Source organism: Falco punctatus (assembly GCF_963210335.1).
Source record: "Falco punctatus genome assembly, chromosome: Z".
Taxonomy (NCBI): Eukaryota; Metazoa; Chordata; class Aves; order Falconiformes; family Falconidae; genus Falco; species Falco punctatus.
The window spans coordinates 39,415,660-39,559,838 of NC_137586.1; the positions used below are offsets into that span (position 1 = coordinate 39,415,660).

Here is a 144,179-nt window from a genome sequence, read left to right on the forward strand (position 1 = left end):
ATCTACATGCCTCCTTATAACTTGGATGGTTTCCTCCCTATAGTCCATTGAGTCCCTTCATCGGTTTACCTCATTTTCTTTTTTTCATGTATCGTTTTATTCTCATAAAGGCCCTCTGCAGATATATATATCCCAAGCTGGCCATAACCTCTAAAGTCTCTTGGTCTGTGCAATTTTGGTATTTCACAATTCTCTGCCAGCACAGCTCTCAGCACCCTCCAACGGCTATTCACCATCAGCAGCTACCAGATAAGCTCTTGGACAGGGGTCTACAGACACCAAATACAGCAATTATATATCCTGCTACTGACAGGGTCTTATTTGCTCTGGACTGCATCCAGAGCCACAACTCATCTCTTATTAGAGAGGGTCAGCCTTAGATACAACCTTATGTACAAGGTCTGCCCATTAGTAACAATACAGCACACCACAAATTTTTAAGCAACAAGTATGAAGAATTTGTACAGTATTGTGAGGAAAGAGGTTTTGTTCATTTGGATATGCTTGTCAGTGTTTTTTCTTTGTTTTCCTTTTTATCTCTTTTTTTTTTTTTTTTTTAATTAGGATTAAAACAAAACCGTATCAGGCGTTCATTCTTCTCTGGACGCCTTTTTTCATGAAGTTGAGAACTGGACATAACACTTGTGGCACAGGTATATCCTTCCACAGGTCTCAACGTTATCTGTTCTTGAAAGGTGTCAGTTCCAAATCCTATACACATACTTTTGAAATAATTTCAGTAGCCATAACTGTCAAGCAAACCCCATTCTTTTCCTGTATCAAGAAACAAGTAACAAAATAATAGAAGAAGCAAAAGAAAGAAGAGTGAATCAAAATTAAAAATGTATCATGGCAATAATTAACATAGATTACTTAGCAGAGGCAATTGTACAGAAGAAAGCACAGAAATAAAAATAAATGTCAAATACTGGAGGGGGGGGGGGGCGGGGAAGAAATCCTAAAGGAATAAGCTGCAGAGAAGAAAAGAATGCCAAAATACTCCAAAAGACTTTAAAATTGGTGACACATATAATATTAGAAAAAACAACCTGGATATATTGAAACCAGTATGTAAAGCAGGTGCGGGTCTTCATAAATCGCTACTGTTCAAATTCTGGTTTTGCTGAAGTCAGCTGTAGAAGTCTCAAAGGATAAATAAACTAAATGACAGTAAGTCTACATCTGCATTTTGGTTCAGATCAGGATTATATTCCTGAAATTATATTCCTGATCATCTCCACTTACCTTCTTTGGTTCACATGGAAGAATATTATAGGGGAGCAAAACTGGTTGAATTTTTGGTGACACTAAGCCAGAAGATACTCTTGGCCTGCGTCTGGTATGATCCAGCCACAAGAACCATTTACCTCTTGGAAGCAGGCTCTTAGGGCTAGTCTGAAACAACTCCCTTCTGAATGTGTACCATGTGGGCGGTTGGTTCTTATCTCCTCACAGTGTCCTTTGGCAGCTAAGACTGCAAATCCAGTCCTACCAGGCTATGCTGCCTGCAACTGCAAGCCCAAACAAAGAATAACTTTGAAATATAACCCAATGAGAGGGAAAACCTGACATGAATAGAGGGTATAGGAGAAGGATCAACCCAACCCTTGCATGCATATATGTATTTTTTACAATGCCTGAAATATTTTAAAACTGTTCTTAGCAATATTGTAAATATATTTCAGTTCCTGTGTGACACTCTTTCTCTTATTTACAGGTAAAACAAAGCTGCAAATAGTCTTGTTTTGTCAATTTAAATGTTTCATAAGTGCTTAAAATGTGGCATCTAGTAGTGGCTTTAAGTTCTTGCTTTTTAAAAAGCCTTGAGTCAGAAAAGTGTTTCCGTGTGTATATTATACATGAGAGAGAGCAGCAACAGAGGCCAGACTGTCATGCAAGTAATGACAGAGCCAAGTATAGCTTTGGGTTAATCTGATGAAACACTGAGGCTGTTCCCAAAAGGTGCAAATGTAAAGAGATACACCTTTCGGCATATAGTAAGTTTAAGGAATTCAGTATGTATGTGTTTGCCTAAAGCACTTGAGATATGCTTGAAGGAGGCAAACAAGGGCTCAATAAATTGCATAGTCTGGTTTACCTTACAAGAGCACATTAGTTCACAGTGCATGGCAAATTGTCAAACTAAGAAGAATTTCAGAATATGGTCCTATTTGTTCCTCAGCCACCCGGTTACTGACTCAGTCTAAGTCAGGAGTGCATTTCTTTCCACAATGCACACACTGTTAGTACTAATACAATCTCTCTGTGTGTACAAGAAACATCCTTCCACAATTGAGAGAGTTTTTAATTGTGTTCATAGTATTAAAGACCTGATGGTGACATTTCTTTGCTATGCCTTTACATTATAACTGCACATGGGTTCAGTGACTTGTGATCATCCAGACAAATATCATACAGGTAATTACGGAGGCTTTTTCCTTCTGGGCTTGAATCACTATCATGTTACTGCTGTTAGGTGCCAAAACAACATCATTGAAAATTACTGGGTTGAAACATAAGAAGAGCAATATTTGATCTGTATGTAAATGTTGATTACAACATTAGTGAAGTTGTAGTCAGCATTTCACAGAGAATAAAAATCAACCAGAGAAGTGAACCTGCTGCACTTCCTTTCAAAGCCCCTGAAAACTGACTGCTATAGTCAGAAACAATTACTAAATTTGTATTTTGTTTGGATTGAAAGAGTAATATTTTTCATGTAGTTCTCCAAGGCGGCTGGTGCCTGAGTAATTAATGTACAGCAAAATCCGAGAAGATTTGAATTAAACTGTTTCTTTTTCCAGTCAACTACTTTTCTAGCCCTCTAACACTACTGAATGGACACTTTTAATTTTTATGAAAGTATGATCAAGGAGATGCCTTTGTGGTCTGTTTGGAAATTTATCTGTTTCAGGCAATTTTATACCATATAGAAAAGCAAGTCCTAGGAATTTGGGATCCTTAAAGCCATTGTCTTGTCATCACAGGGGCCATCCCTGCCCCCTCCCTTGCCCCTGACAAGAATTTTATTTTTTTTTTAAAGAAGGGGAAGCTGCTGAATGGCAACAGCAGCATAGAGGGACCCTCAGGCTATTTCAGTCAAAATAGTGAATATGTAAGGAATTCTCATTCTGTCTCAAGAAAGAAAATTACTGATAATCCTTGACTGCCAGATATCCAGGTCTTAAGACAGACGAGAGAAGATATGGAAAAATATTCAAAGCAAGAAAGGCATCTGGCTTGGATAAGGAGTAAAAATTCCCTGATGAAGTAGGTTTTAGTGAGGAATTTGAAAGATGTGAGATCTTGGCAGGCAAAAGGGATTAGGGGGAGGAGAGTGGGATATGCCATCTGGGACACAAAAGATAAGTGCAGAAAAGACAAGTGCAAGAAAAAGGGGGAGAAAGGAAGAGAACAATAACAAAAGTGTAAGGAGTCTGACAAGGAATGAAAGTAAAGCTAAGGATCACCTTGAGATTCTCAAAGATCTTACTGTAAGATCTCATTATAATTCTGTAGAAGTTAACATGAAGGGCTTTAATAGATGAAGTGTCCCTCCCCAGCCCCTCCATCACAATGTTTGCTGTCAGATCAGGCAAGCCTGATCCTTCTGCACTCCCTATTCTCACTCAAGTCATGCTCAAGTTCTCCTGTTGTTAACGTTGTTTTGCACGTATTCCCCTACAGAAAAGTGAGATTTAAGTTACAGGAACAAGTGGAATACCCCACTTTAAATTTAAGTAGCAAAAAAAGTCTCTGAAAAGTTGGGAATAATAGTTCCCTGTGTACTTAGTGGGAGGCTCTAAGGACTGAATTGTAACCTTTGCTACGCTGACAGGAGAACAGTGGCTTGGTGAATATACTGATCTGGAAACAAAAGTTAAAGGTCTGGAAGCACAACACGAACTGATTCAATCAAATAAAATGCTGTGTAATCTTGTAGAGAGGTCACAAGTCACTTGTTACATAAAAAAATTGTACAGGCATAAAAAGCCAATAAACAGAACAGAGTATGAGTGGTTTAACTATTGAAAATCCAACTTATGAAACAGTCCTCAAGTACAGCACCAAAGGTGATTAATACACAGTATAATAAATAGCCATGGAAGAGTAAGAGACCACGGATGCTTTTACACATTACTAGCAGGTGTTGCAGAGAGATCTGGGAGAAGTATTAACCAAAATACAGTAAGATTGTCCTCTATGAGAGCAGAATAGAAATAGCTAACTCTTCCAACAAAAATTATTAGTACTGATGGTTATTTAGAAAGAAGCAAACTAGAAGAGACAGTAGTAAGGAGAGGGTTTGTTTTAGCATTTTAGTTTATATCCTCATATTGCTTATAGTTCTATGTGGAGTATCAGATTATGACTAAATAATAAATTGACAATTACATATGCTCAGTACACCGCAGTGCAAGATGGTTCTGGACATAAAGAGCAATCTGACAAACTCTGACAAGCATTTTGAGTTATTAAACAAGCCAATGCAACTGGACACTATCACAGTCAGCACAGAACAATCTCTGAGCCACCAGTACCTTTCAGGGACCATTAAGAAGCATGATAATATAGCATGATCCATACAGCACAAATCCAGCTGTGGCAAGCAGAATAATGCCTTTGTATCATACTTTGCCAAATGGCACACGTTCTTAAGGCCTTACCTATGGGATCCTTGCAGGTTGGTGTCTCCAGTAGTACAGATTCTACATCTGTTCTGAACATAGCTCCTTATTACAGATAGTGACCATGCTTAGGACCAAGGAGCACACCATGTGGTGACAGCCAGAATGAACCTGGCAAAATTTAAATAAGGTTAATTTTTGCCCTTGGAAAGGAAAAATATCTGACAGGCAAATATGTGAATAAATGAGAACAAGCAACACTGTCCACAATTAACTATGCTCAAGAACCACGAAACACTTTGTATGAGTGTGAAGGAATAAATGTGTCATGTGAACATTGTATTTGGACTGTAAGTATGTCCCATGCATAGACACATCAACACATATTTTAGAACTCTGATTATGGAGAAACAGCATGTATTGCTAAACACAATGCCTGTTAGGAAGCTGACTCTTACATAAAGAATCTTTGACCCTGCTTACCCATGGTGTTCATGGAAATCTTTAAAAGACATAAGATTCTATGACCTTCTTTATCTCCAGAAATCCTCAGGGAAAAGAATCCATGCAAGTTACCAATCAACAGAACACTTAATTTCAACACAATGCATGACCCCTCATACAACACATTGGTCAAGTTCAAACTATAGGCAAAAATGCCGATGCATATGTTTGGATGATGAACACATGAAAATCATGATCTGTCTAGAAATATTTATCCATCAGAAGAATATGATTAATATATACTGTCAACACTCATTGCAAATTATTTATTCAATATTAATATACTGATTATTATTCAATATTCTTAGCCTATTGTTTTCTCCTAGTGGGGAATTGTTACAGTCCACTCCGTGGACTCGTGGTGGTTCATTTACTATGATCTCGAAGTGCAAAAAATCAAGGTGACCACGCCAAGGGGTTATGCTTTGATCAAACAGAGCAATTTTATTTTTTGCCTGTAAAGCTGTGTGTGATAGAGAGACAGGAAGGGAAGAAAAGGTAGAGTAGAAAATAAAAGAGGATTATAGCTACCACCACAGGTCCAAGGCATCCCTATGGTCCCAGGTCCAGGCAGCGTCCCGCTGGTCCTCCCAATCATCATGATCCTTAGTGGGGAAGATCTTCAAAGTTTGGTTGCTAAGAAGCCATCTTTTATGCCAAGAAACACACCTTGCTCCTCCTCTGGCCCATGGATTGTTGCCAGTTTCTGCCCTCTCGAGAAAGGTTACCACACACATCCAAAGAGGAGTGCCCGAGGCGTGGTTTGACTTAGAGGCAGCTTCAGACCAGGAGGTATGTTATTGTATTATAATGATATTATAATCAAGAAATTTCACCTGAAGTTTAAGTTTTCTGGTTCGTTGCTACAACAGTGGTTGTGATCCATCTTCTGGACAGCAGTTATGCGGCCTTATCATAGTTGTTCCTTTCAGTCCCAAGTAGCAGGGAGCAGCATAGTACTCCTCGTACCATGCAGTTCTCCTTCCCAGGGTCTTTGTATTTTGGTGTCCATGAGGACCACATTCCATCTCCAGGTCTCTGTTGACAATGTTGAGACAATATCATTCTCTTTGGACCGGCTCTTACAGGAATTTCCAGGGAAAATCTGTCATGTATTTCTTCTACATGTATTAAGATAAAATTCTCTGAAATAAAATAAATGTTAGTATTTATTTTTTGATGTTCTGAGCAATAAAGGGGTTTTGTTTTTTTTAGTGTGAGAGGCCTTGGCCATAGGTTAACTAAAGCTAGCAAAAAGAATCTGAAGTCACAGCTCCACATATCCACATGCCATGAGGGAGGTTCAATCTGAAGGAGGAAGGAGATACAAGCACACACCATTAACACTGTTGTGGCTGTGGAGGTCTAAAAGCGCAACAACATGATTAGAAAGAGGTAAAATCTTTTACAAAACCAAATTAAATAACAGAACAACAAAGAAACTCTTGGGTACAAAGTGCCTTCTCCACGTCACCTGCTGGCTGCCTGTTCTCAGACTTGATCACAGATTAGGGGGAACAATCACAGTAAAAGTAACAGTAAGGAGGTAGAAGAGAAGACCATTCTGAGTTCACAAACCCATATTCCACCTTAGCAAAAAACCCCACCTCCTACAGCTTCTTTGTTAGCCTCCCCTTACGGCATCTGACGTGCAGTGGGAAAAGTAAGGTTTCTACTGCTTCAGCCTCCTTCTCTTGATGCACATACTCCCCTGTGCTCCATGGCTCTCTATTAACACCTATACAAAGGACATGTTTAATGGAAATTGTCTTTCCACGTTGAATGTCTATTGTGGTTTAATGCCAGCGAGCAGCCAAATACCACGCAGCTGCTCAGTCACTCCCCACCCCCCCGAGTAAGATGGGGAGGAGAATCAGAAGAAACAGAGATAAGAACAGTTTAATAATTGAAATAAAGTAGTAATAATAATAACAATAACAGTAATAATTGTAATGAAGAGGACAGGGAGAGAGAAGAATAAAACTCAAGGGGAAAAAAAACCCCAAGCGATGTACAACATGCCATTAACACTAAGGAGAGGTCAATCTCCATAAGAAGGTATCCTAGGAACCTAAACTTTACACTTAGCAAAGCAAGGTGTACGTTTCATCCATAACGTTTCCTTAGCCTGTGCTGTGTTACTCTACTTCTCTTCAGAGAGGTCTCAGTTTTGTTTAACAAAAGGAAAAATGCCCGTGCGTTCCACTGTTTATCGATACAAGACAGATCATGTCTGACATTATCCCACTATCTCAGGAATCACAGCCTATTGTCTTTAAACAAGGGTTCCCTTGCAAAACCTTCAACATTTTATATGTCACTTTTCACTGCTGTTGTGAATATGTATGCTGAACAGTTAACCTCCACTGGCTTATCCACTGCTAGAAATTGGGCTACTAAAGTACGTGGCTTTATAGACACTGGAAAATATTTTTTAAACTTTATTTAGCCAAATTACTAACTTTCTATGAGATGTTGCACAAATACTGCCTATTTGCTGCATTCTTATGTTCTTCTGTAAATACTTTGCTTACAAAAACCTACTAATCCTGTGCAATATACAAATATGAGCCGTTGTGTTCTGGAGTATATTTACAAGAACAGAACACAGCAGAATTTTATTTCATAAAAGGAGATTATGAAGGTTAAATTTCTGACATACTGAACATATAGGAAGAAAAATAGAGATGCCTTTTTCTTCACACCAAACATACCTGCCCAGATCAAGTTCATAGCTGTTTCACTGCCTCCTTTTGTGCCTACTTCCCTAGCATACAAGCAGCTGCCTGTGAGGAGAGAAGAATGAGTCAGTTTGACTCAAATTTTTATGTGTTTTTATGCACTACTGCAGCTGGAAAGCAGCTGGAAGGAAAAGATGCACAGCTCATTAGCAGTTCCTTCAGGTCGTATAAAGAGTTGTATGGGAGGAGCTAGCTGTGTATTAAAGTGATCAGTTCCTAACAGACTGAAACTTTAAGCACCAAATCTAGAAGAGCATGACATAATTTTTGACTGTTAAATCGAGCCCTCAGCACTGTCCGTGCTGGCAGTGACGGGTCAACAACAGAGAACAGCCTGAACACTTCATAGCCTATACAAAAATTTCAGCCTCCATAAAAAGACTTTTTAAACTGAAGATTTCTAGGAATGACAGCTGTCACGGGCATTAATTTTGACAGCTCTGGATATCCATGTGATTCAGGTAAACATCTCCTGTGAGCACTGCTATGCTCTGAATAGAAGAACCATTTATTCATCATGGTCTGGTGCTTTACTGCCTCAGGGCTGCTTGGGTGACATTACTGCTTTAACTTCCAAAAGCATGTTTTATCTGAAAGATGCATTGTAGCTCTTTAATTTTTAAACAAACCAGATGGACATCTTTAAAACTAATCTTTCCTTTGAATGCTACACAGAACAAATTATTTTGAAGGTAAAATTTTTAATAATGGTATTCAGCCAGGGAAATGTATAACAAATGTGAGGACAGAATAAAGAACACATTACTTGAGAGAATCCAGAAACAAGTTAAATATTTAAAACTAAAATTCTTATTGTATAAATAAGACATTACATGATTAAACAGAAAATATCTGTTTACTTATTAGTCATTGTGTTGTCTGTGAGAAACTTGCTGCTCTAAAGCACGGATACACAAATCTGTGAGTGTGCATGGCAGTGGGCTACAGCCACCTAGCAAAATCCATAACACCAAGGTCAAATCTTGTTCATAACATTCAGATGAAGGCAGGTGGACAATTTTTTATTGCACCAAACCTTTGTAGGCCTAAAAAGTAAAGCTTAAAAAAACAATCAGGAGCAAAGGTATAGAGTAAATTAAGAAACCTTATTGAGAAGGGAGAAAAGACATATGCCCACAGAAAAGACATGTCAGAAGAAAAGTCAACAGGGATTTGATGCAGAAAAACACACTGAACCTTTTGCAGAGACAGAAAGAAATGTTTCATATTATGGAACAGGGTGGAAAATTAAGGCCATTATGATATTTTATGATACTACCTGCATGAATGAACTTTTGGTTGCAACATTTGAAAGTGACAATACATCAAAGTTTCTACCCCATGATATCTAAGAAGTCCAGCTCCTAAGCTATATAGCACTTTCTTATGTATTTCTTTAAGGAATACATATCCCAGAAGGCTAGACATCAACATATATATAAAGTATGTAGAATTGAGAAAAAAAATTCACAGAGCAAATGCAATATAATGCACAGGTTCAGAGAAATCATAGTTAATATTAGACTTAAAAGAAATGCAACTACATACAGCAGAAAAGCCACAATGTGACCCTCAGACATCAGTAATATTTGCAGTGATACTCCGTAGTTAGCAAAGAGAAGAAGCTATCTGAGGACCTATACAGCCAGGTTAGAGGAACTAATTAATTGCATTTATGTTTCGGCTTTTTATATTTTCTCCCTTCTAGTTAATACTTAAGAAATAGCTGTGTAGAAGAGCAGAGTCATCCACAGACAACCAGCTAATGGGTAGGATGCCATTCAGCTCAATCTTTGATGTAGTTATTAATGTGGATCTCAAGAAGGCTTTGAACAATGGCTTATCTGTGAAATCTGGTTCTACAGCTATGGCATTTGTGACAGATCAGTCTTGTTTTCTCTTCACAGTAAATATGTTTTTCTTTTGTCAAAATGCAATACAAACACTTCCTCAACAAAAAAATATGTCTATATATGAAGAAAAATCATCTGTCAAAAGAATACCTGCACCAGGATTTATATAAAGAAATGTTCCTAGCCTCAAGGCAGTGATGGCACAGCATTACTTTAACTCACCTCATCTGTCAATGAAGTAAGAAACACATGAACGAACAATGATACAGTTACTGCAGAACCAGGAAGGAATCTATTTTAACCTAGGATTGAAATATTCTTTATTTCATTATCTGCCTGGGAGAAAAATCATACTTTTAATGCTCCGATCCCATATAAATTATGTGTAGAACTACAGTACAATTGTGTGATTTTTTTTTTAATATATTTTTTTATTTACTCTTCATTGAAATCCCTTCTAGAATACACCTGTGAACTCCTAGGAAATTGATAAAGTAGCACAAAAGTTGCTCTGTTCAGGGCTGCAGTCTAACTGGTAGGCACCCTGCTGTCCATGAACCTTTCCAAGAGGTTCCCGGAGCTCTCACTATCTGTGTAGGCATATTAAGAACATTGAAATGAAATCTACAAAATCTTGTATGCTAAGCACCGAGCTAACAATTCGAAGCACTCAAGAATAATGGTGCAACTAAACATAGCACAGGCTAGGGGTCATCTTCCTGCATTTGCAGGGAATAGCCTCTATAATCACTAGGCTCTGAAGTCATTCTGACTCAATCTCTGGCACAAGGATGCTTTGTTGGAAGTCAAACAGAAGAAACAGAGAAAGTGCTATTTACAAGCAGGCTGTTGTATCGCCATTTCATGGAGAAAAGACACTGGGAAAAGGCTGGTACCACAGGTTAGAAACTGGAGTCCTGCACAATAAATCCATTTACCACCAGGACCCGAGGACAGAAAAAGGGGAGCACTGGTGTAACTGTTCACACAGTGTTAGCCACACACTGCAACAATTACATGTTTAAAGCTGCTAGGTTTTAATGAATTTGAGTTTGTTACCCTCCATATATTTTAGGCATATACTGGATGACCTAGCTTTTGGCAGTTGTAACAATTAAGTTCCAAACAGTCTATGCATGCCCTAGTAGACATTGAGGTACCAGGGTATCTCTGCTAGTGGAAAGATGTTTTCACACAAACTTCAGGAAAGGCAGCAAGAAAGGGATTTGTTTTATTCTGTAATTCTGAATACATACAAAGAAAATGGAAGTTAAATACCCATCTTTGTGGATTCATCTACTGCTCCATACCTTGTATCTCTCAGTTACATGCAGCTGACAGGGAAAACATCCACTAATTCCTTGACCATCCAGCAGAGAGGTTTCAACTTAGAAAAGCCAAACTAAAAACGCAGTTGCAAGCAACAGTCTCCTGCAGCCTTACTGGGATGTAATCAAAATCACCACATATGCAGAGATGATACCATCATGCAAAATGTAGCATAAGCGATTCTGCTACATCCCTTTGGCACATCAAAAAAACACCACGTAAGTAATAAAGTATTGCTAGCAACAAATACAGTGAAGAAAATTAACCTGATTATGCTATTTTTTGTATTCATACTTCTCTGGAGTTAGTTTTCCTTGTTTCTCGCTGCGACACTCCCATGGTGTTTTAGTGTGCCCATGACTCTCCCAAAGACAGAAGTACAGAAATAACTTACTCCACATCGCATGGTGGTAGCTGGAGTTAAGGTTCTACTTGTCTTTTCTAGTGCAATGCTAGAGGTTCTCTGAGAGCAGTATTGTTTGCCACTGCACAATTATTTGTTGTAATTGACTGAAATACAAAGTGAGGACCAGATATACCACTGCTGTGCATGGAACCTGGGGGCCCTTCTGCCTTACACTGTGTTGGAAGTAAGATCCTTCCTGCACTTTTATACTTGTTTTGTGTTAGGGAATGGAAAGGTGCAGTCTGATGTATTCTTCATCCTGGAATGATGTGGAAAAGAAGAGATAGGTACCTGTAACCTTCTGTGGTGGGTGTCTCAACTTTTGAAGCTGTGCAGTACTTACCTACATGGGCAGTTTATGTGAAGCAGGACCACCTCTCCCTCCGCCCTATTCTGTGACAGTTCTTAAAGCCTGTGGCTTTCTCTTTAATCATATCTCTGCATGTGATCTTTCATTTTTGTGGTGTTTGGTCCCTTATGGATGCTCCATGATATGGAATGATGCTGGATTCTTTGCAGGGTAGTTTGCTACCTGCATTGAGGGGATAACAATTTACAGTTTGTCCAAAAATTTCTGCTTTGCAAAAACATTTCCCAAATTATTCTGAACAAGGCTTTTCTATCTCAATATTACCACATATCTATGTATTTGTCCAGTAAAATGAAAATCATTTCTCAGTTACTTTAAATATAAGACACAGTATGATTTTTCCTTTCCAAATACAGGCTCTTTAAATGAAAACTCATTTTGATGAGTTTGTTTGTCTTCTATATGTATCTATAAATAAAGTTTAAAGCTGACTTTTTGAACAAGCATTACATATTGTCATGTCTGAAATAAGATAATAGACGGAACATTTTGACCTGCAAAATACCTATGTGTCAGACCATATGATTCAGCAATGCTGCTTTTATAAACTGAATCCAACAGACTTATTCCCAAGCAGTTGTACTACCACCAGTTATTGTACCTGAAAAACACAAATTCTGGAAAGATTATTTTTTTCACTGCTTTTTCCCATGCAGTATTTCAGATGGCTTATTGAATTTTTTGTTCCTTTTGGATGGCCACAGCACAGCAAAGCTTGTATTATCGATATTAGTACAAACATCGTATCTGCAAACTTCTGGCTTTCGCATGAGTTCCCAGTTGATCTGAAATTCTACTAGCAAGCTTAGTTCTATCACTTTTTACAAAATCAAATAGTAAGGATTTATGCTTTCCTAAGGCAGCTGCTCACATAGGTGCTGGGCAATATCTTATGTTGTTCTGACCTCTGCTGGAGAAAAGACCAAGACACACGTAAATTTTTTTAGGCAACTGCATTGGAAATGAAAAAGGCACTTTTTACTTCAGTCTGAGTTTTAAAACTATTTCTTATTATGCATTCAGGTAATAGATTAATTCATATCTGATGGCACATATCAATGTGAAACTAACAGTTAAGTACTCACAAACCTAGATGTTCACTTTACTAGTAGCACTCAAAGATCTAGTCAGATTCGGAACCTTACAAACAGGTAAAAAGTCTAAACTACCCCGAAGAATTTACATATATCTTAAGACATGATGCAGTCAGTAAGTCTAACAAAGAAAAATAGCTGAAAAGGAAGTAGCTAGGCAGATGAGGACAATAGTAATAAAATATTTTTTTTCATGACTTAAGTTCAACTTAAATTCAGCAGTCATTAAAGTGAGTACACAAGATATCCTCTGCAGGCAGTGAGCTGTTTACTAAATTCATATTTAAATGCTGGGTTATTATCTCTGTATCTATGTATAGTTTGTAGTGATAGAGTGAATAGGGTAGAAGCTAAATTACAAGTGAAGTCCACAGTTAGGAAGGAGGATGGGCAAGGAGCAGGATTTCAGGAGATGGTTGAAGGCTGAGAGAAAGACAAGGAAGAATTCAGGGACATATTTGCCTTTCTTCAGTCAAAGTTGATGAACTCTGAGATAAACTATCTCCTAGTTCAAACACTCTGAGATATAAAAATACAAAAGGGATTTTACCAACCTAATTTAGTTTGGATTAGGGGTACCTTCTGATAAAGAAACAGGATAAAGGTGGGATTCACAGAGTTAATGACTGACTGTTAGAAAACACTAGAGTCATATCGAGGTATCACATAATCTTTAAAAGTAAATCTATCCAGCCTGGGCTTGCTCAGGTAAAGGCCTAAGTAACCCCGTGTATAACCAGTTGCTTTTTTCCTAATGATATTCTGCAAAATTACAACATGGAAGAGAGTATGAGAAGTATAACACAGTGAGGTAAATTCAGTTAAGTAAGCAAATCTAATTTTAGCCTCTGACTCAAATTCTGTTGTGAACTGTAAAGTGAAGCTGTAGAAAAAGAGAACAAGAGTACTGGGGATGCTCTCTGCTGTTCATCAAGGCAGAAATGAAATGCTGGGTTCTCCCATGTGGGAATGACTTGGAGAAGATGGCAGACAAAGAAACCACTATCTAGATATGGCAGGGAGGAAAAAGTACTTTTGAATTGTCGGGTTTTCTTCATCAAAATGCAGTCCAAAAGAAACTCCCTTTGTTCCTTAAATCATACATATTGCATGCAAAAGAAGGAGGGGAAAAAGACCTAAATGAAACTATGTATACAGGACACTGAAAACTGATCCCATGTGTAAAAGAAGGAGGAATTCTGATGTCAGAAAGAGAGTACCTGGCACAGGGCACTGCTCTTTCAACAGCACTGCTTAAACTTAGGGAACCCCCCGTCCTGCCTCAGCCACATCATGGCCATCCTAACACAGTGCCATCAGCGTAATATGCACAGCCTAACACTCAAGGATTGCCAGCCTCGTGTTGCACAGAAAGCAGGTAGATACGTAGCATGAACAGACAGGAAACATGAACGTGCCTTCCCTGTCCCAGGTACAGGGCTGTCGTGGCATGAGGGAGTAGCTTATTTCCCAGCTGCAGAGCTGGAAAGGGGTGGGGAGCCTCTCTCCAAGCTGCGAGCAGACAGTGTCGCAGTCTCAGAAAAAAAGAGGTCCTGCCTTTGCGGCTTCACGGTGGTCCCACAGCACATGGCCAAATCACTTTGTCACTAGGGCCTACAGCCAGGGCTGTCACTAGAAGTGCACCACCACAACGCTGCACAGAGAAAGGAAGGCAAGCTACTTCCCTCTTCTTGTTACCTTTCATTGTGCCTGCATCCTTCCACTGAATTACCTGTAAAAGCCTGGTGCAAAGCAAAACCAAACAGGAGACCAAGCAAAGGTGAGAGGCAGCTATGTACTGACAGTGATGCATTTGTATTTTCACTGAATGAATGTCAGAAGACAGCCCAGCAGTAAACAAAAGAATGTTTCTTGTGGCTTCCTTGTGACTAAGTGTCTTTTAATTTAATTCATTCTTCCAAAGATTCATTAACAAAGCAGGAGATGGAGAGACTGCCTACCTTGGTGCTTAGTTTGCTGAATCAGATTAGGCTCCCTCTCTCATTTAAGGCACTATATGGAAGATGGGGGCTTGCAAACTGATGACCAGGATTCCCAGTGCCATCAGCACCCTGATGTGGAGGGGATGGCTGGGGTAGAAAGCAGATGCCTTTACAGCCTGCCTTAATCACAGGTGATTCAGAAAACCCCTGGAAGGCAACACTGAAGCAGGAGGGGAAATCAGATGTTAACACATAATATGCTTTGTGTTCTCTGCTATAGCTGGTGTCCTATTTTCTAAGCTGGCACAGCACCTAGGACACAGACTGTTTATAGATAAATAGATAGATTTATTCCTAGTCTAGCCTGGTGATGAAATTAACCTCACATTAGACAGAGAGTGAGTGCTCTGAAAACTGCTATTTATAGTAACTTGTCACCATGCCCCACATCTCACTTCCAATGCATGTTACATCACTTTCCTTTGTGTGTGTGGAAATGAAAAAGTATTTGCTTTCCACTGTGCAGCAAAGTTCATTCGGAGAGAGGAAATGCCAAGTGCCAAGGAACTTACCCTAGCAGACAAAATTAGTGAGAGCACAGTTTACCGGCTGAGAATACTTACCTGCATGATGCTTATCCAGCACATGAGAGCAGCAGTGGCACAGACAGATCTGTCAATCCGCTTTTGCATGCTAGGTAGGACTGAGGCTGATCTTGACAAAAAGAAACTGCTTATTAAAAGGAAAAACACACTTCCATATTTTTAATCTGGTTGCAGCAGGAACATCAGCTGATACATGGTCCATCAGAATCATTGCTATGTGTGGTCATCAGAGATACCTGAAGATGCCAGACTGTAAGAAAATGCCCTTAGAATGGTATAAAAGATTTTAAAGGTTCTCAGCCTTAGTTGTTTACAAGTAATAAAAAGGCTTACAAGGTGTTTGGAAAAATCTCCTCAATTTTTTAAATACATTTCCTTTAAACAAATGAATATAGCTTGTGTACTTTCTAAAAACATCCTTTATGCAAGGTATAGGGAGCCATGGCTCTGTCTTTGGAACAATCATTGGGTGATTAAAAAAAAATGAAAAAAGAAAAAAAAGAATATAAGAAAGAAAAAAAAAAAAGAAGAAAAAAGAAGGGAATGCTTTTGACAGAAGTAGTATATCAAAGAATACAATTGCTTCATCCTTCTAGAGGAAAGGAAGAGAGAAAGAAAGGAAAAAGTTTTGGCTATCACAATTACCTTCAGCAAGAAAGAAATTAATCCCATGTTGATTACAATGAAATTGTGCTTCAACACTGTAAGGATCAAATTGTTACTTTATGTAAGATACCTATTAAATTGATATCACCCTGCTAGTGAACATTGATGTGTTGCTGGAGATTTGGCCTTCATGCTTGGAGAACCTCTGAAAGTAATTTTGAAGAGGGGTTTTTTTTCCCCACTACAATTATTACATAACACTTTTTCTTCTATTCGTTTTGCCATGTCTGAAAACAGGTTTTGTCTAGTGGGGAAACCTAGACTGATCCTTTATCAGAGATGCAAACTAACAGTTTTAATGGCCTGTTACCCATTTGACTGTCTTTTGGTTAGCTCATTGCATAAAAGTGACTTCTAGTTTGTGGAGTCAATCACTTGGGATAAACACAGGTACAGTTATGTAGTCAGAAAATCTTAAATTTTAACTTAATAGTTTTTGTGAGTAGAATTTATATTCATTGAAAACTATTTGCTCTAAGAATTTTGCAGTTTAAATATCCCAAATATAATTGGTTTGTTTCCTGCTCCAGTATTTTGAGATAATGGTTTGCTGACTATAGATTACCTACTGGAAATTTTTTTCTAATCTAATTCCAAGAGAGGGGGAAAATGTTCTGGTTCTATTTTTTTAGGAAGTTCTTCACAAGGGATTAAAAACTTGAAATATTAAAAACTATCCCCACAGCTATGGGAAACTGGCAAGGACACAGACAAAAGAGTCAAATGGTAAGTGATAAACATAGTTTACTGCAAACTTAATGAAAAAGATGGATTTTAGCTAAAAATCCACCATAAGTTTTGAAAATCCTCCTTTCTTGTACAACTTCAAAATTAAGAACGCAATATTTTGCAAAAAGTGCATAGCTGTGACATTAACTGCACAAAACAGTATCCAAAAATACACAAAAAGAATTCCAACAAACAGTCAAGGACAAAAAAAAACCCTGAGACAAATTTTGCCATAATATTTTTTTATTATTATTTTGCTAACACTTCAGCAGATGTGGTTCACAGCTTTCTAAGACTATGCACTGCAGCTGAGACTTTTTGTTTAAAAGAAAAAAAAATCCGATGTGGTATACAGGCTCCTTTGTTTAGATCCCCATGCTAAGCAGGATAAAAGAAGTGCAGGCAAGTATTTTCAGATGTTCTCCAGACATGTAGGGAGCTGATATTTATTCCTGCTTTGAATTATTATTAATGACAAACATCTTTCATCTTTTTACACTAACTTTAAATTTTCTAATAGTGTAAATACAAGCAAATACTCCACAGAGAATATTTATACCCCAATATGATACTGGTATTACATTTGGGTCCTAAGCAACATTTCATTTTGCAAGCTGTCAACAGGATCTGTAATTTATAACATAGTCTCTTCCCACAACGTTTACACACTAAGACAAAGACTTACTGCAATAAAAATACCTTGGTTCTGTGGCTTTTGTTAATACAGAAATATGGGAATTCCCTGGATAACCTTGCTACTTAGGGAAATGGCCACCTGTCATGCACAGTATGTATATGGGAGCTGTATGTAGGACTTGGTGCCTGCATGTAATGGAGTATGATGGAGAAAGACAGATGTTTGCTTGTAGTACTGAGTGGAAGAAGCTAAACTAAAAATGGACAGGAAAGAGTTGGACAAGGCTGTGACTTGTTTCCTTTGCTGAGAAAAAGGGAGAACAGGTGGCTAGGAAGACGTGGCAGCCCTCATTCAGAGCCCATGCTCTCTTCCAAGCAGTTACTGGAGCAGACAAAGCCCTGCAGTTTCACACAGTCAGGTTTCACCCAGTGAAATATTTCAGTGAGTTATCTGACAAGCAACCATGCCGGCTTTGAATGTCACAAACCATTACCATGGCATCCTACTGATTCTGACCTGGTTTCCTTTTCGTTGTGCACAGCCTTAGTGTCACTGCTTGAATCAGCCGTGAGACAGAGCCCATCTGCACACAGCTGCAGCCCAGGGAGCTGAGGCTCCTGCCCCGTCACTGAGCTGTCAGATGAAGCTCTCTTGCTATGCCTTGCAAAGCCCTCTGAACTGTGCCCCTCTAGAAGAAGCCTGCTGCTGAAATCACCCCCATGTTTCTTGAGCCAGCAGGCAGACACAGGTAGGCTACCAGGGAGTTACATCCTTCTGCCTCGCTGTTTCCTCTGACACAACGTTCTGGAAACACCTTTACTTCTACCCACCAGAAAGAGCAATAAAACATGAAAAAGTGTCCCCCAGTAGTAGCTGATGCACCGAAGGGGTGTAGCAGCATCCCTCTGTGGACTGCCAAAGCCTCCCCCTGCCAGGGGAATGAGAACTGCACCCTTTCCCTCACACTTGCAAGATATGTAATGGTAAATGCTTCTTCCCGATTACCAGCTAATAGCTAGGTTCATGAATGTGTTAGAAACAATTGCTCATCTGAAATAGATGGAGAAAACAGAGAACTCACAGAAAAGTACACATTTCATTACTAACCTGCCTTTAATAATTTGAAGCACAGCTTCCACCGAGTATGTTTATAACCTGGTAGGTAACATCAGTTAAACAGCACAATCACACACAGACATTTTTATAGTCCAGTCTTTATAGACTGTCAACAGCAGGTAAAGCAGAGTTTACCATATCCATACAGAACCTTCTGTCATGACCTGATGTCATTCTTTAGCACAGGGAAATACTGTTTTCCATAGCTTTTTTATAACCACTGGGCATGGGTGCTTCTCAGATTACAAGAACCTTTACTACAGGACATAGGTGAATGATGTTTGTGTCATCACATACTTGTAATTTATTTTTTTTTTTATTTTAGGGTTTGGGGTTTTTTTGGTCCATTCAGCAATTTCAAGGACTTAATACAGGCTAGTTATGTGACATGGGCAGCATAAAGTTCATAGTGAACTCATACAGCCTCATTTTTCAACAAAGGACAAATGAAGCTAATGGTACCTGCTTGAAGTTAATCTCTAGCCATAATTAGTTTAACAGCCTGTTTTTTTCACAGAGGACTAGAAAGTGAAGCAAAGGATTCAGCAGAGATAAAAACTGTACCTAATTTTCCGGTGAGCATTGTAGGGTAATAAAATGATTCCTTGGATTTAAACCTCTATCAGCTTTAGAACAGCTCTAAGCTTCCATAGATCTCCATGTATTGTATTAATGCATGTATTATATGTTATTTTCAGGTCTTGGCTAACATAAATCTAGTGTTGAAAAGGTTATGTTATAAAAAGTCCTGTCTCTCACTTGCTCTGAATTCAGTCAAGTCTGAACTTTATTTATGTCCTTTTACTTCCTGTTCAGCTGAGAGCATTGCACATTCCCAGGGTAGGACTTTGTCGTTGAGTGAAAATATTTAATTCAAATGCAGAAAAAAGATGAACAGGAAAAAGGAGATGTATTCAATAATCATCATTTCACAGTAATTATAATTTTCACAGATCAGTGAGAAATTAAATCTTTTGCAGGAACTTAAAAATACTTTAAAGGTCTCTCTGTACCAATTCACTAATATTGTGAAGTGTCCTTTTATTATGCAGAAAATTGTACAAAATGCTCAGCCAAATGCTATTAAGACAGTGTTTAATTGTGCAGAGGAAGATCTGGGACATGGTAAAACGTACTGAGCCTTGAATCAGTAAAATAATAATAGAGCTCTGAGGGGTCCCTAAGCATAGTTTGCAGGTCTAACAACACAGAAGAAAGAAAACAGTATATGTGTCACCAAGGAAAACAAAATACATTCTCTAAGCAAGATCATTTGCTGTGATTTGAATCATAGTAAGCATTACTCCTACTGTCAACAGTACTTTTACCTGTTCCACACAGTACAAGATTCAGACTTGGTCTGTGGGTCTGTGGGTAAGTGGATGAAGGCTGACTGAGGTGCTTTTTCAAAAAAAGCAGAGACAAAAAGTTAGAACTGAAAGATTCAGATATAGGAGGGGTAGAGGAAGTCTGTACAGAAAGGAAACATGAAATGTAGTCATGCAAAATTATTGTAACAAACTCAAAATTACTTTTACCAAGTAGACAGTATGTTTTCTTAAAGGTGGACTTACTATAGAATACTGAAATGTGTAAGATCACATCTCTGCTAAGTCAATGTTCTGTTATCAATAAGAAAGCAGACAATTAGATCTAAGCTAGGAAGCATTGAAAGCACAGCTTCACGAAACAGTGATGAAAGACCTTCACTTAGAAGTACCAAAGAATAGGAATAAATATCTCATTTTCAGCCACAGCAAGCTGATGCTGATCACAGGGCACAAGCAACACCTAGTCTTATTATTGTTCATGTTGGCTATTACATGCTCATGACTGCATATATGTGCATTCTAAGAACACATTTATTGATGAAAATCATTACAGCAAACAGATCTAACAGAAAGTTCCTCAGAACAACTTCAGTGGGTGGATTCTTTGCTGTGTCTCTCTCCCATTCATGATGTAAAGAAATCCCACAGAATGAAATAGTAAGCCTGCTAACAATGAGAAAGCCTTTAATACCCACAGACTTTACATGCAGAACAGCCATGCTGGTGCTCAATGAAGGTCTGACTGATTGATGGATATCTTATCTCCAGCTGATATCAGATGCTTATGGAGGCAGTACAAGAGTCAAATCAAGTATAAACTGAACTTCCCCTTGGTTTACCCTCCCATATTCTTGCAATTGATTTAAAGACTACTTGAGCTGGAAATTGCATCTGGGTCTTTGTGTTTTATGGGGGTACATAGTCTATACTGGGGGGGTGGGGGGGGGGGGTGGGGTGTGTGTAAGCCTTTTTCAGTGAGTTCCACAATTTAATTACATGGAAATTGGTTTATGGTGTCACAGACTTTTTTTATACTGACATATAGTTCAAGTTTTTCTACCATACAAAATGGACCTCTATTATACAGAAGGCCCCCAAAGGTATTGCTTTTTTTTTTTTTTTTTTTTTTCAGAAGACAGGGGGGTTTTTTTAATAATCTTGTGAATCCTTAAATAATTAACAAGACCCAAATTCTGGACAAGGAAGTAAAATCAGAACATAAAATTAAAGCTGTCTCATTTGAATAAATAACATCAGCTCGCACATGGGCTTTTATCTATCCTGTGTTTCCACAAGACCTATCAGACCAAGGACCTGTTCCACCCTAGATTCTATAGTGATCAATACAAGTATACAATGATAAATCTTCAGAGCAGATTATACAACACAAATTCTTATGCAATAATAAGTGTTTCTGTGCCATAACACAATCCTAATGAACATCTTGGGGGAATTATTGCATAACTGCCTACCTCTATTCCTCAAATATGGTTTTCTGCACAGGAGATATTTCTTCACCACTTCATTGATTTTTAAAATTTATTTTTAGTCTTCCAGAATGTGATAAAACTATTATTAGCTGAAAGTGGTGCTGTAATGAGAGTTTTCTTCATAGCAACAGGCTGAATTTTGCTTTTCTTTTACTGTTTTAACACTTTCCCAAAGATTTTAGAGGTAATCACTCAGCTTTTGAAAAGATCCTTGTTTCCCATGTACAATCTGAAATCTTCGGGTATGCATATATGACCTGCAGAAGACAATCTATATGCAATGTTTAAATATAACTGACTCATATCCTTTGTACAAAGCAATGTTTTGAGTGTACTGTGCTTCTAGGAAAAAGGAAAAGATGTTAGGGACACACTTTCAGGCTTTTAAGAAAATATTCAACTAAATACAAGATATTTTTCATTCTTCTAATCAATACCTTCCAATAAACATCCCAAAGTTTAGTTACCTATTGACACAGATAATGCATTTTTGTAAGCCCTTCAATTGCAAGACATATGTGATGTTTTCTTCTGAAGCCTTCCGTCCTGCAAAAACTGAAGCAGATAGGTAACTTTTATGCACATGAAAATTTACAACGAACACAGCAGGTTTCTGCACTTGCAGGAGTGTGTGTGGGTTTAGGACCACTCTTCTGGCTCTCAGTGTCCATCATCATATCACAATGTGCTGGAGGGTCTTTATCTGTAGTTGGGAGGGGCCCTGGGCATTCCTGGCTGTGCCCCAGGGAAGCGTGGGCTCCCAGGTGGATAGCCCAGCATTCCATAGCCCCTGGGCCCTGGTGGCCTCATCACAGCTATGGATGGGGGAGGAAGGTTTCCTCCTCTGCTGTGCAGGGGATAGAGGCCATTCGGGGCAAGGCCTGGATGCTGGAGTGCCTGAGAGGAGCTGTCTTCTTGTGGCTGGCCTGTCTTCTTTGCTTCATTGCCACCCTGTTCTTTCTTGTTGTCTGAAATGTGTTTGGAGAATAGAGTTAGAAAATGAACATGCAAACCAGAAATCCCATGAGAGAGAAATCCTGCAGCCACATGTCCACTCCAGCGTGGTGGAAAGTCTGTGGCCTCCCCTGCCCTTCATGATCTTTGCAGCACATTTTCCCTCCAGTCCTTTCTGCAAGGCCCCAACGACAGGGTGAAGTGGAGGCTTTTCCCAAGTATCTAGATGCACTTAGATATCACCTGTAAATGAAGATGAAGGTAGCAATTTCAAATTTAAGTGCGTGTGTTTGAGGCTGCAGACACACCTTGCAAGTGGTTCTTCCAAAGACAGTCATCTCCAATCTGGGTTTCTCTGCTAGGCTTGAGCCTATACTGGATATATGGCATGCATACATGATGAGGAAAGTCTAACAGTGACCAGGGAAAGGAAACAGTCTGTGAATTCCTTCAAGATGGACTGAAACCTGCATGATCGAGCTAGACATTCTGAAAAGGATTGTTACCATACTGTGTTTTCACTATACATTCTCCTGGTGAACATAGCACAGAGGAGAAATGCTGTCCTGACTAGTCCTGGATCAACAAAATGCAATAGCAAGGTGCAAGTTTTGGACCAAATTTGTTTGTGAGCGGGATCACTGACATTCGGACCTGGCTTTAAGTGAGGGTTTTTTTGTGGCTGGGATCTTGCCATTCATTATAGCCCTATTACAGGGGTTTTTGTTTTGGTATTGCCTAGTGTGGAATAATGTTACAGTATTTCTTAAAGAAGCCAAAGAAAGAAAAGTGGACTGGAGACTAGGTTAATACTGGTGATTTCTCATTATGAGTATCTTTCAGGACATTGTGGCAAAGGAAGCAGTCATGACAGTGAGGAAGACTGTGGTCTGACATAAATGTATTCTTCTTCCTGAGGAGCTCAAAACAGTCCTTACCTTGGTTTGAAGTGGATTCATCTTGCTTGTCTGCTTTTGGCTTTGGCTGTGGTGGTTCTGTCTCAAATGGATTTTCCTCTTGTTCATTTGATTTTTGTGCCCTTTGTTTATTTCTTCTTTTATTTTCTTCTGCTTGCTAATGATGGGGAGAGAGAGAGGGCATCTTTCAGTGACCTGAACAGCTTCTCTAACATTGTATAAAACCAAAAATCAGTAATTGTTTATTCCTTACACTTTGTAGCTTCTTTTTCAGTTCCAAGTTAGCTTCCTTGTAGGATTTGGATGTAGCATTGAGATAATAAATACTCAGTCTAAGTTAAAGAAAAATAATTAAATTTAAATATAAAGACTTTTACAACATTCCTATAGCAAGAACTACAGGTGTGCTAATACAAAATCTGTATCTTTTCCTCATTTATCATACGTAATCGGTAGTAGTATTTTGACAATGAACAATGTGCTTCCTTACAGTACAAAGAAGGCACTGTTACTTCAGGGGGAAAAAAGCTGAAAGAAATCATCATGTCTATTAATACTCTACATTCAATAATATAGTAGTTAATGAAGGTGTTCCATAAAACTAAACCTCACTATGAAGTGTGTTCTGAAGAGTAACTTATAAAAGTTAACTTGTGTGACATAATTAAAAATTAGTAAATCGTATTTATAAAAGTTTTTGAACTAATACAATAAGCAAACTCAACGACTGCCAAGAAAACAGCCAAAAGCATACATTTTTATTTCTGTTTTAAATTATGACCACTTTCTTCTACTAAACAAAAATGTAACTGCATAATGCAATTTTCATTTTTCAGTATATTATATTACTTTTGTGATAACTCTATGAAATTAGTATTTTTCACCATCCTGATTTAATTAGAGAAATTCTGATATGATGTCTTTTATTCGTGTAAACAGTAAATAATTAATCTGCATATGTTGTTTTCTCTGCTTTGCCTTTCCTTTCCTTTCCTTTCCTTTCCTTTCCTTTCCTTTCCTTTCCTTTCCTTTCCTTTCCTTTCCTTTCCTTTCCTTTCCTTTCCTTTCCTTTCCTTTCCTTTCCTTTCCTTCCCTTCCCTTCCCTTCCCTTCCCTTCCCTTCCCTTCCCTTCCCTTCCCTTCCCTTCCCTTCCCTTCCCTTCCCTTCCCTTCCCTTCCCTTCCCTTCCCTTCCCTTCCCTTCCCTTCCCTTCCCTTCCCTTCCCTTCCCTTCCCTTCCCTTCCCCTCTCCCCTCTCCCCCTCCCCCTCCCCCTCCCCCCCCCCTCCCCCTCCCCCTCTCCTCTTTGTTTATTTTTAGTTTATTTGCCTTGGAACATTCCAAAGTGGTCAGAAAAATAAGCAGGAGGAGTTGACCATGTAGTTCAGAAGATAGTCTGGATTCTTTGTTTTTCTAGCCAAGGGTTAGAATAGAATATGATTTTAAGTGAACCTTGGCAAAAATTCATCTCAAAATTTCATTTTGCTCATGTAAAATTCTTCTGCAATTTCTGTTGTATTCTGTAATCTCTGTATTTATTGGCAGTTCTACAACACAGGGTTAAATCCCAGCCTATCTCTACATAGAATTAATTTTTACTTCAGCAGTACACTATATAATCTGTTGTAAGTACACAGCAGTTTAAAATGCTTTTATGAAGCAGGGCTCAGCAGAGTCTCTGAGAAAGACTTTTGGGGTCATTATTCTTTACCAGTTACTGACTCACAAAAAAATCTCTACTAGCCTTATTTCATAAAGTCTCCAACACCCTGTCTCACACACCTGTCCCAAGAGCATAGAGTACATTGTTTGTTAAGGAAAGGCCAAGGCACTGACAATCAGACCCACTGAAAGTTACTGAGAAATAACTTTGCATCGTAGTGGTCATGTTTCTATTGAACTGGCTAAGGATCTGTAATCCAGTGGGCTGTTCTGCCTACTGGACAAGCTCATCAAAGTCACACAGCACTTCAGATCCCCTATAGGGCTTTTGCATTCTAATAGCTTTGCCATTACTGTTTCAACAACAACATTTTTGAAAAGCAATAAGAAAATCAAAAAGAAAGCCATTGAACAAAAAGATAAATTACCCTTTGTGCAAAATCATATTAATTATGATCAAATAAAAGGTTCATGAATTCAAGTCCATCACCACAGGGCAATCAGCACTGTATTTAATTAGACATTCAGGCAGTAAAGATTCAGAGTAAAAGAAACTTAACAGACCTTAGATTAAGCAAGCTTTGAGTTAATATTCTATACATACACCATCAGCAATATAAAAGGTAGGATGAGTCCAGGGTTAGAAGCGTAACCAAATACCTTCCCGAACCAGGAAGGGAAGTCATGCTCCAGAGTTTCTGATATGACTTCAAACATTCTTGTCTTCCCACTATTAAACAGGAAAGTTGAAATATATCTCATAAAAATATTATGGCAATAGCAATGCAGTAGTATGAGTATATAGGTTAGTCACTTTACATCATACCTGGGAAAAGGGCAATAAAGTATATGGTAACATCTAAAATCTGACACTCAGAAAGGAATACTATTTCAAATAGAATTGATGGGGGGGGGGGGGGGGGGGGCGGGGAATAGATGCCAATATTTTTATTGTATGCTAATAGATTTTGCCTGCAGTTACACCAAGATTACTCCACCAACCAGACTGAAGTTAAACTTGCAACTTACACTCTATGAAGTCCTGGTGAAAAATTCAAATCCTGTCTTTGTATGATTGATAAGCAAAAATTGGTCTGCTTGCAAATGGTTTCTGTTCAGCACGCTTCAGCTTAATCCTCTCTCCTTCCTGTGTATCAATGCTATAGAAGTCAGCAGTGGTGTTTTGGATTTTTGTTACTGTTACAACAATCTAATAACCATGTGTATCTGTTCCATGGCCAGCTTATCTAACTATTTTCTCGTCAGAACATTAAGTTTTCCTTGCAGAAGCATTTTAATAGATGTTTCAAAAGTCTGTTCCTGTTTGTCTTTGGCTGTGCCTCACAATACAGAGTTTGAAGGTTTTTACATAAACAAGACCAGAAAAATGGGTCTTCATGTGTATTGAGACTAATTGGTAGTTTTAGTTGGTTCAAGGAATTGTCACCAAATTACCACCTGATATTCCAGTCATTAAGGTCTCCTGTCACCTCTTCTCAGTTCTTGTAAAACATTTCTGACAAACAGGTCTTTTTCTTAACTCAGTGTTTACTCTTTTTCCAGTAATGTAGAAAGGTTGCAGGCAGAATTCTTCTTCAGATCTTTCTTTCTCTCCACTTTCTCCACCCACCCACTCTGTGTTGTCCTTATCTTTTCCCCAGCATGCACAAAGCTTCTCCTGTTACAACTTTGCTAATTCTGTCCTGGCTTCCCTACTCCTGGCAGGTGTCTGTTGAGTTGTATATGTTGCCTCTAATGATGGATTAAACAAAACAAAAAAAACCAAAAACAAACAAACAAACACAAAGAATCAGAAGTGTCATAATAGATGAGACACAGAGTTACTAAAAGAATATTTTTTTTTCTTTTTAAATATAGAGCCATGCACTACCAGTATTTACCCACTGGCTGCTCAAGAGTAGCATTACCTACACCCAGGTTGAATGAACCTTCATTAGTAAGAAGTCCTCCCCCATTTAAATGTTATGTTGAAGATTTAATATTTTTTTTTACTTTTTTTTTAATGAAGAACAAAGCATCATCGCATTTGACAGAGAAAATTTGCAGGCACTATTATCTTTCTCATTTTGAACAGTTGCTCAAATAAAAAAAAAAAAAATTGCTTTGCATTACTTGCTTTGTTATCATTGCTTCTGTAAATTCAAGCAGGTTTTTATTTCATCAGAATTTTTGGCATGTCATGCAATTCTCCCTCCTAGGTGATTGTGAGTATTGCAGATGGCTAGAAGCAATCTCCCAGATGTTTTGACTTTGGCCAAAGTTAATGTGGCACGACTTCTGCTCCTTTACAAAGTGCACTGGGGATTATGTAGATAATTTTACAATAGTAATGTATTATTCAAACCTTTCATTGGAATCAGGATGTGTCTTTTACTATTCTCCTACTCTTGTTTTGCTAATACATTGTTTAAAACCAAAGACTAAAGTCTTTTACAAATTTTAATTTCATATATTGACTGTTGTTGTGTACTCATTACAGTTGTATGTTATTCTACCTGGTAAGTAAAGATGATGAAAATGGTCCTGGACTTTCCAGGTGTATGCACAAAACGAGAAAGCATGGCAATATCTAGGCTAGCTTGAATGTGAGGCACATGTTTGCACAGCAAAGGCAGGCCTAAGTTTTTAGAAGACGCTAATGAACAGGCAGGTCTTGGAGACTTCAGGAATGGAATCGGCTTCACAGTGGTACTACAGGTACATGAAACTGTGTCAGTTGGAAAGAGTCACAGTAGTCAAAAGACTGCACCACCATACGTTTAGTATATCACCATACATTCTGGCACGCCCCTCCTACAGGGCACATGCAGACATTTCCTGAAAGCCATCATTATCAAGCCACCAGACCAGAGATGCATAAGAGGTCACAGCTCTACTCCTTAAGAATAATTTCTGGCTGAATTACAGCAGTAATGACAATTTTTACATTACAACTAACTAAAAGATTTTCTGTTCTATACTTCAGATAAAGCTGCCTAAAGAATTACTCAGTTTTCTAGGATTCCAGCTTCAAGAATTACCCACAACGAGAAATGTAACACAACTAAACACTTAAACTATCAGGTGCTAACACTTATTTTAGAAGCTTTACATCATTACTGCATCATTCACTGTGATGTGATGAGGCAGTTTATTACATCAATAACAAAAGATGAATGTAAAATGCAAAAAACCTGAAAGGACCACAGTCAAAAGATGGTGGGATGGAGACGATTGTGTACACAGCAGGCAGTGTAGAAAGAAAGAGGATGAAAAGCAGCATTGCCATGTAGAAGTTATTGGATCTGGAAGCCTTAAAGACCCTCTCTTGGGGGACATTGCAGCACATCACTGCCCAGCACTGCAGGTACATTGAAGTGTGGAGGCGGAACACGTTGATTGCTGGGAGACATGGAGCATAAAAAGATCCCATCCTAGAAAAGAAGAAAAAAAAAATAACCACTTTGTTGCAGGACTTCTGTATTCCTAGATATGCCATCCACTCCCTATGTCAATGTGCTTTGCAGTCATACACACTGTGCACTCAGAAATCAAGTTCATGAAACCATCTTTATATTTTTTTACTGGTCTTGTTTTGTCAGTCTTTTTTTAAGAAGAACAAGAGGCACATGAAGAGAATTCTCCATATGAAATTTTTGTTTCAAAACTACAAAGCCCTCTTTCCCTGAAAACTAAATAATCACCTAATGAAATGTTTTTCACTCTTACTTTGTCCCTTTAGTTCAGGTAGCATCTCACTTGTGTTGTATAACAAAGGATAGGCCTAAAGCTAGGTATTACCAAAATAAGCTAGTTTAGTCTTTATTATTATTCTTAATATGTTATCACCATTTTAGGAAGGATTTTTTTGCTCTAGTTGACATGTATTTTACTTCTATTACCATGGTTCTTTAGTGGAATAAACCAACAAACTGTTTATTGATTCTGCTAAATAGGGTTTTTTCCGTATTGTGTGTAGTTGCATGGTTATGACATTGAAATAGTTGGGCCCATTTTATTTTTATCACACCTTGTTTATTGTGTCATGCTGACTGAAAAGCAACTACTTTCATTTGCCTGGACAAACAGTGCAGAATGTAAGAAATCGGGAACCTACTTTTTCCTTAATCATTGTCCAGGTGACCAGGGCTGAGCTACTTTGCCTCTGAGTGCCACAGTTTTTCTTTTTAAAAAACAGGCAATAGATCTACATTGTTGGAAAGACCTTCCAAGTACAGAAATATTATGACAGACTCTATGATATTAGTATCTTGCCTTCCTCTTTCAGTATATCTTCAATGAAAAGACCAAGGGTTTGCAGTTCTGCAGTTGAAGGGAGAGAGCACCTTGTGGTCCTGTTCCTTAGTCTCATGGAAATCAGTTGCAAAACACTCCTCAATTTTGAGAAGTTCAGAATCTGGGTACCTTATGGCCATTGTCATAATATTTCAGTACAATATTTATTATATGGTAGACAAATACTTGCCAAAGCTTATTAATACAGATAAGACTTTCAAATTATATGCATCCCACTTGCTTTGTGAAAACACAGAGAAGGAGGTGAGAAGAAGTTTCCTAACTTCTCTCTCTTGTACACAAAAATAACTGGACACATACATGCCATTTGTATCCTCTCTAGCTCTGTGGTAACATCAGCTCACCAGCTGCACTTGAAACTCTCTTTTATCCTGTTTCAGATGAGGACAAGCATGTGCAATAGAATTTGAAAAGCTCAGATAGAATAGAAACCAATTTATGTATGTATTAAAGATAAACATGCTTTAGGCAGTGCATGTTTATCATAATTCTGTCAACCTTCTTTTATTCACCTGATGTATCTGGTTCAGTTTAAATCACCAGACATTATTTTGAAAAACATTAAAGGTTAGTGCTTTACTTGGCCATGCAAATATCAATTAGCATGTAAATGTGGTCCCAACCCTGCGACAAAGAATGCTATATCTAAATAGTATCACAAAAGCACAAGTCACAGTTTCTGTGCCAGAATGTGTATATTGTGGCATAGCAGAAGTCCACAGAGTCTTTACAAGTAATGAAGTATAAAAATTATAGGTATGTATAGAAGTTTTGTTAGACAATAATCAGGAACTGACTCCCTCACAGAATCCTCAGCATCTCTCAAGTAGAGAATAATTTCCAACGTATCTTCAAAAGTGTTAGTTACAACAGTAGGAAGTATCAGTGCCATCAATTGTGCATAAAATTGCAAGCAGAGCTTATGCTACAGCCTCATCATTTTGATGAATAGCAGCCTGACAAACGTTTCCTATCAGAAATTTGAACACTAGTCCTAAGGCAGATACCAAGATGCCAATCACAAAGCTAAGCTGCTTCGCTAAGGTGCAGAACACAGTATGGGTGCTTCACATTCCAGCAGCTGGGCTGGACTCCCTTCAACGACACTCTTATGGCATGCCATCACTACTAGGCCATAGGCGGTGCAATGCTCATCCCCAGCAAGGTACTCTCCTGAGCAAGCGCCTGGTGCTGCTGTCAGGGCCCTCAGTGCATCCCCTCAACAGGATTTGGTTGTGAGAGCTGCAAGATATTTTCAGCATCTTTCTTTGCTGTATTTCTGCAGCATTTCTTTGACATGTACACAACACACAACCTTTTTTGCTTTACAGGAGGGCTTTCACCAAGCAAAAAGTCTGATCAGCAGTCGTATTAAATGTCAAAAATTAGTCCTTAGCAAGAACTAACTTTGAGAAGTCAATAGTGCTTGAGGAGGACAGTTCTCAAGGAACACTGAGAATCTTGCATGATGGCTCTACACACTGGTGTTCTTTATCATTCATCCAAAGTCCAAAAATGGATAGAAACACAGAATTCTTCTCCTCTAGGTCTAAGGACTTATACTGAGCAGTAGCACTTTATGCGCATTCACGTGCCTGTACATATTGTGCTAGGTTAACAGTTGCACTTCATGATCTTAAAGTCTTTTCCAACCTAAATGATTCTATGACTCTAGGCTTCTATACATGAATTTGGTTTAGGACACATGAGAAAAGAGTGGTAAGGTATTTTGAAAGGCTGAAATTCAAAGTGAAACACTACAGGCCAGGTCATTGCTCCAGCAAGCAGTCAGTCAACAAAAAGATAAGATTCATCTATGCATTTTTTACTGGTTGATCTTACCAGCTCATTCCAAAATCCTGATCCATCTTGTCCCATAATCTTACCCCAGAAGTAGTTTTGAAGTGGTCCCACTGATTGCAGTGTACCAGAGTTTGGTTTGTATTGTATTACACTTCCATCAAACTAAAGCAATGGGACAGAATCAGCATTTCAGAATGATCTTTCATAGATACAACTAAATACTGCAGTCCTGCAGGTGCAACATGCTTTGGCACACCTACCAGATCATGCCTTGGTTAAAGATCAGTCCCAGCACATTTCCACTTATATCAAACTCAGAATATGATGGCTGAAAGACATAATACAGATACTTTCATAAGGCTTACATGAAGGGTTTTAAGATGACTTACAGTAGATTAAATCTGTCATTTCCAACAGGAGCAGCATACTAGCATTTTGTTGTAAGGCCTCTTGTTGCATCTTGTCAGTGAATTGTGAAACAATTACTCAAGGCCAACAGGTATACATTCATACAGCTTGCGGTATTTTACTGAAAATCTTTTTGAGATTATTTGGAGGAAGGTGCTAATGGGAAATTTGAAATAGTTCTGGGTACTGAGTAAATTTTAAAGCAACAGTTCATAAATTTTCCGTTGGAGTGTCAAGTGGTGGTCATCTAATGTGCCCTCCAATATGGTACCAGCTATGAGGCTGCTGTGATTTAACTCCCGCTTGAATTATAACATTATTCTTCATATTTTAGCAGTTACAGAGATGATGAATTATTTTTAAGCATTGATAGTTGTTGCCAATCATTGCCTTCCCTGCTTAATATGAATATCTTATTTCTAATTTGAGTGTGTTTAATTCTAATTTTAACTTCCAGATTCAGTTATGCAATGCCATTACCACTTTGCTGAAGAAAACACTGTATCATAAATTTTTGTTTCCAGTATAGACATAAATACTGTAAACAAATAAGTCTTTAGACTTACATTTCTTAACTAACCCTTTCATTCTGTTCTTCCAAATCTTTAATCATTTCCACATCTTATCTTTTACCCTATTTATTAGTCTCTAATTCATGAACACTTCCATCTGCAAACATTGAATACACTGCATTTGAGTGATGATTGAAATACACACATACGTACTAGTTTGTGTGCATATGCACCAGAACAAAACTTTCTGGTAAGAAATTGTGGCTGTAAACTTTTGGCTTACATCTAAATGTCTCATTCAAGCATATTATTCATATGGTTTTGCATTGTCACAAGGTTTTGTTTAATCAGCTTTCTCATACAAGAGACTTTTGCTACACCATACCTGATGACTTGCATAATTCACCATAGTGGGTGGACAAAAAGATCATGAATACTGTGTATCTTCCAAGTATTAATTACACAGATGACTGACAGGGAGGAAGCGGCATGAGATACAAAAATAACTCTTGCCTTATATCTGAATCAAGACTAAATTATTCAATTAAAATCACCAACTCAACTCACAATTCTAAATTCTAGTATGTTATATTGTTGGGATGTTTGAAATCCCTACACTTTTTCTGTGTAGTTTTCTGTATATATGTACAGATGTATATGTATATGTTTACAGCATACTGCTTTATTTATGTTTCATGTATTTCTGAATCTGCTTCCATATGAAGAAAGATTAAATACATTACTAGTATTCAGCTTGGAAATCGATTGACTATAGACGGCTGTATAGATGGATAGAATGTTTTAAGTGACATGGAGAGATGAATAAGATCATACAGAATCAAATAATGTGTGACTATTCTTCATAACATAGAGGCTAGCATTAACAAATAAAATAATTTTAAATTTAATTTTAAATAAACACAATGAAGTGTTTTTTCACACAACATGCAAGTTAATTTCTGGAATTCTTTGCCAACTGACATTTTCATTGCCAGAATCATTTAATGTACAAAAAAGGTTAAAATTAATGGATGAGAGGTATATGATGGCCACTAACCACAGAGACACAGGAAGACCTACTTCCTGGGGAAGATTCTAAGCTCAGGTATTTCCAGCAATCCAATTATTTCCAGTTTGCATTACCATTTCTGGCTGTTGTTTCAGGCAGCTTACTGGACCTGAGGACCATAATGCACCTGACTGTTATAGCCATTCTTATATACTGCCAAATAAAAACCTCAGTAATATTTTTTTTTCCATCATCCCTTATCAGCAGACATGTTGTTGACACTTTGAGAACAATAATATTTCATGGAAATAAGTGTTCCCTCATTTCTGGATAAATATGCCACAGCTTCCATCAACAGTGTTGAAGCCCTTCCATGTGGGCTGTGAGATTCACTCTCCCTGCTTATCACTTCTCTTTATGTTCTTTATTTTGTATATGGATGAACATCTAGAAAGAAGGATGGTGACTGTGTGGGTCTGTTCAGACCTTTAATTAAAGCTCCTTACTTTATAGACTCTATTCTACTGATTGATTTACCATATTGTATTCCATTAACATTCCTAATGGCAACAAAAAACAAAGAGCAAAAATTAAGTCTTAAGTATTAATGGAGGGAGGTGTGTGTCTTCACTTTGACATCTAGCAGTCAAAGTTCAAGTGAAGCTGTGTTCACTGTGTGACTCCCAAAACCAGGACACTGAAGGCATGTCCTGGTTTCAGCTGAGGTAATTTTCTTCTCAGTAGCTGGTGCTGTGCTGTGTTCTGGATTTAGTGTGAGAACAAAGTTGATGACACACAGGTGTCTTTGGTTGTTGCTGGGTAATGCTTATACTAAGTCAAGGACTTTTCAGTTTCTTGGGCCCTGCCAGTGAGCGGCCTGGAGGGGCACAAGAAACAGGGAGGAGCAGCCAGGACAGCTGACCCAAACTGGCCAGAGGGATATTCCATACCATGGGAGAGCATGCTGAGTACATATAAGCTTGGGGAAGAAGAAGGATGGGAGGACATTAGGCCTTATGGCATTTGCCTTCCCAAATAACTGTTACACGTGATGGAGTCTGCTGTCCTGGAGATGCCTGCCCATGGGAAGTGGTGAATTAATCCCTTGTTTTGCTTTACTTGTGTGTGTGGCTTTTACTTTCCTTATTAAACTGTCTTTATCTCAACCCATGAGTTTTCACACTTTTAGTCTTCCGACCCTCTCCCCCATCCCACTGTGGGGGGAGTGAGCAAGCAGCTGCGTGGGGCTTGATTGCCAGCTGGGGTTAAATCACAACAGCATCTCACAAAAAATACAACCGGTAGCCCTATCCAGCTGTTCTGGATACCCAGGGTTGTCTCACATAGCGCTAGGCACCTGTGGTTGGGCAGGTCATGCAACAAAAACTCCTTGCATAAAAGGCAGCTGATTCAGAGTAAATAGCAAGACAGAAGAGGCTTCAGGAAGCTCAAATGGAAGACAAATCATCCTAAGGAGAGTCTGTCCTACAGTCTTTAGAGTGGCTTTCAGGCTTGCATTCATTCAAGCTCTTTCATTGATTGTGGATATCCTGAAAGGGACAAGATTCAGGCTATCACTTCAATGCTTTTATAAAACACAAAGTCTGAGCTATTTCCTGGCAGATGTAATGCTGACTACAATGCTTCATGTGTTCCCCACGTCCAGCCCTGGCTATTGAGATGGATGTGGAACATCTGAAAATGTAAGCAAGTTCCAGATGCATTTTAAGTATATGAAACTACATGGTTCCACAAGCTGTGCTGTCTCTCTGCCCATGCTGTATTCAGACTCCTGCATTTGATAGTGATATTGCAAGGATTCTAAATTGTTTGTCCACAGCCTGGCTGGCTAGTAGTCTTTTTCTCCAGCCCCACACCAGTCCTGGTTGAGACACACCAGACAATTAACAGGGGGAAACCTGAACCTTACTATAAAGGCTGGAATTTCATCAGACCCAGACAATATTAATAAGACTGCAATACCAGAAAACATTTTCTATAGAAAACATAAAAAAAATTCTCTTCTTCTGGGAATTATAATTTCCTGAGAGGCTGCTTTTAGTAAAAGAATAAATTTGTACACATATGAACATAAAATTTTGATGGAAAAATAAAAGGATAGTAGAACAGGTACAGTGACTGCTCAGTGCAGATGTATCCAAGACAGCTTTAAATGACTTAGCTCCTTCCCATACATCTCAATAAGTACAAAGGAGGTTTAGGAGCTTCACAAGCTTTGCCAGTACCGTACCCTTACTACTAAACAGGTGAAAAAGCAGCATCAGATCTTACAGTTTAGGTATCAGCTGGCTAAGTTAACCTAGTTCAGATACATGTAAAAAAGTGAAAGTCTCAGCTCCCAAGTGAAGAGCTCTACACCCACTTATGTTATGGAACGTACCAACTATATTTCAGCCAAACTAATTCTAGAAAAAAAATATAATAAGATTTTTGGAAGAAGTTTTTTTCACATTTTTCTTCACAAACTGTGTACTAGAAGACCCTCTTCAAAATCCCATAGATATCAACGAGATTGCGTACTGTGGAACAGGGAACTAGTCCTCAAATTAGAAATATGTGAAAAATGTGTACCCAGTTCTCTTACTGGGTAAGAGAATGAACTCAAACTAAAAAAAAAAAAAAATAAAATAAAAAAAAAAAAATCCTGAAGTTACCAAAGTCTAAAAGACAAATATTAAGGCAAAAGTAAATTCTGAGAAAAACTAACACACTGTTGTTCAGGCATTTTGAAGGTGATGTGTTTAACCAATTGTTAAATTTGTAGAATTGTAAAGAAAATGTAATTTCTACAAAATATGCAGTGATAATCTGACAAAGACATTTAAAATATCAAATAAGATACTTACAAATCCATATTCCAAGTCCCAACACCAGCAGTAATTGAAAAACCTAACGAAGACAGCTCTCAAGAAATCACCAATTAGAATTGTGATATATGTTGTCATCGTGTCAGAGACTGTCAGCCGCACAAATTCCTGTTAAAGCAACATGTTCTTTCAAGACTATATTTAAGCAATTAATCATATTTAATTGATCATAATTGATAATTTTAATTATTACTATTAAATATATTATGTTTATTAAATATATAATTATATAATATTTATCTATTAGAATAATATTGTGATGTGAATATATATATAAAAATCTATAAATAGAATAATAATTGATCATAAGTAATAATGAAATACTAGACTGGATCCCTAATTGTGCTTACCCTGCTTCAACATGGAAAAGAATCTGATCCTCCTCTACATTCACTGATTCTGAAAAAAGCCAGAAGAAAAACTGCCCCTGCTTTGCTAGAGGCATCCTTTGCTCTGATTTGTGCTCCTGTTATCAGATGAGGCATCCAGGGTATGATTAGACTGGGAAAGGCTTCTAGTCAAGATTACTGGTATAACAAAAATCTGAGCTAATATCTTAAACTACTTTTGATCCCTTTGACTCTGGGAAGATTCAAATAAATAAAGAAAGAAATACATGAATAAATAAAGTGAATGGCTGCTTTCTTAAGGAGCACCAACTCCCGGTGAATATAGAGAGGAAAGAAGAAAATCTTAAGGGAAACTTTTGTTCCTTTACCTTTATTTTAGTAAGTCCCACTAAGCCCTACTGTAAGAGGCTTTACGCCAATAGCCTAAATCTCCCTGATCTGAAATTATGGAGAAAATTAGTGCAGTGATGAGCAGCTCTTGGTGGTTCTTAGCTTATTATTCAGCACCAGTGAAAAGAATAGAGGGGCTGGTTTTCCTGCTTGCCTGCTCCCTGGTGGTGGTTTGTTCAGTCAGGAGGTGAGATTGTGATGGAGCAACAGCAAAAGTTGTGATTCAGTGGTGAATCTATTCTCGGGAAAACAACAATGGAGTATGATCAAATAGAGGAAAGGTAGATCTTAGAAAATTCTTTGGAAATGACATTTTATATTAATAGATCAATAAGAATAAATGAACTGAACTAAATAAAATGACTGAGAAGATTTACCATTAAACAACCGTTGTTCTTCTGCATTGTCACTTAGCTGAAGATAGAGTGCCTCCTCAAAAGCACACTGATGTGAGAGCTATCTTACACATACTTTCTTGTTGAGCTACTCATTCTTTTGTTGTTGTTTCTATAGATCTGCTGTAGATAGAAACTAATTTTGCCTGATCAAAATTCTAATCAGAATTACCACATTTATTAGGGGTTGTGATTAATCCAACATTTCAAAATTAATAAGCAGGTTTTGCCAGACAAAGATGGGATGAGGAAGAGGAAGGTAAATAAAGAGAGTAGCGAAAAGGAAGGGAAAAAAAGAAATGCTTTCAATGCTGCCAACTACCAGGAGAAAGAATTCCCTACTACACAGGGTCCAAAGAAACTCAAATAATTTTTTTGCAACATTTTAGCTCAGGAAAAATTACACATCTGCTTTCCCTGACATTTTCCTACCTTAATAGCAGAAAGAAAGAGGGTTTAGATAGTATATATTGTATCTGACTATGATCTATTACAAAACATGAACTCAAAATAGTTACATTACCTGTCCTACCATTGTTTCCCAGCATGGCCCCCTGGGGACATCTGCAGGATCCACCTGTATTGGAGGAGCAGTCGAATTTTCTGGAATAGTACCATTATACAGACTGGCTTCCCATATTGTCATATTATATTTGACTATCTTTTCTTCTTCCAACTAATTAAAAAAATAAATCGGGGAAAAAAATAACATGAACTTGTTACCAACTTTCAACTTTTTCTACTCCAAGACTCCCATTACCAGCTCAGAGATCCTCATCCTTGCCCAGCTACATGTTAAAAATTGTGAAAGGAAGTAAATAGCTTGCCTTGAGATTGATTTCATCCATTAGGGCAATAATGAAAGTGTAGAGGTTTCCAAGAAAAAGAGCAAAGATTCTTCCCAGCTGCCATCGCAGAGCTATTCGAGGGTGATAGTTTTCCAGAGAACTGATTACATCAAATAAAGTTGGACAGAACATTCCTAAAAGCGACATAACCATGTTCACCTGAGAAGAAGAAAAAAAAAAAATAGTTTACAGTGAAATGTTAGAGGACATTTTTTTATTATTACTGATTTGAGTGGAGGGTGTATTTCCACTACTACTTTTTATTAGTTTTTTGATTTAATTAAAAACAAAAACCACTCTGGGAGTCACAAGATGCTTTCACAAAGAAACAAAGGGATGAACAGTCAGTTGCAATCTGCTGCAGATGGTTATATGAGTTGTTAATTTAACTTTTCACTTAAACTTCCAAAATAATCAAATGTTAGTCATTCTGACTAGAATCTACATTTTAATCTACATTTAAAAATTGAGGACTTAGCAAAACCTATTTCCAGTACTGTCGTAAGCTATGTCTCTACCACATCTTTCCAATAGACACACAGATAAATTAGATAAACTAAATAAAACAAAACAAATAAACACATAGATAAAAAACTTTCTTCTGTAAAAGGCATTACTACAAATATACTGCACTAAATTAAATTTATCTGAAATCTCACCAGAAGTTAATTCTAGATGTCACAGAATCATAGAATGTCTTATGTCAGAAGGAACCCAGAAGGGTCATTGAGTCAGACTCCCTGTTCCTCACAGAACTACCTAAAACTAAACCATATGACCAAGAGCGTCATCCAGACACTCCCTGAACACTGACAGGCTTGCTGGCACAACCACTTCCCTGGGGAACCTGTTCCACTAACCAACCATCCTCTCAGTGAGGAACATTTTCCATGTCCAGTCTGAACTTCTCCTCACACAGCTTCATTCTATTTCTTCATATCCTATTACAGGTCACTAGAGAGAGAAGATAAGCACCCTCTCTCTGCTGCCCCCCTTGAGATGACCCCTCAGCCTTCTGTTCTCCAAGCTGAACAAGCCAAGTGACTTCAGTCATTCCTCATAAGTCTTGCCTTCAAGGCCTTCCACCGTCTTGTCTGCCCTCCCCTGGACATACACGAGTAGCCTGCTGTCCTAATATTGAGGCATCCAAAAATACACACAATGCTCAAGGTGGGGCTGTGCCAGTGCAGTGTAGAGTGGGACAATCACCTCCATTGACCAGCTAGCTACGCTGTGCTTGCTGCATCCCAGGACATGGTTAGCCCTTTTGACTGCCAGGTCACACTGATGACTCATATTCAACTTGTCATCACCCAGACCCCAAGATTTTTTCCATGGGGCTGCTCTTCAGCCTCTCATCTCTCAGTTTGTACATATAACCAGTATTTCCCCATCTCAGGTGGAGAATCCAGCACTTGTTGAATTTCATATGGTTGGTGATTGCCCAGCTCTATAGTCTATCTCAGATTTCATGTTCTTGCTACATAAGCAAATTCAAATCAACCTCGCTTCTTTCCACCTCGTTTTTTTTAGAAACTTCTCATAAAATTAACTCATCATCTTAGCAGTATGGAGATGGAACAAATTCAATGAAGGCAAATGGAGAAAACCAGGTAACTAGCTTTTATAGAAAGCTTGAAATACAATATAGCTTACAAATTCTACAAACAAGAGAGGCATTCTAGTAACATTACTAAGTGATTGCTGAAAGCTATATCATGTCCACTTGAACCTTTTGGTTCTAATTCATTGTGCCAGCCAAAAATGAAAATAATTGAAAAAGTTTAAAAGTGCAATTATTCAATTTGAAATAAAACATTACAAAAACTGTGTCTTTAGATGACTAAAACCAACAAAGAAACAGAAAACATTGTCTCAATCTAAGCCACAAAGGTTGGAAAACACAAAGACGTTTATTTAAGACGAATCATCTTAAAACAATTTAGTAAAAATAATCGATTTAATCACAAAAGAAATTAGTTTTTCACAGAACCCTAGTCTTCCAATTGCTCTGAAACTAGCATTTCTCAGCCAAGCAGAATCCATTTTGCTAGAACCATTATAAATTTTACTAAATTTCTAACTTCCTGCTACCAAGAGAATTACGACTGCCTTGGCTTCTCAGAAAAAATATGGCAACAGAAGGGCATTATGCCAACAAATAAATTAACTCACTCAAAAATATGTACATTACTACTTTTAAAAAGTTTCATCAATAAGACATGTTCTTGAAGAAAAAAAATAAATGGCTTGCTTTTTGCTAGTTTTCTATTCTTGGGTTTTATTAAGTTCTAGAGCTAATTACCGGATTTTTGCATTTATTGGCAATCAGCAGTGCAATCTGTGCATAGCTTGTGGCACCCTGCAAGTAGTATGTTGATTTTTTTTTAACAATTATAGGATTTAACTGATGTTTCTTAAGTATTTAGACAGTTATTTGTAACTGTGATTAGTTTGTTAAAATAACAAGAAGTCACTGTTACCTCATAACACACAAAAAAATAAACAACCAACCAAAAACTTCTAACTATCATCTCCTGCAGCACTTGGGTTTATAGCTGGAAAAGGCAGAATTTATATTTTAATCTCCTGCCACTTTTTACCTTATTATACTAAGAGCTGTGTTTGGCTTCATACATTAATGTTTGAATAAATTTTCTCTTATAATAATTGTGCGTGTTCCTATTTTTTGGTACTTCTAGAAGGTAATGAGATGTCAGTGATCAAAACATTGGTTGTTTTTTCTTCATCATGAATAGTGCAAACATTTTTATCTTAAAGTCTCCAAAGTGTTTAACATACTTTATAACACATATTGTCTCAGTCACCATTAAACCAAAGACTTTATGCCCAAGATGGCCCAAGATGGCAAAACTGCAGGAGTCAACTACAGCCAACATGACTGATCATGAATTCTTAAAATTCAAACTTATTGTAACAGGCTGTATACCTTGTTTATCAATAGAAATGTCCAGTCCTATTGTGATACTGCTGAATCTCCAATCAGAATCCTCACTGACTCTGCTGTCTCATAGCCTCCTGTAGCATCTAGTTCTAGGAGCAAATGTGTGCATAAGAGGAGATCTCCTGGGTCACATCAAAGGTTGGCCTAGCCCAACAGATCCCATGGATGAGCAAAAACAGGGCAAACACATCAAAAGTCCTAGGCTTCATCTGTATTCAGTTTGGGTACTTGGTCAGACAGTTGTGGGGTTTTGTGTATTTAGTAACCCCCAGAGGATTTTTCTTTCGTTCATCCGATCAGTCTTCCTTCAGACAGATCTAAATTTTGGCATTCATAGCACTGGCAACCACCATTTACCATTCCTTCCCTTTTGCTTTTTCTGAACCTGGCTTCTACTCAATTCATTTGATGTCTCATAGTTCTCATATTGAAAGACACAGTGAATATGTATTTAGGAAGAAAATGTATGTTCTTTGGGCAGTTTTAAATGTAGTACCTGCTGACTTTATTGAAACTTTCCTTATTGCTGCATAGGAAAGTCAGGTCAGAAGTCACTGTTTTTCTTTCTCTTGAACATGTAATTCTTTCTATATCTTTATTATGTTTTGTCTTATTTATGTTTCTAATATAGTTTCCTAGATATATTATCATTATACTTTTTAGTTTCTTGTGAAAGATATTGATGAACAAAGAAATCATCCATTGAATCATCCATTGAATTTTAGCCACTTTAGCCTGATTTCAGAAAGGATATGATTTATATTCTGGATTTCTTCTCGTCAGTTTGACGCTCAGGTGCTGGAGCAGATTTTCTTGCTCTATTTTTATCCATGACAGTTTCACTGCAGTGTGTGACTTAAGAATTGTGGAATTATATGCCAGAAGATGGGCAGCATGCCAGCATGCATATACAGTAGTTATGGTTGATAGCAAATGTGGTCTTATATTCACTGTCTGCTGAGTGAATCTCAAAAGCCCTCTCTGCTCTGTTGAGATAGATTTTTCCCTAAGAAAGGATCAACAGTCAAGAGGCACCCACTAATTATTAAAACTGTGGTTCAAAACACATTGTGACATTAACTACTCCAGATACCAACTCCCTGCATGACACTCAGAAAGCTAGAAAATTACTGCTTACACAAGCTCTTCCAGCTGCTATGAACCTGATAAGAAACTCTGTGACTGCCTCCACATCTAAATTTCAGCCCCCCAGCATATATAACTGTGCCAACATAGCATTAAATATTGAACACTGACTGTTTGTTGGCTAAATGATAACTTCATTAATAGTATGTAGTCTAGCTAAAATAAATTGTATCTTCCACTAGCAATGATTGCAGTAGTCATGGATTTGTCTGGCATCTCCTGCAGAAAACACTCATAAATACCTATTTTTCTAGTAAATAGTTTCATTTTTAATAAAATAAATTAGAATTATAAATTATATTTCATACAAATAAAAGCTGCCTGATGATTACTAGAACTAAAGAGAACATTGACAACATGGCTTAATAACTTCAATATAAGTGTACCCTATATCCACTACTAGAAACATTAAATAGCAGGATATTTTTAGCAAAAGATCTGTTGGGTTGTTTCAGCTTGCAAAACCTGAAATGTTAAAGCTATACTATTTTTTTGCTGGAAAAAAAGAAAAAAAAAAAAAAAAGAAGTGTAAAACTTATCTCCTCTTTCCCCAAATGCTGTTAACGATTCTGATTCAGAGAATTCAGTCTTTCTCCTTAAAAGTTTTCTCTGCTTTTAAGTAACTTAATTTTTAAACAGTACAGGAATACATTTGAGAAAACAGGATACCTCAGTACCAGACAGATGCTCATGCTACCTTCAACCTCTGCAAATTATCTTCTATCAAATTAGAAAAGTCAATCTTGCTCAGTAATTTTCATCTAATTTCAGAACACTTCACCAAGGAAATCATTGACATCATTGTACATTTTACCAAAATTTCCACAGACATGGGGAAATTGTTGTATGGTGCAGAATCATTATTCATGCATGACCAACCATCAGGCCACAGCCAGGTATGAAGAGTGATGCAAATGCTGATGAAATCCCTTCACAGTCCCAGTCTGCCTGTTTCCAATAATTTCCTGTTCTCTGTGACATGCTAAACAATTTCATCTGAGCTGTGATCTGACAGAACTAGGTACTGCCAGTATGGAGGAGGAGTCTAAAAATTTACAACATTATGACACAGGAAGATAGAGAGAAAAAGGTCTTGTCCTCGAAATCACCAGTGGCACTTCCTTAGGCTGTGAGCTTCAGGAACAGATGATATAAAATGTATTCACCTTGTATTGTTCCATGAACACCGTAATTACGTGGTTTATGTACATTTTTTAATCCCTTAATACACTCAGTTTGATGAAATTTCTTACAAAAGAAGCTTAGTATTTTTATGAAGAATGTCAATTTTTACATAGTGTTTCCTGAATTGTATGTAAAGGCTGCACTTTCATTTGCTCTAAGTAGTACATTAAGTGTTTATGGGATTTTTTTTCTGATCAAAATCTCAATTTATTTTTTAATGATATAAACATAAAAGCTCTTGATCTAGGAAATAAGAAAAGTGTTTAAATGTCTGTTATATAGAAGCCAAATGTATTTATGTAATTAAATATTAATAGCCCGTTGAAGGCAATATTTTGTACCTCACAAATATGTTCATTACCTGTCAATAGGGGAAAATCTTCAGCCAAATAATGGCAACATTTTCTTACTCTCCTTAAGAGACACACACATTCCAGATCTTAGTTCTGTGTTACAGAGTCTCCTTAGCAGTATTTTTTTGTAAAGCAAACAAAAGTACAACAATGAATGTAAACATGCATATATTTAACTACTTCCAGATTGCAGTATAAGCTAATATAACAGCTTTTGGTAGCACAGTTCTTGTTAGTACAAATCTGTTACCACACCTCTCAGCTGAAAGAAAACCTTATTCCTCCTGAATTCCTTCGGAACTCTCTTCATCTGGCAGTCTGTTGTCACACTTAGACCCCATGCTGCTTTAAACCAAGCAGTTTTGTATAGAACTTTTCTTTCCCATCAGATCAAAATGGAATAATTTTTATCAAGTAACTTAGCCCAATCTCAACAATCCCATTTCTCTGGATTCCAGAGGTGGCTTGCTGGAGTTTTTAATATTACTTCTTCTGTTGGGTTTTGGTGTTGAAAATTAAGGACTGACTTTTCTCACTCGATTTTCGCCCATTCCAGCAGCTTCGTGAGGATAGCAGCTTTTTGCCTTGCCTTAAATCAGGTATCTACTTTACTTTCCAGCTCAGAAGATGAGCTTTGATTAACAAAAAGCTAGTTTTATAACATATACAGGAGCATTTTTGCTAAGAAAGTAAAGCCTCCCCAGGTTTTCATGTAGCAACACTGACTTCAAGTGCTTACTGCATACAGTTACAGCAAGCATAATCTCTACCACTATACACCTCTATCAGGCCAGACTGCATCTGCTTCAGAAGAAGGCAGATTAAGCACAAAAAAATGGTATTGGACACTTGGACTGGGCAGCTGGAACTGGAAGGCATGAGTTTCATCCTGTTGCTACACAGCGAAGTTGTACCCATGACGCCCCATATAACTTTTGGGTATGCTGACACACCAGTCACTTTGCTTGGTCCAGTCTCAGGAGAAAAGCCACAGGAGAGTGGGCTACTTTGAGAGATCTTGTGAGTCCACAGAGTGTCTGGAAAACAATCTTAAGAAAACAAAAGAGGAAAGGTAAAGACCTCAAATGAAAACTAAAAGCAAAGGGACATTTGAAAGGGCCATTGAAGGAATCATTATTTTAATGAAGCAGGAGGCAGAGGGACAAGAGCAATTATTTTGTTAGACATTTACCACCCACACTCAGAGCATTTAAATTCTCAGGAAAAAAAAAAAAAAAAAAGAAACAAGCAGTATAGAGGAACACAGTTTCAAACCACATCTATTTTAGAAATGTGCTAGCACGAACTTCATTTCTTTCCCACCACCCGTAGTTCTCCAGACCTTCCAGGGCAAATTTCTGGGATCTTCTGACAACAAAAAAGATGAGGTAGCCACTCCCAGCAAGTGTGCATAGAGCTAAGAAGTTAGCAAGAACCCTCAGGAATCGAGTCAAGTGAATATTTTCCTCTTTTCGGCTTTCCTGCTCTTCCACAATAGCTTCCTGCACTTGTTAGAAAGAAAAGAATATTATGAGTACTTTAATGGTCAAGACCCCACATTGCTTCCCAGTCATTAGAAGTCAGTTAAATAAATTCCAAAGATATGAATGCACACTTGGGCATCATGTTTTGAGATGATCTTATCTCACAAAATCCAGTTTGGACCCTGGCAGACTCTGGGGTTTAGGCTCCCCAGAGTTTGCTTTGCTTCATGACTGTGTCCCGACTGAGTCTCGTTACACCTGCACTTGTGCGCCAAAAAGAAACCAGCATGTTCTCTCAAGCTTGAGAGCTTCTAAGGCCGAGTGACCCAGCAGGATGAATGTGTGATTAGCTGTCAGAAAAGGAACTGTCATACTTTAAAAAATGTGCATTTGTGAGAAAAGAGCAAAAAGTTTTAATTTGAAAATCAGCAATTCAGAAGGAATGAAAAGACAGTTTAGATGTAGGAATCCCAAAAATGGCAAATAGTGTGCATCTTCAGACTGCAGAATAAAAACTGTCCCACACGTACCTTTGGCCAGGACTGACTATATTGAGACTCTAGTATAACTGTAATATCCAGGTTCTACTTTTGCCAGCAGAAAGAGCTTTTGTTCTGAAGTGTCCTTGTGAAAGGGAGTTTGGTTACAGCTTCTCACTTTGGTGTAGAGATCAGTTGTCCAGAGGGGAAGCTGAACTCCTGCATTGCAACAATTACTCTGCATGGCTCTGCTTTTCTTGGGATTTGTGTTTTTTACACAAATGAAAGGAGATTGCAAAAGCTCTTGAGAAAAATTCCCATAGCTCACACAAACCCTTTTCTCTAAGGTTCCTTGCTTGTTTGCAAAGATCACAGTAAAACTTAGTTTGTTTCTCAAAATTAAGTCTCTGTCTCAAATTATTTGTATTCTTCTCCAAATAGCTTTTAGCAACTGACCTTAGCAGGTAGGCAGGGAAAGCTCACACAGTTTCAGTGCTTTCAGTCAGTATTTCCTCAATACTTGTTTTTCTTGGACCTTTTCTTTCTTTTTCTTTCTACTGACTTTGAATGTGGTTATCTTTTATGTCTGCAGTTGGGAGGGTGGGCAGGGTGAGGTGGTATATTGGCTATACCACCCCTGCAGAAAGGAAGGGTGGCATGTGCTTGGTCCTTCAGCCCCCATGTTGTATATCGTCACTGTGACTGCAAATCTAGCATCACATTCTTTACCTGGCAACACCTTGTGAGTGTATTCCCTGTACATTATTACACTGAAAACTAAATTTTCCCTTACTGCTGCACCGGTGTGTCCCAGTGACCACAGTGTAGAAACATATTCTTTGGCATTCAACAGATAAAATATATCCCCTTCACTCTTTTCACAGCAGTGCATCTTGCATCCTGGCCCAGATTCCCCACACCATGACTCTTGGAATCAACATACCCTATAAACTGAAAAGAGGCTTAAACCCACCTTGGATTCCTTCCAAACTGGGCTATATTTCATAATTAATTTGAAAAGAAGGCTTTATATTATGGAAGGAAAATAACCTTGGGGGTTTTTTTGCAAGTATACATTCAAAATTTTAAGGCCAGTTCTTCTGACAAGATGAATAGCCCTTTACAGACCATTTTACTGCTTTATCTTATGGTATCTCTTCAGTATAGCAAGAGAATATGACAATGTGAGATTGGCAAAATGTCACCAGCATTTTAAAAAATAGTTTTTCAGACAAGTACTATAGAAACTGGAAGCAGTCACAGATGAGAAAAAAGAAACAATTATTTTTACAGTAGAATCGTTTTTCTAAAACTAGTACTATGGTCACAGAGGACACAGAAGATGCCATTAATGCTTTTCCTTCCACAGTCAAAGGGAAAAAATTAAGATGGCAAGGCACAAAGATCCAGACTCAGAAGAGTATAAAACTGCCAATTCCAGTTTAAGTTTCTAGGCCCAGGTACAGCTGATACTTGAACTTATTTCCATTTAATTCATACCAGTGAGAAAGACAAATCAGGTTACCTCTCCTTACAGAGCTCTATGTTACCTTAAAGCTTGTTGTGATGGAGGCAAACTTATTATCCGCAGTCTCAGGATTGCCAATCAGGTAGTCCCAGCTTGTGAACATTTTCCAGCTGAAATTAAAACTAGTATCATCCCCACCACCATCGTCATTTGCATTCCTTGCCATTCTACAAAAGCCAGACAGACACAGGAAGACCTTGTTAGAACTGGTTCTGCTATGTAAGAATGATTTGTAAATTGTTCCTAAATTATAACATTGTTCTGGAAAAAAAAATATTATTGGAGTCAGCCGTGTCCTATTAAGTCTGGAAAGTTCAGTCTGTAACAAGAAAGAAGGATGGAGACTTGCATATTTAGAAAATTTATGAGCTCACAACACACATTTTGATGAGAAAGAATGAATTTATTTCATTAATAGCTCAGACAAACTCTGCTGGATGAGAAACTCGATGGGAAAACAACATCAAAAAGACCTCTCAAGTAGAAAGCTGAAGAGCTTCCTGAACTGCAACAGATTTTATTAGAGACTTCACAAAGAGAAAAGAATTCTAAAATAACAAGCCAGCACAAAACCTGGTTATACCATATAAAAGTGTCACTAATACAGCTTTATATCTTCCCTTTCATCTCCTATGCACTTATAAACAAGGTTTGTAACAGTATCCAGAAATATCAAATCATTTCTTCAGTGACTTGACTTAATCTTGACTACTAACTTCTCCGTTTTAAATGCTGTCATTCATGTAATAATAGTCTTGATTCTGTATACTTTATCACTTAATTCAAACTACTAAGCACAAGCATGAAGTATATTGGTAGGGCAGGCTTATTTTAAAGCTCACTAATGCTGTAGTGTTATGTTATTAATATCAATGCTTTCTATGCGCTACACTTTAACAGTCCAGCAAAATATATACTTTCAAATCTAGGAAAAGAAAAGTAAGTAAATAACACAGAAAATCCTTCTGAGCTGTCATAAACTAACACCAGGGTTGGTTTGGTGGTGGTTGTTTTTTTGGTGTGCTATACTGCTTGTATACAGAAGGGACAGAGATTATGAAAGGTTCTTGGTAGGATCTGCCCTACTCTAGGTTTCTAGGCTAAGATAATTCCTTCACAAGAGTTCCTAACGAAATACTGAATAGTCTTGTGGCTGGGATATTATTTCTTTGAGACCAGAAAAGTTTCCATTTTATGTTATACACTGAAAGACCTGCAGAGAGCTCTATCTGAATTTAAATGTTTCTCCTAAACAGAATAATAGTCCTTATAAGCTTCACTGCTTCTTTCATGTAAATATTCCCTTTCTCAGATATCAGTCAACAGCAGAAAAATGATAGCACCTTGTCTTACTCTGCTTTTAGTTTCTGTGCTTTCTGGAGAAATAACAAAGAGCAAAAGACTGCAAGAACCGCTCATAAGATTACCTAAACATTGATCACCATTAGTGTCATGTGACCATATGGCAAGTTAGCTCTTACAATGTCTTTTTTTTCATCAAGGATATTCCTTTGTTTGGGCCACAAGTATTGTCTACTATAAGGGATATTATTATTATTTTTTTTTGTCTGGGTGACAGTCATTGAAATACATTTATTTGAGGCTAAGACTTTTCTAACCTTCACAGCTACATCATCAAAAAACATTTTAAAATATATTTTTGAGCTAAACTAATTACCTTTTTTATTGCAGCTGTTTATTCCTCCTCCAAAAAACAGAAACATGAATATTTGGAAAACAGAACATGAATTAATCCAGAGCTCATGCAAGTGAAAAATAATTACTTAAGCACAAAACAGTGGAAACAGATTAGCTGCAGTTTTCTCTATATTCACAAGTGTGGTTGAACCTTGACGTGCATTTCTCTGATTTTTTTCACTGTAGGCATCTTTTAAAGCCACCACTATAGCTAACTGTATTATTATGGCAGGTGGTCATCAAGCTTGAATCAAGAGTATTAAAGATTATATTAACTGGCAGCCTATCTTCTTAGAAGCTTTCAGAATTATCACAGTTTATTGCAGTAATGAATTTGGCTATAAAATAATAAATTTATTTCATTTAAATTTTGATGTTAAGGCAAAATTGAAGTCCAGAATTCAAAAGCCAAAAAGTTAATATATCACGAGTCATACTGCCTAGGCCCTGTTTCACTTACCCCTGTGCTTCCTACTGTTTTAACACTATGTTCTTAACGTTATATTAAGCATAGTTTGCACACTGCTGAAGATTATTTTGCATTCCACAGAACTTTAAATCCTTATTATAGTCAGTAGCATTAATGCTTCTGCACAACTTTGCTAATGTGACCTAACCACTATAGTCTTGCTGAGAATCATTTACTGCTGACTGAGTTACACACAAAATTATTTGTCATATGTTTCTTTCTTTCTTGTCTTCTTCCTTTGTAAAAGAATTTAACTCACATAAGGTATCATTAAACGCAGAACAATTGAATGTCCTGGATGTTAGCTGACATACTGCTAGATACAGAGTATTATGAGAAGATGGGCTGACAGCTCTGTTCCTTACTTTATACATTCATTTTTCCTGCAAGAGGGAATTGTTATGTTATTTCAGCAAAGATTTTTTTGCACTTCCACAGCACTGCAACATAGCTGCTGTTGCAGAAAAATAAATAAATACAGACTGAAGGAATCTTACATGACTTTGACCTTGCACTTGAGCTTGCATTGTCCTGCCCTTACAATTATCATATTTTCAAAAAGATATCTCAGTGGTCAACAATGGCATTATATTCCTTTTTAAATGTACTTTATTCCAGAGCCAAGGAGAACTTACGTTCGAATGACAATCATAAAGCTGTAGCCAATAGTCCCAACTCCAACAAGGAAATACGAAAGAGGCATCCTGAACTTGAGCCATCCAATTGTCCTCTGGTTATTGTAATAACCATAAAAGAGTACAGAATACTGTGCAAAGCCCTGAAAAGTCAGCAAAAATCATAATGTCATGTCTGTTCAATATGCAAATAATCAGGAATTGCACAATAGCAAAGTACTGAAACATTAATTTCGATGCATTCAAAAGAGCTGTAAGCATTACTACAATAAATCTCACAGGATGGAAAATCTCTCATTTGGAAAGGCTTAGAGTATTTCATGTCAAGTTTCAAATCTTTTATTTTTAAAACTCTTCATGGGCACTCCATCTACATCTTAATGAGTCAAAACTTTATTTTTTTCCCTCATACTTCTTGTTTTAAAGACAAAAACTTTTTGGTTTACAAAATTTGTTTTACAAATTACTTTCAGATGTAGATTTTTAACTTAATTTTCACATTTATAAAATTTACTTGTAAAGCCTATTTAATACAAAATTCTCGTATGCCTTCTCTGACAATGTGTCTACTTTTCATTGGGTGATCATTCAATATATGTTAACCAATAGTCAGTAGCATTTTATGGCTGTTTATTCAGTATGCAGAGTTTTTCAACACTTAGACTCCAAGACTGTAAAAAGTGCAATGTAAGCGTATTCTTTCTCAGCAAGTCAAAATGCATTTCCTTTCCTAAAAATCTTAGCGAGAATTACCGTCTCTTCTCCTGGTCAGATTATTGATTTTTCAAAATAAACTACTAGTACACTATCATCTGTAAGCAATAATTGCTGGTATTTAAAATGATCCATATAGCTAAAGCTTCCTGATAATCCTCAGGTTAGAGCAAGAACTTGCCTCCCAGAAGAAGACTATATGCAGAGCCCTTACAAGGACAGCTTAGCACATGCACTGCAAGTAGCAAAGCTCCAGCTGGGTGTGATGATTTCAAGTGAAATAGAGTATTTGACCATGTAATTGGTGGATGCACCTTGCATTATTTTGACAATAGTACAGCAAGCTGAGAGTTTTGTGAATTAAAAAAGCAATTTACTTTCCTCCTGCTTTTCAGTTGCTCATTTTACTTATAATAAATAACACCTTTCTCTTACATATTATTGCAAAACATGCACTTAATTTGTTGTAGCTCTTACTGTACACGAAATGAGTCAGAGCGTTATCTGGAAAACCAAATTTACAATCCTAAGCAGAAAATAAAATGTTAATATATGATAAACAGAAATACTATTCAAAATGTCTTGATTTGGTAATCAACATATCTCATTTTTCTTAATATCAGAGTAGCTTTGAGAGATGTGCCTACACAACAGATAGTAGTATCTTTTTCTATGATAAGGGAAATACTGTTGTAGAACACATTTGTTACTAATTACTAGTAAAACATTTCTATCATTCAGGAAACATTCAAATTCAATAGTATATCATCTGCATATTTTTGCTCATTAAAGCATCCTACAATTCCATTTTAGCTCGGGTTTCAATACAGCCTAAAGTAGCTCTGGAGAGCCTTTTGGATTCTGCAGATTACTAAAATGCTTTTTAAGTCGCGGTGTTCTGCAAAGTCAGAGTAGTTCCTCCACTGCATGTCATTCCATATGTTGTTTCCTGGGCTTTGCCTACTGCATGTCACCAGTAGACCTGAAATATCTTTAGCTGTGTAAAGGTAGGCATGCATGGAAGATCTTTTGCTCTCCTTTCTGAGCCTGACATAAAAGAGGGGAGAGATAAGGCTATTGGTCAAATGCTTTATTGTAATGAGCCTTGAAAGTCTGAATTTTACATTTGGATTATTATCTGAACTGTAAAACATACAATGTTAAAACTGAATTCCAGCTGAAATATATCATAATCCAAAATTGTTTCTTTTTGCCATGTCAGAAAATGAGAAAATGAGCAAAAAACTCAAAAGGTATGTTGTGCTCATCTTTCTTTTTTTTTTTAATGTCTTAAAGATTGGTGGGGTTTGGGGTTTTTTTCAGGCTGAAGTAATGTTTGTTGATATGAGTTCATTTATTTGTAACTTACTTGATAGCACACAAGAACTGCTAGCAGATGAAAGGTAGTGTTTCCTATGCTGTTTAATTAAAGATGTCATTGTCTTCAGGGAGAATTTATCAATCTGACATAACTCAATAAAATTCTTTTTCCCCCTCAATATGTCAGGACATATACCTCTTTCACTATTTTATTCCATGTTAATTACCTGTGCATTTGCTCCTTGTGTTAACTGCGACCCTGTTACTTGCAACACTTTCTTCTTCAGAGATGTCAGATCCTGTTTCTGACAATTATAAACTTCCCCTCCCTTTCTACCATCTGTCTTCATTCATCTTTTCTCAAATGCATTTCTTTTAAAAGCTTTGTTCCCATTAGGTGTATAAAGCTCTACTAGTTTCTATTCTCTTTACAAAATGTCCAAGTTACTGTGATTCCTTTGTCTCCAATTTCCCCCTTATGTTTTAATTTCTCATTTTATTATTATCTAATAATAAACTCCTGATGAACCAGAAGCATTGTCAACTTATGCAGCAGTCATTGCAAAATGTTACATACACGGCTTTTTTAGAAAAATTTTTTGTACTCTTTTCTATCCAAGAAGGGTCCATCACTTTATGTGGTAAACTAAGGCAGAAGTATCTGTTCACTTTACGTACCCTTATAGTGAAAAGACAAACATTTGCTAATGATGATGATGATGATGATGATAATAATAATAATATGGCTAATTTCTAGCCATTGTTATATTATTTTCTTTAGATTCCGTTGTTTACAGTTAATAAGCCTGAAAGATTTACTTGTAAATTAGAAAACAGATATATCCAGTAAGGTTTTTTCCAGTGTTCTCTTGTCTTACAACCCAATCCTTTCTCCGCTGATAGCTAAAGGTTGAAAATAGAGCCAAGGAAGCTAAATAAAGGACCAAAATACAGCAGCATCTGCATGTCCACAAAGTATTGAGCCAAAAACCAATGAATCCTGACTGAGATCTGAATATCACAAGCTTGGGGATCTCTCCACACCTCAACCATACTGAAAAATGGCAATATTAATGAGAAGTATAAACATTCCACCCTTTTCATGTTTTTTCAGGGGAGATCAGAGCTGGCCTCCTGTTGGAAAGAGAACAGGTATGAATGCCCCTTCTGAGACTGCCTGCACTGTTCTCCTCACCAGCATAGGTGGGATGGGACCTCACACAGGTCAAACCTACATGGAGAGGTCACATTTAGATGAGTTGTTCTGCAGACAGCTGGAGAGCCTGAGCTGCAAACTGGAGGAAGCTGCACCTGACTTCATTTTTCCAAGAAACGGGTCTGCTACTAACATTATATTCATGCTTGTTGTTGCTAAAACAACTCAAGGGCTAAAAGATATGTATATGCATAAGTCTTTCAAAGTCTTGGTACCTTTTACAAAAGGTAAAGAAAGACTGGGGGAGAAATCACACTTTGTTCTGTGGATACTGCTTCCATTAATCTGCAGAAAAACCTTAACTAGATGGTTGCACCCTTTCACAGTGCAGAGTACCTTTTGACGACATTGACTGCATGCCACAGAGAAACTTAGCCTTCTAAGAAACACGTTGCAATACCAAATTTATCATTAGCTGACTACGCAAATTTGTGTCATCTTTATATAAAGAGGCCAACTACAGAGACATGCCACACACAAAATCTGATAAAACTTCTGTTTTCAGGAAGAAAAAGCATTATGACATATTTAGGAATATACCATTAACTTTTCAGTGCAAGAGGTATAGCTCCACAGGCCAGACTGGGTGTCACGTCAATGGTAAAGAGTTAAGATATGTTTCTCAATTCAGCTAAAGTATCTGCATGTTCTATAAGACTAAAAATAAAAAATGTTTTAGGAAAAGCCTACAGAGCATATTATTGGATTATCTTTTCTTTTTTTCTAATTCACACTGCATCCTCACATTTGGAACCTTAATCATATTAAAATAAAGGACAAAATTCACCTATAAGAAATGGCACATCAATACCCAGGGATGTGAATCCAGCTTTGAGAGTTGTTGCTGCATGGTTTTGAATTGCTGCATATACTGAAATGTGCATGTGGACATTGAGCTTCATTATTTGTTTTGTCTGAAGTAAATGTCTGTACTCAGAACTTGTGAAAAGAAGTATTAGATTAAATCTATTGCCATCTTTTCCTGAAATATTAAATAATCAATTAAGTCCATAAAATCAGTCATGTGAATATGCATTATTGCAAATTTATGCACTTACACTAAAATCCCAGAGAGTAGCAAAGTTCATAGCAGTTGCTTCCTCAGCTCTTGGGACCGTTTTTCTAGGTAAAGAGCCGTATGGTTTCCCCATCAAAGCCTTGAACCAAAAAATGAGAGCAATTTACATTTTAAAGCAAAATACCAACAAAGGGAAGAGACAGTGATCTGTCATTTCTTAGGAAGACTTGTTTTGTGTTCCTAAACTGCTTAGTGAGGATGACCTATTTCTCCAATATTTTTCATTGTTCCTTGCATTAATGATTGAAACTATGCTTAAGTACACATTCATGGTGTTTTCTAAATTTAAAGTAATGTTCCAATGGTATCAATGGATTATCAAACTGTGCCTCTTACATTTAACGGCAAGACAGAAATCCAGGTTCCTCTGATGAGTGGTGTTTGTCTTACACACAAGACCAGAAGAACAATTTTTCTTGCATTACAGATTTTACTGTTTTTTCAATTGAAGTGTATGGGAAGATGCTAAGGATTCAGTTTTTTGATTCTGAGGGCCCACTGCTCCTGGCAAGATGTTTGCTCAGCAGTCTATGTCCTGACAGGGTCCTTTCCAAGCTTTATCCTGCAAACTGTTGGGCATTTTTCCTGTTTTGGCTTCAGTTGAAGATGGATCATGCTATTGAAACACTATACTAGGAAGCTGTTGGAAATTCCTATGTGACTCTTTCCCAACTGCTTACTAGGAGGTAAGATAAGTAAGAGGATATGGAATAATGAAATTAGGGAGACGGCACAATACTTTTAATTTTATATAAGCCCCCGTTTCAGAAAGACAGTATCATGGTTCAAAGGAACTAGAAAAATATTACATTTCACAGAAGTGATTTCTGCCTGAATTACATCTGCTCTGAGCAGCATTATTAATAGTGATGCTGCACACAGTGCAAAACATGAGGGGTCTCTCTTGGGATTTTACAGCCCTGTTGGGCGTTATCAGCATGTGAGTATTAATGCAACTGAGAAGGATCCATGGTGCCTCAGAGGTCTGGAATGTATCTTTCTATTACAATGCACATTTTAGTCAAGGTACTCCACTTGGCTGCTTCTTAGACTCAGTTCCTCTCCTTAGTTCCCCATAGAAAAAAAAAAAAAGTTTAGCTCCAACTCCATACTGTGGGAAAGCACTTTCAGGACACAATCCTATATACATTTCTCTGTTGTATCTATTTCAAGTCATGTCTGTGTAGAGACAACTGTCCACAAGGTAAGTACATCTTTGCAGCCTTAGTACACCTTAATACTTTTAAATGGAGCATAAAGAGATTACAAATTTATTTAAAGGTCCAGTCCTACGAAATCTCGCTGCAAAGACAGAAATTCACATAACAACTCTCAATGATAATTTAAAAGATTCCCACCTCAGGCACCATTACAAGTCCACAAGTCAGTCCGAAGAGAATCATGTTTATTCCATACATCCAGCGTAGGAATATGAAATAAGACGCTACTGAAGAGCCAAAGTGACCTATGAAAACATGAGATGTGAAAAGAGCAAATAAGTTAGTTGTCTCATGCTGTTTTACCTTAAGATGAAGATGCTCAAAGTTCACTTAAGATAAGTACAGTCAGGGGAAGCTTTTAATTTTCTTTATTACCATAATTCTAATACTTTTTTTCCAGAATGCATACTAGCATTCACTGACCTGGCAGAGAAAACAGAAGCAAAAAATGTAAGAGTATTATTTACACGGAGTATTTAGGGTTGTGCAAAAGCTGCGACATTTACTATTACTAAACTATTAATAAATCCCCTAGTGGCAGGTTTCACAGCAAATAACCTTTATTTATTTATTTATTTATTTATTTATTTGTCTGATGTGAACTGTAAGTATTCTGGACATGTTGAATCAGTACTTATCTCAGTTTTAATCAGAAGCAGCACAGAATTAGCCAGATACTTTAAGTGCTGTTATTGGAGTGCTCACCAGGGAAGAATAAAAATATCTGCCAGTGTTTTGTACCCTTTCTTTCTCTTGCGTTGCTATTTATGTGTTCCACCAGCATGCAGGTATGGAGGCAGTTCCATTACCAGGTGCACAGATGAAGCTTTGGACTCCACCCACTACAGACTCCTGACCCTGACCTGTGTGAAGAAGAGACTGCAGGGGAAGCAGTTGGCACTAAGGGCATGATTTGACTAATACTCTGCAATTCAGGCCAAACTGAAATAACAGTTCAAATTCAAGCCCAGTTTGTTGCAGCACAGCTCTGCTGAATACAGGACAGCTGGCAGTCAGGCTCATCTGTCTCTCAGAGTTAGAAAAACAGCAGTTTTCAGTTCTGTTACTAGTCATTCACAAGAAAAATGTGACCTTTCAACAGTTTATTCAGGCACAGTCTAGTTAAGGTGCCTGATGCACTCTGATAGTAAATAATAAGAAGGAAATAACTCTGTGACAAGGGTCCTATTTGTTATAGTGGGGAGTATTATGAAATTAGGCAGAGGTTAAAGGTGAGTTTTCTTGCTAAGGCTTAAATGTAATTAATACTTTCCTTTTTTCTTCTTCTTTTCATTACTTTATTTTGTTATTAAATGACAATGTTGATTATAATTATTACTGAAATGAAAGAAATTTAGTATCTAAATATTAATAGTGCTCCTGCTGCCAGTCCACAGGCCCAAGAGAAATGATTCCTATATCAAGTCTAAATGTGTGGTTAGAGCAATTTTGTAGTTTAGGACACAGTATGAAAAGTTTAAAACAAAGGTGTGTTTTCTCATGCCAATATTAATAATGTTTAATAGTTAATATTTATGTATTTTTCCTATACTCTTTTGTAGCATGTCTAAGGCACAGCAGTATGACCATTGAATTATCTGACTGGGTCGAGGTTGTTCTTGGGTATCTACAAGTGACCTTGAAATAAAATCAGAATTTTTTCTTCAGAGCAGAAAGAGCACTTCAATCTACCTACAACATTAGCTGGTGTCCTTCTTAGATTAATCTGGCCTATCCTAAATGAGCCCTTTTTTATCAAAAGTATCTTCTTGAAGGTGTTTAAATCTTCCCACCAAGCTGTATTTATAGGCTTATAGCTGGTATATATATGTATATAGCTTATATAGCTATAGCTGAAAAATAGATGTTTCCTCTACAAAGTAGTCTGCACATAATTGTCAGGCTTTTGTTCCTTTCATGCTTCTGCTGCTTACACTTTCTTTTAGCTAGGATCATGCAAAATTCAATCAGAACTTTCATAAATTCTTGCCTCTTTTATGTGCTATTAGCATGACCTCTTCTTATACCCTGTTAATAAGCACTTCTTTCTGTTGTGCTTGCCTTTGGAAAGGAAGTAGCTTAAAGCATAGTATTAGCAGTGATCATAGAGGTTTACATAAAAGTTTTACCTCTAGTTCCTTTGTGCTAAGCAGGTGGTAATTTACCTATAATCCCATCTGTTGGAAGGAGCAGAAGCTACCTATGAACATTTCATTTTTAAGCATGTGTACTAGTGAATGAAATGTACCAGATACCTGTGTCCTCGTGGAAAAATTGGCACAAAAGAAACATTACTTTAAAAATGCAAAACTGTGTACTGACATGGAAAGCAGTTGTACAGACGCAACTCTGTGGCAAGTGAACTGAGTCAGTGCATTTTGCAAGTCGTCCAAACAACCTACTTTACCTGTCACAATCTGATGTTGTTTGCTGCTTGTTTCATTGTACTGTCTCCTCTAAAAATGGGCTGTTGAGTAGGCAGTGCTCACTCCAGTTTTCTCTATGCAACCGTACTTTGCTACATGAGACTGCAGCCCATGGGAACTGACATGACTAAGGACTCTACGCAAACATTGCTGTGTAACAACATCTTTTTAAATATTGATCCTGGTGTCCAAGCCTAGTGTTCAACTATTTTCTTCAACCACTCTTCAGCATTTTGGGTGGACTGAGAGATCCAGTGGTTACATGCAGGGTGTTGCCTGTGCCAGCAAGATTCTCCAAAGTGTTCAATATGCTGTATTTAGCAACTCTTATGTAAAGTCTTAAGCAACCAAAGACATTTTTCTGCCAGATTCCTTATAAGCAGTATCAGGTACATTCTGTTTATTGTTTGATGTCATGTGTTTAAGTCATTTTACAAGGGACTGAATTGTGCCCCAAACAGCTATGGCTGCTAGGACTCAGAGGAATCTGGTCCTTGCCCAGTTTGGAGCCTCCCCTTGCAGAGTTACTTCTGCTTCATCAACACAACTCCATGTCCGAAGGCAGCAACTGTTAAGAATATTTCATTCCCTGGAGTTTGTGCATACAAGCTTGAAGCTGAGTCTGTTAAAAAGGTGGGTGCTCCTCCAATGTGTTCTGTATTTGATCTCTGATCAAATCTGGAGATTTTGATGAGAGCTTGACATAAAAAATAGTTTTACAAATTATCTTATACTACCTCTGCTAACCTGAAATTTGAAGAACGCAGGGTAATCCTTGACTCAACACCAACAGCTTGTTAAATGCCAAAAACCACAAGATAATGCTTTCCACTTTACTAAACCTGATACATATGACCAATGTAGTACACATCTGACCTATATACATTTCTAGAAGAAGTTGAAGCAGCAGATTTTTGGTCTCTGTGACTCAATGTATCTTAATGTTTACTCTTCCCTTATACATAGACTAGCTTTTTTCTATTTCAGTTTCACTCACTTCTCATTTTATTATCTAAATGCCCTATTTCTCTGGGACATGGTAGCTTTATCAGCATCGTCATTAAGACAACCTTGATCTCAGTACTATAAATGCGCTAATACAAATCTTAGGTATGGGCTGAGAGCTACTGCTTAGATTAACCAGGTTTATTGTGATTTAAAATTATTTTCCTCAGCAATATTTCAGAGGTGTTCCCTTGAAATCAAGACTTATTCTAGACTACAGGGTTTTGCACTAAACTTCTTAAATTACTAATATTTGGACAGAACCTTGTTTCTGCAAGTAAAAGAAACAATTGCAGCTTGCCTTAGCAATACACTGAACAGAACAAAAAAATAATAAAAAGAGAGTAAAATTCATAATCTTACCCCTTGAGATTATGAAAAGGTACTATCCTACTGTGATTTTGGGACCCTCCAGATGACAGCAAAAATGTTACTTGTTTCAAATGAAAAAATAAATAGATACAAAAGCGGGACTGGAAAAAAATACCCTGTTCAATTTTTTATTCTGATTTTATGAGGAAAGAAATATGTCTCTTGGAAGTTACTGCTAGCAGAACAGTTTGTGCCAGGACAACTCCTTTACAGAAACTTTCAGAAACGTTACTTTCACAGATCCTCAAGACATCTATTATGTGTCCAGTCCACTAGGACACCACATGCATCTTGCTGCTGAGTTTGATTTTAACTACACATATGCAGCAGCTGCTTCCTAAATTCTGTGTTGAGTGAGTAGGTAATCTGTTCAGTGGTCTGTAGACCATATGTTTGAGAACATTGTATAATTTTTCCTCAAGGGCTATTTTGTAGTCTAAAACTCCACAAAATTAACAATGTATCATTTTCCTGTTTTTCTTCTGTTATAGTTATTGACTTTTGATGCAACCCACAGCTTCTTCCAATGGCAACTTCTTAAAATAAGTTTTCATTGCACTTTTCCATCTGCATTTCATTAGTGGCAGAGTCTCACTCAGGTATCCACGCAGTTAAGGCAAATTTCCTTCAGGGAGGGCTGCAGTTTAATTCACCACTGGAACTGGAACACAAAACTCACCTCTGCCAAAAACCTGCTCTCAAACATACCTGCAGTACTAACTACACTATGCCTAATATATAGGGACATCTAAGACCTCTGTTATTTTCTCTGTGTTGTGTTATGCAGTTGAAAATGAGAGAAATAATGCCAAAATACCATAAGTCTCAAGGTGATGAAAAAACATCACAGAAATAATTATAGTACACAGGCAAACTAAAGTGATGTTAGGCAACAGCTAAATCCCAATTCCACTTTTCAAGGATCACCTGTAAGCTGACTAACACTCTCTCAACTAGCTATACCATCAAGCTTAATAAATAAATACTCATTGATTTCATATTACACATTGAATACAGATATATATTTCTAAAGTATTGAAAAGTAATTTGCCACTTTGGCATGCATCAGGAATATGATATTAGATACTATTCTTTATTACCTTCCATAAGTACTTACTTTCAATCTCCTTAATTTTCATTTCCCAGGGTATGCAGGCTGTCTTAAAATTCTCAAAATCTCTCTGAAATTTCATCCATTTCTGTAAAGGGTCACAGATAAAAAAAACTACCATCATCTCAATGCCCAGATGTTCAGTTTCCCCTTAATCATCTACAGTATTCTCTGGCAGATAGCGCTAGCTCACGAAGGACCATCTCCTTTTGTTTGTTCTGAATATGTTTCCTACTGGCTCTGTGTGAAGTCCTTATCTCTTCCACAAGAAGAATAATAAAATAATCCCTTCCTTTCATGCCATTCATTTAATATTTTTTTAATTGTTTCTAAGAGTTTATTTTGTTATTTCCTTTGCTATTCAAAATTCAGATCTGGAGCTCAAGCTGTGTCATTTCATTGCAATTACTCTAACCAGTGGTTTATCTATTGGATAAGTCTAACTTCTGCACTTGAGCTTCCAGTGCCCAGCTGAGTTTGAAAGTCTTATTGTTTTTTGTGAACATTAATGCTTATGTGATGAGACTACACGACTGCTTGCAGAAAATCCAGTCTAAGGGTGAACCTAGCCACAGCAGGTAGTCCTGCCAAGTATTCTTGGCATCATTCTGCATCAGCATTTTAATTTGGCCAAGAGTGTGTTTTTTGAAGTGAATCTTCCAAACCATCTCAATTTACTACACTTGTATTTGCACTATAAAGTGGTGTCAGAGCATAAAACTACATCAAAAAACATAGTTGAGAGGCATGCTAATCCACATCCACTGTGCTGGGTATGTAGTTGTTGAGACCATAGATGTCTTAGCCCAGAGAAAGAGCTGCCAGAATACACATTGCCTGGACACTGGGTCCTCAGCAACCACTGTTCGGCCTTTCAGTCAGTCCTACAGAGCCATATTAGAATATACGTGGACCTAGAACCTTGGCTCAGTGGAGATGCTAACAGTATTTTTGCTGTGGGGCAAAAATACACTTTGTGATAATTCACAGAAGTTTGTCTCAAAAGAAAGACTGAGTTCTGGATTCAGTCCACAGAAAAGCCCAATCTACACCAAAAGAAATTAACTTCAATAAGATATTAAACTCTTGCAAACCAGTTGATTTTTGTTTTGATGACAAGTTTCTCAATCAAACTGGAAGCTTATGTTAGAAATCTTTTCATGCAAGAGAAGTGGAAATACATGTGTTAAAATGCAAAGAAAGACAAGGAACTCTGTTTTGGAAGATGGGTACATATGGCAATAATCTGCAAAAGGCTCCTTATTTGCTTTACATGAAGTTAGTGAAATAATAAATTTACCTTGGTCATCATCACTTTGAATGCATAGAATTTTTTTCCTTTTCCTTTTCCAAGAGCACCTTCAAACTTTTCAACAAAAAGCTGGGCTTCCCTGGAAAATGAGGGCAAAAGAGAGAAAGACATGATGCTATGGTAAATTTTATATTGTCTCTACCATATCAATGTAATTGTTTATGTGTCCTAACTCCTCATAGATTTTTCTATAATCTTGTTCCCTTAGTAATGTTTAGAAAGAAAAGTTCTGAGATTCTGTATTTCACAGAAGACTAATCAAATGTAATGCAAACAGAACAAGCCACTTTGGTCATCTGCCTACATCCAAAATGCATTTGGAACTCTGAGATCTGCCTACAACCAGTTAATATCATCAAATACTTTTAGTCACAGTGGCTTTCTTCTGCAGTTCAGCTGCTGCCTACTTGTGCCACTCACAAACTGTTATTCCTCCTGGTTCCAACTAATATAAATTGTTGTCCAACTATCTAAGGGAAATCTATTTTCACTTTTTATTTTGGAGATATATATACATTACAGACTTGGTTCCCCTTTGTCTACCCTTCTCAAGACTAAATTTAATTCAATTCTTCATAATTTCTGCATATATCATCTTCAGAAAAATTTCTTAGAATTGTACCTTCTTTGGTCCCCAAAACACTTAAATTTTGCTTATAAAGATATGGAAGTTAAATAATGATATACAATTATGAAAGAAAGATTTTTAACTTGTTTTAAAAAGGAATAGTGTCCACACAATAAAGCAATAAAAAGAGATCACAAGTATACTAATATTTCTTCCATTTAATCTGATTTATAATATAATTTTTATATAATTTTCCTGTAGAAGTATGACTTCCATGTCTGTCTACCGATAAAATGTTCCCTAAAGGCTAAATGTCCTGATCTAAAGCATTGGAAAATAGAATAAGAATCCTTAGCTGTTGGTGTATGCACAAGACCGTGTAACTCTTTTCTCATCACACTAGATGTCTGCAAAGAATTGCATATTGTATTGGGCATTGCGCTAAGCACTTGAGAAACAGTGGACTATTGGGAAAATGTTAATTGTGATCATGGCTCTCCAGAAGCACTAGAGATAAGTTCACTGAGTGAAATTAATTATCATGGTTATATCTTCTGTTCACATATTTTATGTAAGCAAGCAAAAAGATTGTGTTAAACTGCAAAATCTGACAATGGCATTGGCAGAATAGTGGCATAGCTGTGATAAAGGCAAGTTAAAATTATGTGTGAAGAAGAATATTAGCCATGTCATATTTTCTCTTAACTCATGGCTAAAAATCTCAGCCACTTTAAAAATACTATGTATTTTTAGTAACCACAAATGCTTAGGGTGATCTTCATACTGTCAGCTGAAGACCTATCAAAACCTTTCCCCACTAGACACCCACTGTGCCAGACTTTTTAGCTCACAGTAACAAGCCTCTGAACAACCTTTTGTTTCTATGCTTCCCAAGATGGTGCAAAATTGAGCTACTGAATTTGGCTTTCAGTCTTTGAGAACCTTCTGAGAATTCTCACCTTCCAAGAACTCACATCTAAACCCAGCTGGTGAGGCATCAGGACCAGTTTCGCCTCACCTAACCTCCCCAGGAGTTTAGCACCCTTTTCACACCATCTGAGATCCCATTTTCTCTTTCAAAGACACAGGTTGGCAGAAGCAAAAAGCTACACACAATTACATGAATCACAATCTGATCACTCTTTTTCTTTTATTTTCCCTGTGGCACAAGGCATGCACAAATCCAGATAAAAAAAAAAGACAAAAATACCCAGCCACACATCCCACCTATTTACCACTTCAAAGTGTTCTTCAGGGATCAAGTCAGCATCTGTTTAAGGCTCTAGAGCCCTCATTCTCAATTCTATTCTTCTGGATCACATTTGTGTGCTGGATTTTGGAGTCTGATCTTTCTGTGTTTTAGCTAACTTTGTCACTGGCTGAGCCTTCTTTATTTTCAAAGCCACTTCGGGTCCTTCAGAGGTTTTCTGGCTCCACGCTCACATCTCCTTCTATCATTTTGATTCGCATAAAATTTTACATTTAAATTTCAGATAAGTCAGAGAGAACAGATTCTTTCAGCTTCAGGAAACCAATGTCCGAGAGTCCCTTTTAAATCCATGTCCTCAAGATTTAAAATCTTGTTGCACTGTCAGGAGATAGTGGCAGTCCTAACAGCAGATGGCAGCTTCCTTGTAAACTCAGCAGTCAGTGCTGGAACAACAGTACCATAAAAGCATCCAGAAACAATAAACTGGGAACGTACCTATCACCCAAGTCAGCATATCGTATTTTGGACTTAAGAGGAAAACCTTCTACCATCACTTCTATCACTACGTAATTAAGCACTGGAGCTTGTTCATGAAAAATTACTGAAATCAAAACCTACAGAGCTGTAGAAAACTTGTGCTTTTCAGTCAGTAATTAGATGCAGTTATACTGAAGAATATGAAGATTTCACATTGCAGGTTGTTCTTTTTTTTATAGTGAAGTAGTAAGTCAGAAATTTAAGGGAATAATATGAAAACAACCATTAACACATAAAAGATCCTCTATAGTGGACACGAACATATTTTGTACCTGTAGCTGAACTCAAAAGTTCTCCACAAACATGTTCTGCTATAAAATTAAGCTAAGCTAAAACAAGAAGGAACTTTCCATAATGAAAGACATAAAAAGATGTATTTTAATCCAAACTTTCTCTTCACTTTTTTAAATATCTTTTTACAAGGTTTTCTACAAAAAGTAGTATTTTTTATCCCTCTCTGCCTACTGGACTCTCCATAAGCAAACTTTCAAGTTGAGTGTGAACAGCATTTAAGCTTCTTCTCCAGGACAAACCAAAACATTGCCTTCTGAAGGTGGTGACCCAGATTGCCAGGTTTAATGCTACTGACTCTCTTGAATGCTTCCCTGGGTTTTACTTTGCCAGTGCTGAGGTTTCCTTTCTCCCTGCATCCCTTCTTCCTCAACACTGACCCACTCCTGTATGTGCTGGTCACAGAAATGTTATACACCCCCCTTAAGTGTTAATGCTTTATAATCTGTTTTTCTCAGGTTTTCACTCCATTGGCTGGCCTGCATTGGATTAAATACATCATTGTACCACAAACAAACCAGATGATGATCTGATACCAGTTAAACTTCTTATTGACTGCATACAGAGACACATGCAGTCAACTGAGTTACACATGCAAGACTGGAGCACAAAACCAGTTGGATCCATGCAATCCAATATTTATGAAGCTACTTTCACGTTCCATGAAATAAGTATTAAGCAGCTCCTCTCATATTTTTGTATGTTGCTTTCATGCACTTAAAAATTTGTTGTATACACCTTGAAAAAAAAATCAACTAAGTGTAAATGATAAATTTACAATATTAGTTTTCCATTTGTGTTCTAGTCTACTTAGAATACACTGTGATTTTTGGAATTAATGGTAATTTTGGCATTAATGCATATTTCACACTGACTATGACAAGAGGAGGTTCCTAACACATATTAAAAATTGTGGCTATTAATATTTCCCACTCTTCTAAAGTAATAGTCAAAATCTTCACATAGTTAGTAATAGGCACATAGTTAATAAAAAAGTAGCACATGCTTATATGGCCCAAAGGATTGTGGTGAGTGGAGCATCATCCAGCTGGTGGCTGGTCACAAGTGGTGTTCCCCAGGGCTCAGTACTGGGGCCAGTCCTGTTTAACATCTTTATCAATGACCTGGACAAGGGCTTTGGGTGCACCCTTAGTAAGTTTGCAGATGACGCTGAGTAGGGACGGGGAGCGTTGACCTGCTGGAGGGCAGTCAGGCTGTGCAGAGGGACCTGGGCAGGCTGGAGCGATGGGCCGAGGCCATTCCTGTGAGGTTCAACAGGGCTCAGTGCCGGGTCCTGCCCTTGTGTCACAGCAGCCCCACACAGCGCTACAGGCTGGGGCAGAGTGGCTGGAAAGGGCCTGGTGGGAAAGGGCCTGGGGGTGCTGGTCCACAGCCGGCTGGGCGTGAGCCAGCAGTGTGCCCAGGTGGCCAAGGCGGCCAGCAGCACCCTGGCTGGTACCAGACACGGTGTGGCCAGCAGGACCAGGGCAGCGATGGTCCCCCTGTACTGGGCACTGGTGAGGCCGCACCTCGAACGCTGTGTTCAGGTTTGGGCCCCTCACTGCAAGAGGGACGCTGAGGTGCTGCAGCGTGGCCAGAGCGGGCAGCGAGGCTGGTGCAGGGTCTGGGGCACAAGTCTGACGGGGAGCAGCTGAGGGAACGGGGGCGGTTTAGCCTGGAGAAAAGGAGGCTGAGGGGAGACCTCATTGCTCTCTACAGCTCCCTGACAGGAGGTTGTAGCCAGGTGAGTGTCGGTCTCTTCTCCCAAGTAGCAAGCGATGGGACAAGACGAAAAGGCCTCACGTTGCACCAGAGGAGGTTTAGACTGGATATTAGGAAAAAATTTTTCACTGAAAGAGTTATCAAGCATTGGAATAGGCTTCCCAGGGAAGAATGGTGACCATTCCTGGAGGTATTTAAAAGATGTGTAGATGTGGCACTTAGGGAAATGGTTTAGTGGTGGACTTGGCAGTGCTAGGTTAAGAGTTGGACTCAATTATCTTAAAGGATCCTTTCCAACCTAAATGATTCTATGATTATTATGTAGGTTCTATGATTATTATATTTTTAAAAAATAATACTTTGTGAAAGGAAAGAGTGCAAATCGTCTTCTGCTCTTGGAATAAATGCAGTCAAGCTACCTTTGATGTTCTACAAGCCTGTGTTACCTCTTGGGGTGAGGTGGATTTTACCAATAACATTCTAAATAGCATTTTCATATTGCTCATTGAAAAAGACTAAATCTTATGAAGTCACCCAGCCACATGCAGATATAGAAAGGCATTATTAAGTGCTCCACAGCGGCTTATGTGTTAGCTGCAGCCGTGAATATTTGCGTGACTTCAAGATCTTACTTAATTGGTAGTTTAATGCAAATTTCTGTAACAATTTGATTCTAAGAAAATTTCCCACCAGAGTTTTAATGAAATATCTGAAAAGCAAATTCAGTGCAGAAGCAGAGCCTGAAGGAGAGCCTGTGGGTAATGAAGGAGAAATATGTGCAGGTTTGTGCAAGGAAGTATTATAGAAACCCTAACTGCCAGACAATGCTGAAGCCATCAAACAGAACATGTTTTCTTTCTCCTCCTCAGCCTTTCTTCCCTCACTAGCTCTGCAGCAGGTTAGTCCCTCTGGATTACTCCTGACCTCTGTGATTTGTAGGTTAAGGAGATATTTCCTTGACTTCTACTCAAGCTTTCCAGCTTTAGAAGTTCAGCAATAACTTGGCACCATTCAGTCACAGAACGGGCTTGCAATGTCCTTTCCATGTCTGTGACACGTATTCTTTTTTGTTAAATATAATCCAATATGTTACTTAATTCAGGTTTCTACCTTGATGTCTAAGCTATCTCACCAAAAGTCCTCTATTTGTACATCCCTGCGGATTTTTGCAATACTTTGTCCTTTCCTCCCTTCCTTTTGTGCTAAAAGTAAAATGTGAGGACAGGAAAAACGATCAAGCAATAAAAGTAGCCCTAAACCCATAGAACTGTTTTAGAAACCACATACATATATATGCATGCCTGCTTGGAAGTCATGCAACTTCACTAACATGAGGACGTGTCAAAAACAACACAGAGAGACAAAACTGAGCTTTGTAATCACTGGTATCATGTGTTATAGGTAAATTATCTATATCACAAGATAGGCCAAAGTGTGGCCCGTTAGCTAACTGTGAATTTAAAGAAGCTTCAGAGAAACCTTATTAATTGAATTACAGACACAAGGAACTAATAAATGTTGCATGGGGCCAGGCATTATTGTCCCAGAGAAGCCTGAGTTAATTATTAACACTAGGTGTGCAGTTACAGCTTCCAAAGTGCTAGGTGTATGGTACTTCAGGCACTTCAGTGTTGCACTGAGAGGATGAATTACAGCTCTCAGAGGTTATTGCTATGAATAGCATTTAAGTGGATTGCTCACATTTTTCAGTAACAGTTCAGGAAGGTTTCAGTCTCTGAGATCTAAAAACTCATTAAAAAGGAAATGTCATATTAATATTGATCACCCAGGATTTCTCCAAGTCTTAAAAAGATTGGTTAAAAACTGACTGCCAAACAATAGTTGTCAAGCAAAGCTCACTTGAAAATCAGTTCAGCAGTAATAATCAACAAATTATAGTGTTATTTAGTACCCAGCTGTCCTCCAGGACATCCAGGCTAGCCTCCAGGACTGCCAGTACATCCACACTAAGAGACATGAAATACTGATTCATTGGAGTACAAAGAACACATCTAAAAATGGGAAACTTCCCCAACCCACACATGCATGTCATGTATCTTTTGGTTTTGTATGCTTATAAAATATTCTGTTTCCGATTCATCTGTCTGGATGGGTAATCTAAGTCCTGTAATAAAATAAACGATGCTAAAAAAATACTGAAAAATCACCATATTATATTCTGTCCCTGGTAGATGGAGAAGAGACTTTTCTGCTCTGTTGTTCTTAGAAAAAAACAAAAAGTGGTCATGGCTTTTTTTAGGGTCTGTATTTAATTGGATGTCTTTTAAAAAGCCTAAGAAGCTTGACATTTGACTGCCTTTTTTTTGGTTGGGGGTGGGAAGGGCAGGGGTATTGTCATTTCATTTCTTTTGATAGTCCACAAACTTGCTTGTGGTACAGCTTGAAAGCACATTTCTGGATTCTTGTGCTCAGTTCTCTGATTATATGGTACCATAACAGGCTTTGCTGGTGGATGTAAACTACATAGCTGTTAATAGCTTTTGCTATTTTTATAGCACAAAACTTTGATTATAAGTGTTATGTGCACTAACAAGGAACAAATGGGGACAAATCTTCATCTCCCATAGAAAAGGCACAGCATACTCACAAACCATGGAAACCAGTGGAAGGAAAAAAAAGGAAAAAAAAAAAAGAAAATTCTTCTGAAGGAAAATATTTGTCTTGGAAACGAAAAAAAGTCTAAACTCCAGCCACACACATGCTCTCAAGAGCATGGACGCATATGTCCCCAGCCCACAGCCTAACAAGTCTATCGCTTAGGGCCTGGGAGAGTGGCGATGCTATTTCCCATAAAACACCTTTTCATTCCTCTCCTTGGCTTCTTCTTCACTTTTTTCACATCTCCAGACTGTAAAGATCTGATCATGATGTCTCAAGGAGAGGCTAGAGTCTGACAGTGCTGGTACAGCTTAACTTCAAATCGCAGAGAGACCATGCAGCAGAGTAGTATCCTCAGTGATGGTTCTTCAGAGAATGGGGGCTGTTTGAAATGCATCTTTCTAGACACAGGGGTGTAAATTAGAAATTAGAGCTGATCTAATTTACCAGTGCATCTCTATGAAAAATGCCATTTCAGCAATGAGTAATTCAGCCAGGTTTTGACAGAAGTTATTTTCTACAAAGCAATGAGTTCTGCATCTGTTTTCTAAAGTTATTGTTCATTCATGTATTTTCAGAATAAAAAAATTAAGGAAGATGGACTATTTCACAAAGTAGTCACTTGACCTAAGTAGAAATCACTTTCCTATCCCATAATTTCATGTTATGGAAAAATTGGTTTTGAATCATCGAAGTGAGGGGATTGTTCAGTCTTGAAAATGCTTAAACAAAATGTTTCAACAATTTAAAATTTATTGTCACTTTAAAAAAAAAATAGTCAAAATTAAATCTTTCCCCAAAAATAGTTTGTTCTGATAAATTAACACTTCTTTAAAAAAAATAGTATTTAGAATGAAAAGTCTTAATTATCCCTAATATTCACTTTTCAGAGTAATATGAAAAAAGTAAATTTTTTTGGTCTTATTTTGTCATGAATATGTAACAAAACCTTGAGCATTCCTAGGGAATATCTTTTTTTCATTCTTGGAAAAAAATTGATGCTAATACAGAACAAACATGGAAGTTGGGTTTGGTTCACACTAAAGAACATTCCTCTTAATGCTGAGAAGAAATCTCCAATGAAGTCTCTCTCTATTGTAGAAGCTGGAAGACAAAGAATAAGGAAATTTCTTCTTCCGTCTCTAAGAAGATAGTCTTGTTTCCTTTCCCACACATCCCATAATACCCTCAAACCTTCACTGAAGAAGAAGCAGATGACAGAGAAAATAACTGTTGACCAAAAGTTTCAGCAGCAAGAGATGGTATTATAAGAGTATTCAAAAGTCACATTATTCATTTACAAGTTCAAGGCACTTAAAGACTTTGTGTGTCCATTTTCCACATGTGTAATGGCAATCTGTAAGACTAATGATTCTGGTATAAATCTTAAGTAACTTGGCAAAATACAAAACAAATATATAGATAACCTAAAATGTGCTAATATAGGTACTTCTGTATTATTATGACTACCATTGTAATACATCACCTAGATAGCACTTATTTTAAGCAGCGTAATAACACCAGGTCTTCCATTGCAACTCAGGTGAACTTAGGCTCCAAAAAGCCAATTAAAAAACCAGGACTCCAGAAAACTTAGTCTATGAGTGTATTTTGGTATGTAAATGATTTTGTTTGATTTTTTCAAAGGTACTGAGTGCTTCCAAATTCCATCATTTTCACCTAAAATGCAAAACGCAAATTTAAAAAACCTAATTCTCAGCACACACATTTAAGAATGTGACTAAATATTAGGTTTTACCTTTTTTTATTATTATTGTTCCAGCTGTTTGCTGGATTTACGTGTTTTGTCTGCTGAGATATGCATGATTCTGTACAGAATTGTGACAACTTGAATGGGATTGCCTGGAATAAAAGGTGACTATTTTTGAAAACTTTTTTGACAGAGAAACACAGCAATAAAAGTAATTCTTCATTTATTAAAATTAGATTTAAAATAAATAAGCTAATATGGAAAAAACTGTCATTTGCTTTTGGCATACACATTTTTCTAGGGCAAATAAGCTGGTAATATGCTTCCAAGTCTACTTCAGAGAGGGCTGTAGCAAAGCAGAGCTGAAAAAAAAGTCACAAACTGCCAAAAGAGCACATTGACGCATGTTTTTTACTAAAATAAACCTCTTGATGTTGGCAAATAAAATTGAGTGCATGTTTAGTGTCCCAGTCTAGATTTCATAAACATGAGAATATAGTTGATAAACTAATGGACATTTAGGTGGAATTGCTGTCCATCCTGAATGTACAAGACCATTTCACCCTAAATATTAAGAAAGAAATTGTTAAAATAAAAAGACATGTAACAAGGGTGGGATTTTGAAAACTCATTATTGGCTTAAATGAGAAAGCCCTCCTCAGAGAATAAAATAAGTGCAGTAATTTAACATTCACTGAGGATAACTAGAAGCTGTCATGTAATTACAAACATTTCCTAGTAACACAGATTTTTTTTAAGCCAGAAAGGATTGATATTCCCACTCCCTCTGACCCGTAAAAGATGACACAGGCTGCAGATGTTCATTGAGGGTCTCCTCATTCAAACCCACAACTAGTGGCTGAGCTAAAACGTATCATGTGAAAAATTACATATCTGATTTAGAGGTTTCTCTCTGTAGTTAATCAACATTTCCCAGCACTGCAAACATATTTTTCAGTTAGTCTTCAAACATGTCTTTTTTACAGTGTCATATAAGCAGACTGAGAGAACAAGCTGATGTTGATGACAGAATCATAGAATGATTTGGGTTCGAAGGGATCTTTAAAGGTCATCTAGTCCAACCTCCTCGCAATGAGCAGGGACATCTTTAACTAGAGCAGGTTGCTCAGAGCTCCATCCAATCTGACCTTGCACGTTTCCAGGGATGGGGCATCCACAGCTGCTCTGGGCAACCTGTTCCAGTGTTTTGCCATGTTCATTGTAACAAATGTCTTCCTTATATCTAGTCTGATTCTACTTTCTTGAAGAGCTGGCATTTTGCTTTCCTAAAATTCAGGCTACTGACAGTATTTTTTGCCTGTCCCCTATCCCTCAGGACTACAAACTCTAACAGTGCATGATCACTGTAGCCCAGGCTGCCTCTAGTCGTCATGTTTCTGATTGACCTACAGTATCACGTCCCCTCTGGTAGGGCTGCCTATTACCGCACCTAAAAAGTTAACCATTCAATGCACTCCAGGAGTCTCCTGGATTGCCTGCAGCTCTCTCTGCTACTTTTCCAGTAGATGTCAGTCCCCCAGCAGCATGGGAGTCTGCAACCATGATGCCTCCTGTGGCTGGAGTAAGGAGGCTTTTGATTGGGAAGTCTGCAGAAAGCCTGGCCACAAAGTTCTATTTGTTTTCTTGGTCTCTAATTCTTACCCATAAGCTTTCAACAGGCTCATGGCTATTCTTCAGAGACAGCTCTTCACAATCTATCCATTTCTTGACATAAAGGCAACCCTTCCACGCCTTTGTCCTCTCCTGTCTCTTCTGAACAGCTTGTAGCCACCAATAGCAGGGACCTTCAGTCCCAGGATTCATCCCACTAAGTTTCAGTAATGGCAGCTAGGTCATAACTCTGTAGCAGCACAGTGGCTTCCAGCTCCTGTTTGTGGCCCATGCTGCATGCATTGGGATAGAGGCACTTCAGCTGGGCTGTCAGTCATGTCATCTTTTTAGAGGAGCTTACCTGTAATTCCTTTGAGGTATTTCCCTGGTGCTTTCCTGTTGACTCCTATTACTTCAGAAGCCCTTGGCTCCTCTTTGTAAGACTTAAATGTGCTCCAGTGTACCCAGCAGGTCACAGAGCAACAGGCTGAGGGACCTCACCAGCACCCCATCCCTCAAACCTTGGTGTATCATCCCGTGACTTGTCATGGATGAGACTGGTGTTATCCCCTTCCTCCTTCAAGTGTAGTTTAAAGCTCTGTCAATCAGTACTGCTAGTTCATGAGCAAAGACCCTCTTCCCCCTTTGAAAGAGAATTCCATACAACACCCACAGGCCTGGTGCCATGTAGACCATCCTGTTACTGAAAAATCCAAAATTCTGTCAGTGACACCAGCCATGGAGCCATGTATTAAAAGACCAGCTCTATCTGTTTCTTCCAGTATGACTGCCCACAACCAGGGGGAATAGAAGAAAAAATTACCGCTACTCCAACTTTGCTTACGATCCACTCCAAGGCCTGAAGTTTATTTTGATTGTCCTTGGACTACATGTGGCAGCTTCATTGCCACCCACATAGAAAAGCAATAACGGTAAATAATCTGAGGGCTGTACCAGATCTGGAAGTTTCCCATCAACTAGGATTTGCTAGGAATGCTGGGATAGAAGAATGGCTATAAAAATAGAAGTTCTGTTCATAGTAAGAATACAATAATTTTAACTTTATTTACATGAAGATCCTTCAGTTATAGGCTATGCAAAATAGAATAATCACTAGATTATCTAATCTGCTCTTCTATTTTTTCTGAAATTTCCCTCACCTTCACAATGCTTCCACTTTACATCTCCTAGGTACTTTGCTGTCTTTTACACCCTTCCATGTTACCACTTTCACAACATACCTTCCATTTCCTCTTTGCAACTGTATCCTTCGCAAAATGACCTTACCTTCTAGAAGGAAAAGATCTGTAGATCTTCCGCGCCATATTTCATATGCTCTCTCCTACCATTAGTCTGTGTTTTCTATCTATCAAAAACTGTCTGCAGGAGAGAGCATCTTTTCTGTATTAGAGGTTTCTAATAAAGCAAGGCCATGTATTTTGTTCGTATTTGGGCAGTACTGCAGTGTTGAGTTCTTCAAAACAGAGGAGTGTAACAGTTTTGGCAAAAGAATAAAGTTATCTGTATTTAACCAATTTCCAGTGCTTGGTGGAAATTTAACTGTAAATGAAATTTCATTAATTTTTAGCCTTAGTGAAAATGTAGTGATAGGTTTGCTAGGGCAAAATACAATTTTATATGTGGCACACCTAAAAATGCATGAAAACAAGAGCTCAATTTCCAATCAGTTTGCTTTTTCATAAGTGTCCTGGTTTCAGCTGGGATAGTTAGTTTTGTTCTTAGTAGCTGGTGCAGTTGTGTTTTGGATTTGGTGTGAGAACAATGTTGATAGGACACTGATGGTTTTAGTTGTTGCTGGGTGATGTTTATACTAAGTTGAGGACTCTGGTTTCTTGGGCCCTGCCAGCAAGAGCACTAGAGGGGCACAGGACATTGGGAGGGGACACAGCCAGGACAGGTGACCCAAACTGGCCAAAGGGATATTCCATACCGTGGGACAGCATGCTGAGTATATCAACTGGGGGAAGAAGACAGAAGGGAAGATATCCTGCATTATAGTGTTTGTCTTCCTGGGTAACCATTACACATGATGGAGCCCGGCTTTCCTGGGGATGGCTGAACACCTGCCTGCAGATGGGAAATGGTGAATGAATTCCTTGCTTTGCTTTGCTTGCATGTGCATCTTTTGGTTTACTATTAAGTTGTCTTACCTCAACCCTCAAGTTTTACATTCTTTTCTGATTCTTCTTCCCACCCCTCTGGGTAAGGGGGGAGTGAGCAAGTGGCTGTGTGGTGCTTGGTTGCCAGCCGCGGTTAAACCACAACAATAAGTTAAAAAAAAAAAAACAAAAAAAACAGTTTTCTTTCCAAAAGGTTAGAATAGAAAGATAAATCCTCTTTTCCCACCCAAGTAATCTTCAGATATTTCTGAAATTACATCATCTTTCTTGAATGAGATATTAAACTTATCAACAGCAGAATTTACTATCATTAGCATAGCTGAAGAAAACGAAAGATTCTGTAAGGGGATGTAATGCAAACTTAAAAAAGAAAATTAATTGAGTTTTTTGTATTTGATTTCAGGTCTACAGAGACAAGAAAGCATTGATCTGCAATGCCATTTACTCCACTTTCTGTTAAAGCATATCCTGCGAAAGAGAGATTTAGAGTTAGTTTGGAGTTAATTGTGTCAGTTGGTCTAGAAATAAAGCAAAGGTTCAGAAAAATAGTGCAAAGTGCAAAGCAGCAAAGCAGATATTCATTATGGAAATCAAACCCTACTTCAGAACAGACAGCTTCTTTTTCATCTTCCATGGTTTGTTTCGTAGTGTGGCAATTAGTTTCTTTTTTTCTTCTACCTCTTCTTTCAGCTTGGCCAATTCCTCCTCTGTAATTGGCTCCTCCTCAGAGTCGGAATCAGAGCTTCAAACAAAAACAGGAATAAAAACCATCACCAAAACTCAGAACAGACAGATTTCACTGAAGCACAGAGTGTTAATTTTTCTTAACTTTGAGACCTAGATAAATGCCTTTGCTATTGCACAGAAAGAAGGATACAGCTCACCTAGACTTGTTATTAATTTTAGTATGAAAGGCAAAGCCTGCACACAAAGTGCAGAGCCACAGCTCTGCCAGCACTACACCCAGAGCATCCCATGGAGAGTGAACAGCACTCCTGGGGAAGTGCCTAACCACCACTGATTTTTCCTGCGCAAGTAACCAGCCTCCTAAATGTCCAACCCAAACTCACAACAGGCAAATGACACCATAACTGCAGCCATAAAAACGAACTTGTTCACCCTGATTCAGTGCACTACAGGAGAAAGAAGAGACACCACAGTCACAGCAAAGACAAATTTAAATACCAGATCACAGTCTGTACACTGGTCGAGGCAGTAATATTTCAGAGATGGGAAAGATTCAAAGCCATATTGCAGCAAGGCCATGACACAAACCCATAACACTCAGATTAAGCAGATGCAATAGTAATGGCATCTCCAGATATATTGTGTTTGCAGTTTGAACTTCTTATCCATGCACTGGTTTGTAGTATCTTTGGAAAGCAATGCTGACTAAGGCAATGTCCACTTTCCTAAAACCTGCATAGATATCCTTTTCTGTGAGCAATGTTACATCTCTTATAATGGCATATAGCAAGTCATTAGCAACATGCCAGCAAACAGGAAAATTATAAAAGATAATTCATTAGACTGACTTCTTGCCCTAAAAAGCTGACAGTGACAACTACCACTAAGTGAGCTCTTAGTTAAAGCAGTTTGATGTGTTTCTGTTTGTTTGTTGTGTTTTCTTTTGCCTCTTTTTTCTGTTTTGAATGTTTGATAATGTACTGCTGGGGATTTTTAAATAGTTTTCTAGTTTACCTTGGGAACAGTTCATTCAGACTTTATCAAGCAATCAGTTTCCAGACTGATTTGCTTATAATTCACCTTTCTGAGAGTTTGATATTCAAAATCTGTTGTCAGAGATAAACGATTTATTACCTAAGTCACCTAATTGTATAATTTCTATCCTCTGGATAACCGAGGACTTATAAACATTTTCTTCTACCAAGACAGATAAAACAGCTATAGTTAAAGATTTGTGTGATATAAAGGTTGAAGGATTTGTTTGTGTTACATAAAGGACAAAAGGGTTTATCAGCAAGAATATTTATGAAAAGTTGCAAAACTAACACAATAAAAGCAAAATTATTTTTGCAACACAGCAAAATAAAAATTTCTCATTGGTCATCTATCTTTAGTTTTCATGAAATATAAAACATTTTAGCAAAAGCTACAGGGGATCAGTTTAAAAATTTCAGACACACTGGACTAAGCGTCTTTCCTAAGCAAAGGAAAGAAAGAGGCTCTCATAGTTATTAGATGCCCTGCTATTAAAGACTCAAATGCTATTTATTCAAAAGACGGTCATGTTAGAAGGTTGAACCCATCAGCCATAAAATTTCAGACTTATCACTTTATATGTGATAAAAACCTGTGCCACAGAAAATAAAAATCTACAGAAAGACTGCGACTGACCATCAGACATCTTCATTGTTAGTCCAGTACTGTGACAAGCAAAGGAAAGAACTATATAAAAACTTAAGTCAAATGGTTGAAGGCCAAATTTCTGCATATAACTTTGAGGCATTATAATGCAGAGAGTCATGTCTTTGAGAAGAACAGAAGGATTAAAGGAGACAGCTTTAAATCCATAGTTGTTACAATCGGCTGCTTTGCATCTTACAAAGCAGACAGCAACATGCCCAATATTGAGGATTTCCTTTGACAGAAGATTGTTGGGTTATGCAAAATTGAAATATAGCATTTTACGAGACTACAGTGAGAGTGGTGGGAAATATGAGTGGCAGGTGCTAACACAGCGAGCTGCTTTGGAAACTGAGCAGAACACAAGAGGTAAAACAGGGATAATATTGGTTATTGTGCCTGTTGCCCATTACTGTTTTATTTGCCTTTGCAAACACATCCATTTTTCACTTTCTTTTGGAACAACAAAAATAATAAAAATTCCAAAAGCATCTTTGGGAAATCATTATTTTCAAGAGTATTTACACTATATGGTCAAACTTTAAGCAGTTACAGCAGATTTTCCATTAGTGGAGTAGTTGAACACTATGAGATTCAAGCCAGGAAATCAGAATTCTGTCTTCTGCAACCAAAAGTCTTAGCCGTTCATGAAAGATTGTGATTCATACATTTAAAGGCCAGAAGGGTTCACTGTGACCTTTAGGCTAACACAGAGCATAAAGCATCCCTAAGTATTTTCACATCAAGCTCCCATCTTCCTTGGCTCCAATTCAATGCACACAATGCATCTTTTCCTAAGTCAGTAGAGTTCTTGAAAACAATGGCACTTCCTTAAATCACACACATAATGAACTTGCTCATACTGTTCATCTGTGTTTTGGTTTTACACCCATATTGTGCATCTGTGTTTTGGGTTTAGTTTCATCTCCTCTTTATGGATGTAATCTACTTCTTTCATTATTTCTGTAAAAGCCATTTCATAGAGGTAAAAATAAAGATGAAAATTATTTCTTGGAGCCTGGATGTTTTCAGGGAAAAGACTGGTAGAACTTTAAGAGTCTAGAGTGACAAATGAATAAATTTCACTACATATCTTCCTAGTTTTTCATGAAAATTCTATTGTGTACTGATAATCCCCATAACATCCCCTGGCAATTAGTGTTTTTCAGCAATATTCCCGCTAGAAAAAAGATGCGGTGATTGTACTGGTTTAATCTTGCATGTACATTTGGATTTCAGCATAAGCTTTATACTCTTTAGTAAACCTAAAAAAAATCAGTTTATTTGCTCACATATAGAGCTATACAGTAAAAACAGAAACTACACAGGCTAGGCAGAATAGAATATTCCTTCTCTGAGGATTTAGATCTAGTGACTGCATACAGTTTCTATCTAAGACCAATCAATTACAATTAGACAAGCCAGTAAAGAATAAAATAGCATTTCAACCTCAGAATATCAAAGATCTTCACAGTGAGACTATAAGAAGCATTTTATCATTAATATTTTTGGGACAATGATTATGAAAAGTGTAGAGCAGGCCCCCCTCCTCATTAACAGGTAACAGTCACCCACATCAAAAACTAATACCATCTAAGAGCAGAAGATTTAAAACTCACCCAGAAATAACATCTTTCACAATGGAATTACCCTGTGAAACTTACTACTACAGATTAGTAGAGATCAAAATAATCAGGTAAAAAAAATGAACACAGAGTTCATCTAGGATTCCTTTATGTCCTTTATGTAGAATAATAAGGCCTAAAGAGGTTTTCCTGATTTAGATGAAAAGTAGCAGGGAGGAAGAGGATAATAACAGATTCTACTGACTTGTACTGTGCCCTAGCTAAAAAGGGTAATGTTTCTAGGGCCTAGCAAAATCCATGACAGCAGCAAACACAGTATTACCTCCCTGTGGAATAACATCACATTTAATTTTTCTTCCTTTTTGTTTTGGCTTTTTTGTTTGTTTGTTTGTTTCTTTCTCAGCTTCTTGTTTCACTCTTGTCATGCTTTTTCATGCTGAAATGTCTTGGCAATTGAAACACTACATCAGCAAGATGTACATTTAAACAGTATGTATCATTTGTTGTGATAAGTCCTCATGGACTTGCTGGACAGGCTATATTTCTATGCTGTCACCCTTCTCTTCTGTCCTGAAGGTCTGCAAATCCTTTATCTGAATCACAGCTGAACTGATCACCAGCCTATTTTCCTTTGATCTGAGATTACTTCGGGTTTTTTTAAAAAAAAGCTTTTAAAATATTCTTACATTTATTATTCTGCAATCTTATAGCTGGTCCCCTAAAAGTCTGAAAATATAATGTTCTTCAGGTATCTTCCCGAACATCCTGGTTTTCCTCAAATGTTATGTATGCTTACTGCTTCAAAAATAAAGGCCTGCTCCAGGTACCAATCTCTAATTATTTAATTTAAACATATGTATTTTAATGTTAAGAACTTTGGAAGACAATAAAATAAAAAACACTGTGCCCTTATTCAATGTTATATTTTCACTGGGTAGGTTTTTTTTAATTAACGCTTAGTAAATGTTTATGTTGGAAGACAACAATAAGCAAAGGAACATGGTTTGACACATTCAGGACTGTTGTTATTATTAGCACAGGAAATTGCAGAGGGATATCATTGGCACCACAGTGAAGAGCCAGGACAAAGAAAGATTTTAGGCATTCTTGTAGGGAAGGGGAATGAAGAAGTACATTGAAATGAGATCATAGACAGACAGCATGCAACAGCATGTCTCACTGTGTTTTTTTCTTCCTTTTGACTCCAACTGTGTTCTCCAGTGATGCCTTCTGGAACACAAACGGCTGTAGCAAGCACTGAATGGAGGAAGGGGAATCTCTGTCTCCCTCCACTGATACAAGCATGCCTAGCTCCATTTGCTCTACTATACACCATTCCCAGGGGTTGTTTCTTTTCAATAGCATGAGAAGGGACAGGAAAAGATTGCCAGGATAGCAGAAAAATACAAAATAATTTTCTGAAGTGCTCCATGTTAGTGGGGTCATCCAAAGCCAGGTTACATTAAATGCTGTGGAAAAGTCAATGGCAATATTTCAGAGGGAATCAGTAGGAGACAGGCTGGAAGATCCCATCTCAGACGTTGATTCTGGGCTCTTGAAATTTTTAGTGCTGATCTTTTACAAAAAAGCTGGCTGAAACCTGTCTGGGAAACAAGAACTTGATCTTGAGAAAAGTGTAAAGATTTTAGTTCTGCAGCACTGGAAATAAAACTAGACCTTTGGACAGTTAGCTTGGGATTGGGGGGAGTGTAGTTTTGGGGAAAGAGCAGGAGAGATCCCACCTGTTATCACCTCTCTTTGCCACTTTCTCCCCTTCCCTGTCACTTTCACTCCCTTTCTCCAGAGAGTGGCTCATAAACTTAATAAACTTAGTGCATTTAACCACAATAAGGGTGACCCTGGCTAGAGTTTCCCATTCTGCCTGACCAGATTTGACCCAATCCTCAGGGTATCAGCAATCCTAGAAGGGTCTGGCTGGTCATTTCCTGAGGTCCCACCCTGGAACTGCAAACAAACCCCTGACTTAGTTCCACTGAGGCTTTGTGGAAAGTTTCCATTTCACTGAGCCAGCATGTCCTTATTGCAGAAACAATAAAAATCTGTCCAGTTCTAACCAGGCTGTAAGTTAGTAAAGGAGTCATACTGGCTCTTGGTATTTCACAGCCATAAATGAAAGCAGGTTTTATAAAAGATATTTGGGGTTGTATTGAAAAATAAGAAAATTATTGAATTACCCAGATCCTGATTTCTTTTTGTCTTTTTTCTTCTTGTTGGCTTTCTCTTTTTTCCCTTTCTTATCAGTCTTTTTGTCCTGTTTCTTCTCATTTTTGCCTTTCCCACTTTTACCTCCTTTTTCATCTTCTACTTCTTCATCATCTTCCTTGGATTTCTGATTTGTCTTGTTCTTCCTGGTTTTCATAGGGTCCACATCAAAATCACTGCCCTCATTTCCAGCTCCTCGTCCCCGTCCTCTACGATTTCTGTGCCTACGATGCCCAGCTCTCCCTGTTTCATCTTCATCATCCTCATTCTCCTCACCACCACGCCTGGCTCTGCCTCTGGCATGTCCCCTTCTTGTTCTTGATGTTGCTCTTTTCCCCCCTGTGGTATATGTGGTGGGAAAAAAAAACACAAAAAAAACCAAACAAAACAAACAAAACAAACAAGCACCACATGAGAGAAGGCAATATGTTATAGGGAGACCTTTCCCTCTCCTTCATTCTTACAGATAATCAGAAAAATCTGAGTGTGTCCTCAAAGTAATCCACATTACTGACCTGTTCGTTTAATATTTTCTTCATCCTCAACTGCACTGCTTTCTTCATTGTCAACATCACTGCCATCTGTGGAGTGAAAACAAAGGTCAGTGCATGTGAAATGTGGATTTAAGGTGGCTTCAAGGAATTCTTGGCAATTATTGCATTGTACTCCCTTACACCATTTCACAAACCCAGCTTTTTGGAACATGGCAAATAGTTTTCAACAAATAAGACGAAGCCAGAAAAATAGACTGCCTTTCAACACTCAAATAGGCCCTAAAGTGATGACATGAAGAACTCACTCTCATGGAAGAAACATGTAGGACATGAGGACCCTCAAAACATGATAATAATATCCTACATTTTGGGGTAAAGAACAAGGAAGATTAAAATGATTCTCAGCTAATTCTCAGAGATTCTATTAAACATATGAAAGATAAGCACTGGCTGAGATTAAAGAAAATGCAAAAAATAATTTTCTGATTTGACTGACTGAAGGATGTGAAGCTTTATAGCTTCAGCATGGCTGAAGAGCACAGCCCCAGAAGAAAGAGGAGACTTACTCTCAGTTCCAATAACCAAATCTCTATAAGCACCGTCACAAAAGTTGATCCAGCTCGCTCATATGCTGCACCACAGCCCTCTTCTCCCACTCAGGAAATGATAAAAACACTGGAGACTGCAGAGAGAAAGCCTATTTGCAGAAGCAAATAATAATTCTGCTCAGAAACATCATTGTTTTGTGGTGGGTCTCTTGCTTAAATCTTTTCAGTCTTCATAAGTTCAATAAGAGATGCTGTCTCTGCTACCCATCAATAACCAGGAAAGTATCCAATTCATTTGCCTGGTATACATTGAAATTGGGATCATGTATATAGAGAGAAGAAAGAAAAACGATACTCTCTTTCATATGCATTATATCCATCATAATAATTATTATACTCTGAAAATATATGATATGAACATATTAGTTAATGGGTCACTCATGAAACTGCTAGTGGTATTCACCAGCAGTGTTTCTTCAGAAGCAACCCAACTAATACCTGAGAAGCCAGAAGCTAAGAGGTTCTTTTGAGGTATCTTTAGGTTTGCACCTATGGGACAGCACTTGAGACATGTCAGTGGAATATATAGACATACATGGTAGTAGGAGATTAATAAGAACACTAAGAAATATTACCATGATAGAAATAGGCAGCTGCCATTCCACTCCTATATAACACGTATCTTCCAGATGTAAGTTTTCTCTTTCCCCTCTGTACAGACAGGACAGGTGACATGTCATGATTCCTATAGTTACATTTTTCAGGCAAGGACAAACTACAGTTATCTTCCTTCTTAACTCATCTGTAATACTTCCGAATTTTTCTTTATATTCTGTCTTTCTCCATCCATTCCCTAGTTCCCTAGTTCCTTTTATAAATTTAATTAAGCCACTAGTGATTCATTGAAAGTTTATACACAAATTGATTATCTATGGACTGCTGTAGCTAATCAGGCAGAGCTTCTTGGCTTTACCTAATATCAAATAGAAGCAGTAAAATATGTAAAGCTGCAAACAAGAAGGAATCTAGGATCGTGTTTCACTGTGTGCCATAATGGGCAAAGGGATATTACCCAGAATTTGACAGGCATTTTAAACCCCGGATATATGTAGGGAGAATAAGTTCCTTCCACAAAACATTTCATTGTAAGTACATTTTCTATCATTTCCACAGCATCTGCACAATAATTTTTTAACACTGTGCAAAAATATTATTATTCAATATCATCAGTGGAATGTGAAAATAAGCACTCCTTTGTTCTGTCTGGACGTATGCCTTCTGCTGCTGACAGTAACAGGATCTCTATTTGACAAAGATCATTACATTGCTATTGAAAGCTTGCAAAGATGAAGACAGACACTTCTAAAGAGATACTTCGCATGTGACAATAGGGCACAGTCTTCTATTGCAACTAATGCTTTTGCTGATCTCCTCCAGACAAACAGAAATTCCCAGGGAAACACCTTAATGGTACAAGATTGGTCTCACTGCATTCCTGATAAGCCCATGCAACATGCAAACAGCTAGAGGTTTATTACATATACTGAAACATGCATTAGCAGTGAAAGTATATTCTGATCAAGTTGACATCATATTGGCATAATAGTGAAACTGACAATGGATTATGCAACACTGAGACTTCAGAAGGACAGAAGCTAGCTGTTGGGGTTTAATTAATTCTAATAGCATAAGGGTAACAAATGAACTTGTCCAAATCCAACATTTCAGGTAAAATACAGTGTTAAAATAATTGATAGATTTCAGGCTCCTTGAAGAAAGTACTGAGAACACTACTAGAGACGAGTGTGTCTGAATAGTGACTCCTGTGTTTATGTCTCTTTTGCAAGTAAATGCTAAGGCATATGAGTGATAAAGATTAAGTTTTTTAAAGAAATGAATAAAAAGCATAAAATCAAACAAAAGCATATATTGCCACAAAACAAGCCCAGAAAATGTGACCAGTGATCACATGGAATCATGCAGATCTAGTTGAGTAATGGGTACTACAGACATACCTAACAAGAACAAGTGCAGATTCAAAAGTTAATTCTGCAAAAATTTAAAATTATAGCTCCAGACTGAACTTCAGAACATTCCTGCCCTGACAGCCCAATGCTCGTATGGAGATGAAATGTGTTGATAGGAATCAGAGTTTTGTCCTTCTCATTCTGCTGTATCCACAGAATAAGAGATCTCTTCCAGGTCTTGGGATATGATACAGAGAGCATTGTACTAGAATTTATTTTTAAAAGAAGCTGGAAGCCATGGAGGGCTCTCCAATCCTCCAGTTTCCACTCCATGTCATAAGCTGTGTAACTAGGATAAAAGCTGAAGATCAGAGTAGAGCTAAAAGTTATTGACTTGGGTCAGCTGTGATAGCAGTTGGTGCTGTTTTGAAGGAACAAAATACTAAGGAGGGGCAATGAAGGAGCTTTACCACCCCTGAAATCTGTCCTGAACAGTGATACACACATTCATGTAAGCTATGCAGCCATACCACACGGATATTTGAGCAATAAGAGAGATAAATAAGCATTACTATGCTTAACATTATTATTATTATTATTAGAAAGCCATTTCAGGTCATTAACGCTGTAGTATTTCTCAAGAGGAAAGCAAGAGGCTAGGTAGCTCATAACTCACAATTCTGGGGGCTTGTGGCCAACCCTAACTGAACTATGTCTAACTGAATAATTGGAGAATCATTTCAACGATACACAGATTACATTTCACAGTGACACTAAATCTAAATGCAGTTTAGCATTAAATTTAAATGCTTTTCTATAAACCACAATAGAGAAACAGTACAGTGCATTCCCCAGGCACTGTATTATCATCCTATAGGAAAACTGAAAAGCATTTCTGGTGCTATGGTTTGTTAAAATAAAAATGTATACTTTCTGATGCAGGAACAAAATCATCACTATGTGGGATCCTTTTAAGTTGATATACATGTATTCTGCTTTTTTAAACAGATCTTCATGTGAACCCGCTTATCAAAAGTTCAGTGAATCCTCCACTAAAATCAACTAAGTCTCACTAAAGCACTGTCTGGAATTACTCGTTGTTCCACAAAAGGGCTGATAGGACCTCATTTCTTCACTGTATAAATATTCATAGGGCTAATACCAGGTTATTAGGCTTTGAGTCAGCTAATTTGAGTTTCTGTGACCCACAGAAAACTATTGCTCAGTTACCACGTTTTCCAGGACACATAATATGCCATAATGATACATATATCATTAAGTATATTTGGAGCTATAGTCCATAATTCCTTATGCTCCAGGAAACCCAATCACTTTCTGATTTTTTTTTTCCACAGTAGTTTAAGGGAAACTTTCTTATCTTTCTAGACTAAGGACAGGGAAAGTGTAATCTGAGTAAGCTATCATTTTACCTGAAGTCTTATTTATGTTTTAGACTATAGCCACAAATGAGCCAACAAGACTAAAGGAGGGCATCCCGAATTTGTGCTCAGACTAACCTGAAGGTCACAGGCTGCAGTGAAAACAGAGCATCAGACAGCTCAGGAGAGAGCTGTGACATGTTGGCTGATGAGGAAATTAAGGACAGGAAAAAATGTTTAAAACTATAGGAGTCTTTGCTATATGAGGTGGCCATTTAGCAGATTGTGGAGGCTGTTGCATTCTTTACCTCATTTTTCCAAGTTGTTTGTACAATATTTTTCAGACGGTACTACTCAGATTTCAGATTTTGGATTCTTTTTTAGACTTGTTTTACACTGCCATAGTTTCCCTGATTTTTCACTGTGAGAGAGATAATTGTTCTTGGAACCACTCCATAAAATACAAATACTACTGCTCACATTACTTACTGTTAAGTAAAATAGTTAGTTGCTGTAAAACAGATTTGCTGTTGAGCAATTCTACGTGCTGGTGACATAAAAAAAAAATTCAGTGGTACATAAAGTAATCTGTAATTCAAAAAATGCTATCAGGCTTTTTGTATATGTCATAAAATAAATTTCTACTTAATTGTCAAGCCAACGAAATGGATCATTTTCAGATAGAGCCTTGTAAGCAATTATTGTGTCTTCCTCTGGAATGGATTGTGCTGGATTTTTTCCAGTGCTGGAAAGACATCAACCTAGATAGCTAATAAACTGGATGCCCAACATGTAGAAATGTCAGCAATGCAAGATCATACTAGACAACAAATACGCATGAAGTACTAGTCCAAAATAATGGGAAAATTTCTATAATATTCCATATCATTCTTTCAGGTCAAGTAAATATGAGTGTCCCACACACTTCTGTGAAGATGAATTTCACTAGAAGTAACAGCTGTGAAACACACCAAAAGTAATATAACAAGATCTCACAGAAAGTCTATGGCAAGAGTGAATTGGTGCAGACTTCAATATCCAAGATTTGAGACCTTAACACTACAGATCCCATCCTCTTAGTGTATTTCCAAGCATTGGGAAAAACAGCTTGGCCCACCTTGGGCACAGAAAGGGACCTGGAACACAGAAATTACAAATAAAAATTACATTTACAGAACAACCAGAACACCTAATATTTGAGACCACGCTTGATTTTTCTTCTAAGTTTTTCCCAGTTAGTGTTGCAACTTTTTGTTCCAATGGATCAAAATAAAAATCACAACCCAAAAAAAATCCTGTTCAGCAATAGATATGAATTTATGAAGTAAAATAATAATTCCTATTCAGTTACACTGATGCTAACAAATACAGTGCTTTTTTTCCTGCATCTGAATTGGCAAGATTGTAAATACTAAAGTGCGCAGAATATTTATACTACAATGTCATAAATCCACTAGTGTCTTGGAAGACTTGTTAGCCTTAATGTATACGCTGTGGCCTGCAGAATTCTACAATCAAGAGTTTCCATAAATTTGCCTGAGGAGCAATAAGCTTTTCCTCTTTGTAGATGCCACTAAAGAGAATTTGCCCAGCTAACTGTAGCCCAGTCACGATTTTAAAATTACAGATGGGGATCAAAGGCAACAAATGGAATCCATTCAATTTACATCCGTAAATTGCTCATTTGTTTTCCACCGGTAAGGAAAAATTACAAATGTTCTACTAAAATGACAGAGACTGAGCTCACATAGATCAAGTTGGCACTGGGGCTGCTGGCATTGGGTAATAGATTTGGGCATAAGATCACCTGATTACACTCTCCTCTTTCCCATCTCCTTCCAGGCTGCACTTACACACCATGAGGCTTGAGTGTTGTCTCTCTGTCTGTGGGTCAGGACTTCTCTTAGGCAAAGTTCCCCTTCAGGGATAAGTAAGTTTATTGCATGATTTTAGTGCAAGAATTTTAGGCTAAACCTGATTGTGCTATTATAAAAGCTACGGAAGGTAGAGGAGGAAAAAATACAGTGAGAAACACCTCAGTATTTCACCCCCTTCAGGAAATCATGGATAAGAATTTCCAGGTCACTGTGTCTTACTCCACCTCTCTGGATAAACCTGCATTTCCCTACGTACGCCAGACAAAGACCTAACCATGTAGTGCTTTTTCCCACCCAAGACTAGACACTGACAAGCATGCAGGACCCATTGGTAAATGTAATAAAACAACACAGAGAAGCCACATTTCAGTTGTGTCTTCATCACACAGGTGGCTTGATGATGGGCAATTTTTCATTTTTATTGCATTCTTTACTGCAAGAATTGGGATAAGAATATTAAGTACCTAATGCGTTCTGAGGAGTGTGAGACTGCAGTAAATCATATCAATCTGACTTTTTCAGGTTCTGAAATGTGATCTACTTAGCTTATTGTCATTCATTCATAGTATTGCTAACATGGCAAGAACACATGTTCATATGGAGAAAACAGTTTATGTTCAAGTTACATGTAGCATTCTTAGAGGATCTGAAGTCAATTGTAGTTTTGACTACTTGGTGAAAAGACAGTTCTTTTACAGTTGATACCTACAGCTGACCAGCTCACCACATATCCTTTTTACTATTTTGAGAGGATAATAGGCATTTTCAGTCTGACCTCTTTCAAACATCCACTCTGAACATTTTTGCCCTAAGTCTTCTTTTCCCGTATGAGAAGCCTAGAACAGTGTGTTCACATTCATGAACTTAGCATAATGAATCATACACCTCCTACTATCACAGATTTTGCAAAAGATATACTATGAAACAAGAAGAATGGCCAAAGCAGGGCTTCACTAGAGCTAAATAAGTCAAAAAGCAAAAATGTATGGCCCTAGACTGCATTTTTGTAACTGTTGAGGTGGTCCATTCTTTGCAAGAACATTCCTCAGGACTGTCAGCAACAATGAAGCAAAACATCCTGTAAAGAAATTACAACTAGATTAGAGACTGAGCTCTGCTCTGACCAGCTGCAACCTTTGGAACATTTTAAGCCAAAAATGGACTAAGAACCACATTCCGGGAGTGTCTCATAGTTATTTATAATGGAGCTCCAGATTTTTAAGTCTTCTTAAATCAAGATGGAGTCTTGAATTCCTTCACACTATTTCATCTCCAAATGCACTCATAGCTGTCATTAAGGTAGTTAGGTTTTTTTATAGATTATGCACAGGATAAATTTTCATGCAAAATGTGTCAAAAAGTGATCATGATTCTGCACCCTAAAGATCTCAGCCTTCTCCAGTTAAAAGATGTGTCGTTGTTGTCCACCCCAGGAATGCTAACCTCTGTACTTTTAATGAATAATAAGGTCACTTATTATTAGAATTCAATTAATTCAGGTATCTGCAAGTAGAAGACAGATGTTTAAGGTAAACTTAGTACCTTGATATTCTAAGAATGTGTTCATTAGAAATGCTTATAAAAATGTGTATCTTCTGTAGTCATGCTTGGGTTTTTTCTTATTCAGATACAAATTTTGCTGAAGCTGGTAAGTATTGTGCCTATGCAACATTAGATTCTGTGCTTCCTTCATGTTAAAATGAGCACCATTAGGATGCATCACTTGAAAATTCAATTGGTCACTAAAGGGATTTGTAGAAAAAACTGGGTGGAGAAAGACAATGAAGGTGCTCAAACAACAAAAGGAAAGAAAGCAGGATGAACTTTTAAAATGGAAGTACATCATATTCTGCCAAAATGCTGGGCAGTCCCTCCTGATGTTTTCTATGGAAGTGGAACCCATTTTGCATGTTACAAGTGTGGATTAAAAATATAGAAAGCACTGTTTAGTCGTACCAGCCCTGGTATTTAGCAAGGCCTAATGAACTCATTCAGAAACCAGTCTTGAATAAGGTCCCTGGCAATTTCTTTCCATGCTGAAGATAAGAAATGTCATACCTGTTCCATATGAAAAAGATACACATTTTGAGAAGAGCAGTATTGCTCAAGAGGACTGAAAGTACTTCCTGTATCAAAGAGTTGCCCTGCACTTTGCCAGAATAAGTTATTAGGCATTATCATCCTACAAAAACATTTCTTACATCCAGAACAGTGCAGTATCACTACGGAAATATTGCTGATCTTACTATGAAGAATGTTTGCCACTTCATATCAGGTCCTGAAAGCAATATAAAAAGGAGGCATTGCCTTTCTGTAGCTTACAGAAGCTACAAAACACTCATTTTATTCATTTTTCCTGTAAGTGATATATAAATGTAAGACTAGTAACACGGTGGTGGTGGCACTCTTGATTTACTAACCAGTAGAAAGCCACACTGACATGCTACAACTAGCCAACTTACACATCAAAGATGCTTTCAAAAGCCAAGTAAAATACACTTCTGAACAAAAGATAATGAATTGCAACAAAGCAGATTTTGTATTAGAGAGAACAAGAGGAAAACAAAACTTGCACACTGTTGACCTACATACAGAAAATGAGTATGTGTCTAGGACACATAGTTACAGCTGTAATTACCATTTCCTTCAGTGGTGGTTGGGTCTTCACGTTTAGGCATCATGACTATTTCACAGGGCTGCTCCAGCTACCACCTATACAACAGATCGTCTGAAGGCTGAGTGGTTCAAGATGAAGTGCACCACATCAACATTGTCCTGTCCGTCACTGAACAGATGGCACTGATGAAGTTTCACTGACTGAAATATAAGAAGATACTAATTTCCTAAGTGATTAATCTTTCATGACTGTTTAGTTTACTATTTAGGGTTGGCATGCTAAGGTCAAAAGAATGGAAGAAATTGTTCACCTTCTTTATTATTATTAGTGAAAAGAGAAAAACTCTCCTGCAATGTACTTTCTTGCGACTAACACTGACGTTTAAATGCTGAAGTGCCTTACTGAGCAAGGATGTTGCACATTGTCCACACAGACACACTCTGATGCTGTATACAGGTCTAGACTTCAGGGTGTGGAGGACATTACATGGATTTTTTTTTCCTCATGAAAGACAGCTTTTACCTCAGAAATATTTAAATCACAAATAGCTTTAACAGTCAGACACTGATTTAAAATATCTTAGCAAAAGGAGTCCAATGACAATATATCTGCTGGTTTATTTTTGCATCTCCTTGCAGTTCCATTAAGACTCCCTGCTTCTGCCTTTATGCAGATATTGCATCCTAAATTTACGAGCTTTACCCTGATTCACCTTGTATCTACAATACCAGACAAGCTTAATGGTGAAAAAAAGCAAAAATTTAATTAACAAGAGAGTTCAGGCTTGGAAGTAAAAGATTTGAAACAACTCACTACAAATAAACCAATGTTACAAATAAAACAACATAAAATGCATTTCTTAATCTGTTTTTAAATGAATAATTTCTTCATAGTTTCCTCAGTATTCCTCATCTGGAATTCTTTAGTGTGACCCAGCTTGAAAAAATGGGTAAGCATCTGCAGAATACCCCACATTCTCAGGTGCTCCTGAGGGGTTTCTGGATCCTTTACTCACATGACTATGAAAGCTATTTGTTTTTCTTTGGAGCTGTCATTCAGATGTCTGAAGGAAGTTTATCTAGAAGTTTATTCAGTGATGCTCACTATCTTACCTTTCCATTTTCAAATTTTAGCATTGGGGGAATGCTGAAAATGTTTGTGGGTGTTGTTTGGACTGACTTGAAATTCAGTTTACAGACAAAACACATCCATGTGTTTAGTCCTATTTCTGTTAGGTGTTCTGTTAGAACATCCTATGTTTCAAATACTGCCAAAGAAATTAAGCCTACACACTCAGGTCCTACATCTTTGTCTATAAACCATGTTTTCAGAACTAATACTGCTTCCTTTACTGCATTCTCATATTAGTCATTATATAATATCCTAGCTCCTGTGCTTTTATACTTTGGAAAGACTTCTAATGCAAAAAGGAAATGCAAGAAAACATTCAAATCTTCTCTGAAAATCCATAGTTAGACCGTGCCATGGTTTTATGAATTCAGAAAAAGAATAATCATGTTCTAAAAATTCAGTAAAATTCAGTTGGTAGACTTCTGTGCTTCTTTAATAACTGAAAGAATAACATCTTGGGAGGAATGATGAGCATGGCGTTCAAGTTACTGATTCTTGTACTTGAAAAAAGAAGCAGTGAAAGAACTATAACAAGATGTTTTGCAGTTGCAGTCAAATCAGGACCATTGCCTTGATGGAACTATGTAAGTCTTCATCAGAAACTTAAGTTACTGATACCTCACTTTCATTTATTAGCCACATTGGAAAACATATGAAAGGATATATGACAAGGAAAGGGACATACACTGATGGCTGATTTATTAATCTTACCAGCAAAAATGACATTACATTAATATCGAAGATGCAAAGACAGTATTAAAAAAGCTAGATAAATAAAAGAATTACGGTCATATACACATGTGGTCTCTCGGTGAACATTTGCTATGATATAGGTGAATTGCACACCCCATTTTACTTATTTCTCGAGGTGTCCTGACTCATACAGTGATCAGATTTAGTTAAATACTTTTACCACTGTGCAATTTTTTAGTGTAGACAAGCCAGATCAAGGATGGTTTGTGGTCTACTTTTGTGGCTGCAGGAGTTAACCGTCTCCATGAGTTCCACCACTTGCTGCCCTCATTGATGTACTGCTAAAACTGTGCATGGGTCTACCTTGTAAACTGGATCGCTAATCAAAGAAAATAATCATTTTGTTAAGCCAGCTTAGTGCAGTGATCCAATCCACAGCACGGTCCCACAAACAATTGTAATTAGCACAGAAGAGGGAGTCAAATTGTGACGTGATATGGGAAAGGGCAGCCAGGGTCAGGAGGCAGAAAAAGGGTGCAAACCTTTGAAGACAGGGTTGCCACTGGAGATAACATAGCACAGAGCTTCATCTTGTATTTCTGTTTATCCTTGGAGACCAAATACTAAGCAGAGACTGGGGACAAACAGTACCAATTAAACCTCACAGCATCCTACTGCTTCTCTAGCACAAATATAAATGATTGCATAGAGAGCATGGACAGTTTTCATCTGCACAAGATTCTCTTTACAGCACACCAGTCTTGCAAAAAAAAAAAAAAAAAAAAAAAGTGGCTTTTAATTTAATCTAGCTCTATTTAATAGCAATAAAATCAGAACAACACAGAGTGTTTTTAATATATAAGAATTATGAAAATAGCCTCAGTGCAGACAGTTTCAGAGAACTGGGATCATTCCTAAATGAGCCTGTTGAACACTGCAAAAATTCCTGTTGTTAGCAAACATGCCACATTTTTGTTTCTGTGTTCAAATCTTTATCTCCTTGTCAGAGACATGTACGATATAGTCAAAGCACTGAAGCATGGGTGGTTTACAAAGGATGAGGATGGAAATACACAATTAGCCCTTTACCACAGCTGAAACTTGTGGGAAAACCTGTAGTAGAGGAGAAATTGAAAGTATCGGTCCACATACTCTTCCTCACACTATTAAACTGATAACCCATTAGATAGCCATCTGCCAACCAGATAAATCCATCCAAGGGAAATAAAGATGATATCAAAGAATGTTGACATAGCTATGTTTGGTACAAATATCAGTGTCTCAGTAACTCTGCAAGCATCAATTTTACTTGCAATCAGCGTCTAAGTTACAGTGCCACAACCTATTCACAAAGAAATAACCACTCTAATTTCTTTCCTGCCACTTCTGCACAGCAGCTGTAAACCCTTTCTACCACAATGTTGATTATTCCACATTTCAAGGTGCATTTTTCATTGTTTTCTAGACATACCGCTAAACTTAGGCCAATAATGATTTTCTGTCAGACTTTGCTGCCAAAGATGACTCTTTTCAGGATGGGATTTTAAAATGCTGTTTTGTTGTGAGGCACATAAAATACATAATCTGCCTTGTTGAAGTACATGAAAAAATCAGACAGTTCTGGTAGTAGATATGAAAATAAGCTGAAGTCATGGCACTGTAGCTGTGCCAGTGAAAATGCCTTTTCCTGTGTAATGTAATCTTCCCCTAACCTGCTGCATTCAAATGGGTCAGATGAGTCTGAACAGCATTAACTGGTAAGTCTGCGCCTACCACCCACATTATCCCACATCTTTCCACAGCTATGTGCATGATTATGCCAATCACGTCTGGGAGCAGCAGGAGGCTGCACCGGGAGGAGGCCAAGACAGCATGAGGGTCAAAACCTGTCTGAGGGGCACCATCCCACAGCAGCGCAAGCAGAGCAGGTGCTGGCAGTGGCACTGGGGGGAACCTGGTGAGGGTGGAAAGGCAGTCAGATAAATCAGATTGGTTAACTTCATGCCAGAAAATTTCAAAAGTGACCCACATTCTTTCTGAATATTAACTCCCAAGTCAACATGTTCAGCTCTTGAACACTGATTAGAGGATGCCACATAACAGAAACACATGACTGTTCTGATGCCACACTGGTATTCACAGAGAAAACAGCTTAAATCCATTTGCAGACAAAAACTTGTATTGAGGTCTCTGAGTAGCTCCTGAAAAAGAGAGCTGACAGCTAAGTCAAAAAACTACACAAAAGTAAAACAATTACTGCAATTACTGTTTATGAAGCTATTTGTAGTCATTATGACTAGATTTCTGGAGTACTGTGTTTCAAGTTTCTCCAAAAACCTGGAAGTTAAGCTAAAAATACAGTGGGATGTATTTTTCATTACACCTATATATGTGATACCATAATATAATATTATTATATATAATATACCTACATTATAATATAGTACACTGAATTGTGTTATATTTTATTATTATATATTGTTGTATTATTCTAATTATTATTATAAATACATATTATTGTATTTACACTGTACCAAGCATAATCACCAGGTTCAGAGGAAAAACATCAGAAATCTTATGAAGATACCATTTTGAAAAATTTCTAGTCAATTAATGTGGATCACAAGAATTTAGGATGATATATATGATTTAGAAGAATTTATCTAAATTGCTTTTGACTGCTGACTCTATCCTACTCCATCATTAATCAGAATGTTTTATTAAAACCTCAAAACCAGTTTTAAATTCCTAAATATTCATTAAAATTCTGCCAAAGTATTTTTTTATTAGAAAAGGAGATATTTAGCAGAGTTTCTACATATCCATATGCTCTGTTCTTTAAACGACTTCTGAAAATTTGTAGCCAGAAGCATTTGGGAAGTCCATCTGAAGATATATTTCTATATGCATTTCCTCTAATGATAATGCCACTCAGAATTAGATAATTCTACTTAGAATCATATTCTTGTCTTTATTCTAGCCAAAATGAATGGGTGACTGAATGGTTGTTAATACAGCTGCTTTCTTTAATAACACCTGATATCACACACTGCCAGCTATGTCTGACTGCTCGCAGCACCTGCTAGGCTGATGAATGGGCACACTGCTCGGGTAATTGCATTTGCTGCTTAGTTGTCACTACTCTCAATGGAGGGACTCCAGATTTACGTCTCAGTGCAACCCTCTATTGCTATTTGTTTTAAAATGAGATTAAAAAAACCAAAAACCACTAATTGTTACATGTTTTGAAGTACTTACTTCTATAGTAAGTGCAGCTGAAGCAGCCAAAAAGACGTGAACAGAAGTCTTAGCCTGCACAGACTGGTTGCGGTAGCATGTACTTAGGAGTACTAAAATCCTGAGACTTTATGACTTCACAGCCATCAATGCCTCATGTAAGTCACAGATCAGGTCCTCCTAAATACCAGTCCACTTTAATGTAGTCTACTACATTAGATAACCCTTGCACAAGCCGTTATCACTCAGAGAACATATCAACAGTGACTACTTTCCACTCCAAGATTTCAACACATTTTTCAGGCAACCCATTTGCAAAGGACTTAGCAGGCACAGGTGGCACAGCTCAAAACCCTCTTCACCACTGCACGTGTCAGAGGAAGTGGAAGGGTTGTAATCATCTTCAGGGACTCCCTCTCTGGACTTTGACCATTGCAAGTTCTTGGAGCAGACCTGTCCAAATCTCATGAAGGTGCTAGGATCGTAACGAGCTCTGCATATTCCCTACCTGCCACTCTGGATCCTCTGCTGTCATGGCAAGCAGCAAGTGCTGTAAAACCAGAAATGGCCCCTTATTTGTTTTTTTTACAGGGAAACATAGAGCAAAGTGCACCAGAACCATGTTCCATCACAGCCAGGAGTTAGAAAGTAAAATCTTGAATGTGAAGCTTCAGCAAAATAACAAAACCCTAAGGTAAAAAAGCAAATTCTGCAGAATGACTGAGGGTGTGGTATATTTAGCCAGAGGAACCAGGCTTTTTGTATCTCTCTGTTTCACATTGCCTGTAAAATCAAGTGAATACAATACAAATGAAAGGCAGGAGTTCAGGGAAGAACAGTGCAACAAGTAGTCGATTCAATGGCAAATTCTTCAGCCATTGAACGAAAGATTATTAATAATACTGCCTATAGTTCTCCAATGCACTCAGTCAGTGCCTGCTCATAGCAGCTAGTAAGTATCCTGAGAGGACAAGGTTAAACAAACTAGGTAATCAGCAGTCTTTATTGTAGTATTGGGAAAAGTCTAGTACTAGAACAGAAAGAAAATTGTTTTCATGAAGGAGAAAGAAACCAAAACCACACTAAGAGTTTGTGGGTTTTTTTATCTACTCATATGCCAAACTTCCCATAAAAATCATTTGCCTCAGGGTTGTTATAAGAATATGAACATGTGAGTGAAAAGTTATTTTTTAACTTTCATACACGTCTGCCTTAGTTTGGTGAGATGATGTGCCAGAATGGATGCCAATTAGTGTCAGTCTTAATAGTAGTCTTTAATACTTGGACATGCCTTTATTAGGAAAGATTTTGAAACTATTAACTCATTCTCTACTGATCTCTTGAACAGCTGATGAACAGTGATAAATTTTATTATTTGGCAGTCCTGGGCAAAGTCATATGATAGTTTGAAGTTTTAACAAGTTAACTGCTGAGTAAGGGTTTCCTAGATGGTTGATGATCTCTTGAGGCATAAATCCAGCAATTCAACTGATGAGGGAAAGAAATACGCTTAAATCAAGTGAACACAGAATAAACCAAGGATAAAGTAAGATAAAATGTACTGAAAACAAATCTTGAAGTCCTGCACAAATACACACATGTACAAGCCAACAATGCCTGGAAAAATACTAGTATGCTCCAACCCTGGACTCTCAAACTGTGGCTTGAAATATATGCTTGAAACCATGAAATCACATTCCTATTAAAACCTAACCTACGCAGCTGAGCACCCTTGAAAGAATGACATGCAGCATCAAAGATCTTTTGAAAAAACATCACTGTATGTAGCAGGTACTAAATCTTGTCTTAAAATTACTATGATTTGGGCAAAATGCAGATCATCAGCTACTGAAAAAATTACAGAAAATTACACCATTATGACCTCCAAGTGAGCTTCTCTTCACATCAGCTTTGGTAGTTGCTGAAAGACAGAGGCAATTTTGCAAAAGCATTTTCAGAATACCCATGTCCGTGTTCCTGAACATTACACTGTCATCATTGTGTTATCATTTATCAAGGGAAGATCCTTCAGAAAAACCCAGACATGCTCCTGAGCAGAGATGACTCCAGCACTGCCATGATAAGATGCCACAATCCAAAGTTTAATATCACTGACATTCCTGGTACTCCAAACCCTAGGTCAGCCTTCCAGCCACCCCCAACTGGAGGAGAGGCAACTGAGCACAAGGCATGGAAAGAGTATTCTTTTCTTTTCCTCCTAATGTTTCCTAATGCCTTGAAGGTTTCATTATCCACTTTCTGTGCCTAACATGCCATGTCACACAGTACTGGTCAAGGCCACTGGGCCAAATTCTGGGAAAGATTGTGATAGCTTTATTAACACATACTTGTTTTTATTATGTGATGTAACATTCATCCATTAATTTCAGCTCTCCACATGTACACATACATATCTGTCAATTACATTAATTGACTTAATAAATACTCCTAATTTCTACGGAAGTAGAGAAAGTTTATTAGTTTATTATTTCTGTCATTCTTTGACTATCTCAAAAATAAAAGTGTCAGGAAAGATCTTTTGTACAAAGCATATAACTGAGTTTGTAAAAATATGTGAAACTAGAAATATAAGCAGTGTTGATGAACGATGTATCTCCAGCTTCCAGACAGACAGATGTAGATAGATAGATAGATAGATAGATAGATAGATAGATAGATAGATAGATAGATAGATATTTTGTTAAACTATCTAGACCACAATTTGTTATGAGAAACTACAGGCCACGCGGACCCCTCCCGAGACGCTGCAGTTTCAGCTGCTACCAGCAGATGGCAATGCATGTGAGTCAGTCGCACCTTAATGCAAGGGCTCCATTCACAGCAAAACCTGCCGTCGCAGAAAGCTCACGGTCTCGTTATTTAAGAAAGCAGAGGACCACACAAGAGAGATTTTGCTTAGAAGCAGCAAAAGAGTGAGCACGAAGGTAAACGACATTAATCTTGACCCATGTCAATTAAGTCACTGCTTTCCATGACCTGTTAGATGTAAATTATCAACCATTTGGATGGCAGAGATAAAGATTATAGCAGTGAAATAAACAACATTCTCTTCTGTTTCAGTGTGTTTGTATGGCTTAAGCACACAACTTCAAAACAACACCCCAACTGCAGCTAACTACAGTGGATAAAGTTTCTGAAGACAGTTCACTTTTGGTATGACACACTAACTTCATCTCTTTGGTTGTTGTATCTCACAGTAAATAAATGCTGACATGCATAGTGTGCACTACTCAACAATGCAAACTAGAAAGAAAAGAAAAATATATATCCTTTATATGTCTTTTCTTCCATTGGAGAGAAAAAAACAAGTTTGGAAACATAATTCTATCTCCACGTATTCAGAAGGCACAAGAATCAAAAACCTAAATGTCATTGTAAAACTTAAACACCTACATAAAACTTGTAAATCTATCCTTACAGGATTGGTATGTACCAAGAATATGATAAAAAGAAGACAGACATAAATACAGAGACAGACAGGTGGACACGTGTAAATAAATATTTTGAAATATACTGACCTTGCCATTCACTTGTCTGTTCTTTAATAAAGTTCAGTTTTCCTGTAATAATAAGTCACATAAATTTATTTCCCTGTATCATCCCTCAAAATCTATGAAAATTACTCCCATCCTCATTATCACATATAAAGATTTCTATTCAAGTATATAAAGATATATAAGGAATAAGCAAAATGACCTAGAAGCTTTGTCTCAGTCCCAGAGCTGTAACATCACTGGCATAAACAAAACCTGGTGGGATGACTCCTGTGACTGTGGTGCTGTGGTGGAGAGTTTTAAGCTCTTCAGGAGGGATGGACAGGGCAGGTGAGACAGAAGGTGGCACTGTATGTAAGGGAGGGGCTGCACTGTATGGCACTTGCAGCTAGTGATGACACAGTTGAGAGTCTCTGGGTAAGGATGAACAGGAAAGCAAGTAAAGAGTATGTGCCTGTGGGAGTCTACTATTGACCAGCCAGCTAGGATGATGACACCAGTTAATTATGCTACAAGAAATTAAGGCATATCTCTAGATCAATAGCCCTTGTCCTTATGGGTGATTTTTAACTTCCCAGATGTCAACTGTCAATATCATGCAGCAGACACAAACAAGTTCAGGAAATCTCTGAATCATGTTGAAGATAACTTCTTGGGGCAGGTACTGGGGGAGCCACCAAGGAAAGATGCCCTCCTAGATTTGTTGTTTGTAAGCAGAAAAGGACTCATGGGCAAAGTGGTGATTGGTGCCTCTGTTAGTTACAGTGACCACAATTTAGCAAAACTGTGACCCTGGATATGGGGAGAACCAACTTCAAGCTGCTGAATGAGCTAATTAGTAAGGTCCCCATGGAATCTGCTTTTGAACATAGCGGGGTTCATGAATACTGATTGCTTTCTAAAAAACATTTCTTAATAGCACAGGAGCAGGCAACACCAAAGTGTCAGAAGCCAAGCAAGTGGGACAGAAGGTTGGATTGGCTAAGCAGAGATCTTCTAGAACCGAGAAGGAAAAGGGAAGTATATGGATATTGGAAGCAAGGACCTGTGAGAGAGATGCTGTTCACCATCGTAGGGAGAAAATTCACGCAACCAAAGCTTGTTAAGAGTTCAGGCTGGCCAGTACTGTGAAGAACAACAAAAAGTGCTTTTTAAATACCTTGGGATGTGTGGTGAAGAACTTACCCTAATGACCTGTATAAAGTAACCCCCATCACCAAAGCTGGCAAATAAATCTGTTATGAAGGAGCTAATACGAATGAACTTGTATGACTGTATATATGCCATACGTAAAATGCCAGCAGGTGGCACTCAAGAATACGTAGCCCTTTTCCAGGGATTGTCCAGGACAGATAAAACTTGCTGTTGTGCATGCCTGCAGGTTCCTGTGTGCTGCTTTTCACATGCAAGGGAAAATGTGAATCTTTTAGGGTTGTTGAAATGCATGCCCAAGAACAAGGCATCTTGACACCAGTCCACACAAGTCTGTTTCTGGCGGGCTCCACAGTCCCCGAGGTGCTAGACAGACCTTGCAGCCCCTACAGTGAATCACCAGTTTCACTGCTCAACTGGGCAAGCTGCAAAAGCCGGTCAAAGTCAACGTGCAAATCAGAGCAGGTGTTAAGAAAGTGTTTTAGAAAAATAGCCAGCAAGGTAGCTGTGCTTTGAATGCACAGACCCTTCTTGTCTTCTAACAGGTTCCAACTTGTTGTAGCACTTCTTTAAAGGGTGTTCTTTTACCAAAAACAATGAGCTCAAAATCATAGCTTGACCATGTTTTGTACTCCATTGGGGCAGCAGTCGTCAGGCTGTACCAATATTGCTAACAGGCAGAGGCAATGCAGTAAGGATGCAGCATGCAGTGCCTGGCCACATAGATACCTGGAGGTGGAGAGGTAGCACTGGAGCAGCCCCAAGTTTCACTGAATCATTCCAGTTAGCTTTGATACCTTCAAAGAAGAAACTGACAACCAAATGCTTATAAAATCCATGTAATTCCTTCATTTTGTGCTTCATGTAGCAGCTAAATAAGAAAATTGGAGAAGGGATCATTTTTGTGTCAAGTATCATGTTCATTCCATAAGCTCCTTTCTAAATCTAAAAATGTCATGTCTTGTCCTTTCTATATTTTTTTAATAATGAAGTCTTGCTGAAAGCCTAAATTTCCTTTAAATATTCATCTTGTTCTAATTAAGAGGGTCTGCACTATCTACCCTGCCAGTGGTCAATGCCTCCACTCAGACAGAGCTGTTGAAGGTAGAGACTGCAGTGGAGACCTCGACTACAAGGAATGCTTAGATCTTGGTCCTGGGGCAGGGACAGGCAGAGGACCTGACTGCAAAAGCTGTGCCCAGGCAGAGGACTTCCTGCAGCAGGTGGCCGAGCTGCAGGTTAGAAGGCTGCATAACATCAGGAAGGAGTTAGATAGTTGGTTCCAAGTGCAGTCTCAAGTGGATCCACAGCCAAACAGCCAAAAACTCCCCCACCAGTAAATCGGAAGGGGGGGGGGGGGGGAATAATGCAGAAGAATGGAAGCTTGTAACAGCAAGGACTAGCAGGAGGAAAAGACTTCCCCTGAAGCCTGAGGTGCCTTTGCAGAACCATCTCACCATTCTGCAGAATAAAGAGGAATCCTATCATGCCAGGAGAGGTGCTGGAGCTGACTAAAGGAGCCTGATCAATACATATATGTTTGGTGGCCTTCTACGACAGGGTTACGATGTTGGTGGATGAAGGAAGAACTATTGATGTCTTCTACTTGGACTTGTGCAAAGCATATGACACTGTTCCACACAACATACTTGTCCTTAAACTGGAGAGACATGGATTCAACAGATGGGCTACTCAATGGATAAGGAATTGTCTGGATCATCACACACAAAGAGTAGCTGTTAACAGCTTGACATCCAAGTGAAGACCAGTGACACTCCTCAGGCGTAGGTATTGGGACCAACTCTGTTCAACATCTTTGTCAGTGACATGGGCAGTGGGATTGAGTATACCCTCAGTAAATTTGCTGATGACACCAAGCTGTGTGGTTCTGAGTGGTCAACACACTGGAGGGAAGGGATGCCATCCAGAGGCACCTTGATAGGCTTGAGAGGTGGACCTGTGCAATCCTCATGAAGTTCAACAAGGCCAAGTGCAAGGTCCTGCACAGGGACCAGGGCAATCCCAAGGACAAATACAGACTGGGTGGGGAATGGATTGAATGCAGCCATGTGGAGAAGGACTTGGGGATGTTGGTAGACAAGATGCTCAACATGGCCCAGCAATGCGTGCTTGCAGCCCAGAAGGGCAACCATATCCTGGGCTGCATCAAAAGAAACATGGCCAGCAGGTCAAAGGAGGTGATTCTCCCCCTCTACCTTGCTCTCATGAGACCACACCTGGAGTGCTGCCTTCAGCTCTGGGACTCACCCCAACACAAGAACAGGGACCTGTTGGAGTGAGTCCAGAGGAGGGCCCCAAAGATGATCAGAGCTGAAGCACCTCTCTGATGAAGACAGGCTGAGAGAGTTGGGGTTGCTCAGCCTGGAGAAGAGAAGGGTCTGAGGAGACCTGAAGGGGGGCTATGTGAGAGCTGGAGAGGGACTTTTTACAAGGGCGTGTAGTGATATGACAAGGCAAATGGCTTTAAATGGAAAGAGGGTAAATTTACATTAGATATTAGGAAGAAATCTTTTACTATGAGGGTGATAAGGCACAGGAACAGGTTGCCCAGAGAAGCTGTAGATGCCCCATCCCTGGAAGTTTTCAAGGCCAGGTTGGATGGGGCTTTGAGAAACCTGGTTTAGTGGAAGGTGTCCCTGCCTATAGCAGAAGGGTTGGAATTAGATGATCTTTAAGGTCTCTTCCAATCCAAACTATTCTATGATTCTATGGTGAGTCATTGAAATGAGTCTGTGTTTGAAACAGGGTCCAAGTGTTTCAGAGACTCAAGGTATTAGATCAAGGGAAATTAATTTCATTCTCACCAGTGTAAATCCTACATACCCTAAAGAATGTAGTCTAGTAAACTGTGCAAATGATATCAGACTTTTGTCATAAGGAGGAAAGGCATTAAGTTTATTACCACACTGGAGCCTCACTAAAATTTTTATGATGTTCAGACTCGGGATTTTCATTGAAGTCTGCCTTGGGGATATGCGTATATATTTCTGGGTCATGTTCTGCTTTCTGCAGCATCAGCCATATACAAAGCAGTCTTCAATTTCAGTACTGTAAATGAAAGCAAAACTAACCCATATGACAGTCTCAGAGATCCTTTAATATATAAAGACACTAACACTAACCAGTAATCACAAAACACAACTGATTCAAGTCAGTCTGCTAAACACAACCTTTTTCACAGCTGTATTAGCAACAGCCATGTCAGTTGCAGGCACTTCCAGTTCACTTTAGTGATTACTATTTAAGGATATTCTCCTTGTAAATCACAAAAGACCTTTTTATTCTGGGATTTCAGTACATTTCTGTTTCTAATAAATCATGGCCAACGTCTTTAAAAGTTGTTTCGAAAATTTAAAAAGACATAGGTTTCACTCTCCTCTTCTACAGAACAGAACTGCTGACTGAAGAGAGAGAACCAAGAAGCTCTGCCTCTCTAGAGGCAACTTCATTCACGCACCCACCTGTGGAAAGGTTTTGTTCCCTAGCAGACAGAGGCTGGCCTGTCACTGGAGTACACACAAAGTGATGGCTTTAGATGAAAACATCCAAAGTTCAATCATGTTTTACAATGTCCCAGTGTCTTTTCCTTGCCATATTTTAATTGCCATAGTAAACGGGGCTACATTTTTCCCATTGCACACACAGACATGTACCACTATGAAGAAGTCAAATTACCAGAAAATATGCATTTTCCCAACAGAATTAATGTGTCACACCTATCCCTGTGTACGGTGGAACTCATTTGTACAGCTGATGTAGAAAAAGGGGTCGCTTTCTTATGTATAGCTCTGGGGAGAAGTTGTGTTTCAAATTGTGCATCCTCCATAATGTAAGTTGACTTTAAGTCACTTTGGTTCACTATTCCAACTCAATAGTAAGGGTGAAGAACAAAAGTCCAGAGCTGGTGCCATTTTTCTAAATAAATAAGCTCCTTTTATCAGTAAAGAAACCATAATTATTACAAGAACAGATACATTTATAAGATCTCCAAATCTTCAAGCCAGGCCAGAAAAATTGTGGTCTTACTTTTGCTATATTGTTATTTCTTTATCCTCATCAGACAAAATCAGGAATGCAAATAAAACTGAACAGCAATTATTTGTTTTGGAACTCAGAAGATATATATGATTCAATTTTGGCATAGACACAAATTATTTAGTATTTTATTCCTCTTCTTTCTTCCATGCCTACTTTTAAACTAGTAGCAAAAAATAACATTGCTACACTGGCAGCTTATTATGAAGTTTCACAATATTCGGTATTGCTTCTTAAAATCATTGTTCTTCAGTCATCTGAACATACTCTTTTTCAAAAGAATAGCTCTCATAATAAACTTACATGTATATTCTGAAAACTGCAAATGCTAGAAAGTATATATAAGCATTCTTTATGTTGCTATTTAGACTTACAATTTCCGAACAGTTGTGGCTAGCACACATTAATGAGATGATGATGTTCATATTTAATTGAGAGTACATCAGACCGAGCTTCCAAGATTTATAGGTGTGTCTAAGTTATCACTTCTGCTTTTTTTTCACCTTGCTACCATTCACTTCTTCTTACTCTTTTTCTCATCTACACAGAAATCAGGCTAGATTATCTGTCTGTCTGTACAGACCCCTGAATATCTTTGGGAGTGACTCTGGCCTGCTGCATGGAGAAGGGACTGCTACTGTTTGGGTCTAATATCAAAATGCTGGGTGACTTCAAGCAGAACATCTCACCTCTCTGTGCTCTTGCTTTCTCATCTGCTACAAGCAGGTATCACCACCTTGAGACCTAGTGACAGAAAACTGCATCTGTACAAGCTAGGTTGTACGACACAAGGTATAGCCAGCGCTCCTCCAGCACATTTGCAGTCTGACTGCACTGGTGCAGGGTAAGAGAATACTGCTATCCTTTTGCTTCTTCTTTTGTTTCTACTTCTGCATCTTCTTTTGTTATTTCACAGTGATTTTTTAGGAATCAATTGAAGCATACAGTATGAAGCATGAAATGAAACCTTCACAAAGTGTGGCCACCTTCTCGTGGGCTACAAAGAGCCATTGGTGACCACAGCCAGCAGACTGCAGTAGAGGTTGCCTCAATGACTAGTGGAGACCCTGGTTCAGGTAAACATTGAAGCACATGCTTACCCTGAAGCAAGTGAGTAGTCTCATACAGGAAACAATTAGCCATTAGATATTTAAGTGACTGCTCTTACCAAATGGCATAAGCATGAGATGTTTGATTCTCAGCAAAGGTAGTGGTAAAGCCCTCATGAAGAACAGACCACATCAGGGTCTGTGGCCCAGGATCGGCCCAACTACGTGCTCCAAAACATGCCCAGATTAGACTGTGGAGGTCTGTGGGAGTCTTCCCACAGATGGCAGGGCACGTTGCAATTTGCCATTTCATTATTCTGGTTTTGGACATGTAACTCCATTGAAAAACAGTTTCAAACCTGGAAAAGTGATGTAATTCAGCAGTGAGCAAATCTCAAATCCTTTGTGGGAATTTTTTTTCCCTTATCTTAACAATTTACTCAGAATGTCTCTGAATGTCTCTCCTACCTTCTTTTCAGTTTTCTCTCTTACAAGAGAGTGGTCTCTCCTTCCCTCCTTTTTTTTTCACTCCTTTTTCTTGCCTTTATAATTTAATTAAAAAAAATACTACACAGATCACATATTTTCAGCCAAAAAGATTGATCTTTTATAAGACGAAATATGGATAGATTTCATTACTGAAAGATCTGAAGAAGTTACACAGTAGAACCTGTTCAATCATAAAATGCACCAGAGGAATCTTGCAAATATGTAATGCTGTGTTTTATGTATAAAGCCTACTGCATTTGCTCAGGCAGGACAACAGACATGGACAGACAAATAATCAAAAAAGAATATCAGCATATCAGATTACTTTCACAGCTAGAATTTTAAACTGAGCTAGACAATACAAAAGCTACTTTTGTACTGATGTGCTACTTCTTCATTGGATTTTATTTTTAAAGTCAAAATTTCATAGACAAAATTATATGATGCAGAAGATGAAAGAATGATAGAAAATCCCATTTTTGTGACTGACATTGTTTGTATACTGTGGGTATACATTTCAATCAAATTTCAATATCTATACTAATGAACTAACATGATCAGTTTATCTCCCCACGTTCTTTCCAAAGGAAAGAGAACAGAGACAGTCCTCTATAAGCAGAAGCCTAACTGGTGTACTCTGAACTGGTCAGATTTAGTATAACTGCTGATGATTGTTTCTCTATTAGTTTGGTTTACACTAACCATTAAAAAAGAACTTATTCTTAGGCACACACCATTTGCAAGAGTATGCAGCTGGATTCTGTGCCCCTCAGAGAAATTAAATCACTGTCAGTAAGTCAATCAAACCAGTGCAGGGCACACAGATGGTGTAATATTGCCAGTGATGACATTATACTAATTCTCAGTTACTTTTACAGAGAGCGTGCTCAAGAAAAAATAATCTCTTCCTAATTGGCAGAAAGCCCTAGAACAAAATTGTATCCATGAGTAATCATTGTGCCTCCAGTTTCTCACTAGACAGCAAACAATCCAGCACATAAGTTTTGTTTTGTTGCAACAAAAATATGAACTTTATATCATGTGTCTCTTATGTGCTGATTTATTGTGAGTCAATATAAAGAGCACAACAATGATAAAACATGCTTCGGATTAATTACCAGCTTGTGACATTATGCTAGTTACATTAATTAACTGCACTGATCAGTGCTCCCTATAAAAAGCTCACGTGTGCTACTGTTTATACAGAACCCCATGATGTAAAAATAGAAGTTGTCTTGCCTGTTTTTAACCACTCTGATTTGTCATGTGAGTTGTGCCACTCGTAGAGGATGCCAAGTCTAGCTAGGTTACTCATTGCCTCATGCGATAAGAAAACATTGTGCTGCACTATTAATAAGCTCTCAAAGACCTCAGCTAAATCAATTTTTGGTGAGCAAAGTTTATGGGGGTATTCAAAGGACAGTTTCTGTAGCAGAGGCATGTGTAAGGGCAAATGAAGTCCTTTAGACAACTTTGGTTGTCCCCAGGACAGAACACAGAGCACAAAGGAAGATACTCACTAAAATGCAGAATACCCAGTAGGATTCACAAAAAATATTTATGTAGTTGGGCACTCACTCACTGAAACTAGCAGGATTTAGTCAGCTGGAGACAGTTCCCAATGATATCTTTATCTGAGCACCCAGACACTAAGCCACACTAAATCAGTGGGCTCTCATGAAAGCATTGGCACCAACAATTAATATCAGTCTCCACGGTAAGTCACAGGTACTAAAATATGTGTGGGAACACTTGATGCAAAAGCAGAGACTGTCTCTGGAAACCATTCCACCCACATTTTGTATTGTAATTTCCTTCTAACTCATGGAATTCCTAAAAAATCTATGACTATACACTTCTGACTTATGTTAAAAGCCTATACAAAAATTCAGAGTTAAAATGTGTCCCCATGACAAAAGTCAATCCCTATTCATCATAACAACACCACCACCCCCAGCAATGTCATTATTCTTTGTCTACATATGAACATTTTAGAAATATTTTAGAAGAGTGATCAAAAGCAATTATTTTTTAAATAATGGGAAAAATCAAGATCCTTTGTCATTATCATCTCCAAAAATATTCCTAGGGCCTTTTTGAAAGTAACACTCCATTCTTTTAATGGCTTGTTATTTCAAAATAGGTTTTGAATAGGGAATGATATCTGTGTGTATATATAAAAAGACCAGAAAGCTCATGGTGTATTGGAAAGTGTAGGACCTGGGCATGACACAAATGGTATAGAATAAGGAGTGGATACTGTCCTGGTTTTGGTTGGGACAGAGTTAATTTTCTTCCTAGTAGCTGTGTTTGGGATTTAGGAGGGGAATAATATTGACAACACACTGATGTTTTTAGGTTTTGCTAAGTAATGTTTATACTAAGCCAAGGACTTCTCAGTTTCTCAGGCCCTGCCAGCAAGAGGGCTGGAGGGGCACAAGAAACTGGAAGGGGACACAGCCAGACAGCTGACCCAAACTGGCCAGAGGGATATTCTATACCATAACAACATCATGCTTAGTACAGGAACTGGGGGAACTCAGCCAGGGGGTCAGGGTTGCTGCCTGGGGACAGGCTGGACATCAGTGAGCAGGTAGTCAGCAATTGTATTCTGCATCACTTAGGGTTTTTTTGAGGGGGGTGGAGGATTGTTTCTTTCGTTGGCACTTTGTTGTTTGTTTCCTTTCCTTGAGTTTTATTACTCTTTCTCTTTTTGTTATGTCCCTTTCCATTATAATTATTTGTAGTAGTAGTAGTAGTAGTAGTAGTAGTAGTAATATATTTTACTTCATTTCAGTTATTAAACTGTTCTTATCTCAACCCATGGGCTTTACATTTTTCTTTCCAATTCTCCTCCTCATCCCACCAGGGGAAGGGAGAAGTGAGTGAGCAGTCGTGTGGTACCTAGTTGCTGGCTGGGTTTAAACCATGGCAGGCAGTAACAGGGAGATCCTGTGGGGACACACTAGGTTAAGTTACCAGGAGTTACAGCCAGAGATGCCCACTGAAAAGTGGAGCAGGGGCAATTTGAACCCTTGGGATCTCTGTACGGGGGCAATTGATTCCAGGAGCAAAAGCCACACATTGCCACTGGAAATGAAGAGGCTGGCTCTTGTTTGGATTTTTATTTATTCACTCTTGCTGCCTTTTTTCTTTCACTGACTACTAAAAAGAGAGGAAAAAAAAACAGCATCTACTTAGCCTAATAAACAATGTTCTTTTCTTCTGCAAAGGGCCAAGGGGACTTTGGCTTTTTATATGCCAAAAAGATGACTAAAGCAACCTGCTTCACACTGCAACTTCATGTATGATTTTTCAAGGCTCACTCTTAACACCCTGAGTTGGAGTGTGCACACTGGAAAAGCTCCTGCTGCCAGGGCCACTGTCACATTTTCTCCCCCTCCTGCTTCCGTCCCTCTCTCAACCTCAGGTGGTCTCCTTGGCTGAGACTTAACAGCGGTGTACAAACCCAAGTTCCTTACCTGTGTGTATGCGTGTGTGCTGTAGCTTTGTGTGCCTGGAGGCCACAAAACTATTATTTTTGAGACTCCAGCCAGAGCATCAATCCAGTATATGCTGCACCACACACAAAAAATCCTCAAGCTGTCCCAGAGTTTTACCCTACTCTCAAATACACAGAAGCATGTTCCTGTTTGATCGGGGCTGTTGCCTGTTGTAACTCCTTAAACCAAGAGTTCAACAATCCTGCATTTGTTTTTAAAACCCAGTCATCATGGAATAAGGAAGAAGGCGTTGCCTGGAACTTAAAAACTGTGTCAGAATTTTAAAAACAAATATTGAACAATGTTAGAAATGACGGATTCATGTTATTACAGAGTTTTTCACTGGTGCAGTTGGGTGAAGTGAACAAAATTGAAAGAGAAGCACCAGCTGCTTTTGAACTACTTTTTCAACTGAGCAACAACAGGAGCATCTGCTGAGTCACTCCGGAGCCGTCATCATAGCCACACCTCGCAGTATCTCCCCAGCCAGCAAGAAACAGTCCTTTCCGACCAGCCATTTCCCCTCTCTGCTTTGGATTGCCCAAGAAATTAATCAGATGCTTACAACACTGTGGCTGCAAAGCCTGGGATTCATTTGTTCTTGGGGGAAAAAAAGTGCCGAAAGCTGAAACCAATAAATTAATTTAGCAGAGTGAGGACTCCCAGCCACTTTGACACTTTTTATTTCTCATTCCCAGAAGATATTCTGAGTAAGGCTGCCTGGGCTGGCAAACACAGCAATCAGTTAGTCAAGGAAATGTCAGGTTTCCTCCTGACCTATTTTCAAACAGGGGAAATACCTTTCCCTAGAGCTCATAACAGATGATCCTCCCAATTAGTCAGCATATTAACTAAACTGGAGGGGAGCACTCAGAATGTCTGCTTTCCATGCTGCTACTCTGTCTTTATATATATTGCCTAACAGCCAAAACATTCTTACATATAACTGCAAAAGCAATATGCCAGTGCTCCTCACCAAAGCAGTTATATACCTCTTTAAAAAGCACGCCTTATTCTCCTTTCCATTCCACACATTTTACATCTGTATAGTTCTACTGATTTCAACCAAAGCAATGCAAGGATTCTTCATCTCAACATGAAAACCAGCTCGGCACTTTGGATGAACACCATTAGAATCATAAGTTACTTTGTTACATACTAAGTCTTTGCTAGCAAAATACATCTTCTCATGCTCTAAATTACAAAAACTGAGCTCAGTGTTAACCTGAGGAAGAGCATGGTAACTGGAAGCACTGAACAGAGGCAGTGCTGCCCAACAGGGCAAGACAAAGACACCAGCTGGGTCTCTCCACTTTGTACCAGGAGGTGAGCAGGAAAGAAAGCTGAGTGATGAATGCAGAGCTCCCTCCAAAATATGTTATTCATTAGTAGCTGAAATAAGGAGAACAGACAAAATGCTGTACCACACAACATGGGCAAGAAGAGGGCTCTGCTGAAGTCAGTAATGTTGGGGTGATTCAGATGAGTTGAAAAACAAGTCCAGCTGAATTCAATAAAACTACGTCATTTTACAGGAGCTGAAGGTGCTGTATGTACAGTTATACATCACTCATTCCACTAAGCCTGGTTGCACAGTTCAGGACACCACAGGAAACAAGGGCTCAGGTACTAGCTCTCGGTCTCCATACTGGTGTGCCTGAGAAGTCTACACTGCAAAAACCCTGTTTTCAGTTCCCTCCTTTTGAAGTATTCATGCTGAATATGGCTAACACATCCGTGGTCATGTTTTGGTTTGTGTTGTGCTAGATGTAACCTTTTTAGACCAGCACTTTTCATTTGGAGGCCTGATGCCACTGAATACATTATTTTTATAATGTTTGAAGAGACCACATCCTTTGGGGGTTTTATTCAGTAGATCTTCAGCTATCTGGTTTAGGCACTCTCTCTGCTAACATAAAGGAGGGACATTAGTTTGTAATATGCCCAGTGTTAGGGCACAGAAAACTTCAAAAACCTGCTTGAAGCAAGCCTTCTCACAACATTCTTAAAATACTTTCTGTTTTCACTGAGATAAAGCCCTTAATTCTTAGGCAGAAGATTGAGAGCTTGGATTTTACACTGTAGTGTTACATTTAAGAAATCCCCACCTACAAAATAGATTAAAAAGAAAATGCAGGTGGGAGGAGGGTGGGAAAGCTGAAACCTTTACCATATTGTTGAGATATTGTTGTAATGGGAAGGGTATGAATTGACAGGTATAGTAAAATGGCATGTGGTGCTCAGCACAGGCATGAGAGGTACACAGACAGGTCCTAGAGACCTGCATAGCTCTGAATCCACCACCCTTCAGACAGTTTCCAGTTGTCCCTTATTAGCTCTGTGGGAAGAGCTAACAGTGAGAACAGTGATTAGCATTCCTAAGCTTGGAAAAAAAGGATATTAAGAGTTTCAACTCACACGGTCCTCCTCCTTCTTCCCTTTCAATAAAAGCAAGAAAACAGGGAAATTATCAAGCTATACTACTTTGCAGCTTCAAATCAGTAAGCATCTTCCATTGGTAAATAGAGTTATGGTTCTACTGCTTTCCTTTCACTCACATCAGTGTCCTGAGGAAAGTATTTCCCCTATTAGTCAAAAAACTTTGTCTTTTTTGTGTCATATCCCTAAACAAAACATTCTATCAATACACAAAACTGTTCCACCCACTGATTCAGATATCATATACCAAAGTGGTATCTTTGTTTTCTTTTTTAACCAAGTCTGAGTCAATGCAGGAGAAAATATACCCAAATTGTAAGCTTGCTTTTAAACTGGTTATAGCTGCAGCTCACAGAATATTTTCCAGTGTGTGAAAATATTCATATGAACAACTTGTCAGATTACCCCAAAGTGAATTTCATTGATATCACAGTAATCATTAAAGCTTTGTATATTTTGTAATGCCATCCACACAAGGCACACTTTGCTAGGAGACTAGCAGAGTAGGGAAGGGATGCACATCTGACTGTGCAGTGCACTTGAGGAATACTGCGTGACAATTCCAACTCGCTGTGCCACAAATGCACCACACAAGCAAGGAAGCTTTTCACACGCTCACAGTATGACCATTTAGTATCAAAGCACCTTACTTTTTTGCTATCATAGATCCATTGTCAAAGCAGTTGCATCAAATGGGACCTGAAACTATGCATTTCACCTAACTGCATTTAAAAAATGAAACTTACACAGAATGAAAAAGGAACAGATCATAACCATTGTTTAGCAAAGAGCAGTGCTGGGTGAAGATCTATATGCTTAGCTATTCTTTTAAGGCAGCAGAGAAGAATAGCTAGAAACAAAAGGTATTCTTGTGAATTAGAAAGCAGAGCAAATTTCCTGTCTTATTATCAAGAACCATCTGAAATCCCTTCTTGTGAATATAGCTTCCAGAAGGAATACCTGTAAAAAGCTTTTGTTTCAAGGACCGGATCAACTCTGTCAGTGAACTGGTTTTCAATTACTTTCCAGGCTTTAGAGTTGCTGCGTGGTTGTGAGGGTAAGAATCTGTTCACAGTTTCCTGAACACGAGGAGACAGACTCTGATTCAGACTACTTGTACTCCTTGTATTGCTGGATGTTTACAAACTTCCATCTTACAAAAAGTTCTCTCATTTACATGTTTGGAAACACGAGACTTCACATTTCTGGTTGATTTTCTTTCCATCAGACAGACATACCTGCTGAGAGGTGAAGTAAAATTAATTTGAAGTAAAACCAGAAAGAATTGAAAAATACTGTTTGGGCAGGTCATAGAAAGAAAACCACAGAAGCAAGTGAACTATTATAAGGTAAAGTTGCAGCTTCTGAATTCTAAATATTGACTGGCTGTTGGCTACCAGAAAACAAAACAAAACAAAACAAAACAAAAAAAAAAAAAAAACACTCTTAAAAGCCTGTTTGTTCAGATTTGTCCACAAAAGCACTGGTGGTTCCCACCACCCCTTTTGCGCTCCTAGGCATTGTGTTGGGGGTTACAGTATAGCCAGTTCCCACACTTCAAGAATCCTGCCCAAAATCTAGAGTAGTTAAGCCAGGGACAGAAGACAGACCTTTGCAACCCAGACTGAAATCAATCTCAGCTAACTTTGCATACTGAATTGCAAACAGTTATGTACCACGTCTCTGTTTTAGCTAACAGAAGCGCTATACTCAGATTTTCAACCTGAGGGAAGAGGTGGGCTCCGCTCACTGAAGTGCTTGCTCTGGAAGGAGGGATTGCTGTCCACTTGTAGGAAGAACCTTCTGGACCCTGTTAATGCCAGTAAGAGCCAAGGCAGAGCTTCAGCAGCTCACCCCTGCGTCATCCTCCCTGTAATTTCTGTACAGTAGTCAAGGTGAAAGTCAGTATGACACTGAACACCATTAATTCTTCAATATTTTTCTCTAATAGAAAGAGATGCTAATTGATGTCCAAAACGATGATGCCATGGTGCATAGAGCATAGACAGACAGGAAACAGAGTAAGAAACTTCTTATACTCAGCAAATCCTTAGTTCCTTCTGTGCTTGGAGGTTTCACCATCTGCCAATATGTTATGACTCTCAGATGGCAGTTTGAGGCAACTTCCCTTGGTAGACCCCCTCAGGGCTTTCTCTGCACCTCAGAAGGATATCTGGTTGTAATGGTTAGAATCACTTAGAAATCTCAGTTATTAAAAACACAGATACAGATTTGTGGGTCTCTCTTAGCATGCAGCAAAATGAGCAAAAAAATTTCTGAAGGAGTTGCATACTGTGTCTGTGATGTGCAACGATCTCACAATCAGATCTGAATAAATCCAGTCTAAATGCAATGCTGCATAACATTGTATCCCTGCCAAAACAGACATATTAATCATGAAACAGAAGATTTCTTGGCAGGGTTTCAAAGCTACTTCAGAAGTTTATTAGAATGAAACACTGAGTCATAGAAGGGGGAAAAAATCAGAGACAAAAACAGCACTACTCAGCTATGTTAATTATTCTTTTAGTATCTTACATGGTAGACTGCAGTGGCAGAGGATGGAGTAAAATGAATGTGCTACAGGACTTCTGGTAGAGCAGGTCCCATTTTGTATCTTACTGAGCATACATTACAGTGGGTATAACATTTTCAGGGCTTATTTTTCCTTGGAAAAGGGAAAAGCAAGTTATGGAGACACATGTTAAGGTTTACCTGGCATCAATAGTCTTCATTAATAGACTAGAGAATAGCTACATTATCTCCATAATTCTTTAATATCTCCCATCCAAGGATCACAAAACAAGCAATAAAATTAGTATAATGATAGATATAATTACAATAATTGAAGTGCACCAGTATAACATCCTTTGTCTCTCTTGTGCTAGTCTGGCACATGATTTGCCTATCCTTGTGGCACCAAGCAGTAACATCATTTTCAGTGTCCTAAATCAGCTTCAGGAGGACACAAATCACAAACAAACCTGCAAGAGAGGAAAGAGTAGGGGCTTCCCATACAGATAGGACTCTGTCTTCTCTCTGTCCTGTTCTCACGGATACAGAAATACTCAGGCCCCTGTGAAGGACATCTCCCTTCCAAAAAGAGCATGGAGGCAGTGGAACACATTGGGATGGGGTTTGGAGAAGGTCCCATTCACTCCTGCTCACACCAGGATGGTCTGCTGAAATCTAGTGAAGGATGTGTTGCCTACTACCTTCACTGGGCAGACAAGCAAAAAGCTGGCAAGGAAATTGCATGACCATGTATGTCAAAACACTGCCATTTGCTATTTCAACAGAAGCGTGCTGCGCCTGCAGGCAGTATCTGATACCCATTGGGTACTCTTACCATACTTCACCAGGGAAGCAGAAATTACGCCAACCACCGTATGAAATGATCTGGCAATGCACTTAAAGCCCCTTACCAAAATATTACGGCAAAATTCAGCCACAGGAAAATTAAGCTGCTGAAGGACCTTAACAAATAACAATTTCTTTTGAAGCATCTTTGTTTCAGCTCTTCATTTGTTACAGCTCATGGAGCTGATTTGCCTGTGAATTGTTTTTTTTCTGTCTTTCTTCAAACTTTTGTCCCAGATGAGCTCTGTAACAGGTGGTATAAAAAATCAGTGCAAAACTTGATATGTAATCTGATTACACACCACAAAACAACTGCACTTATAATCAGTTCCAATCAACAACTGTGAAAATTGTTCTACATGTCTTTTGAAAATGTATACAAGTTTTCCCAAGTGGCAAACCTGAATATTCTCAAGGATTTTAAGGATATGACTCTGAAAACTAGATTGATTTTAAAGTTGAAAAAAGTGTGAAGTATTGAGATGTTGAAGCTTCTTCTAAATATTACCATAAGGCGGGGAGCGAAAACATAATCTCCAGATCATCTATTATTTATTGATTCTGCATGAAAGAGAACTGTTGAAGAAAAAGGGCGAGGATCACAGTAGAAAAACAATAAAGCAATGACTAGCACCTTAAAGAGGGAAAAAACACACAAACTAGCACTACAAATTGACGGTTTGACCTCAATAACTGTCTATCTACTGTTCAGAAACTGAACTTAATGTCATATTGCAGACAAAATGGGCATTTCTTATAGCTGGCAATCCAGAATATGTAACAATGTAAATGCATTGGTTTTGTATCATCTGGCATCCAGTGAAATCATCTACAGTAGTTAGAAGTGACCCTATGTCTTACACCCATTTTTTCCCAAGATACCATCAAATAAAGAAGTTCTTCCAAGAAAAACCTCCTTAATTGTGATTGACTTCTGAGACACAACCTTCTGAGAGAAGGTCAACATGGAACAAAGAGAGGTGTAACAACTATCCCTTCTTTCTCCTCCATGAAGTAATGTCTTTGTGTGGTACTGAATTGGGACAATTCTGATTATGGAACTTTTTTTCCAATATTTTAAGAAATACTTTAAAGTCATAACAAAAATGTGCAGCAAAGTTTAAAAAAACCCAAACAACCACACTCATCAGACCTAAGCAGAATGAAACAGTCTAATACTGGTAACAAAAGGCCATGCTTTGCCCAGAGCAATATGCTGTACAGTGGAAGTGTAAGGATGACAGTCACCAGGCACACTGCCGTTCCTGTTCTAGATGAATCAGCTTTATCTTCCTTTTCTTTACTCATACTTTAGATACAAGCTCCTTCTGATGATAGACTATTTATCAGGGCCATTGGGCAATACATCTGCTTGTTAACATTGACAAAAAAAAGCAATGGTAGTAGAAAGGGCCCCAAGGTCAAACCCAGAAGTGCTGGTTTGGGTGCATACTGAAATTATTGCTTCTGTTATTTGTTGCTCTGTTCGAACTGTCAGCAAACCCAGCCTTCAGTGTGATGTTTTTTTTGGTATTTGGCTGCTTGATAAACATATGTTTGGCTCCACATGGACTTCAGATCTTAAATCATGCTTTCCATCATGCTTCTAAGATTTCAAGGGCACTAAAGGGCACTAATTATTAGCCTGCATTTAATTTATGCAAGCATTGTGTTGGCAACCAAATCCATCATGAGCTACTTCAACGTTTTACCTCAGGTTTCATTCTTAGCTTGGCTGAATATGGCAAATGCGATTAAGTATGAATAAACTGTCAAGAAGACTGTAGAAAATGCACATCATATGGGGATAGTTCTTATACCGAATGTTCTTGTTTGCTATACCTGACTCACAGATCCCTTAGGAAAAGAAAAATCACCAATAAACTAAATATGTGGGGTGTTCGACAAATATGTGGGGTGCTGGCAAAAGGGTGTTCTGGTTGATGATTTGTTCTTACCATCCTTATGCCAGCCATAACCAGTGTTGGAAAAAAGATTGTCCACTTCAAAACTGGCTTGAGCTGACCTACCTGACTTTTCCTGATGTGGATAACTCATAGCTCATATGAACCCTTCAAACAGAACAAGTCTTTGGATGGTAACCCTTGCTTGGCAGATGGTAACAAAAAGGTGGTAATGATAATCTCCTCATCTGGCAGAGAATCGGAGACATTCAGAGGCCGTTAGTCTTTGTTCTAGATGACCAAGAGCTTCTTCCGATGATGGACCCGAGGAGGTGCTGGCCAAAGCATTCTATCTACCACAAATGTCAAGAGAAAACTGACAGAAAAAAAGATCTGCCTTGATAATACAAACCCATTTCTTTCAGATCTTTATAGATTAGGCAAGTCCCTGAACAAGTATCTTGAAATTAAGGGGGCACTACATAGCAGGCACCTCTTAAAGAGTCACTCACCATCAAGTAAATCTGGTCAGAGCACTACCATAAAATACAACAATGTAAAAATGCAAGAAGGTAGGGTTAGCAGTTATTGTTTTCCATTAGCCATTATTCTGCGGGAGAAAAAATAGTTGCAGTTCTCAGGGCTGTGAATCCTGAACACTGAATTCACTACAGAAAACAAGTCCTCCACAGAGTAGGATATAAGGTACCTCAGTCATTTAATAGCCAGAAGTATTTGATGAAAAGATGTTCACTAAGGTACAAAAAGATGATTATTTACAAGCATTTCAGTAGCACCACAGGTAAGCATGCTACTCTACAAAGGCTCCTTTAAGGAAGCACAGCATAAGACACAAAATCCTTGCCCTGAGGAGACTGTAGTCTAAGCTCATGTACTCTTGAAAACAATTGTGATACACTACTGTTCTTTACACACCTTAAAATATGTATATCCTACTATCCATAGTCAATAATTGGCTGATATGGCAATCCTTTCTTGTCCAGAAAGCAACAGAGGTGACCATTAGGATCTATAGCTTAGTAATATAATGGGGTGCACAAGAACCACTGCTAAATATTTTCACCTAAGTGTAAGACTTTTGTTAGGATTCAGTTAGTTAGAACTTTTTTTTTTGTCCCCTTCATTGTCTGTCTCTCTCCCCCCTCTAACATCTTCATAACTATTTGTTCCAAAAGAATCATTCCATTCAGCAGATACTTGTAAGAATATCTTAATACTTCTGGAAGAACCAATGATTAAAAAAGAAAAACAAAAACAAAAACAAAAGCAAAACATCAAAAAAACAAACACATGAGGCTAGTCATAGATGCAGTCAATTAATCCAGGCATCTATTTCTGCAGTACTTCTGCAATAAGTGGAACTAAGTCCACCACGGCAAGATGCTGTGAAGTCAATGTAATGACTGTTCAGTAGGTCCTCCTCTCACTTCCTCTCCCACTGTCGTGAAGCACCAAAGGGTTTCCATTCTTCTGGTTTAGTCAGTGGTTCTCACGCAGTGATGTGATTTCCATCTCCCATCTCTCTGCTGATCTCTCAGGACTGTCAGTCCTACTCAGAATCCCTTTTCTATGTCTTGATCTATGGGAGGAAGGCAGACTACTATACTGTTGACTTTATTCAAGCCATGTCTAAACAACAAACCTATTTCAAGCCTCTCCTACACCCACGTGGTCTTTCATCACTGCAAAATTGTTTCCTTGGCCTTTTATCTTGGTGTTACAATTGTTTGAAACTTTCCTGCTTTGCTGTGCAATGCTCAAGTACTTGCAGCCCTTACCTTCTGCTCTCTTTTGAAGTTTGCTTTTGCCCCATTTCTTAGTCTCCTCTCCTAGGGGCAGAGATTACTACTATGATAGTTCTTATTTCCCTTTCTGGCTGCACAAACCACTTTACCTCATAGAAAATCTTTACACCTTCATCCATGCTACTGATCCATTAAAGAAATTCTTCAATTGATTCACATGCTTACCTTCTATGCCTTTGCATTTCTCTTTGCAATTTGCATCCATGGCTGTGGCCTTATTAAAAACAAAACAAAACAAAACAAAAAAAAAAACACAAAAAAACAAACAAACAACAACAACAACAACAACAAAAAAAAAAAAAAAAAAAAAAAAAAAAAAAAACACATAATTGGTAAGTTTTAGACCCCAGAGGAATTATTTTCCACACATCCTGTCTATTTTCTTTGTCAAAGTGCCATATGCAGTCGTGATAACACAAGCAGATGGAAACACACAGCTTGCAAGATTGGCCTGATCTTATAAAGCTGCTATCACAATGGGTATAGTAACACAGAGTTACAGGAGCTGGAAGCACTGTTTTTTTCTTCAGGTAACTCTGCTGAATGCGTTCATTGATCCGTAAGAACTGAACTGCTAGCTGTCCATTTTACCTGTGCAATCTTATGAGATCTCCTTACATAATTATGCAAAAAAAGAGTGATGCTGATCTACAGCACTTTTTGTGGATTTTTACAGTTTTCTTTTGGGTTCTGGGTTAATTGTTGGGTTGTTGGGTTGTTTTTTTCTGTACTTCCACTGCTACAGGAATCCAAGCTTAGGCATCTTTTGGTACAAAGAGGAAGGAACAAAGACATAGGAAAAATGGGCTGCCAGGGTCACAAAGACAGGAAACTTCATGTGATGCACTCCTTTCACTATTCCACAGGCACATGGCTATGGGCCAAATGACACTGCTGCTGCAGCTGCTGCTGCTTACACCGAAGGGTACCCACTTCCCACAGAAATCATGACAATGTATGTAGGGTAAAGTTCCAGGACTAAGAGGACAGGAATAAACTGTTTCTGCAACTAGGTAAGCCACAGGGAATGAACCAAAGCAGCTGAACACTGAAGTGGTTCATACTCCGTCCAGGTCGCACCTTACTTTAGATCAACTAAGGCTTACTTTTAAGAGAAATAAGCAAGGATGCAAAATGGAAGGAGGAAAAAGTAGACTGGAGACATCCTAAGAGTACATTGAACAGCCTCAGCCTCTGGAACAAATTAAGATCCCTGTCCCTAGTTGTTCAGAACATCTTTCCTCCATAGGCAAGATTTTTTTCTCTTTACAACTTCCTGCTACTTTTTGGTTCCAGGCCCTTTCTGGGTCCTCCCACTCTACCATCCACTTCTTCTCATGTGTGGGTACCCCATCTGAAGGTGATCTGCCACCAAGAATAAGGAAGAATTTTGGGGCAATTTTGGTGATGCGTTATTTCTATTAGTGTTCTCACTATTGCTGTTACTGGTGGGACAGGACCACAACATCATGGAAATGTCATGGCACAGAAGAAATGGATGTGTAGGCTCTGCATACTAGATTTTATTTGCTAATTATCTTTCCAATATGCCTTGCTACTCTTTGCACAGATTCTCTCTCCCTCCTGAAGTTACGTGATTGTGGGGTTTTTTTTATCATTTTCAAGATTCTGTAAACATGTCTCCTCTACATTCATTGTCTTTTATGTCACACCACTCCACCAAGCAACCACACATGTCTCTGTGACTGCCAATTTCTCACACAGTCATTTCTATGCCTTTGCTGATAGCCCTCCCCCAGCCCATGCATGAATTTCTCCACAGACCATCATTATTTCCACTCTTAATTCTGCCTTCAACCCCCTCTCACCAAACACACCACTGGGGTCTTTGGGGTTTTTTTTGTGATGTTTTTTTTTTGTGAGGAATCTTCTTTGTTTCAAGAGCAATTAGCCTTTACTGTCCTACTTCCCTTTTCCCTGTTCATTTTGTCTTCCTCTCAAGACAAATGACTCTTCCCATTAGAGACTCTTCCAGTGTGTTTAGAAAGTACTTAGCACATTATTGTCACTGCTGCAAGAAAAAAAATCTTTGTAACTTATTCCCCATGCAATAACAGGCCATGTTATCTCCTGAAATTTGTACAATCATGAGTCTCCCAGTCAACCCTCCAAAACATTTCAGGGAACATACATAAAGGACAAATATTTGTAACAAGTTCAGTCACACAGTCAAATAAAAATCTTGGTACCGTAAATATCTGCACCTGAAATCAAGACTCTATCCTTTAAAACTCTACTTTTAAGTTTTGTGTATCCAAGCAGAAGGAGTACTAGCAAACATCAACAGTTCTATAGGGACATGCCCTAATCTTTCTTTTTTTATTTTACAGAGATTTATTCAAAATAAGATCAAGAAACAGTGACTAATTGTTTTTTTAGTGGAATCAGGCTAGGTGCCTGTCACTCAGAGGTGAGTTTACTGAAGATTTTGGCTTGGGGTCAGGAGGGTGTTGTGGGCCCTCAGTTTCATTGGGATAAAAAAACTTTCCCATATATCAATGACTTGGATAATCCTTGGTATGAACAGCCCTTGCTAATGACAGTAACATCACAACTCCCCATTCCCCCACTCCGTGTTATTCTCCTACACAAATGCTCTTTAGAATAAATTAATTGAAGAGTCACTTGTTCTTCTATCATCCTTTTCATGTGTCTGAGTAAATCTTGTCAGGTGTCTCAGCTTCTTGACCCTGCACCAGGAAACGTGAAAGTTTCTGACCCTCCAGACTCCCAGTCTTTGAATTTGTCTGTTTGACTAATTACTGTATCTCTTTTGCTGGCATGTGTGCAATTGGTTTTTCCCTTTGGGGGTCTGCAACCAGCCATGAATTCCCTCTGGCTCCTCTTACATTGAGTAGTTTAACAAGGGGAGACAAGACATTTTGAGAAAAGGAAACCTCAAACAATAAAAAATCTGCACTCACCACTCTTCACTTAAACTCCTGCTGGCAGCAACCTCACAGGAGCGCAGGGTAGAGCTCAAGGAAAGACTGAAACCTTTGGCTGAAATCCAGGTGTCCTCTCCTGCCACATTGCCACTCTCTAAAACCACATCAAGCTTCTTAAGAAATCCAGCAAGGGCTTCTCATCAGCTGAGCAACTTCCTAGAAACCTACTCCTAACAAGATTTGGAGTCCTTTTACTGCTTGTATCCCTGCTCCTGTGAGTTCCCCAGCCATTGTCTGCTGGATTGGAAAGGCTCCACATGCTCAGGAGGAGGTCAACCTGCACTCGACCAGCCAGCTGCTCTGGAGCAGCTACAGTGCCCACCCAGTTCTACATCATTTATAACCCGTTTTTTTCTGAGCAGCTCACACTGTTTAACTTTAGCTGGAAAGTACTGAGGGGGTTAATGTGGGAGTCCCATGGGGAAGTCCCTGTCTACCTGGGGGTCACTTGCTCCTCTTACACATACTGCTGAATATTCACTCAGCAGTTCAGCAAAAAGTTACTCACCGATATCTCCAGTTTGTCTATACTCATAGTTGATGGGAATAGAGAACTGTTGGCAGGAAGAAAACTTTATCTTTCCATATGCAAATGTGTGCTAATCAAAGGAAGAATATGCTAGATAAGGATACAGACTCTTTAACTGATGAGCACAGATACATCTCAACCTTGCCACAAACCCAAAAAGCCACCATGATGGATTAAGTCTTATTTGTGTGTGTGTGTGTGTGTGTAATTTTTTTAAAAAAAAATAATACTTGGGACTAGAAAGGGCAAAAAACTCCCTGAACAGTTTGTTCTTTCTCTGAGTACCATACAGGCTTGCAGCAGCAACACGTGCTAGTTTTACATTAACACATTACATGGCAGAATATACACTTCCTTTGCTTTTAAGCATGTGCAATTTAATGGAAGAAGTCTTAAAAATATATGAGATTTTAAATGCCAGCTGAAATACACAAACATGCAGCAAAATTCTTTCCCCTGACAAAGGAAATGCTACAAAAATAACTACCTCTGAATTAATCTAGAACAGAGTACCAAAAGCAGTAGAAAGGCTGAACACTATCTCGGAGGGGGGGACTTTCAAATATAAAATGTCACTTAATTAATATCAAGCAAAGTATCTAGTTTACTTTTTGTTTTAAAGTAATACGATACTGCTACCAACATTTGAGTTACAAACTGGGTTAGATGTGGCAGAGACTTCACTATAATTCCTCCTTTGTGCACAGTTTGGCTTTCAATGTGTTTTTTAGAGAAAGAAAATGAAGCTTCACTTGCTATTACCAGTGTTCTTTATGTAGGTCTATGATGTCTGCAAAGCAATAACTAAAAAATGTAGTTGATTAGGGCTTGTCAATTGCAATGTAAAAATCGGAAGGAATTTACCTGCTCATATTCAGGAATGACGTCTAATAAAACAGCAGCTGCAATAATGGAGGTGGAATGGTAAACATTTGGTGTAACTGCTTTCTGATCTTTTTGAACCTCACCAGGAGCAGAAGTGTATTTTTTGTTAATTATATGCATTACTGTAGTCTTTTAAACAGGTTGGAACTTAGAAAACCATGTGAAAACAGCTCGAGTGCAAAACCAATCTATGTGCCTGGAAATTCAGCAAAGGCTTAGGACCTCCCTAGATAACTGCCCAATGTTGCCGTCATCAGCCTGCATCCACAAAGTTGTGAGAGTCTTATTCCATCCTCTTCTATGTGAAATGGCACCCTTTCCTCCCAGCTGAGGTTCCAGACTCAGTGGCTTTCTCTCCTGTGTTCATTGGATCCCTGGAGTATTGCATCTCCCTATACTGTGAGATTAAAGAGAAACAGTGCAAAAGTCCTGTTAGCAGGCTATGCCCACTTGCTTTTTCAGGTGAATAGAAGACTTTCAATACATTATTCATTAGTGTTGAAATTAATTAATTAATTTTTCAACAAGTTTTTCGTTTGTCCATATTGTCAGCACATTATCTTGATCATGGCACTGTGAACCTCCATACAATCAGGTTAATGCTTGTGTCTGCAAATAACTCAGCAAGGTCTCAGTGTCTTATGGGATGACAGAGCACAGAAGGAATACAAATATTCGTGCACATGTTGGATGGAGAAAGATCCTCACTTCAGCCACATACAACCCAGTAGAGGAAAACTAATATAGTGTCCCTGTGACCTTTCCAGACCTTGATCCTGAGCTCCAGCTTAGATCATACTCCTAGCCATACCCATCACCCCACACCCCCAGGAACCTCTCCAAGGATTAGAAGGAGTTCAGGATTCCTTTGCACTTCCCTAGATGCCTCCTACCAGCTATTAACCCCTGCCAAATCCCAACCTGCCCTTTCTGTTGCACACAGATGGGAGACACACAGCTGGCCATTTTCCAGTTTTTGTAGCTTCTCTTCTGTGTCTTGATTTGAAGAATCAGTCAGCAATACGCAGGCGAATGGAGGTTATCTTTATTCGGCAGCGCTGGGTGCATGGGGGATCGCTCCACCAAAGTCATGCACACGGAAGGGACTTTTCAGTCCCCCCTTTATACAAGCTACTCATACCTATTCATTAGTTTTCCAAGAAATTCTTTACATATTCGTTACAATTCTGAGAATTCATTTACATATCGCGTGCCTGCGCAATGTCCTTAAGGAGTTGTCTCTACGCAGACTCTATTCCTTAGCCGCCACGTTTAAAGTCTTGATCTTCGCCACGTTGCATGTACAACAGGAATCTAAGACCAAATGCCCCTTCTAAAGATAACCAACCCAAGGACTTAGCAGTCTGTGCATCCGTCATGTTGCAATAAGGGTCCTTGGACATCTCCCGACTTTAACTAAACATAGGTGCGTCATCCTTTAGATAAGTGGTACAGCATTCACTATTCAGTCTCTTTGGGGTAGCTTTCCTGCACTGCTTGCCACCTGGTTTACCAGACAGAATCCAGCGGTATTTAAACCAGGGCTAGGACTGTTTAAATAATATCATTTCTCTTATACTATAAAGCTTGAGTGTCACTTAATGAAGCAGTAACAGTGGTAGATCTCTTGATAAATGCTGGCCTAGACAAGTCTAAATGAAACAACAGAAGGTGTTCACAACTGTTCTGCGGACCAATTCACATTCACTGGTAGAAGGGTACAGCCTTTCTTTTTAAACCTTAATACCACCATTCTTTAATCTCATTCATTGTTTATATAGTCAAGCTCTTATCTTGACAACCATTACCAAGGCATCTGATGTCTCACAAGGATTAAATTAACAATAATAAATCTCTCATCTTTCCCATCAGGTAGGAGTTGGAACTTGATTAGGAATAATTTAAGCCATTGTAACTCCTGTGTTCCCCTCAGGCAGCAAACAACTCTTGTTGACTGAAACATTAGTAAACAGGAACATAATGACACAAATCATCAAAGTAAAAGAACTGGGGTGTGAAGCCTGAAGCATTTATAGACATGCATTAGTCATACCTTGGAAATCAATCAAGAATTTGGGGAAGGGGGAGCAGAAGTCTAGAGAGGCCAAGAGGTAGGCAGAACTAGCTGTAAATAACTTCCTTCAAGACAGCTGACTAATACATAGTGCATGAGCTGAAACCTGTTTATTTGAACCCTGTGAACCCCATACAGGTTTCTACTGGTTAAATGTTTTGGAGCTGGAGGTAGATGCAAATGGCAGAAGTTAATCCCTAGTTACCACTGTGAAGAAACAACATGCTCTCCTGCACCTTTCTCACCCAGGCTGGCAGAGGGACAGTCAAGCAGAGACCTGTCCCTTAACCCCTGGGAAGGAATGCTTTAAACAGTTTCTAAAACTGTAGAACCTAATTATTTTATGTTTCCTGCCAGTTGACTTCTGGGTAGTGGGTATTCAAATATCTCATCAATGAGATTCATTCCTCTGCAGATATTATCTCTTTAACTCTTTTTTAACATGTCTTCATTACGAATTTTAAGGAGGGAAACACTAGAAGTGGGCACAAACAGAAAATTATTTCACAGCATTATTAAACTTCTCACATCCTGTTACTAAAGGTAAGCTGTAATGAACATGTCACATTACTTAAAACTCATGTAATGCTCTAAGCCCACCTTATGGCTGGCTCCTGCTGCAGCACAGGTCACCTAAAATCCATCTGCTGGTCTCTGCCCCACTTCACAACTGAACTCAGAAGCTAATTCATGTTAAAAGCTGAATGAATTTGGTTCCAGCTACCCGAGACGATCTCTGCTTTCCTGAGACCAGAATGTCTCCAGACACCCGTTCCACTGTTAAGAGTGGAAATGTTTATTCATGCAGGAAAAATCATGACCCAAATTTTAACAGGAGGAGGATGAAGGCTGTACCTAATTGCCAGCTGAAGTGAGAATAGCTTTTGAGTTCAGTGCACACAATGCAAAACCACCTTTTTACATAAATGCTCCTATTGCTATGGTGGTGCCTTCTTTCCTTTACCCTCATAGTTATATGTATTGCTGGAAAAGAATAAATGCTCGCTGATGCTCATTCCTTACTGGAAGAGAAGAAGATAAATAGTAATTTTGTCATTTTTACAGCTTGTCTAAATTTCCTGCTGAAAACCTCCTAGATTGAGTATGTAAATTCAATCAAAATGGCATTTTCTCCAAATAAAAATAATAATGCCTGATTTTTCCAGAATAAACACCAAAATGACATTATTCTGTTTGAACTTCTATTTTATCATGAAATCTTATTTGATTATATCCAAATAGCAACTCACAGGGGTTTCAGTACAGCAAAAACAATAAATCCAACTATGAAAAAACAAGCTGCTTTGGACCGTGAACTGGTTCTTCAACAACATCAATTGCAAATTAACATTCATCACAAGACTGGAACATTGTTATTGTTATTTCAAGGGATGATATGAGTATTAGAGAAATAACAGTTTAATATTTATAATGCAGGCTAATTCAATGGGTTGCTGCAGAAGGAATATGATAAGGCATAAACAAGTTTTGACTAATTATTAACTGGGTTAACATGACTCTGTGTGTGTGTGTGTGTGTTGCATGGAGATATTACTCTTACAAATATTATGAATGTGTAATATCTATGATAATGATTACTCGTGTCTGCTTGCAGACAGACTGAAAGTACCTGCTGTTCAGGGCATATACTGATTTAGCCAGTGCAACCTAAGGGATAAAGTGAAGAATATTGTCATGCAGAGCACTGGTGATTTAAATATTGCAGCTCGGTGAATAAATTCTGAGTTTTTTTAATGATCTGTTCCCTTGTGTTACAGTAGCTTCTGTTTTAAGAAACCAGAGCATGAGCTGGAAAACCATGTCCGCAATTCAGCTAGTATTAGCCCAGCATTATACCACAGGAGTCCTGAATTTCTCCCCACTGTTTTTTGTACGAAGTTCACAGAATAAATGCCCTTGGCAGCTGTCTGAGCCCGCAATAGCCTCCATTTGTGCTTTCTGGTGTTTACCCCACAAAGGTCAAGTGACGCCATGTGGCTGCACTCGCCTTTGCTCACTGTGTAGCTGTGCCACCCTCTTCTCCAGCTGCTAAGCTAAGCCTCAGCAGCCCCTGCTCCCCCCAGTCACAGCCTGGTGACAGGCCAGACCTCGTTCCTTGCCCAGCACCACTATCAGTCAGAAGCAAGTGGACACAGACCATTACACTCACAATTTTCAAAATGTTTTCCACTCAGCTTCCCCTAACAGTCTGAGGAACCACAGCAGCAGGTTAGTAGGATGTTTTTATATTTTCTGCAGCAGAAAAACATCCACACCTCTGCATATTGTTTCAAAACAACTGGAACATTTTGTATAGAGGAATTCTGCACAAAATTAAGGCATCAACCCTAAGGACCCTCACAGCTGTGGGTGCTAGAGTCTGTTGCTTTCCCCTTCCTGACAGCCTTATAGAAATAAAAAAGAGCCAGATTTTTTAAAATACTTTTAGCTATGGGTGAATTAGCAGTCAGCAAGTTTTGACAGCCTCAAATCTATACCAACAAAACAGGAGTCTGAAGGATCAGTCAAAGACACCATTCCCAGGGCTTCTGCTGTCTTTAAAATGTGAGTCCATTCCCAGTGTGCAAGAAGGAAATTTTATGCACTGAGACAAGATATTGTTTTATTGCAGAGTTGCACAAGTCTGAATGCTAGCAAACAAAGCTAGCATACTGCAGTAAAAAGTTTCAAACGTTATAAGCAAAATCTTACCACACTTTCCCTGTCCAGAGGGCAGGTCCATATAGATGATTTGCTACACATTTGCATCCCCATTACCTACTCATCTAACTATTATGCATGCTCTCTGAGGAAGGGTCTTTTAGTGGGCCTGGGTCTTTCCCTTAGGAGCTGTGATTTTTAGTATTATAATGAGGATATTTAACTTCTAGGGCGAGGCTAAAGACCGTAAGAGCTAACTAATCAGAGTTTAACATAAGATAGTCTAAGTCTGCATGGCTTACATCATGAAGATAGGATGTTCTTTGTTTTGTCTCTCAGAGCTGACTCCCTTGTTTATAAGTCCCTTCATTCATCATTATTGCCAACTCTAGAGGGTCAGCTTGACCTAAACTTGTGTACATATAGTTAGGCACTAAACCAGAGTTCAAGAATTTAGGAGTTTTAGACAACACTTCCATTTCTTCTGCTAAGATTTTCTAAGTCCTAAGAGTTGTCAGGATCATGCTTCAGCAAAATCATTTTCCTTCCTTCTGCTGATGCCCTGCACTTGGCTGAGGCAAACCATAGCAAGAAGCTGAGGTGTCCTGACTCCAGAGCCACACCCCTGGAAACAGCTGTCCAGTGCCTTGGGGTCTCCAGCCCTCAGATCACCACGCACATGGTCAGCCTACAGTCTAGATCATCACTTTTACTACATCTACCTAAACAGGAAAACTGTTAGTCTAACTAGTTGAATAGTTCCTACCAAGCAGTGAGCCCTGTTGATGGTCCATAAGGTTGTTTTAAAGGGGTACAACCTTGGTTTTACTTTCAGTAGAAAAGCTTTGGATTTGAGCAGGCTTCCAAAATATTCCAGAAGATCTTAAGGACTACTTGCATTGGTTAAAAATGACTTCTGAAAACCCAAGCTTCTGTTGCAGATGTATTCCAAAAGAAGTGCTCCAAATTTAAAAGTGATAGAGATGACTAAGGAGGTTTTTGGGCAAATTACCTTTTCAATGTAGGCAAAATGCTGCAAAAAATGGTTACTGGCATAATGTTTTGCTTTTCCATACCCTGTTGTGTCAGGGCTCTGTAAAGTTCAGGAAAATTTAATAAATAAATAATCAGTCCACAAAACTTCTGTGCAATTTTCAAACCTCAAAGGGATATATCTGTAGTTTTTTTGGGATCCAATTGGCTTTTGCTTCATTCTAAACAGGATCTGTTCACAGGACCTAAGACTGCACATCTGCAAAACCCATGCCATAGCGCATAGTCTGTAGGCAGTATCACGAGCCTACTTTATTCATGCAAGTTATCCCACTAACTTCAACAGGACAACTAGTTTTCTAGGTTGATCTATATTCTAAGGTGTTTTCAGAATTTGTGTAAAAATAGCTGTTGAGAGAGAAATAAATTATTAATGAATGATCGGCTTCAATATGCCTTCTGTGTTCCACAAGGAGAGTTGGGTTTAAAGACTTAGTTTTCAACTCTACTTATGGATTAAGCACATCTAGGAGTGTAACATGAGGAGGACAGCCTTGCACAGAAGAAGGATAGAAGAGGGAGGAAAAAAATCCATTTCCTTTCAGAAAAGGAAATAACATTAACACAGATCTTAGCTAGTGATTTAATAAGATGTTTTTCCCCCTGTGCAGTAAAGTTTCCTTGTGTGATTATTTCCTGTTTTCACTTTTCTCCAGATGAATTTAATGGCAAGATTATAATTTTAAATGCCTGGAAGGTATCCATAACATCCAGACCAGTTCAGCATGGAATCAGTATGCATAGGAAACCAGAAAAATTTGACACTTTAATCTGCTCTGAGATTAATTGAAAAGATGATCCATGAACATTGGGACTTCCAGAAGTGTCAGTAAACAAATTTATTTCAAAACCTGAAAAGATGGAAGCTTGATGGAAGGGTAGGACAGGAGTGATCCAGATGGCTTTGCTTACTTCCTTGCCTGCTATTTGTCCATTTAAACACCCGGTCATTGCAAGATTATTTTGCAACAGAGGAACCTTTGACCTGCCAAGGAAGTAAACACGGCTCAAGCCTGCACATTTCCTGAATATTAACAGGCCACAATTTCTGGACATGAGTGAGAGGCGTCCTACAGGACACAATAAGTGATTATAATGCACTTATCCATGTTTTGTTTCATCTCAAAAGATGCAATACTACCTGTCTGTCTGGCATCTCATGTTAACAGTCTGGGGAAGCAAGCTGTTGATGCTGACCCTAGCGTTTAGCCACCCAGGCAGACAAGAACCAAGCCATGCCACACAGTGCCTGTGACAATGGGACTGCATCCCCAGCTGACCCTGGAGGATTCTTTCTAACAGGTCATTGGGGAGCTGTGGTTAGACACCCAACCCCACCGAGGTATCATGCAGGTTAGTGTGGAGTGACAATGGCTTCTCTTCTTTGAAGCGTAAGTACCAAATGCAAAAATGCTAACTAACTCTGCACACCCCTGCAGACTCTTATTAAACCCTGTGACTTAATTCTTTCTCCCCCATCCCTGGTTTGGCTTCAGTGATCCAGAATAATGCTGTTCCTTGCCATTAGCACAGGTTAAAATACAAGGAAAGAACTGTTGGCCAGCAGTCCATGCTCAAAACTGCAGCTTTTAGTTTGCATTTCCAAATCATGTAAAAGTGTACACCAGAGCCTAGTCTGGCCTCTAAGTATCATTTTGGTGCATGCAGGTATGTGAATTGTACACCTAGCATTATGTCCAATTTTATGATGGGTATTTATTTCCTAGTGCATGCATTTTTTATGGGGATCTTTGCTATTTCTATGAGTTTAGCCTTTGTCATTCCTGAAGAAGAAAAAAAACTAGTAATACTGTGACCACTCAAAGAAGTCAAAGTATGTTATAGTTGTGCAACTTCTTAGAAGTCCTGTGATCTGAGTTCAAGGAGTCAACACTACAGGGATGGCACAAGCACCTTGTTTACAAAGTGCAGCACCACCCTTCAGGAAGGAGAACAACGAGTTGAAAAGGCAGATTGTATTTTCCCTTAGTATCAATGAGGCCCCGGCACACCAACATGTGCCTGTATCTGACAGGTTAAGGACTTTATGCAAGTGGTTCTTGGCAGACATGAACTAACTGCTGAAAACAATCCCATCTGCATAACTGCACCACTTTGGTTGGCACCAAGTTTCCTCTCCTTGTACCATTTGCTGACTGATGGAATACAATTCATAAGAATTAAATATAGAAAAGATCTATTAGCTCATCTACCCTACTGCCAGGCCAGTCTTATTCCCTGTCACATAATCAGCACTGCCCTCAAGTCCATTTATAGAAAAGTTGTATATGGACTTCCATCAATTCTTTGGTTATGCATAAGCCTAATGGCTCCCACATTAGTAAACCTATCTTAATGTGTAGCGTTTACCTAATGTCATAGGTCTAGCTCCTTGGCATGCCCTTGGCAACTTCTTGTTTAAGTCTTTTGCCACTAGTTTCCACTTCTGCTACATTATTTCTGTCAAATGCCACAGCAAAGGAGCAGATTCCCAAAGGTGACAGTTTTTAGGATCCTCAAAAATTTTCAAAGCAGCTGTACATAGAACAGCATGGCTGCCTGGGTGGATGGTGAGCAGCTATTAAAAGGAAAGGCAGAATTACATAAAAGTACAGGAACAGACATGCTAGTGGAGCCATGACAGAACTGTTACTAAGGAACAACAGGCTTTCCTGAATGTTGCTACATCTCACTGCAGTCTGTTTATGAAATGCTAACAAGAATCTACAAAGAAAATACTGCAAGCCAAAATTTGAGGTTTACTCTTGCTGTTTAAACCTTACTGTAACAGAAACTGAAAGATTTCTCTACCTGGGCAATTATTCTGCGTTCTTAAAAAGTCATGTTCATCCATGGGTAATTGTATGGGTTGGTTACAACTACACAGGTACATTCCTGATGCAGCCTTTCTGTGTAATGTATTTTCTATCATGATTTTTATCTATTATTCAGAATGAAGTTGCAGGTCCTGCAGTAAACATGTCACTTCGGAACATGCCAGTTGCTCAGTATGCCAGAAGCCCAGTTTAAAAGACCAGACACCAGAAAGTGTACCTGTATTCAGTGCCTTCCTACCTGCACTCCTTTCCTCCCGCTACAAAGGTGACAATGCCATGGAAATTAGAAGCACTTCTGTGGCTCATCATTTGCCCTGAGATGATCCAGCATTTTATTTAACTGAAATCTTCAGTTGCCTCCATCCTTTTTCTTTATGGAAACTGTTGCCCTACCTGGCACCCAGGAAGGTGAGAAAAAGAAAATCTTACTACTCTAGTAGTTATCTCCTAAATTACGTGGTAGCCTCCAGAGGAGGCTCAGAACGGTGGTTTGTCATGTTCTGACAATGCCAGATCACAGCACACCCACTAGTGCCAGGCAGCAGTCTGAGCATCAGTAACAGCCCTCGTTTTGCTGTTACTGACTGTAAGGCTGGAAACCAATGGTGAGCATTCAGATCTTATTTTAACGGGTTAAAAGCATGTGCTACAGGGTCACAGAGTCAGAAAAGTAAAAGATAGGAAAGCCATTTTAGCTCATCTACTCTTGCACTAGCTTGTTCCCTAAAACATTTTTTCTAGATTGTAACTATCTCAAATCAATGTTTTCCAATTTCTTGGAAGTGTTATATCCAATCTATTATCACCAACAAAGCTCTGTCAATAGAGCAGTCATCGCTGGTACTAAGCAGTACCAGGAATTAAGTGTTATGAAGGATTTTCATTTTTTATCATTTGTACGGCAAACAACTCAAAATTTCAGAATTCTTCAGGGAGGAAATTCCAGGACCTGGGGAGAAAAGGGAAGTGCTGCAATAGTCAAAACATCTTAAAATCACCATGTATTACTGTCAAGTTTTCAACTGTTACATTGCATTATGTATATTATAAGGTATATAGTATATATATTTAATATTGAAATGAAAATTAATTTATTAAACACTGTAGATTTTCAGCTTAAATATTGATTGGCAAATTTTCATATGTTTCAAACATTTTCTTGCTCACTTTTTCTAAGGGATATTCCAGCCAGCAAAATAGGCCTGATTTCTTCAGAATTTTAATACTTCAATACTTTTACTGCACATTTTCCAACAGAAAGCTTGTCAGAAATGCAGTCTTGCACATTTTTTTGTTTTGTTTTGTTCAGTGATAGTAAATGCTAGTCTACATATATGGTAAATACATTCCTATTTTGTTCCTTTTGTGTATACCAAAGTACATACAGTGTACATCCCTGAGTGAACTCAAACACATTCTGATGTAAGTATAAATGTTTTCCAATTCAGCATATGCATAAACCTGTTGCACACACCTCCTTAAAAGAAATTTTATTCAAGAGAGAAAAACACATTGTGTTCTAGTTCAAAAGCAGGGAAGAAGTATGGGAGGGAGTTTTCTAATAAATTCTGAATGGAAGAAAAAGTGGTGTTCTGCTGTCATTTAAAAAGACACTTATGCAAAACTGCCTGTAATTTTATAGTTCCACAGAGACTTACCATGGTTCTAAGTATTAAGCAACACTTAAATTTTAATACAATTCCCCAAGGGCCTGTGACAACTGCTAGGGTTCACAGAACTGCACTGTAAGCGATAAGAAAAGTTCAGCATTAGTACGGAGTCAAACAGTGCTGATGTGATAGGTTAGGCTCCACCTTTAATTGCTTATACTTACAATATTATTTTTAGAAGACTCCAAGCAAATCATATGATCCTGAGAGAAGAGAGGCTATAGTAGCCTCGGAGAAGGAAAATTGCCCAGGGTTTTGTTTTCGTATGTTGTCAGTTTGAGGAAGGACAGTAAAGGGCCCTGGACTTTGAAAAGGTGTTCAGATGTAAATAAATGAACAATGTGGCTAACACTGAATATTAACCAGGTATTGCAAGTTTCTAATTGCTGTATTTCTCTCCACTCCTCCAATGGAGCCTCTCACTACTACAAGATCTAATTGTTATCATGCTCCCTCCTCCCCAGCAAGATATATGGTGTCTTTATATTTTGCAAAATTAAATAACAAGGCATCAGCATATAACATAGCTTTGAGAAAACTTTGTGTCAAAACACTGCAGAACAAAGGCTTACAGCTCAGACTGCTAAGCTGCACCAATACAATCTGTATGCACACCCCATACACATGTAAAAGAGGTTATTGCATATTTTGTTCTTTTTATTTATTTGTATTTTGGTAATTTTGAGAATGTTCTTGGCATACTCTCACCACACACAGGAAAAAGACAGTTTGAACGCACATACACATGCACACACACATAGTCTTCTTTCATGTAGTTTGGGAGAGGAATGAAAGCTGGACAATGAAATGAAGATAAGAAAACTGACCAGAAGAAAGGAGTTTGCTCCCAGATGTTCCTCTCCTCTCAGCATTGGCTCTACCAGTGTTCAGAGTGGCAGCCTGGTTTTATTTTCATGCACTTAAATTATCATTTTCCTCCTAGAGCTGCTGAGGAAAAAGAGTTGTGACATACGTGCAGAAATAATGAAGTAGTGAGATAAATGTCCTGCATTTTCAACCATTTGCTGACAGGTTTTCTGAATTAGTGTTACAGGAATTTGCAGCCTCCGAGCCTAGCAGCATCTCTGAGTACTGCAATGGCATTCAGTGGGCCTGGGAGCTGAGCCTCTGTCTCCCGACATGGTCTGTGGCATTTTATGGCAATATACAAATCTTGCCATTCTGTAGTTAGGTTATAACTTGGAATGGAACTGGGAAGATGACACAGCTTTTGTTTAACGTAATTATTCTGGGATTAATAGCTAATTTTAGGGGTTTTACCAGATACTGAGGTAATGAAATAATGTTGTTAGACTCCACCACCAGCTTATAGTTGGAGACCTGGTGCAAAAAGGCAGGAGCACTCCCAGACTGTTGAATGTCTATATAATCTTATTTGCCAAAGAGAAGCTAAATTCTAGTGTCATGGCCAGTATTATACCAGCCTTGGGATCCATTCAACAAGTCAACACCTCTCTAAAAAGCAGTCTAGAGCATTTGCAATTAATATATACAGCTCACTTGTGCAAACCCATTTATTTCAGTGATACCAATCCAAGCCACCCAATACAGAAAATGCAGGCCAACCCAATACAGAGCTTGTCTGCTTTCTTCAGGCTACATCAAGATGATGTACTTCATTTTAAACGTACCATCGGAGCAGGCACACAGCGGCAGCATCATAATAGCTTTCATTTCACAGTGAGTTACTGCTTTTGGACAAGGGACGTTTCTTCTTCTGGCTTCGCTTGCTTGTAACAGTGCTGACCTCCATTCATGGTGACATTTTTCTGGCAGTTGGATGTGGGTCATGAAGCAACAAAAACTGCTGTGCCTCACCTCAGGATCACACAAGAAAAATATTGGAATGTTCTCCTGCCATCTTGTGATCTGACTCTTTTGAACAGCCAGCACCAGTGAACAGCCACTACCACCATCAAGGCAAGTCGTGCTTCACTTTTATAGTCAGGCAGATGCCATACATGGTGTGTGTACATTTGACATGACACTGATTGCTGTCAGCTGGCTGCAAGCCAAGCACTATGCTAGTCAACAGCTGTGACAGTAGCTTTAGTGGCCACAATCACAGGTTCCTCTGTCTCACCTGCAGCTGTCCAGGAAAAAGAATAAGCATGAGGCTAAGGAAAGAGCAGAAGCCTGGGTAGCTGCTTCAACAGGAACACAGAATAGCTTCATTGTTGTTTGGGAAGCAATAAAGAGGTATCGTCAGAAGAAGACAGCAACCCTGTTGCCGCAGAAGACAGAGATGTGTGCACTTCAGCAAAAGGAACAACACGAGAGACCTCCTGCAAGCACCTGGAGCACCTGGAAGTTCATGATGCTGCACTGCTGCCTGCAAGTGATGACAAATACAGTGCTGACAGCCTGACAAGCAGAGCTGTTGTGTTGAAGGTGGGCACATCCCTTGAATAACAGATACTGCCAGCGTCTTTCCCTCAGCAGTCCTCAAGATTGCTACTGACTGGATGCACAGACATGACTGTGTTTTCCTGTCTTCATCTGAGTCTTCCTCCTTTCTTCCAGCTACCACAGCTGACAAAGATTTGCTTATATCAGGAACTGTCCAACAGTCACGAAAGCAGCTGCAGGATGACCACAGAGCATGCTTTTGGGAAACAGTGATCCCTGGTGCACAATATCAACCACAGAACCCAGTTCTGATACGTCACCTGCAATATTGTCTGGAGCAGTGTAGGAAGCATTCCAGAGAGAGAAAGACACCAATTTTCCAGGCAGACTGAGCACACTAGGAGCTACCACCTCCTAAGGGAGAATTTCTGGGAATACAGTATCAGGGATATCTCACACAGATATGTAGACATTAATTTGGAAAAAGAGGCTTTGACAAATACGTGGGGTCACTTGTCCTAGCTTGTGGGATGTGAAACCACTAGCCAAGGCCCATACTCTCCTGGACCTGAGCTTTTGCTGCACTTGCAGTGTGCCTTATTGAGGGTACAGCGCTATGAGATACACTTACTGACAAGAAGGTGGTAAGTGTACCTTTGCTATGTGATCTATTTAATCATTTTGGCCTATTGACTCCAAGAAACGGTGGGTGCTTTCTGTGGAATACCTCCTCAAATCTTTTGTAAAATGGTACTTTCTTAGAAGAATGAAAGAAGAGCTCTCTCTGACCAGGAACATTTGATTTAATGCTCAAAAAGTGAAAATCAAATCACATTTAAACAAACAATATTTCTGTCTTCCTTAAACTGCAACTGTTTACATGCTGTGCAAAGAGTGGGGGCTTGAACCATAGGATCAGAGAGGTGTCAGCTTGAAAACTTTAATCTTTGGATTCAAGTTACTTGTTGCCTCTTGGAGCCCCCTGGAGAACACCAAAGGCTAAAGGAGCTCATGAAGATCCACCTCCAGAGGAATCAAAGCAACTCAGCTTCCATGGGCCACTTCTTTCACTACAGAAGGGATCACTAGCTGAAGGGTTATGACACCTCAAGGTATGTTCCCTGCAGAAGGCAGTCATTCATGCCTGTAAAAGGCAAATCCTTACCAAAATTCATTGCTTAGCAGCACCAGCCCTTGTACTGATCTTTTGCAGAGCAGAAGGAAATACCTGAACGAAAATTTGCTGAACGCTGCCCAGCGTCCAGGTCTGTGAAGACTGCCTGTATACACCTCTGATTTGCTATTTCCTTTGAAGCACTGCTTCATATAGCTTCACCCTGATTCACTTTGGTTTTCCACTCTCTCATTGCTTCCACTCTCTCACTTTTCATGGTACAAAGAAAGGAAGGTTCATTAAGTGGAACAATGTCAATGTATAAGATAAATGTTTCTAATTAAAGAAAATGCAAATGCAAACCTGATTCATATTTAGCAACAGGGATATTCTTAGCTGCTTCAGCACTCTTTGCCTATAATTTATCAGCTGGGCCTCAATGTGACAGTGAAGAGCAGGGTTTATATGTACTATGACTGTATCATGGGGTCCTGGATACTTTGCAGGAGCCTAGGTGAACACCCAGCAATGCCATGTCAGAATGAAATACAGACCGCAGCATCCCCTGTGTCCTGCTTTCCACACAAGGGAAATCCAAGCACAGAGACCAGAATAAAATCACAGTGTTGTCCAAGAGCTCCACTGAACTAGGTGATCATAGGGTCAGGACCTGAGACATAGACCCCAAAGGACATTTGCTCTGCAGGGTAAACATGACTTCCATTACACTGCCTCCCGTGTAGTGTCCTCAGCTCAGAATGGTGCCCCTTCCACCCAGACTGTCCCCTCTGTAGTCTTCTGCATCTAGGTGGGACACCCAGTACACTTACCACTCAGGCTGTATGCTCTGGAGCAGTATCAGCTGCCTAAAGCAATCACGCTTAATACATTATTAACATGGGTGAAAGAAACTTGTTGCTTTGCTTGACAATGCTTCTTTTTCCTAGCTTTTGCTGGAGTTTCTGAGTCACAGGTTCTTATGGACAGCTGTTCCTCATGCATGGGGTTTTCAGAGCCTGCTGCTGATGGAACCTCAAGTTAATGTAAAGGCAGTCAGACATCAAAGAGGAAGAAGCAGAAAAGCAACCAGAAAGCATGCTTTGTTAGTTCATTTATCCACAAGATCTACTTTTGCAATGCCTTTCCAGTTCCCTGATTATAGCAATGTTCCCTCTTCAGCAGTCCTAAGGTTTTGCCTCCTCGCCCTGCTGCTTTTTTGATTGTCCTCCATGCATAACCCCTCCAGATCCAAGCCTCTCTCCTTCATTTCATTGTGCTCACATAGATTACCAAACATTTGTTTGCAGATGTTGTGCAGCATTTAGTAGCAGTGTTCCAGGAAAGCTCTGATGCACTATGAATATAAATTTTCTGCTGGTTATCATCCAGATTTTATGTTAGCAAAACCAAACATAAAAAAAGAGCAATATAGCTACTGGCACTTATGTTAAACTAGGGGAATATACTGCCTAAATGGAGATCTTTTTATATCAATGCAGCTTAAGTTACTACTAAGTCAATTCAACATGCACAAAAGTCCCCAGGTATAGTCAATATTGATCCACAAAGTTAATCTTTCCTTGTGCTGTCCATGCTGCTAGGACCTGGTCATGCAACACTGAAATCAACTGAAAGTATTTATTAAGAGTTAATGAAGACCAAATTCTATGACAAAATTGTTCTTGTGAAATAGAAAAGGAGGTCAAAAATAAATGCAGACCTACAAACCCACTTGAAATCAATCATGACTTTGCACATAAATCAGCCATCACTCTATTTGCACATATAGTCATAGTAACTACCCAGCCCAGAGCAGCACCGCCCACAGATTTTTAACAATTTACATCAAATACATATTGCCCGTGTCATTGTTAATGTCCCTGGCCTACAGACATCCCTGAAAATTCCACTCCTCCAGACTAAAATTAGCTACAGATGTCTCTCAATTTGTTTTTGTTCAGCGAACACCATATATTCTGACAAAAAAATATTGTTATTGGACAATATATCATGAAGCATCTGTACTATTTCACTGATTAAGAGCCTTTCCAGATGATGATGAGAAGCTTTAATGGTTAAAGCTCAGCAGAGGAACTGATAGATATGTGGAAAAAAAGGGTGGGTAGTTGAGCCACTCTCCAGCACCCCATTGCAGAAAACTCCCAAGTTAGTGGGTTATTATTGGGCTATTATTTGATGACTAGTTATTACTGGGTGCGGGTCTTTGAGCCAGGCATTTGTGCTAAGCATTTATCTACATGGAGAAATACGTGAGTCAAACAATGCTGGTATATTTTATCTCAGTAGAGCTGTATCAGCATAAATCCTTGCATGAACACTTCCCTTCCTGACTAAGACTGCTCACATGGGAATGTGAGCACTATAACTATGGCACTATAGATAGATCAATATAGTTCTACTGGTAAAAAATCCCATGTAGAAAGTGCTGTCAAAACTACTAGAAGAAAAAATACCAATTCGCCTTCATTTGTTCAGCCACATTTCTTCACTGTTACATAGAGAAAAGAAAATAAATGTCTTCCCTATATAATGCAGAAAGGAGAACTTTTTACATTGTCTGGTACTATCTATTTCCTCTGTGCCAACAGTAATTGCTATAAAACTGCATATCAGGAATATAGTGGTATAATATAACGCAGAACCCAGAGAACCAAAAAGCAATATAGACCCCCAGAAAGACTCAGTGAAGCTTGGTAAACTATGACTAAGGGGGAAAATGGCAAAATGCCCATTTGCACTAATTAAATGTAATCACAGCTGACAAGTAACTGTTCCTTCCAGGGTCTTACGGAACCTGTTCAAAAGCTCTAATCCTAAATTAAATCAAAGTACAAACAGTTCCAAAAGGCATCAGAGATAGCATGGTCACTACTGGAATATTAAAATACAACATCAGCCATCTAACACAAATCAACTGATTTCTTATCTGGCCAGTTCTTGTTGTGATGAAACCCCCTGTTCATCCCAGTTCAATACCATTCTTCTCCTCTGCCTGCACTGAGTAATTTGCTCCCTTCTTCGCAGCCAGCAATGAACTGTGGAGGTGGAACAATGAACTCTTTCATGACAAGAAAGAGAAGAAAATAAAACCCCTTTCACTAGACATCTTTTGCTCTTGGTCTCTCTCTTTTCCTGAGACAATGGCTGCCTAAGAATTTTCAAAAAAGAGAAGGCTAAAGAAGAGATTATTAAAGTTATAATGGTCAAAAAGGACACCCTTTTCATAGTACATCTCTTACCTATACAGTTTCAACATTCAGAGAGCTAGATTCTTATCAATTATAAGCAGGCACATGCTTGTAAGTGCTGGAGGATCTCTGCAGGCACTGATGGTTGGACACCATCTCTCCTTGCACACCATGAGGCCTCCATACTGCAAGTCGCTGCAGCAGGATGGATGCATACACTCCTGATGGGGACCACAGATAGACTGATGCAGCTGCAGGACCCTGCCATGCTGGAGCATGGGTATGGGGAGCGAAACCAGCACTCCTCACCTCCACACACACGTGGGAAAGCCAGCATAGCCCTTTTGCACAGTGTATGGAGTGATGCACCCATCAAACGCACTACAGCAGCACAGTGCAAGCACCAGGCTAGGCAGAGTTCCTCCTCATACCGCAGCATGGTCCATTTGCTTGGCTTGCCAGACCAAGTCTAGTGCTGTCACCATTATCCTAAAACATCTCCAGCAAACCTAAGTCCATATTGGTAAAAACTAAAAAGCAGAGATCAAGCTAAGCACTGAGGTTCCCCAAAGCTACCAGTTAACTCCCTTTAAGACACTACCCTAATAATTAGTAAAATAAGTGGAGTTTGTGGTGTGTGAAGGAGTTTGCCCATGTGGAGGAACTTGTGAACTAGAGCTTTCTTCTCTCTTTCAGTGGTGCACCAAAAGGTTGAATAATTATTTCCATAAGGATTCCTAGATATTTTTTTTTAAAAAAAGCCCAACAGAAGCTTATGGTTTTAATTACAGCTGGTAGAGTTGAAATCGGTATTCCATCCTCTCTGCCCCAAAGAATATTTTCCATGAGATTTTGATTTTAAAAATATGTTCTTATTGTTCCTATGACTCTTTTCAGATGCCTGTCCTTCTTTAAGAACAGTGTCTTAAGCTGTCTCAAGGGCTTTGTTGAAATATTAATTTATTTTATCCTCCAACATATTCTTTTCATTAGAAAGATGTCATTTACTGCACGGTCTGGGTCCTCTAAGAAGTTCAGCTGCTCCTGAAAAGTCCGAGTGCTTAGCTCCTCATAGGAGAGGCTCAAGACAGCATCCCTGAGACAGCCCTGAGCACAGGGCCCTGGGAAAAGGCTGAATGCAATTCCCATCCAACTGAAAAGCAGATGAATAGCTGCCGCGAGAACAAAGGCTGCGTTTGCTGGCAGAACAAACTGAAACTAATCCAGCATTATGGGCCTGAAACTTTGATTCTTCTTGGAGCATCTTCACATTTATATTCAGCCTCCCAAAGTGGAAAAGAAGAGGAAAAGGGAACACTTTGTATGCCATCCAAGAAAGCCAGTAACCCAGGCTGCTTTACACACCTCTGGTATTGCTGTTTAGCATTTCAGGAAACTTGAGTCTCTCCTGCTTCTACGGCTACCAGTCACTCCTTTAGTTCAAATAGGTGAGAAAAGCATTATGAGTCCCTATCTCTGCTAAGGACCCATATGACAGGTGGTCAGAGAAGCTCAAGATAATTACTTCTTCAGCTTAAGGGGTGACTTCCTTTTTAAAAATCCCAGGAAAATACATGTCTACATTTCCAGCTTCTTCCAAACCATAAGACATGCCTCATGCAAGATAAAAGTTAACCATGCAAAGTCAAACACTGAAAGATTCATAAATGTTAGCATAATGGTAAGCAAAATTTTGAGTAGAAAAAAATGTATGCAACAATATAATTAAAGCTGGTGGCATAATGTGTAACCTCAAGGGGTCTAAACTAAGGCTGCCCCAGCAACCTCAAAGTCAAACTTTCAAAGTCACTTGTATTCATGTTTCTTTCTCAGAGGTTTCTGGACTGTGGTCCAGCTTTGTTTGTGGCTGTATGGAAAATGTAATTTAAAAAAAAAAATATTTTAAAGACAACCTTAGAAAATGTCGATTTTTAAAATACTCTAAATAATTATTGTAGGGGAAAAAAAGTAGCAATTTACAATAATTTGCAAAGTTTCAAGTTCCATAAAGTCTGCCTGTTCCTAAAGTTAAGCAAAATGCTATGGTTACAGTGATCATGAAAAGGTAAGCTAATTAGCACTCACTTCTGAATTTCATAAAATAACCACAAAACCTTCTTCCTAGAAAACATTTGTCTTAACCCCTGATTCTTACTTTGAAAACCTAGTCTGGTTGCTGATACTTGGGAGCTGCAGCATTTCCAGTGCAAGAACTTCTCCTGTAAGCTCTTATTTTATTTAGCAAAATTCTGCTAAGCTGATGAGTGAGGCCGCTATTGCTAAACAACACCAGAAGCTCCTCACAAGTGTATCAGCATCTTCTCTCCTTTCTGCAGAGGTGACCGTGCATGAGGGTCAGCAATTCAGCAAAGGGAGCCTATTAAACTAAAAGACAGGCCATTCTCTAACAGATTCATAGGCATATCTCCAGTTCTTTGGTTCCTACTACTCCCAAATTCAGGAAGCTTGCCTAACTATCCTTGTTTCCATCTGTGGGATTTGCTAGCCTGGTTGAAGGTCAAACTCTAACATACAAAGAGCTTACTAATACAAAATGACATCATATTTCCCATTAAGTTACTCAGCAAAAAGAGAGAAACAGCTGATAATATAAAGACTCACAAACTGGATATTGCCACCATTGATGGATCTTAAAAAAACAGGTCATCCTGAAATACTTTGAAAGCTTCTAAAACAAGTGCAAGATCAAAGGTCATAAGGTCAGCATGCCCAAGTGTTACCACAAAACAAAATGTTTTGTCATCTGTCACTGGTTTGGAAAGCCTTGTTGTAACAGCTGGGTGATTTCAGGCATGCAGTGTGACTTCTTCAGGATAACCTTTTAATCTCATAAGCTTGATTGCTTGCAGTATAAAGTAGCTTAAAAAAAAAAAAAAAAAAAACAAAAAACAGAAAAGCAGACTTTCAATACTTTCAATACTTATATCAAACTGCAAGCTTCCCTAATGAGTAACATTTTTTTTCTCTAAAGTGCTAGGTTTGTAAGGAAGATTGAATTTTGTGTTGGTTTAACAATAGCAAAACTCAAAAAAATAACTGCAGGATGTATCTATTTTGCTTTCAAATACAATCTCAATTCCAAATTTCCTAGTTAAAAAAAAATTAGTGTCAGGGTCACTGGGAACAGAAAAAGCATGAAAACCAGAAAGTGTTCATGTAACCTTAGAAAAAGCAGATGAAAAAATCTTTAGTGAAACACTGGAGTTCCTAAACCAAGGGCCACTGATGAAAGGGGCAGACAGAAGACTTTCAGAAAAACAAAAATTGTTATTAGTAGATGCTAAGATTCTTCAGTGGGTGATAAAGACTAACAGGTAGTTCCTGTCCATTCCCCCAACCAGTAAGAGTTCTTTTTATATCAGACATGCATCAATGTGTGGATTAATGGTGTCATGATCCCCAAAGCTAGAATATGCTGTAAGGCTTCACCAAAGTTTTTCATTTCATGATATAAACAGCACCATATACTGAAAACCATGAGTATTAAAATAAAAAAAAAAAAGAAAAAAAAGAAATCATTGTCATCATTGAGATGTAGGTGAAAATCAACACATTAAAATCTGCAGGTTTAGATACTCAATGTTTTCAAAATTTAATCTGGCCTAGTAATTTGCATTGCACATCAGACATACGGTGACTCACAGTAATTACAGACATGAGCACAGAAACAGAGACTATCTGCAAATAGGCTGTGCACCAAAGATGAACACAAAGCTGGTTTATTCTTATCATTTGACCCTTTTGGGAGTCAGTAAATGCATACTTTAATAATAACCTGGTTTCCAGAAAGATGGTCCACAGGATTATTCCTGCTGCCAGCCCCTGTGAGCTGCCAGATAACTCCTTCAATTGACAGAGTGTGACCAGAGACCCATATGGCCCTTTTCTTACCCTTGCATTACCATGCAATAGGTTGGCTTCCCCTGGGCTCCACCTACGCACTCTGATACCCTGTTAATGTGATGCAATTTAACACTATTCTGATGACAAGGCGGCAGACAGGCATTTTTACACTCCACAATTAAAAGAAAGAACAGTTACATGTACTACAGTGGCATGGGGATGGGGCTTGATATGCACAGCTAAAAGCAGGAAAAGAAGGGAGCATGACAAACCTTCCCAAAAGGCATTTCAGATGTGATAGCAATAAGGAGTTTAATCTTTTCTTCAAAACTGAACTGCAGGTAAAAGGTGGGGAGAAGAAATCAAGCCATATGTCATACAAAATCCACTGCCTACACTGTGAGAATTAATGTGAAATTTTGATTAGGGAAAGAGGTGCAAGCAGAGTCTCCAGACACTGGCACCAGGTAAAATGCCAGCCAGAGGTAAACAAACACAGACCAGTGGGCTCTGCATATCTTTTCTCTGCAATTTCGAGCCTGTAACCAGACAACAGTCCACTCATTTCCTTTAACAAAAGCCAAAGTTCACAACTGTAACCTCCCCAAAGCCACTAACCCACCAGCCTAGCACAAGTACTTTACAAGCATGACCAGTTTTACAGTTGAAATGACTCCATGTATAAAGGGGACATGGGAGCCAGAAGTGTGGAAAGCCTTCCACCACCCTCCTGCCCAAATCCGGACACAAGAAAAGGCAGCGGTGTGCAGACAAACCAACCCTTTGTCTGCTTTCATTCCTAGCGCACACACCAGTGCTGCTACAAAAGAGCTGCAAGCTGGAAGGGGACTTGGTGCATTCCTGTTCATCTGCTCAGCCAGGAGCCAGGCCAGAAGCACACACTAATTCCTGGCTGGCTATTTAATAGCAGCATCAAGGCAATAGGAGAAAACTGAAAATTGGTGGTGGGCTTGAGTGTGCACTGGCTCTTTCTTTATAAAGGGAATGGTAAAATAAATCAGTTCAGCTTTGGATGTGCCAAGCTAAGTTTGTAAGTTATAATATACAACATTTTAATTTGGTGTGGCTGTTTTCAGTGAAATTTCAGTGAATGTCACTGAAATTTTTCAGTATTTCTGTTTATGGCCACAGGGCTGCTCAAAAGCCCAAGCAGAGAGCCTTCATACTAGTATGAATGAAAGAAAATACAGTGAATATGTGGATTAAATGGCAGGGTCATGATTTCTGTATCAAAGGAGAGGAACATGAACAGATTCATCAACACCCTCTGCTATGGAGGATTGCATCACTGTGAGATGAGAAAAGAAGTAGTGCACATGGCCACCATGTGCAAGTGGGGCAGGAATGCTGGGCAGGCCATGGCCAACATGAGAAGGCAGACAAGAAAGTCATGCTTTACCTCTGCACTGTCTTTCCATGATCCTATTTTCAATAAATGTTTATGGGAGAGACACCTTAGAGGAAACACCCTCTAGTTGCCCCAGGGGAGGTTT

General features: G+C 38.6%; 1 protein-coding gene across 1 annotated transcript; it reads right to left on the reverse strand.

Annotated features, from left to right (window-relative positions):
* Positions 1 to 20,903: 20,903 nt before the first annotated feature.
* On the reverse strand, positions 20,904 to 100,160 carry TMC1 (transmembrane channel like 1). Its single transcript, XM_080373371.1, has 19 exons — positions 80,710 to 100,160; positions 80,167 to 80,533; positions 74,620 to 74,760; positions 61,597 to 61,687; positions 60,303 to 60,384; positions 55,521 to 55,627; positions 54,143 to 54,241; positions 49,835 to 49,977; positions 47,055 to 47,199; positions 44,849 to 45,043; positions 37,872 to 38,051; positions 37,568 to 37,720; positions 35,889 to 36,017; positions 31,353 to 31,420; positions 28,167 to 28,406; positions 25,577 to 25,702; positions 23,567 to 23,645; positions 23,335 to 23,470; positions 20,904 to 22,410 (listed from the first exon to the last, which is right to left on the reverse strand). The coding sequence occupies exons 1-19, from the start codon at positions 80,897 to 80,899 to the stop codon at positions 22,142 to 22,144; spliced, it is 2,940 nt and encodes a 979-aa protein (XP_080229497.1). The 5' UTR covers positions 80,900 to 100,160; the 3' UTR covers positions 20,904 to 22,141.
* Positions 100,161 to 144,179: the final 44,019 nt, after the last annotated feature.

What these genes read in the sequence shown, in the direction of transcription:
- TMC1 (XM_080373371.1), bottom strand. Translation starts at nt 80,899, where the DNA reads ATGTTCCAAAAAGCTGGGTTTGTGAAATGGTGTAAGGGAGTACAATGC. An exon ending in TTTAACCAAGGCATGATCTG is followed by an intron (nt 28,407 to 31,352) that starts GTAGGTGTGCCA and finishes CTTCTTTTCTAG; the next exon opens with GATGGGATCTTTTTATGCTC. An exon ending in TTTGACTGTGGTCCTTTCAG is followed by an intron (nt 25,703 to 28,166) that starts GTTTTTTGCATT and finishes CCTGTTTAATAG; the next exon opens with TGGGAAGACAAGAATGTTTG.